Source organism: Schistocerca cancellata, chromosome 8, assembly GCF_023864275.1.
Source record: "Schistocerca cancellata isolate TAMUIC-IGC-003103 chromosome 8, iqSchCanc2.1, whole genome shotgun sequence".
Taxonomy (NCBI): domain Eukaryota; kingdom Metazoa; phylum Arthropoda; class Insecta; order Orthoptera; family Acrididae; genus Schistocerca; species Schistocerca cancellata.
The window spans coordinates 537,339,968-537,484,146 of NC_064633.1; positions in this window are offsets into that span (position 1 = coordinate 537,339,968).

The window sequence follows — 144,179 nt, forward strand, 5'->3', positions numbered from 1 at the left end:
TTGCATTTAGCACACCGGTGTAATAACGTTCTACTGATCGACGAGACCATTTATCTGGCTGAAGAGGTTCAGTGTAGATTTATTGCGTCTTTTTTACTTCTGTAGACCGAAAGACCACCTACTCAACATGTTCTAGAACATTACTGAAGCTCTTGTAGGCTCTTCATGTGGCCGCTTTTCGGTTTCTCCCTCTTCCAAGTGCGCACCTGTTACGTCATACTTTGCCATTTGTCGCCCTGCTTAAGAGAGAATTGTCTTTCTGCGCGCCTTCTTGCATTACGATGTCTCGTACACTTGGGTTAAATTAATTATCGGACTACTTTTGTCGTTACACATTAAATGGTTACATCAGACAACTCATATCACTGTGAAATTTCGTACGGAAAGATATCTTTCATTTCAGCATGGAATTTAACACTAGGGTTGCTAAGCTTGAAATTCAAGCAGAATATGAATCATAGATCAATAATGTTAGCATACCAACCAGAATATAGATAATTTTTATATTTGTTGTAAATCTCGGCATAATGAGTGAGGGTAGATTAAAAGTACCGTCCTACTAAACGTGGAATAACGCTCAGTTACGATGGTTGGGGCCTGACTAGTTACTTTATCGGCCCATCAATGTGCATACACCGCAGTTCCTCGCATCATAGACCGAGTACTTACGATCTCATCACAATCGCAACAAACAATCTCACTTATCTGGTACACTAGCTACACCCATCTATAAAGATACCTCGATAAAGTTCCTTTTCCGTTGCTACACTCTGTGCTCAACTCTATGTCCTGTTGAATTTAAGAAATGTATTTGAAGTACTTCCTCTCTTCGACCCCGTAACTTTTCTCTAATAAATTGCACACACATGGCCACTTATTCCTATCAAACAATGAAGCAGATTCCTCAACTTTTTCCCAGTTACGGTTCCTTCTCTTTTGTTTTCTCTTTTATCATATCATTTCTATCCATTCTTCTATTTGGTACTAGTGTTACACGACGTCCCTCTTTCTCTTCTGCCGGCCGCAGTGGCCGATCGGTTCTAGGCGCTTCAGTCCGGAACCGCGTGACCGCTACGGTCACAGGTTCGAATCCTTCCTCGGGCATCGATGTGTGTGATGTCCTTAGGTTAGTTAGGTTGAAGTAGTTCTAGGGGACTGATGACCTCAGATGTTAAGTCCCATAGTGCTCAGAGCCATTTGAACCAACTTTCTCTTCTGCTGCCATACACTCTATCCTGATCACTGGTGTCACTGCTCACAATTTAAACCCACCTGACTCTAAACTGTGTTTCATAAAATCTATAAGATTCCTACTTCAGTAGTTTACCTCATACTTAGTTGTATTGATAAGCAAGGACCCAGTAGCACATATAAGACCTGTTGTAACATGTCCATTCTAATTTAAGCAGTGCAAAATATAATAATGCCTAATATGGTGCCTTTACGCTAACAGTCTTCAGACTGAATACTGATATGAAGGAAATCTTCATGCTAGACTATCTTGTGCAAGTCTCCTCTTCTTTGCACAACTATTGCACTCCACACCCGGCTGAATCTGCAATCTGTAGTCAAGCCTTGGTCTTCCTCTACAGTTTAACTCCTCACTTCCCCTCCCATCCCCATTCATTAATAGACAGCTAGCTACACGACTAAATTAACTATTACTATGCCTCAGTATACCTCCTAAGAACGTACACTTTCTAAGCTTCTTCCCAGTCAATTTGTGCCACCTGGGTCTTCTCTCTGCTTGTAGATTTAGCACGTCTTAAATAGTTATTACATCTACCTATCCAATATGCTTCTATAACATCAAATGTCAAAAAGAGTCTATTCTCTTACGATCTGCACTGTGTATCGTTGACGTTTCGTTCCTGTATAGGACTACACCCCAGGAAAATACTGGCTAGAAGATTTTCTAATAATTAAATTTCAGTGGACGTTATCACATTTCTCTTTTCCTCTTAATCTTTTCTTACACTGTCAGAGTAGATTTTATATTTTGTTTACTGCTCCCACCGACATTCATTTTGCTGCCAAAACGATAGAACTCGTCTATTATTTTAATATTAAATTTCCGGGTTTAATTCTCTCAGTATCACAAAGTCTAATGTAACTGCATTTGTCTGTCGTTTACCTGTATTCATCTTAGGTTCTTTATTCAAAATATAACCCATTACATTCAACGGATTTGCTAGTCCTTTGTAGACACTGAGAGTCATGTTCGATCCTTGGCAGTTTTATTTCTTCTCCATGAACTTAAATTCTTTTTCCTAGGTTATTCATTACAGCTTCAACGAACAGACTGAATAACATTTTCAGGGATTCGTTATGGATATATTACTATAAAATTTTAGGATATCGAAGCGGGCTAACTTGGCACTACCTAGTATGAAGAACATTCTGAATGCCTTTGTGCCCTAATCATCAAGATTTAATAAATCAATATACAAAAATAAATAGAATTCAAATAATACCAAATAAAAAGAAACCAGTAAATCTATGGACGCCAGTAACATACCCAGTGCTATTTTGTTATCTATCACTATATTTATTATATTGCACAACTATCGTAATCATACTATGTTTCCCAACGTCATGGCATATTATTGTCCTTCCGCCTCAACACATAACATACCGCTGTCACCCACATTCTAGAGAATTTTCTGATTTTACTACGGTATCAAAAGTCATCGCTGGCGGTGCCGTCATTACGCAGTACTATGCCAGTCGGCCAGCATAGCTGTGGGTGGCGTCTGTTGCCCTCAATCGATGCTGGCTCCGTTCGCTGAATACATCGCTTCTTCTTCTGCAATCCGATCATTTTTGACATTATATCTGATTACTCGCCATTGGCTGCAGACTATCATACATGTGGCGAAGCTATTTCATTACCTAACAATTTTAAGGAATTTTTGTAATTATTTACTGCTCTATAATAAGTATTTCCATTTAACTTCATTTTTATGTAGCATGAAAGTACGCTACTGGCCATTAAAATTGCTACACCAAGAAGAAATACAGATGATAAACGGGTATTCACTGGACACTGACATATGATTACATTTTCACGCCATTTGGATGCATAGATCCTGAGAAATCAGTACTCTGAGCAACCACCACTGGCCATAATAACGGCCTTGATACGTCTGGGCATTGAGTCAAACAAAGCTTGGATGACGAGTACAGGTACAGCTGTCCATGCAGCTTCAACGCGATACCACAGTTCATCAGGAGGAGTGACTGGCGTATTGTGACGAGCCAGTTGCTCGGCAACCATTGACCAGACGTTTTCAATTGGTGAGATATCTGGAGAATGTACTGGCCGGGGCAGCAGTCGAACGTTTTCTGAATCCAGGAAGACCCGTACACGACCTGCAACATGCGGTCGTGCATTATCCTGCTGAAATGTAGGGTTTCGCCGGGATCGAATGAAGGGTAGAGCCACGGGTCGTAACATATCTGAAATATAACGTCCACTGTTCAAAGTGCCGTCAATGCGAACAAGACGTAACAGAGACGTGCAACCAATGACACCCCATACCATCACGCCGAGTTATACGCAAGTATGGCGATGACGAATACAAGCTTCCAATGTGCGTTCACCGCGATGCCGCCAAACACGGATGCGACCATCAAAAAATGGTTCAAATGGCTCTGAGAACTATGGGACTTAACTTCTGAGGTCATCAGTCCCCTAGAACTTCGAACTACTTAAACCTAACTAACCTAAGAACATCACACACATCCATGCCCGAGGCAGGATTCGAACCTGCGACCGTAGCGGTCGCGCGGTTCCAGACTGCAGCGCCTAGAACCGCTCGGCCACTCAGGCCGGCAATGCGATCATCATGATGCTGTAAACAGAACCTGGATTCAGCCGAAAAAATGACGTTTTGCCATTCGTGCACCCAGGTTCGTCATTGAATACACCATCGCAGGCGCTCCTGTCTGTGATGCAGCGTCAAGAGTAACCGCAGCCATGGTCTCCGAGGTGTTAGTCCATGCTGCTGCAAACGTCGTCTAACTGTCTGTGCAGATGGTTGTTGTCTTGCAGACGTCCCCATCTGTTGACTCAGGGATCGAGACGTGGCTGCACGATCAGTTACAGGCATGCGAATAAGATGCCTGTCATCTCGACTGCTAGTGATACGGGGGCGTTGGGATCCAGCACGGCGTTCCGTATTAGCCTCCTGAACCCACTGATTCCATATTGTGCTAACAGTCATTGGATCTCGACCACCGCGAGCAGCGATGTCGCGATACGATAAACCGCAATCGCGATAGGCTACAATCCGAACTTTATCAAAGTCGGAAACGTGATAGTATGCTTTTCTCCTCCTTACACAAGGCATCACAACAACGTTTCACCAGGCAACGCCGGTCAACTGCTGTTTGTGTATGGCATCTTCTTCCTGTCGGTTAAATTTCGCGTCTGTAGCACATCTTCGTGGCGTAGCAATTTTAATGGCCAGTAGTGTAAAAGATGTGTGTTAACTTTAACAGACATGTCTAACTACAGCTTTCACTGCCTCGAACCACTCATTACTAGGATAATGTGTTCCCTCCTATGATACTACGACGGAGCCATCGGCCAATGAACGTAATGGTATCACCTCTAATTTATGCAGTGTAGTTAGGTGCTTATTTGTTGTATGGAGTGTAGTTATGTGTCTATTTACTTTGTAATGTTGAGTCATTTTTGTACACTCTTAATTGTTTTAAAAGGCAAGTTACAATTCCTGAAAAGTCGAAGTCGGATAAAGCAATAAATAATAATTTGCGTACTCAGTGATGCAAAATTAACCTGACTGAATACCAGCAAACGTGCTGTTGCGAGTTACAGTGCTGAAGCTTGCGAGAGGACTGCAGCTTGATACGCATTCAGATGTCGGTGGCTATAATAATACAGATCTACAGCGCCATGTAACAGCCTAACCACGCGGCCGTGCTATAATGAAAAATACGAACGGCTGCAGCGTGTGAGCCACTGCGCCTGCCGTGTAGGCAGCCAGGATCGTGCACAGCACTGCGCCGCCCCGTCCTTTCGCTCCACCGTATTTCAATATTCATCGACTGGGATGGTGACAGGGGCGCGCAATGTTTTAATCAGCGCTCCACCGGCATCCACCTGCCGGGTTCCACCCCGTCACTCTCCTCCCCCGCCTCCCTTCATACACTACACCCGCCTGCGCTTCTGCCCTCTACTCCTTTGTCAAAAACTGTGACATTTCAAAAATACGCTACTGTCGAAACGAAAGGAAAAAGCAGAAAAGACAGCCGGTTCTCGTGAGCGTAGCAGCCGCGCTCTCTCTAAATATAGTCAATGCGTCTTTGTTTTCGCAGTGTTTTGTTCGAATATCCGTTGTATCACGAGGCATACGCATCGCCACTCGACAAATATTTGATGTTAGGCCGAATTGGGACTTTTTCATATCACGGGCAGCACAATGAAATGGAACTGTCAATACGTGACCTAATTTCACTTCATGACTAATGAAACGGATGCGAGATGCCCACTTGTTGGACAAGTTTACCGCCACGGCACAAATCAATCAAACACGTATGGCATGGAGATTTTCGATCTCAGTCTGGGGTGGTATAACATCGCATCACTATCACGGTATTTGGTATCAAACACCCTGTAGAGCATGTTAAAAACGTCACTCAGCGATGTGGAAGGTCAGGTCTTTTCTGGTTCAGGTACGATACTCGCTCAGTTGATGAATAAATGGTTGCAGCAGAGGGCTTTCATTGTCACCCAGTACATTAAATGCACCAGTTATGTCGAATTTCGGAATACCTTAAAAGGAAAGCATGATAAGGATGCATGAAAAAAGTCCACCATCAAGCAGCTGTGCCACAAATTCTAGAAAATGGAAAATGTGATACATGCAGGTGTACCGCTCACATATTTTGGCATCGTCTGTATTTAGCGCTCAGTCTTTACCGTGCGATGAAGGAATGCGATGAAGTATTCATGCCTGCGGTTACCATTCCGTTGTTGCCTCAGCGTGGGGAAGGTATCCAGTCTGTCGCTATGTAAGCTCTCTAGTAGCCAGAAGCAATCAAGACGAATGATGCTTTGCTTAAGATAGCTTTTCGCAGCTCTAGTGTGGTAACAGGAGACGCAATACCTCATGCCCATGAGGACATAGTTAACCTAAATATTGCTGTTTCTGACATCCTCCAAATTTATCAAACGCTTTCTCTAATAATGTCTGCACAGAAGTACAACCTAAAAGTCTGCAAAAAGCCGTTATCAGACATCACTTAATGTAAAATTTTACGCTCGGAAATCATAGTGTCCTTTCACTACAGTATTAGTGAGCCATAATTGGAGTGCATCAACTCATATGAATACCTGGTGTAACAATTTTTGGAAATAAAGTACATAATGGAATGTTGAAATAAGAGGCATTTTCATATTGTATCAGTTATCAGTTTCTAAAGCTCCAAGCAATTTTTTCCCGAGGACGTTGGTAGCATTGGGCTCAACAGAAAGGTTTTTGTAAGAGAATGCACGCTCGTTTATCTAGTCAGTTGAATGCTTTTGTTGTAGTGCCGTGTTGAAGTAACTGCCTCCAATTTCGAATGCCAAGAGCTGCGAGCTGAGGAGCGTAATCGGGTTCATTCTAACAAAGGGAAAAGCTGCGTTCCAGATTTTTAATGTTATCGGAACTGTTGATGAAGATGGTTTGAAGATGCTTACTGATGAGTGCATTTGGTGACTTGATTGTAAAGGTGGCAGAGCGAATATTCATGACGGGCAAAAGTGTGGGCGTACTCAATCGAGACTTATGAGGTGGTCAACAAGATCGAGGAAATGATTCATGGCGACCATCGATTCGCGTTGGAGGAGATGAACAGAGTGTTTCCAGAAATCTCCAGACCTCCGCTGTTTAAAACCGCTACTGAAACTCTTGGTGTGCGAAAATTGTGTGCGAGGTGGTTACCAAAACAGTTCACAGATGAACACAAAGTCAATTTAACGGCATATTCACGGGAATCTGTCGAACGTTTCGAACTATAAGGGTCAGGCAAATGAATACGAAACACGCAGTAAATGGTAAGTATGCGACTTAACTTCTGAGGTTATCAGTTGTCTAGAACTTAGAACTAATTAAACCTAAGTAACCTAAGACATCACACACATCCATGCCCGAGGCAGGATTCGAACCTGCGACCAGCCACAGAGTCTCTTATAAAGAAAGAGCAGTCACAGATCCAATGCAAAGCGCTACAAACCGCTGCCAACACAGAAGCAGCCCACTTAACACGTATTGTTCACCTATCTGGGGTCTCTATCAGGTAGGACTGATGTAGGAGATTCAACTAAGAGCGGCGCGTTTCGTCAGGGGATCGTTTAGCTGGCAACAGAGCGTTACGGAGATGCTGAACAAACACCACTGGCAGACGTTACAAGAGAGGTGTTGTGCATCACGGGGAGATTTACTGTTGAAATTTCGGGACAGCATTTTTCAGGAGGAGACGGACAACATATTACTTCCCCCCACATACGCCTCGCGTATTGACCACGAGGAGAAAATTCGACAAATTAGAGCCAAAACAGAGGCTTATCGACAATCATTCTTCCCACGCACTATTAGCGAGTGTAACAGGGTTGGAAGGATCAGATAGTGGTACCGGAAATACTGTCAGCCACACACCATTAGGTGGCTTTCGGAGTATGATGTATATGTAGATAATGTACGACCGCCCACATGATCCTTAAGTTGTTTCGACTATGCTGCATAAATTTCGTTGAGAAGTCATTGCACATCCTCCATACAGTCCCGGTCTCTCCACATGAGATTTCCAAGTTTCTGGAGCCGTGAAGGAAGACATTCGTGGCTGTCGATTTGCTTCGGATGAATAGGTGGACGCCTCTGTACAATCGTGGTTCCGTGGGCAACTACAAAAATTTGTCCGCGAAGACAGTGACCGTCTTGCCTCACGGATTATTAAGTGTATTAACAGTTATAGCGATTAATTTTGAAATAATATACAGTTTACTTACTTTTCTGCGATCTGTATCGTTTTCATTTGACTACCCCTTCTAGAAGGTGAAGGATTCCTTTACTCTGCTGTGACTGGTGACGGAACGTGAATACTACAGTACATTCCTGCGATGAAGAAAAAGATAATCAATACACTGGCGATACTCCCCCCTCCTCATCAGGAAGAACCATTGATTTGGCCGGAAAAATCGTGGCCTCAATCTTTTGATACAGTAAATGGATTATAGTCTTTTAATTTTTGCCCCAGGAGGAAACAGTCAATATTGCACAGTGTTGGGAAGCCCTAAGAAAATCGGAGTGTGATGCGGAACAGGAAAGGGGAATATTAACGAAGGAGCTGTACTTGTTTCATGACAATGCACGTCCTCACACAGACAAAACCAGAAAGCAATTCTCTCAGTCATTCGATTGGGAAATTATCAACTACCCTGCTCACTGCGCTGATCTGGTACTTTCCGATTTCCATATTTGCACTTTTCTGAAGTCCTTTAAGGAGGGAAGAGGGCTTCTACCGATGATGAGGTCGAGAGAGCCATCAAACTATTGGTCAGAGAGTTAGCAGGAAGCTCATCCCGCAACTCAGAAAATGCATCATTCGAGAATGAACTGTTCACACTGCAGCAGAGTGTGCACTGATATGAAACTTCCTAGAAGATTCAAACTGTGTGCTGGACCGGGTCTCGAACCCGGCAGTTCTGCCTTTCACAGGTAATTGCCCTACCAACTGAGCCACCCTAGCACGACTCACGATCTAGATCTGTGAATTTCTAAATTTTCCATAAATGCAGGGTGTTTCAAAAAAAGAAAAATACACTTATTTCTAACGCATATATTTATTAAACAGTAAGAAATACAACTACGAAACTTCGGACACATACTTACGAATGTCTCAAGTTCAGATTACAGACTTTCAGTTCATATGCAGCAGAGTGGGCGCTGATACGAAACTTCCTGACAGATTTAAACTGTGCCCGGAGCTAAACTGTAACTCGGAACGTTTCTAGGCTGTGGCTAAGTCATGTCTCTGCAATATACTTTCTTCCAGGAGTGTTACTTCTGCAAGGTTCGCAGGAGAACTTCTGTGAGGTTTGGAAGGTAGAATAAAAGGTACTGGAGGAATTGAAGATGTGATGACGGATCGTATGTCGTGCTTGGGTAGCTCAGCCGGGAGAGCACTTGCCCACGGAAGGCAAAAGTCCCGAGTTCAAAGTCACGGTCCGGCACACAGTTTTAATCTGCCAGGAAGTTTCGTTCAATATGTCCTCCACCAATAGCACGAACAAAATCACGTCGATACCCAAATTCCTCCCATGCTCGGGTAAGCATGTCCATCGGAACCGGTTTTATGGCGATACAGATCCGGTTCTTCAACGCTCCTAGCTTCTGTGATAATGTTAGTGTAGAAACGCTGTCCTTAATGAAACCCCACATAAATACGTCATAGGGAGTCAAATCATGCGAATATTGAGGTCGCCTCAGAAGCGCTAAGCCGCCGGCTGTTTGACTACCACTCCGTTGGCTCGGTAGAGTTTCATTCCATTTTCACGTACTTAACGACTCCAATGAGGGGATGCCGCTTTTTGTTGAAAAATGAAGTTGTTCTTGTTGAGCCTCGGAAACAACCAGTTTGCTGATATGGAAAGATACTGGTGACCGTTAACGGCGTATCCATCAAAAGACGAATGCAACGAAAACATATGAGTGGAATATCGCACAAACACATTGACTCTGGGTGAATCTCATGCATAATCGATGTTTGTATGTGGGTTCTGTAGCCCCAAAATCTAACACTGTGTGTGTTTATTTTGCCACTAAGGTGGACAGTCGCTTAATCACTGAATACGATGCGTTGTGAAAGAGTGTTATTATTGTCGATAGCATTCTGGAGCTCGTCAGAAAAGTTCACATTTTTGCGTCCTTCGTCATGACGTAGAGCCTGCAACAGGTATAACTTGTGCGGTTCATTTCCAACCGGTATCTCAAAACACGCCAAATCGTTCTTTTGGGAGTTTTAACTCCCGACTGGCCCGACGATTTGATTTTGTGGGACTACATTGGAAAGTGGTTTTAATTCGAGCCACATCTTCGTCAGTAACACGAATGTGACCAGGACTCTATGTCTAGAAACTGTTGATACCATCTTGAGAAGTTACATCAATACGGAGGATCACTTAGGTACCTCATCTAAAATGTCTTGTCACTGTTATCACCAAATTACACTAAGCAAACTCGAGAACACAAAATTTTGCAATATGTGACGGCCTTACAAGCAAACAGAAGACAACCGACGCCAAAAGGCAATGAATATAAACTACATAATGCATTCGTTCCTACAAAACAGAGCCTCGGTGCAACGACCGCTGGTTTTGACAACGTAATATTTTTTAATAGACGTATCCTATTGGAAATACCCTGTACATTGCCAACTCGATTTTTTAACAATGAGCACTTTTAATTACTGGAAGTTCCTTGTAGGTAAAACAGGCCCAAGATTTAGGCTCGTCTGTTAAGTACTAGGGAAACGTAATCAGCCAACACAGGAAACTGCCTACAAAACACTTCATCCTAGAATACTCGTCGGGTGTGTGGGACCCATAGCTAATACACTAACAGCGGATAGTGAACGTATACAACGCTAACACGAATGGTTACAGGTTTATTTGGCTTATTGGAAAGTGCCACGGAGATGCTGAAGGAATGAACTAGCAGATGCTTGAAGATACAGTCAACCATCCAGCGAGAACCCAGTCAAATAAGTTACAAGAATGAGTATTAAGTGAGAAATACAGGTATGTACAACAATCCTGTACCTATCACTCCCGTAGGTTTCGCGAAGACACGACTGGACTCATTCTGTGTGCAGAAAGGCATCCGCGGAGACATCTTTTACCGTACTTCATACATGACTTGAAGGGCAATTAACACTTATAAGGGCTACAATGAGAAATTACATGTACTTCATAGTTGTTTGCGGACTCTGGATGTAAATAAAATGAAATTCTGATACGCGTATATTTCGTTACATTATGTAAAGTACACTGCGCAACACAATTAAAGCAATATATTTTCGGGACTCCGTGCTTGACTCCCATTGAGACGTACAAGTTTGAAATTTTTCTAAAGGTGCAGACAACCTTCCTGTGTAATGATGCAAGAGCGTGGCACCCTGCAACCTCAGCCTCGGGCTCGACGGTACCTCAAACAGGAAGGTGTCGACACATGCGAACAAAAGGCCGGAGTTCCTAAGCTCATGTTACCAGTAAGGGGGTTACTGATGCCACATTAGCACCAAATTTCACCACAATTCTGACAGACGCAACCATGGACGTGTCACACGATGGGAAGATCGCCACATCCCCTTTCACCAACACTTCTCCCCTGTTTTGGCGCTTTTGCGATGGAGGTCTAACGACGACATCCATCGTCGAAATAGGTCGTTTTCTTCTGAGTGGCTTAGGAGTAGGTTTCAGACACACCACCCCTCGGTATGGACATGATAAAGCGTAAGACGATCGCAAAAAGTGTGTCAGCGAAACCACTCATTTCCCTGAGACTTTGATTTCCACACATTTCGCGGTCGAAGACGACTACTCTCATTGTTATGAACAACGGGACAACGTTCCTGACCAGCTTTGACGCTGCTAAAATACCCAGACATTTCAACCCCTCTCTAAGGACATTGTGGGGTCTCATCCCTAGTGAACACGATCGCACCGCTTTGGAATGCAGCGCGACCGCGAGTTTTACTCTCTTATACTGATTGGAAGCACTATTGACTGTTCAAAACGATCCGACAAAATTTGAACGTGATGAGAAGCAGCAAAGGGCTCTTATGCTTTTTCAGCCCTCCTGTTGCGTCCTCACAGTGGCGTACAACATTGACACTTGTATAAATGAAATGGCAAAGGGTACTTGTAACGCCAGAAATGCATATCCTCCTATTTCCATCTATTGTACTATAAATTTGTTTTCCTTATTTTTGTTACCTGCATATATTACATTTCTGTGTTTTCGTATATTGTAATTGTTTTACTATTTGTATATATATATTTATGCATTTATGTCGATGTATAATTGGTTTGTTTCGTAAATATTATTTGTATTTTTGCGCTGGATCTTGCCTAGGGAAAACTGCTATCGAACGATTACATCGATAGGTCGTGTGAAGAATCAAAGTGTGTAGGATCTTTGGGAGTGTTAACTCTGCCGCGTGGAGCGCGGGCTGAGCAGAGGGAGTCTGGCTGGAGGAGCGATTGGAGCAGGTGTGTTGTGTGAAGCTCCCGCGAGTTGCCGCGCTTTCGGGGTTTGGCAGCATGTAATTGCGCTCGTCTTGCGATGATAGTTTCTGACATGGTGTCGCGGACGGGAAGCATTAGCTGGCGCACATCAAGAGCCCGTTTCGTCTGGTGACCGTGTCGAGAAGAAGGCGCCCCAACATCCAGCTTCTGCAACAGCGACGGCCGACAATGAGTGACTGTCGCCACCTCCTCGATCGACGGCTTCAAACCTTCAATCAACCGACAAGGAAGACAGGACGCACGTAAAGTTTTAGAACTGTATGGCAGACCTCAGCTTTTCAAACTGTTCCGTTTTTGTCACTATAATTACAGCAACTTAGCATGAACGTTTGTTGCTCATTGTCCCAATTGCATTACCAAGCAGAGTCCCTTCCTTTTCCGAAATGAACCCGAGTGTCGTTGAAATTCAAACGCCAGCATTAAAGTAATATAGCTAATTCGTTTTCACTGCTTTAATTTCAAAGTTCAGTTAAGGCATTCATAGCTGGCTACAATATTTAGATTGCACAAGCACAAATTAAGAGTGCGAGTTTTGTTACCGTATTTTAGCTTACCTGTGACTGCAGCTCAGCTTGGTATGTACTAAATTTTACTTTTGTTAACTGTTCAGAATCAATTAATTCAAGTTCAAAGTTAAATCTCTTATTTCTAAATTGCGTAGATTCAAGTAGCTTTTGAAATGATTGTTGAGGTAGTTCAAGACTAACCGTGTTTTACTGAATTTCGATGTGCTTCAGAAAGAAAGCTCACTATTAACTTCAGTCACTAAATTAACTTTCGATTTTCCTGTTTTATTAATTCTTTTGCTAAATTAAGTCAGAGTGGAGCGAAATTTATTACTTCTGACAAACTTTCAGTTTTCACACTACACTTGTCAACCTTCAGTTGCCACGCTTCTAGTGCTAATTATATGTGCAATAATCTTTCTTTTTCAGTTACTATAGTAATTGTCCTTAGGACTGGCGACCGTAATTTCCCCCAAATCTCAAATATCTAATTACCGCTAGTTGATTGTTAACGTAACGGCCGCACATTTACTTTCTTTATTAACTTTACCCGTATTTCAAAATTAATTTCCACCAGTTTCATTAGCTTTTTTCCTTTCATTTAGATGTAACCCTTTCCTCCCTCTTTAGCGACAGTTTAACTTCGGTGACGATTGCTTTTCCCAAATTTCCATTTGGTACACGCGGTTTAATTTTTGACTATCATTAAGGTCGATAAGTGAGGGGGAGCTTACATACTTACTCTAAGAACACCCTCCCCCCTCCTAGTTCAGCAACACCCTCAGTGGCACTTGCCCACATGTACTGAGAATTTTAAAAATGTGCCTTGACAGAGAAAACCTGCGAACTAGGGCTGGACACCTGCAGGCAGGCAGCTGCCTGCTAGTGGGCGCCTATGGCTACTCTCTCTGTGAAGGCACATTTTTTTAAAATATCTCAAATAATGTATGTACGTGCTACTGAGGGAACTGGCATCCCCTTTTCCGGTTTAGTCAAACATGTTACACCAATCCACAATGATGCCACAGGATGGCGCGGAACAGGAGGGCTGGAAAAACATAAGAATGTTTTACTGCCTCGGATAACGTTCAAATTTCATCGGACGGTTAGGAACGGTCTCTAGTGCTTCCACTCTGTCGACGAAAGCAAAAAATTGCAGTCGCGCTGCTCTCCAAAGGGGGCGCGATGATGTTCAGTGGGAATGCAGCCCCACAATGTCCTTAGAGAGGGGTTGATACGTTCGGGGGCTGTTAGCAGCGTCAGAGGTTGCCAAGGACGTCGTTCTGTTGCTCATCGCACTGCGATCAGCCAGTTTCGACCTCGAAGCGTCGAGCACGAGGGTGATGTCACTGGGCACCACGCATTTGCACCACTTCCGAGTAAGGTTGCAGGCACTTTTGAGCCGAATTTAAAGGTTATACGTAACAATGGAAGGTAATTACGGGATTATGAAAAAGCGGTCCTTTAACTGCGTTGCGCAGTGTCATACCGGAAGTGTGCTGTTTGCAGTTTCATTTGCGCAAGTACACTGGGCACTCGAGCTTGTGCCCTTACATAGCGGTGCAGGCAGCAGGCGCATGGATACAACATTAATTAACCGTCCTCCCCAGGAGTGGACTCATTCGCCACACAATGAGGTCGCGTCGCAGAGGAGCCCGCGACAATGCCCACATACAGTGCCACGCGAGAACACTCCGGCAAAGGCCGGATTGCGCAGAAATTAAACTGCAGTCCTGCCGGACGGGACAGAGCTCTGCCGCAGGAGTTCTTGTGTGCGTGTGTGTGTGTGTGTGTGTGTGTGTGTGTGTGTGTGTGTGTTTTGGGGGTACGTGTGGGCAGACAGGGGGGCTTTAGGGAGGAGGGGGTGGCGTACAAACAACACAGAGAGTCCGCCAATAGCCGTGCTCGAAACGATTCGCCAGAGCCGCGTTGACAGATTCTGTTTGCGACAGAGCCGCTGTCCTGTTTGAATTCCCGGGTACTGGAGATAGCCGTGATGGCAATCAAGAGCTTTCATTGATCTATATAACGTCCAAATAAATTACGTGACAGCAGTCCTATCATTGCAGAAATGTGCAGCCAAAAGAATTTCATCGATTATCCGCGAATTCGTCAGCGGCAAACTCAAAATATGAATTGCTATCATTAACAGGAGACAACCGCGATTTAAACCTTGCAGATGTGTACAATAAAGCACAGGTACTATACATTTATAAAAGGTAAAAGCAGCGGAAGAAGAGACATAAGAACATGGGGCAGTAGCAAAATGTAAACTTTCACGGCCCGAAATGTGACAGTTAATAAAATGTTCCAGGCTTATTATGCTTTAGACAAATGGATTTCACCTTAAAATCCAATGTTTCGTTCCCATCTGCAGAAGACATTTTCGAGGTGGGATCGTAGCTTTGTAGAATGTCCGATTCACAGCGAGTCGGGGTGTGCATCAGGTATCCAACAAAGCTACGATCCCACCTTGAAAACCTCATCCGTAGATGAGGACGATACATCGGGTCTTACTGTGAAATCCATTCGACCACGGCAGCATAGAGCAGAACATATACACTCCTGGAAATGGAAAAAAGAACACATTGACACCGGTGTGTCAGACCCACCATACTTCCTCCGGACACTGCGAGAGGGCTGTACAAGCAATGATCACACGCACGGCACAGCGGACACACCAGGAACCGCGGTGTTGACGGTCGAATGGCGCTAGCTGCGCAGCATTTGTGCACCGCCGCCGTCAGTGTCAGCCAGTTTGCCGTGGCATACGGAGCTCCATCGCAGTCTGGTAGCATGCCGCGACAGCGTGGACGTGAACCGTATGTGCAGTTGACGGACTTTGAGCGAGGGCATATAGTGGGCATGCGGGAGGCCGGGTGGACGTACCGCCGAATTGCTCAACACGTGGGGCGTGAGGTCTCCACAGTACATCGATGTTGTCGCCAGTGGTCGGCGGAAGGTGCACGTGCCCGTCGACCTGGGACCGGACCGCAGCGACGCACGGATGCACGCCAAGACCGTAGGATCCTACGCAGTGCCGTAGGGGACCGCACCGCCACTTCCCAGCAAATTAGGGACACTGTTGCTCCTGGGGTATCGGCGAGGACCATTCGCAACCGTCTCCATGAAGCTGGGCTACGGTCCCGCACACCGTTAGGCCGTCTTCCGCTCACACCCCAACATCGTGCAGCCCGCCTCCAGTGGTGTCGCGACAGGCGTGAATGGAGGGACGAATGGAGACGTGTCGTCTTCAGCGATGAGAGTCGCTTCTGCCTTGGTGCCAATGATGGTCGTATGCGTGTTTGGCGCCGTGCAGGTGAGCGCCACAATCAGGACTGCATACGACCGAGGCACACAGGGCCAACACCCGGCATCATGGTGTGGGGAGCGATCTCCTACACTGGCCGTACACCACTGGTGATCGTCGAGAGGACACTGAATAGTGCACGGTACATCCAAACCGTCATCGAACCCGTCGTTCTACCATTCCTAGACCGGCAAGGGAACTTGCTGTTCCAACAGGACAATGCACGTCCGCATGTATCCCGTGCCACCCAACGTGCTCTAGAAGGTGTAAGTCAACTACCCTGGCCAGCAAGATCTCCGGATCTGTCCCCCATTGAGCATGTTTGGGACTGGATGAAGCGTCGTCTCACGCGGTCTGCACGTCCAGCACGAACGCTGGTCCAACTGAGGCGCCAGGTGGAAATGGCATGGCAAGCCGTTCCACAGGACTACATCCAGCATCTCTACGATCGTCTCCATGGGAGAATAGCAGCCTGCATTGCTGCGAAAGGTGGATATACACTGTACTAGTGCCGACATTGTGCATGCTCTGTTGCCTGTGTCTATGTGCCTGTGGTTCTGTCAGTGTGATCATGTGATGTATCTGACCCCAGGAATGTGTCAATAAAGTTTCCCCTTCCTGGGACAATGAATTCACGGTGTTCTTATTTCAATTTCCAGGAGTGTAATTAACTGTGACGGGGGAAATCTCTTTTAGATGAAACTGAGCTGACCATCCTGGACCTTCCAGCTGACGTCCGAAGCATCTCAGATGAATTACACCACCTGAAACAGACCACACGGCCCAGAATAGGTATTCCACAGGTATTCCAATAGTTATAAGCACGAACGTGAGCATTCAGTCAGTCACCTCAGGCGGAACATATCCAGTTGGTAAAGCACCGCGTCCTGCTGCATGAAGAATACGAGAACTGCATGCTGCACATCATCATCCGACGACAATCGTCGACCCTTCGAGGCCTTTCTAATTGACCGAAGGCGAGATAGTCGCGTAGGTGCAGATCATGACTAGAGGGCGAGCGCTCCATTGTCTCACTTGAGTTGGTTAACTTCTGCCTGATGAAGTTTTCGATAAGGGGACGCGCGTTATCATTAAACAAGAGCATCCCTTGTCGCATCAAACGTCGACGGTGGTTTTCCGATAAACATACTGTCCCACACATATCATTCGTTCTCCGATGTACGTGTACCGGTGTTTGTTCTTTAGCAGCCAAGAGAAGAATAACAGCGCGTTGGTCCTGTTTGGGCGCATTTAGCAATAACATCACCCTACTTCAAGTGTCCGCATTTACAGCACACGTCGGAAAGACGCGAAAGCCACACCAATCCCATGCCTACACGTCAGTGCGTACATACCCCAATCGGAGTAACGCTACGTTGCATACATGCTGCAGTAACGTTATCAAGCGATACATTTTTGATCGCCTGTGGTTCTGTCAGTGTGATCATGTGATGTATTTGACCCCAGGAATGTATCAATAAAGTTTCCCCTTCCTGGGACAATGAATTCACGGTGTTCTTATTTCAATTTCCAGGAGTGTATTTTGTCGCGGAAGAAGCTGAGTAGCCCAGTCGCCGTAGTGTAGTGGATATGACACCAAACAGGTGGATGGAGGGTCGTGAGTTCAAAACTCACCTAAATTGTAAGATTTTAATTTCTATAGCGGGATCGAGTTCATTCTAGAAGTATCCACAAATGGCAAGAACCATTGGACTGGAATGCTATGTAGCTGTATATATACCGTATGTGTTCTGGCCGGAGGCAGTTCGCTCCGCGCTCTTGTATGTGCAGGTGCCACATAACCCTTCGTTTAGTGAAGTTAGTGTTCGTCATTCATCTACTTACACCTTCCTCTACGTGAAAATATATGTAATATCTAATTAAATTCAGATCAGCATATGAATACATACAGATCACAAAAACAAAACTAGACAGAAACAATGAACCAACCATCAATAATTATTTAATAAACAAGGAGGGATCAAGAAACAGGCATAAATAAATAGTTTAACATAAATATAAATCAAAAGAACTTAAAAAGTCATTACCATGAGACCGAATCATTGAAACTAAAATATAAATACCGAAAGCACCCTCACAAACTAAAAAATACACGAAAAAATAATCATAATCAAATTCAATAAGAAAAATAATAATTAACATATTTAAAGAAAGAACAATACACTCTAATCACAACAAGACCATGAATAAATGTTCAAGTTTTGCAGGAAAAACGTAAACACCAGCAAAATGGACCAATAAAGAAGTAAAAGCAGAGAATATAAACATTAGTATTAATAGTTTAAGAAAACACCGGTATTGTAAACCGGAAATAAGTCTAGCCCCCACTTAGAACTCCAAGGGTGGAAAAGCTTCCCATAATCGATCCCCAAAACCGATATTTTAATAAACGAACCCTTGAAATGATTAAAATAATAATTATATCACTATCACATTTAAAAAAATATTAATTTTATTAAATTAAGAAACCCGATTTCAATTATACGTTTTCATTCTACAAACTGTAAATGCTAGCTAAGTAAGTGGCCAATGCCACAAAGTGCTCTCTGGAGAATCTAATTGGAATTCTACCTGGACCTGAAGACTGCTTTGTTTTTAACTCTTGCTGCTGATTCTCCAAGTCAGGGATGCCAATGCACTCCCTGCGAGAGTTTGTGCGACATTCAAAAGACAGTATGTTCGTACGATTGTACTGCGCGAATGATTTCTTGAGCGCGAAATGTAAAACTTCAGTTTTCCTCTTGCTGTTTTCGACTGCCACCCCAGACGGATTGACCGTTGACTGGATAGATGCCTTCCACCTGCTGGGTGGTTTTGCGACTGTCCGGAATTTTTTCGATTTGTCGGCAGCATCTGTCGCTATGGTATGACGGTGGAAGTTTTATATATTCCGCGTATTTATCTTCTTACGGACGCACGAATTTCTATTGACTTATGCCTATCTACTTTTGCGAGCTTTTTTTTTTTTTTTTTGAACCGAATGTGCTACAGGACTGTTTCCTCAGCATTTTCCGGATTTGATTATTCAACCACGGTGGGTCTTTTCCATCCTTAATCAACTTACATGGCGCTTACGTCTCCAAAGCACGACTTACAATTAATTTAAACTTTGCCCATAATTCCTATACGTACTTCACACTGGAACTATATGGTGTCCATTCATAGTCTAAGTGGGGTGCTAACAACTGCTTATCTCCTTTTTCCAGTATAAATAGTATCCTATCCTTCTTCACGGAATTATTAACTTTAGTAACCATCGTCGATACGATCACGTTATGATCACTAATTCCTGTCTGCAGACTGACACTTTCGATAAGGTCAGGAGGCCTGTTTGGAGCTACAGGGTCTGAAATGTTTCCATTGCATGTGGGTGGTCTGACTATTCGTTCAAGGCAGTTCTTGGAAAACGTGTTCAAAAGTACTTCAGAAGACTGTCTGTCCGTACCCTCTGCAGTGAATCCATAGACGTCCCACACCATATTCAGTAGATCAAAGTCGCCTCCATCTAACAATGGATGAACTGCATATTTTCGCGCTACTGAGGGCATAATTACCTTGAAAGATTCTAAATCGAACAGTTGCGACCTAAACAGGTTGCAAGTAAAAATATCCGATAAGTAACTTAATACAAACGTCCAGGAATTTGCGGTCATCACAGATTAATACTTTCAAAGTAGCTGCTTGACGGAATTCTCCTACTGCTTTTTTTTCTCTCTTTTCCTGAATTTCTTCCCTCTTCACCTTGCCCCTTACCTCTCTCTCTCTCTCTCTCTCTCTCTCTCTCTAAAACACACACTCCTACTATTCCTCTTAAATTCTTTCCCCTCTCCGTCTATCACAACCACATTTCGCTGACAAACGTTGCAGACACTAAATCCGGAACTTGCATGCACGGGTGAACCGTAATAATTATAACACTGTAAGTAGGCTGTTTATGTTTTCTTTATGTAAGTAGGCTGTTTATGTTTTCTTATTGGCAACGTTACGTAGCTCTATATTAAAATCACTGGCTGTGCTGTGTGCAGTTTGTGGCTAGTTTGCATTGTTGTCTGCCATTGTAGTGTTGGGCAGCGGCAGCTGGATGTGAACAGCACGTAGCGTTGCGCAGTTAGAGGTGAGCCGCCAGCAGTGGTGGATGTGTGGAAGGAAATGGCGGAGTTTTGAAATTACATATATTATGACTTTTGATGATATTAAGGTAAATACATTGTTTGTTCTCTATTAATATCTTTCATTTGCTAACTATCCCTATCAGTAGTTAGTGCCTTCAGTAGTTTGAATCTTTTATTTAGCTGGCAGTAGTGGCACTCGCTGTATTGCAGTAGTTCGAGTAAGGAAGATTTTTGGTGAGGTAAGTGATTTGTGAAAGGTATAGGTTAATGTTAGTCAGGGCCATTCTTTTGTAGGGATTTGTGAAAGTCAGATTGCGTTGCGCTAAAAATATTGCGTGTCAGTTTAAGCAAAGTCATGTATAAATTGTTCTAAGGGGATGTTACAACACAAACACTTGTAATTCTTATAACCCCTGCAATTTCCGCTCGGGAGGGAAAATAAAACCTGAGCGATTGACATATCCCATTAAACTTTTACACAGTAAACACTCTGTGGATTAGTCAGATAAAAGCACAGAATTTAATGAATACAGGGGAACAAAGAATATTTGAACAACCACACCAAACCAAACAACGATTGGGTAATTAAATTGATAATTAACGGCTCACATGAATTAGAGCAAAATTTCTATCGAAAAACGTGGTATTAATCTGTCGGTCATCCAATGTGACATAATTAATAAATTTCTGACAGCTGCCGATTAATGTCGTACAACAAACATGGAAACATTTTGGACGATTCTACATTATTTATTTGCTCATGTATCCCACGTGGCGATTCTCTTCTACATATCGAAGTACACATTTAAATTAGTGGTTGTGTGGGAAAAAGAACTAATTTTTGATTCAAGAATCGAGGCAGTGATGTAATGCAAAGGGAACATTATAAAGTTACCAACAACTGTTTCTCTACTAGCGCCATCTCCGTTTTGACAAGAACAGTATTATTAAGTAAACGCTAAGGGATGACAGGAAGAAACTTTATGGTTACGTTTCGATAATAGACACGAGAAAGAGAAAATATCTACTTAACAACAACAGTACAGAAAGAATTATGACAGTAATGTCGATAATTAGCATTTTTCATAGTTTCCCAAACTTTTACAAGCAAAACATACAAGACGCGAGGCTCGTAGCAAACGAGGTTTTGAAAACTAAATTTACTATGTATTTTGAGAGGAGGTCCTCGTAACATATCAGGGAGCTTTGCTTTAACATCAATTATTATTACACGGTTATTGCACGCGTGTTTGTCCTGAGCGTTGTGTAGCGCCTCACTTAACTCCACTGCTGGAGGCCATCTTTCTGCAGTTCGCCATGTAGTAAATCTACCTTATTACCTGATTACACATACGCTCCCAGATAACCCGTCTCTCGGTTTGGCACAGTTACCTTACTTTAAAACGGCGAAATGATTATCAAGGAAAACCATGAGCTCAGAATACACCATCCGTGCGCATTCAGCATTAGCTTATGGCACCCATTTGAAGTTCATCTTCGCAGAGAATGTGGAATCAATCTTACTCATACCGGGAACACCTTTTAAAGTTACATTCCTTGTACATGGGTCTTGAAATAAAGTTCAAAATGGTTCAAATGGCTCTGAGCACTATGGGACTGAACATCTGTGGTCATCAGTCCCGTAGAACTTATAACTACTTAAACCTAACTAACCTAAGGACATCACACACATCCATGCCCGAGGCAGGATTCGAGCCTGCGACCGTAGCAATCGTGCGGTTCCGGACTGAGCGCCTAGAACCGCTAGACCACCGCGGCCGGCTTGAAATAAAGTAATTAGAACACTACGCTTGGTTCCCTGCACAACTGGACAGCATAAGAAGAATGTTATACATTCACTGAACGAACAATATCGTGGCCATTGGGTCATCTGTGGCAAAACTATGGACACGGGGAAATGAAACGACACAAATGTACGTATCTGCTCAGGAGGAACGGGCAGTCCTCAAAGCGCATTTCACATTACTAATAGATTAGAAATACACTTTCAACAAAACTGAGCTCCTGAAATGGATCTGAAAGCGACCAACTATTCGGTCTTTTACTTCGGCATTAGCAGGACACGCACACTAACAGCTACTGTGCATGAAATGTTGTGGCGGATTAAAAATATGCCATGGACAGGAACTCAAGCATAAAAACTTTTCCTTTCAAGGACCAGTGGTCTACTGTTTGAGCTATCCACAAACGACTAACGACCCATCTGCACAGCTTTACTTCTGCCAGTACCTCATCTCCTACCTTCAGATTTCACTGAAAGGGATGGGTCAATATTACAAGGTCAGGTCCGTCACAGTTTTAACATGCCAGGATGTTTCAAATTCAAATGACGTCATCCAAGCTTTGTTTGACTCAATGCCCAGACGTATCAAGGCCGTTATTATGGCCAGTGGTGGTTGCTCAGGGTACTGATTTCTCAGGATCTATGCACCCAAATGGCGTGAAAATATAATCATATGTCAGTGTCCAATGCATACCCGTTTATCATCTGTATTTCTTCTTGGTGTAGCAATTTTAATGGCCAGTAGCGTACTTTCATGCTACATAAAAATGAAGTTAAATGGAAATACGTATTATAGAGCACTCAATAATTACAAAAAAATTCTTAAAATGGTTAAGTAATGAAATAGCGTCAACACATGTATGATAGCCTGCAGCCAATGGCGAGTAATCAGATGTAATGTCAAAAATGATCGGATTGCAGAAGAAGAAGCGATGTATTCAGCGAACAGAGCCAGCATCGATTGAGGGCAACAGACGCCACCCACAGCTATGCTGGCCGACTGGCGTAGCACTGCGTAATGACGGCACCGCCAGCGATGACTTTTGATACCGTAGTAAAATCAGAAAATTCTCTAGAATGTGGGTGACAACGGTATGTTATGTGTTGAGGCGGAAGGACAATAATATGCCATGACGTTGGGAAACAGTATGATTACGATAGTTGTGCAATATAATAAATATAGCGATAGATAACAAAATAGCACTGGGTATGTTACTGGCGACCATAGATCTACTGGTTTCTTTTTATTTGGTATTATTTGAATTCAATTAATTTTTGTACATTGATTTATTAAATCTTGCATGATTAGGGCACAAAGGCATTCAGAATGTTCTTCATACTAGGTAGCGCCAAGTTAGCCCGCTTCGATATCCTAAAATTTTATAGTAATATATCCATAATGAATCCCTGAAAATGTTATTCAGTCTGTTCGTTGAAGCTGTATGAATAACCTAGGAAAAAGAATTTAAGTTCATGGAGAAGAAATAAAACTGCCAAGGATCGAACATGACTCTCAGTGTGTACAATGGACTAACAAATCCGTTGAATGTAATGGGTCATATTTTGAATAAAGAACCTAAGATGAATACAGATAAACGACAGATAAATGCAGTTACATTAGAATTTGCGATACTGAGAGAATTAAACCCGGAAATTTAATGTTAAACTAATGGACGAGTTCTATCATTTTGGCAGCAAAATAAATGTCGGTGGGAGCAGTAAACAGAATATAAAATCTACTCTGACAGTTTAAGAAAAGATTTAGTGGAAAAGAGAAATGACAGGTACAGCTGTCCATGCAGCTTCAACGCGATACCACAGTTCATCAGGAGTAGTGACTGGCGTATTGTGACGAGCCAGTTGCTCGGCCACCATTGACCAGAAGTTTTCAGTTGTTGAGAGATCTGGAGAATGTACTGGCCGGGGCAGCAGTCGAACGTTTTCTGAATCCAGGAAGACCCGTACAAGACCTGCAACATGCGGTCTTGCATTATCCTGCTGAAATGTATGGTTTCGCAGGGATCGAATAAAAGGTAGAGCCACGGGTCGTAACATATCTGAAATGTAACGTCCACTGTTCAAAGTGTCGTCAATGCGAACAAGAGGTGACAGAGACGTGCAACCAATGGCACCCCATACCATCACGCCGAGTTATACGCAAGTATGGCGATGACGAATACAAGCTTCCAATGTGCGTTCACCGCGATGTCGCCAAACACGGATGCGACCGTCAAAAAATGGTTCAAATTGCTCTGAGCACTATGGGACTTAACTTCTAAGGTCATCAGTCCCCTAGAACTTAGAACTACTTAAACCTAAGTAACCTAAGAACATCACACACATCCATGACCGAGGCAGGATTCGAACCTGCGACCGTAGCGGTCGCGCGGTTCCAGACTGTAGCGCCTAGAACCGCTCGGCCACTCAGGCCGGCAATGCGATCATCATGATGCTGTAAACAGAAACTGGATTCATCCGAAAAAATGACGTTTTGCCATTCGTGCACCCAGGTTCGTCATTGAATACACCATCGCAGGCACTTCTGTCTGTGATGCAGCGTCAAGAGTAACCGCAGCCATGGTCTCTGAGGTGATAGTCCATGCTGCTGCAAACGTCGTCTAACTGTTTGTGCAGATGGTTGTTGTCTTGCAAACGTCCCCATCTGTTGACTCAGGGATCGAGACGTGGCTGCACGATCCGTTACAGCATGCGCATAAGATGCCTGTCATCTCGACTGCTAGTGATACGGGGGCGTTGGGATCCAGCACGGCGTTCCATATTCCTTTCCTGAACCCACTGATTCCATATTGTGCTAACAGTCATTGGATCTCGACCACCGCAAGCAGCGATGTCTCGATACGATAAACCGCAATCGCGATAGGCTACAATCCGACCTTTATCAAAGTCGGAAACGTGATAGTATGCTTTTCTCCTCCTTACACAAGGCATCACAACAACGTTTCACCAGGCAACGCCGGTCAACTGCTGTTTGTGTATGGCATCTTCTTCCTGTCGGTTAAATTTCGCGTCTGTGGCACATCTTCGTGGCGTAGCAATTTTAATGGCCAGTAGTGTAAAAGATGTGTGTTAACTTTAACAGACATGTCTAACTACAGCTTTCACTGCCTCGAACCACTCAGTACTAGGATAATGTGTTCCCTCCTATGATACTACGACGGAGCCATCGGCCAATGAACGTAATGGTATCACTTCTAATTTATGCAGTGTAGTTAGGTGCTTATTTGTTTTATGGAGTGTAGTTGTGTGTTTATTTACTTTGTAATGTTGAGTCATTTTTGTACACTCTTAATTGTTTTAAAAGGCAAGTTACAATTCCTGAAAAGTCGAAGTCGGATAAAGCAATAAATTATAATTTGTGTACTCAGTGATGCAAAATTATCCTGACTGAATACCAGCAAACGTGCTGTTGCGAGTTACAGTGCTGAAGCTTGCGAGGGGACTGCAGCTTGATACGCATTCAGATGTCGGTGGCTATAATAATACAGATCTACAGCGCCATGTAACAGCCTAACCACGCGGCCGTGCTATAATGAAAGATACGAACAGCTGCAGCGTGTGAGCCACTGCGCCTGCCGTGTAGGCAGCCAGGATCGTGCATTGCACTGCGCCACCCCATCCTTTCGCTCCACCGTATTTCAATATTCATCGACTGGGATGGTGACAGGGGCGCGCAATGTTTTAATCAGCGCTCCACCGGCAGCCACCTGCCTGGTTCCACCCCGTCACTCTCCTCCCCCGCCTCCCTTCATACACTACACCCGCCTGCGCTTCTGCCCTCTACTCCTTTGTCAAAAACTGTGACATTTCAAAAATACGCTACTGTCGAAACGAAAGGAAAAAGCAGAAAAGACAGCCGGTCCTGGTGAGCGTAGCAGCCGCGCTCTCTCTAAATATAGTCAATGCGTCTTTGTTTTCGCAGTGTTTTGTTCGAATATCCGTTGTATCACGAGGCATACGCATCGCCACTCGACAAATATTTGATGTTAGGCCGAATTGGGACTTTTTCATATCACGGGCAGCACAATGAAATGGAACTGTCAATACGTGACCTAATTTCACTTCATGACTAATGAAACGGATGCGAGATGCCCACTTGTTGGACAAGTTTACCGCCACGGCACAAATCAATCAAACACGTATTGCATGGAGATTTTCGATCTCAGTCTGGGGTGGTATAACATCGCATCACTATCATGGTATTTAGTATCAAACGCCCTGTAGAGGATGTTAAAAACGTCACTCAGCGATGTGGAAGATCAGGTCTTTTCTGGTGCAGGTACGATACTCGCTCAGTTGATGAATAAATGGTTGCAGCAGAGGGCTTTCATTGTCACCCAGTACATTAAATGCACCAGTTATGTCGAATTTCGGAATACCTTAAAAGGAAAGCATGATAAGGAAGCATGAAAAAAGTCCACCATCAAGCAGCTGTGCCACAAATTCTAGAAAATGGAAAATGTGATACATGCAGGTGTACCGCTCACATATTTTGGCATCGCCTGTATTTAGCGCTCAGTCTTTACCGTGCGATGAAGGAATGCGATGAAGTATTCATGCCTGCGGTTACCATTCCGTTGTTGCCTCGGCGTGGGGAAGGTATCCAGTCTGTCGCTATGTAAGCTCTCTAGTAGCCAGAAGCAATCAAGACGAATGATGCTTTGCTTAAGATAGCTTTTCGCAGCTCTAGTGTGGTAACAGGAGACGCAATACCTCATGTCCATGAGGACATAGTTAACCTAAATATTGCTGTTTCTGACATCCTCCAAATTTATCAAACGCTTTCTCTAATAATGTCTGCACAGAAGTACAACCTAAAAGTCTGCAAAAAGCCGTTATCAGACATCACGTAATGTAAAATTTTACGCTCAGAAATCATAGTGTCCTTTCACTACAGTATTAGTGAGCCATAATTGGAGTACGTCAACTCATATGGATACCTGGTGTAACAATTTTTGGAAATAAAAAAGAAGTACAACCTAAAAGTCTGCAAAATGCCGTTATCAGACATCACTTAATGTAAAATTTTACGCTCAGAAATCATAGTGTCCTTTCACTACAGTATTAGTGAGCCATAATTGGAGTAAGTCAACTCATACGGATACCTGGTATAACAATTTTTGGAAATAAAGTACATAATGGAATGTTGAAATAAGAGGCATTTCCATAAAGTATCAGTTATCAGTTTCTAAAGCTCCAAGCAATTTTTTTCCCGAGGAAGTTGGTAGCATTGGGCTCAACAGAAAGGTTTTTGTAAGAGAATGCACGCTCGTTTATCTGGTCAGTTGAATGCTTTTGTTGTAGTGCCGTGTTGAAGAAACTGCCTCCAATTTCGAATGCCAAGAGCTGCGAGCTGAGGAGCGTAATCCGGTTCATTCTAACAAAGGGAAAATGCGTTCCACATTTTTAATATTATCGGAACTGTTGATGAAGATGGTTTGAAGATGCTTACTGATGAGTGCATTTGGTGACTTGATTGTAAAGGTGGCAGAGCGAATATTCATGACGAGCAAAAGTGTGGGCGTACTCAATCGAGACTTATGAGGTGGTCAAAAAGATCGAAGAAATGATTCATGGCGACCATCGATTCACGTTGGAGGAGATGAACAGAGTGTTTCCAGAAATCTCCAGACCTTCGCTGTTTAAAACCGCTACTGAAACTCTTGGTTTGCGAAAATTGTGTGCGAGGTGGTTACCAAAACAGCTCACAGATGAACACAAAGTCAATTTAACGGCATATTCACGGGAATCTGTCGAACGTTTCGAACTATAAGGGTCAGACAAATGAATACGAAACACGTAGTAAATAGTAAGTATGCGACTTAACTTCTGAGGTTATCAGTCGCCTAGAACTTAGAACTAATTAAACCTAAGTACCCTAAGACATCACACACATCCATGCCCGAGGCAGGATTCGAACCTGCGACCAGCCACAGAGTCTCTTATAAAGAAAGAGCAGTCAGAGATCCAATGCAAAGCGCTACAAACCGCTGCCAACACAGAAGCAGCCCACTTAACAAGTATTGTTCACCTATCTGGGGTCTCTATCAGGTAGGACTGATGTAGGAGATTCTACTAAGAGCGGCGCGTTTCGTCAGGGGATCGTTTAGCTGGCAACAGAGCGTTACGGAGATGCTGAACAAACACCGCTGGCAGACGTTACAAGAGAGGTGTTGTGCATCACGGAGAGATTTACTGTTGAAATTTCGGGACAGCATTTTTCAGGAGGAGACGGACAACATATTACTTCCCCCCACATACGCCTCGCCTATTGACCACGAGGAGAAAATTCGACAAATTAGAGCCAAAACAGAGGCTTATCGACAATCATTCTTCCCACGCACTATTAGCGAGTGTAACAGGGTTGGAAGGATCAGATAGTGGTACCGGAAATACTGTAAGCCACACACCATTAGGTGGCTTTCGGAGTATGATGTATATGTAGATAATGTACGACCGCCCACATGTTCCTTAAGTTGTTTCGACTATGCTGCATAAACTTCGTTGAGAAGTCATTACACATCCTCCATACAGTGCCAGTCTCTCCACATGCGATTTCCAAGTTTCTGGAGCCGTGAAGGAAGACATTCGTGGCTGTCGATTTGCTTCGGATGAATAGGTGGACGCCTCTGTACAATCGTGGTTCCGTGGGCAACTACAAAAATTTGTCCGTGAAGGCAGTGACCGTCTTGCCTCACGGAGTATTAAGTGTATTAACAGTTATAGCGATTAATTTTGAAATAATATACAGTTTACTTACTTTTCTGCTATCTGTATCGTTTTCATTTGACTACCCCTTCTAGAAGGTGAAGGATTTCTTTACTCTGCTGTGACTGGTGACGGAACGTGAGTACTACAGTACATTCCTGCGATGAAGAAAAAGATAATCAATACACTGGCGATACTCCCCCCTCCTCATCAGGGAAAACCATTGTTTTGGCCGGAAAAATCGTGGCCTTAATCTTCTGATACTGTAAATGGATTATCGTCGTTTAATTTTTGCCCCAGGAGGAAACAGTTAATATTGCACAGTGCTGGGAAGCCCTAAGAAAATCGGAGTGTGATGCGGAACAGGAAAGGGGAATATTAACGAAGGGGCTGTACTTGTTTCATGACAACGCACGTCCTCACACAGACAAAACCAGAAAGCAATTCTCTCAGTCATTCGATTGGGAAATTATCAACTACCCTGTTCACTGCGCTGATCTGGTGCTTTCCGATTTCCATATTTGCACTTTTCTGAAGTCCTTTAAAGAGGAAAGAGGGCTTCTACCGATGCTGAGGTCGAGAGAGCCATCAAACTATTGGTCAGAGAGTTAGCAGGAAGCTCATCCCACAACTCAGAGAATGCAGTGAGAGCGAAGGCGACTACGTCGAAGAATATAGCTGCATCATTCGAGAATGAACTGTTCACACTGCAGCAGAGTGTGCACTGATATGAAACTTCCTAGCAGATTCAAACTGTGTGCTGGACCGGGTCTCGAACCCGGCAGTTCTGCCTTTCACAGGTAATTGCCCTACCAACTGAGCCACCCTAGCACGACTCACGATCTAGATCTGTGAATTTCTAAATTTTCCATAAATGCAGGGTGTTTCAAAAAAAGAAAAATACACTTATTTCTAACGCATATATTTATTAAACAGTAAGAAATACAACTACGAAACTTCGGACACATATTTACGAATGTCTCAAGTTCAGATTACAGACTTTCAGTACATATCGAGAAAGAAATTTTAACTCTGCAGCAGAGTGGGCGCTCATACGAAACTTCCTGACAGATTTAAACTGTGCCCGGAGCTAAACTGTAACTCGGAACGTTTCTAGACTGTGGCTAAGTCATGTCTCTGCAATCTACTTTCTTCCAGGAGTGTTACTTCTGCAAGGTTCGCAGGAGGACTTCTGTGAGGTTTGGAAAGTAGGATACAAGGTACTGGAGGAATTGAAGATGTGAGGACGGATCGTATGTCGTGCTTGGGTAGCTCAGCCGGTAGAGCACTTGCCCACGGAAGGCAAAAGTCCCGAGTTCAAAAGTCCCGAGTTCAAAGTCACGGTCCGGCACACAGTTTTAATCTGCCAGGAAGTTTCGTTCAATATGTCCTCCACCAATGGCACGAACAAAATCACGTCGATACCCAAATTCCTCCCATGCTCGGGTAAGCATGTCCGTCGGAACCAGTTTTATGGCCATACAGATCCGGTTCTTCAACGCTCCTAGCTTCTGTGATAATGTTAGTGTAGAAACGTTGTCCTTAATGAAACCCCACATAAATACGTCATAGGGAGTCAAATCATGCGAATATTGAGGTCGCCTCACAAGCGCTAAGTTGCCGGCTGTTTCACTACCACTCCGTTGGCTCGGTAGAGTTTCATTCCATTTTCACGTACTTAACAACTCCGATGAGGGGATTCCGCTTTTTGTTGAAAAATGAAGTTGTTCTTGTTGAGCCTCGGAAACAACCAGTTTGCTGATATGGAAAGATACTGGTGACCGTTAACGGCGTATCCATCAAAAGACGAATGCAACGAAAACATATGAGTGGAATATCGCACAAACACATTGACTCTGGGTGAATATCATGCATAATCGATGTTTGTATGTGGGTTCTGTAGCCCCAAAATCAAACACTGTGTGAGTTTATTTTGCCATTAAGGTGGACAGTCGCTTAATCACTGAATACGATGCGTTGTTAAAGAGTGTTATTATTGTCGATAGCATTCTGGAGCTCGTCAGAAAAGTTCACATTTTTGCGTCCTTCGTCATGACGTAGAGCCTGTAACAGGTATAACTTGAGCGGTTTCATATCCAACCGGTATCTCAAAACACACCAAATCGTTCTTTTGGGAGTTTTAACTCCCGACTGGCTTGACGATTTGATTTTGTGGGACTACATTGGAAAGAGGTTTTAATTCGTGCCACATCTTCGTCAGTAACACGAAGGTGACCAGGACTCTATGTCTAGAAACTGTTGATACCGTCACCAGAAGTTACATCAATACGGAGCATCATTTAGGTACCTCATCTGAAACGTCTTGTCACTGTAATCACCAAATTACACTAAGCAAACTCGAGAACACAAAATTTTGCAATATGTGACGGTCTTTCAAGCAAACAGAAGACAACCGACGCCAAGCGGCAATGAATATAAACTAGATAATGCATTCGTTCCTACAAAACAGAGCCTCGGTGCAACGACCGCTGGTTTTGACAACATAATATTTTGTAATAGACGTATCCCTTTGGAAATACCCTGTACATTGCCAACTCGATTTTTTAACAATTAGCACTTTTACTTACTGGAAGTTCCTTGTAGGTAAAACAGGCCCAAGATTTAGGCTCGTCTGTTAAGTACTAGGGAAACGTAATCAGCCAACACAGGAAACTGCCTACAAAACACTTCATCCTACAATACTCGTCGGGTGTGTGGGACCCATAGCTAATACACTAACAGCGGGTAGCAAACGTATACAACGCTAACACGAATGGTTACAGGTTTATTTGGCTTATTGGAAAGTGCCACGGAGATGCTGAAGGAATGAACTAGCAGATGCCTGAAGATATAGTCAACCATCCAGCGAGAACCCAGTCAAAGAAGATACAAGAATGAGTATTAAGTGAGAAATACAGGAATGTACTACAATCCTGTACCTACCACTCCCGTAGGTTTCGCGAAGACACGACTGGACTCATTCTGTGTGCAGAAAGGCATCCGCGGAGACATCTTTTACCGTACTTCATACATGACTTGAAGGGCAATTAACACATATAAGGGCTACAATGACAAAATTACATGTACTTCATAGTTGTTTGCGGACTCTGGATGTGAATAAAATGAAATTCTGATACGCGTATATTTAACGTTACATTATGTAAAGTACACTGCGCAACACAATTAAAGCAATATACACTCCTGGAAATTGAAATAAGAACACCGTGAATTCATTGTCCCAGGAAGGGGAAACTTTATTGACACATTCCTGGGGTCAGATACATCACATGATCACACTGACAGAACCACAGGCACATAGACACAGGCAACAGAGCATGCACAATGTCGGCCCTAGTACAGTGTATATCCACCTTTCGCAGCAATGCAGGCTGCTATTCTCCCATGGAGACGATCGTAGAGATGCTGGATGTAGTCCTGTGGAACGGCTTGCCATGCCATTTCCACCTGGCGCCTCAGTTGGACCAGCGTTCGTGCTGGACGTGCAGACCGCGTGAGACGACGCTTCATCCAGTCCCAAACATGCTCAATGGGGGACAGATCCGGAGATCTTGCTGGCCAGGGTAGTTGACTTACACCTTCTAGAGCACGTTGGGTGGCACGGGATACATGCGGACGTGCATTGTGCTGTTGGAACAGCAAGTTCCCTTGCCGGTCTAGGAATGGTAGAACGATGGGTTCGATGACGGTTTGGATGTACCGTGCACTATTCAGTGTCCCCTCGACGATCACCAGTGGTGTACGGCCAGTGTAGGAGATCGCTCCCCACACCATGATGCCGGGTGTTGGCCCTGTGTGCCTCGGTCGTATGCAGTCCTGATTGTGGCGCTCACCTGCACGGCGCCAAACACGCTTACGACCATCATTGGCACCAAGGCAGAAGCGACTCTCATCGCTGAAGACGACACGTCTCCATTTGTCCCTCCATTCACGCCTGTCGCGACACCACTGGAGGCGGGCTGCACGATGTTGGGGCGTGAGCGGAAGACGGCCTAACGGTGTGCGGGACCGTAGCCCAGCTTCATGGAGACGGTTGCGAATGGTCCTCGCCGATACCCCAGGAACAACAGTGTCCCTAATTTGTGGGAAGTGGCGGTGCGGTCCCCTACGGCACTGCGTAGGATCCTACGGTCTTGGCGTGCATCCGTGCGTCGCTGCGGTCCGGTCCCAGGTCGACGGGCACGTGCACCTTCCGCCGACCACTGGCGACAACATCGATGTACTGTGGAGACCTCATGCCCCACGTGTTGAGCAATTCGGCGGTACGTCCACCCGGCCTCCCGCATGCCCACTATACGCCCTCGCTCAAAGTCCGTCAACTGCACATACGGTTCACGTCCACGCTATCGCGGCATGCTGCCAGTGATAAAGACTGCGATGGAGCTCCGTATGCCACGGCAAACTGGCTGACACTGACGGCGGCGGTGCACAAATGCTGCGCAGCTAGCGCCATTCGACGGCCAACACCGCGGTTCCTGGTGTGTCCGCTGTGCCGTGCGTGTGATCATTGCTTGTACAGCCCTCTCGCAGTGTCCGGAGCAAGTATGGTGGGTCTGACACACCGGTGTCAATGTGTTCTTTTTTCGATTTCCAGGAGTGTATTTTCGATACTCCGTGCTTGACTCCCATTGAGACGTACAAGTTTGAAATTTTTCTAAAGGTGCAGCCAACCTTCCTGTGTAATGATGCAAGAGCGTGGCACTCTGCAACCTCAGCCTCGGGCTCGACGGTACCTCAAACAGGAAGGTGTCGACACATGCGAACAAAAGGCCGGAGTTCCTAAGCTCATGTTACGTGTAAGGGGGTTACTGATGCCACATTAGCACCAAATTTCACCACAATTCTGACAGACGCAACCATGGACGTGTCACACGATGGGAAGGTCGCCACATCCCCTTTCACCAACATTTCTCCCCTGCTTTGGCGCTTTTGCGATGGAGGTCTAACGGCGACATCCAGCGTCGAAATAGGTCGTTTTCTTCTGAGTGGCTGAGGAGTAGGTTTCAGACACACCACCCCTCGGTATGGACATGATAAAGCGTAAGACGATCGCAAAAAGTGTGTCAGTGAAACCACTCATTTCCCTGAGACTTGGATTTCCACTAGAGATGGGCAAAACTGTTCTTTTCAGAGATCGGATCAGAACTGTTCACTCCCTGAAATGAATTAGCTCTTTTTCATGACTCACCACTCATTTACAATAGAAAATAAATGGAAGGCACATTGCCCTTTAAACTTGGTTTATTCCAGTACCATACCTGTATTTTGATCTTATTTGATCCTATTTTGAAGTAACACAGATAATGAGTAAGAATTTTGTATTGTTTATTGAAATTTCCACGATATGACAAAGTTTTTGATTATTGATTTATTTTGCACTATCGTGGTTTTTTGGGTGATCGGAAAATGTTGTAACTTGAGATTTACATTAACAATATATTTGGCTATAATGTATTAAAATTTCATTAACCTCATACAAATACATCGCAAGCCATATATTTTTAAAGTGAACATTTCCTTCCGAAGACGCCTAAAATCGCAAAATCCATACCAGAATAAGAAAAAAATATATAAATTTGACTGTAAAACGAAAGTTCTGCATATAGCCTTACGCAGAATAAAACAAGGAAAATATTGGTGTATCACATTTTGCGAAACGTTTATCGGTTCGCTCGTAATTAAAGCGTAAATTCGAGTGTCCATAATAAAAATCCTATAGTAAGAGGAGTCGTCAGGAACCTAATCTGATCAGTTTAAACAAATAAAAACAAAATAAAAACAAATGATGTAATATACATAGCGGTATTACTACGAAGAACAATATCCAGTAGAGACGAACTCCGATGCAGAAGCACTGAGTCGAGCAGGTCGAGCCGCGAGCTGTATTACTGCATGAGCTAAGACCGCAGAGACCAGAGTGACACCTGAGTTGCTTTGCTCAACGCTCTGGCTAGAGTCGAGAACGGTGGGGTGAGCGTTGAGCGGGCGAGTTCCGAGGGTGGGGGGAGCGGTGAACTCACCCGCTCTAAGACAAATCGTCCATTCCCTTGCGAGCAGGTTGTTGCAAGTAGTTCCTATGTTATCCGCTAGGTGGCTCTCTGTCCTGTTGCTCGCATCAACTGCCCAGAGGGCAGGACGTGCGACTGAAACGATCGCCGACAGAGTGTGATGCGAAGTTAAGCTGCGCCAGACACTGCACGCGGCAGACGACGCGCAGAGACGGCATGGCATATGTGAAACACAAAATCCAATGGGGCACTGCACAATGCAGGCAGCCAAGGTAGAAGCAGGGCAGAGGCCGGCGCTGGCTGTGTTGTGTGGCGTGCACTGTGCTGTGACCAGCAGAGGCGCTACTGATATGCTCCATCTCTCTCTCTCTCTCTCTCTCTCTCTCTCTCTCTCTCTGCTGTGGGAAACGTTTGGAGCTACCGTTCTTTTTTTCTGAATCACTGATTGTTCACTCCTTTGAAAGATTCAACTCTATGAATCAGTTCAAGAGCACATCCCCCATCTCTAATTTCCACACATTTCGCAGTCGAAGACGACTATTCTCATTGTTATGAACAACGGGACAACGTTTCTGACCAGCTTTGACGCTGCTAAAATACCCAGACATTTCAACCCCTCTCTAAGGACATTGTGGGGTCTCATCCCTTGTGAACACGATTGCACCGCTTTGGAATGCAGCGCGACCGCGAGTTTTACTCTCTTATACTGGTTGGAAGCACTACGGACTGTTCAAAACGATTCGACAAAATTTGAACGTGATGAGAAGCATCAAAGGGCTCTTATGCTTTTTCAGCCCTCCTGTTGCGCCCTCACAGTGGCGTGCAACATTGACACTTGTATAAATGAAATGGCAAAGGGTACTTACTCTATGAACAACCTCCCCCCTCCTAGTTCAGCAACAGCCTCAGTGGCACTTGCCCATATGTACTGAGAATTTTAAAAATATGCCTTGACAGAGAAGACCTGCGAACTAGGGCTAGACACCTGCAGGCAGGCAGCTGCCTGCTAGTGGGCACCTATGGCTACTCTCTCTGTGAAGGCACATTTTTTTAAAAATTCTCAAATAATGTATGTACGTGCTACTGAGGGAACTGGCATCCCCTTTTCCGGTTTAGTCAAACATGTTACACCAATCCACAATGATGCCACAGGATGGCGCGGAACAGGAGGGCTGGAAAAACATAAGAATGTTTTACTTCCTCGGATCACGTTCAAATTTCATCGGACGGTTAGGAACGGTCTCTAGTGCTTCCACCCTGTCGACGAAAGCAAAAATTGCAGTCGCGCTGCTCTCCAAAGGGGGCGCGATGATGTTCAGTGGGGATGCAGCCCCACAATGTCATTAGAGAGGGGTTGATACGTTCGGGGGCTGTTAGCAGCGTCAGAGGTTGCCAAGGACGTCGTTCTGTTGCTCATCGCACTGCGAACAGCCAGTTTCGACCTCGAAGCGTCGAGCACGAGGGTGATGTCACTGGGCACCACGCATTTGCACCACTTCCGAGTAAGGTTGCAGGCACTTTTGAGCCGAATTTAAAGGTTATACGTTACAATGGAAGGTAATTACGGGATTATGAAAAAGCGGTCCTTTAACTGCGTTGCGCAGTGTCATACCGGAAGTGTACTGTTTGCAGTTTCATTTGCGCAAGTACACTGGGCACTCGAGCTTGTGCCCTTACATAGCGGTACAGGCAGCAGGCGCATGGATGCAACATTAATTAACCGTCCTCCCCAGGAGTGGACTCATTCGCCACACAATGAGGTCGCGTCGCAGAGGAGCCCGCGACGAAGCCCACATACAGTGCCACGCGAGAACATTCCGGCAAAGGCAGGTTTGCGCAGAAATTAAACTGCAGTCCTGGCGGACGGGGCAGAGCTCTGCCGCAGGAGTTCTTGTCTGTGTGTGTGTGTGTGTGTGTGTGTGTGTGTGTGTGTGTGTGTGTGTTTTGGGGGTACGTGTGGGCAGACAGGGGGGCTTTAGGGAGGAGGGGGTGGCGTACAAACAACACAGAGAGTCCACCAATAGCCGTGCTCGAAACGATTCGCCAGAGCCGCGTTGACCGATTCTGTTTGCGACAGAGCCGCTGTCCTGTTTGAATTCCCGGGTACTGGAGATAGCCGTGATGGCAATCAAGAGCGTTCATTGATCTATATAACGTCCAAATAAATTACGTGACAGCAGTCCTATCAATGCAGAAACGTGCAGCCAAAAGAATTTCATCGATTATCCGCGAATTCGTCAGCGGAAAACTTAAAATATGAATTGCTAACATTAACAGGAGACAACCGCGATTTAAACCTTGCAGATGTGTACAATAAAGCACAGGTCCTGTACATTTATAAAAGGTAAAAGCAGCGGAAGAAGAGACATAAGAACATGGGGCAGTAGCAAAATGTAAACTTTCACGGCCCGAAATGTGACAGTTAATAAAATGTTCCAGGATTATTATGCCGTAGTCAAATGGATTTCACCTTAAAATCCAATGTTTCGTTCCCATCTGCGGAAGACATTTTCGAGGTGGGATCGTAGCTTTGTAGAATGTCCGATTCGCAGCGAGTCGGGGTGTGCATCGGGTATCCAACAAAGCTACGATCCCACTTTGAAAACCCCTTCCGTAGATACGGACGATACATTGGGTCTTACTGTGAAATCCATTCGACCACGGCAGCATAGAGTAGAACATATACACTCCTGGAAATGGAAAAAAGAACACATTGACACCGGTGTGTCAGACCCACCATACTTGCTCCGGACACTGCGAGAGGGCTGTACAAGCAATGATCACACGCACGGCACAGCGGACACACCAGGAACCGCGGTGTTGGCCGTCGAATGGCGCTAGCTGCGCAGCATTTGTGCACCGCCACCGGCAGTGTCAGCCAGTTTGCCGTGGCATACGGAGCTCCATCGCAGTCTTTAACACTGGTAGCATGCCGCGACAGCGTGGACGTGAACCGTATGTGCAGTTGACGGACTTTGAGCGAGGGCGTATAGTGGGCATGCGGGAGGCCGCGTGGACGTACCGCCGAATTGCTCAACACGTGGGGCGTGAGGTCTCCACAGTACATCGATGTTGTCGCCAGTGGTCGGCGGAAGGTGCACGTGCCCGTCGACCTGGGACCGGACCGCAGCGACGCACGGATGCACGCCAAGACCGTAGGATCCTACGCAGTGCCGTAGGGGACCGCACCGCCACTTCCCAGCAAATTAGGGACACTGTTGCTCCTGGGGTATCGGCGAGGACCATTCGCAACCGTCTCCATGAAGCTGGGCTACGGTCCCGCACACCGTTAGGCCGTCTTCCGCTCACGCCCCAACATCGTGCAGCCCGCCTCCAGTGGTGTCGCGACAGGCGTGAATGGAGGGACGAATGGAGACGTGTCGTCTTCAGCGATGAGAGTCGCTTCTGCCTTGGTGCCAATGATGGTCGTATGCGTGTTTGGCGCCGTGCAGGTGAGCGCCACAATCAGGACTGCATACGACCGAGGCACACAGGGCCAACACCCGGCATCATGATGTGGGGAGCGATCTCCTACACTGGCCGTACACCACTGGTGATCGTCGAGAGGACACTGAATAGTGCACGGTACATCCAAACCGTCATCGAACCCATCGTTCTACCATTCCTAGACCGGCAAGGGAACTTGCTGTTCCAACAGCACAATGCACGTCCGCATGTATCCCGTGCCACCCAACGTGCTCTAGAAGGTGTAAGTCAACTACCCTGGCCAGCAAGATCTCCGGATCTGTCCCCCATTGAGCATGTTTGGGACTGGATGAAGCGTCGTCTCACGCGGTCTGCACGTCCAGCACGAACGCTGGTCCAACTGAGGCGCCAGGTGGAAATGGCATGGCAAGCCGTTCCACAGGACTACATCCAGCATCTCTACGATCGTCTCCATGGGAGAATAGCAGCCTGCATTGCTGCGAAAGGTGGATATACACTGTACTAGTGCCGACATTGTGCATGCTCTGTTGCCAGTGTCTATGTGCCTGCGCTTCTTTCAGTGTGATCATGTGATGTATCTGACCCCAGGAATGTGTCAATAAAGTTTCCCCTTGCTGGGACAATGAATTCACGGTGTTCTTATTTCAATTTCCAGGAGTGTAATTAACTGTGACGTGGGACAATCTCTTTTAGATGAAACTGAGCTGACCATCCTGGACCTTCCAGCTGACGTCCGAAGGATCTCAGATGAATTACACACCACCTGAAACAGACCACACGGCCCAGAATAGGTATTCCATAGGTATTGCAATAGTTATAGGCCCGAACGTGAGCATTCAGGCAGTCACCTCAGGCTGGACATATCCAGTTGGTAAAGCACCGCGTCCTGCTGCATGAAGAATACGAGAACTGCCTGCTGCACATCATCATCCGACGACAATCGTCGACCCTTCGAGGCCTTTCTAATTGACCTAAGGCGAGATAGTCGCGTGGGTGGAGATCATGACCAGAGGGGCAGCGCTCCATTGTCTCCCACTTGAGCTGGCTAACTTCTGCCTGATGAAGTTTGCGATAAGGGGACGCGCTTCATCATCAAACAGGAGCATCCCTTGTCGCATCAAACCTCGACGGTGGTTTTCCGATAAACATACTGTCCCACACATATCATTCGTTCTCCGATGTACGTGTACCGGTTTTTGTTCTTTAGCAGACAAGAGAACAATAACAGCGCGTTGGTCCTGTTTGGGCGCATTTAGCAATAACATAGCCCTACTTCGAGTGTCCGCATTTACAGCACACGTCGGAAAGACGCGAAAGCCACACCAATCCCATGCCTACACGTCAGTGGGAACATACCCCAATCGGAGTAACGCTACGTTGCATACATGCTGCAGTAACGTTATCAAGCGATACATTTTTGATCGCCCCCTATAAATCAAAATGAAAACTTCCGAAAAAAAACATGCGAGCAAAGTAAGAGATATGTACAAGAACTTCATCCGAAGCGAAGATTCTCTATCGAACGCCACCTGTCATCTCGCTCACTCCGAAGAACACCAAATTGCATGCGGAAATGCAAACAACGTACGGTTGTCCATCAAGAAAAAGATTTGCAGTTGTCCAAAGAACATCGCCCAACACAGTAATAGCAACAAGCTTTCTACACCGAGATGGAGAACCTTGACTCGTTACTCCCCGGTCTTCCCCTATAAGTAATTATAGTTTTTCTTGAACGTAAGGTTCTCAGTTGTGGCGATCATTTCAATTTAATGGTAACTGAATAAATGAAATTCATTAGCAAAGAAATGCAACCATTTCCTGAGAGAGCAGTACATCATTTATATGGTGGGAATGTGGACTTAACACTGCATCGCTATGGCACGTGATGTTCGGCAAAAGGTATAGATACATTACTAACAAATAGCTGAGTTTTTGCCTGGCGGCCTAAGGCTGGTCCTGGCGGAGGTTCGAGTCCTCCCACGGGCATGTGTGTGTGTGTGTGTGTGTGTGTGTGTGTGTGTGTGTGTGTGTGTGTGTGTGTGTTTGTCCTTAGGTTAATTTAGGTTAAGTAGTGTGTAAGCTTAGGGACTGATGACCTTAGCAGTTAAGTCCCATAAGATTTCACACACATTTGAACTTTTTTTTTTAAACTGAGATTCTTTTTATGAACAACGGTCAGACAATACTACTTATCTGCGCCTAAATCTAATGGGATAGAATCCCGACAGAATCACTCATCAATAATTTAATGCACGTAATAAACGCATTGAAACGATCGGCATCTAATCTCAGGGCTGTGATTTGCTATGCGCAGTAACGGAATGCGCGTTTCGCCATTATGTCTACTCATACTGATCTGTCGATTCGATATTTCAGCCAAAACGATCTTAACCAGTGTTAATTAGTACGCAAACATGAAAAAGCCACAGCACAAGAACTTATGAGTAATAACAAAAGATTTTCTTATATCTCTTTCACATTCCATTACAAAACAAAACCACCAAATATCTACACACGCACAATATGTGTCTGTTTACTCAGGCGGAACGAGGCACAAGAAATATGAAAAATGCGCAGAGTTATGCACTTACCAAAAGACAACAGAAAAACAAATTCATATAAGTGTTGTGTTTCAACTAAAGACTGATTTTATGTCGCTGATTTTCCCTTGCGATGAGTTTAGATGGTTCTTGACTTACGAGGACTTATTCAAGACTTTCACGTGATCAAGTAAAATACAGCGCACATATGCGTGAGAAACTGGTTCCTACTGAATATTACAATAAAAATAAAGCGTTAAGAAAAAATGGTTCAAATGGCTCTAAGCACTATGGGACTTAACATCTGAAGTCATCAGTCCCCTAGACTTAGAACTGCTTAAACGTAACTAACCTAAAGACGTCACACACATCCACGTCCGAGGCAGCAATCGAACCTGCGACCGTAGCAGCACGGCGGTTCTGGACTGAAGCGCCTAGAACCGCTAGGCCAAAGCGGCCGGAAAAAGCGTTACCACGAAGTAACACTTCAACCTTACCGCCGGCCGCTGTGGCCGAGCGGTTCTAGGCGCTTCCGTCCGGAACCGCGCTGCTACTACGGTCGCAGGTTCGAATCCTGCCTCGGGCATGGATGTGTGTGATATCCTTAGGTTGGTTAGGTTTCAGTAGTTCTAAGTCTAGGGGACTGATGACCTGAGATGTTAAGTCCCATAGTGCTTAGAGCCATTTCAATCTTTTTTTTTTTTTTTTTTTTTTTGACCTTACCCAAAAACGAAGAAATATTCCGTCAACTGGTTAAAGGGCGAAAACGTATTTTACATATTCTCTAAACGGAACAGAAGCAGTGCAGATTTATGGTTGTACATGACTACATAACACCACAAAATACAACAAGTTAGTAGTTATTACGAGAAACGTTGATTCTTCCTCAAAAGGAATGTAAGGTGAGTAGTACAAATCTGTCACCTAAGGAGTTACTCTACGCACATATTTTACATATTTCCATATTTAAGACTGAAATGTGAATGTGATGTAGAATACATAATTATTTAGTACGAATTGAGTGTATTTTGCCATATGGTAATGTGAATGCGTTTTTGAGTCTTAAATATAATTCGAAATAAAAAAAATAAAAAATGGGTCATTTGCTCAACTCGCTGCGCAGATAATTTTCCTTAAATGTAAATTTGCCTATGTCTGCATCTACAACTGTACACAGTACGCCGCCTTATGGTGTGTGGCGGAGGGTTCTTCTGGTACCATTTCATCTTTTCTCATTTTCCGTTTCATTCGCGAATGGTGCGACGGAAGAATGACTGTCGGTAAACATTTGTATTAGCCCCAATATCTCGAATTTTCTCGTTCTGGTCATTTGAAGAGTCGTATGTGGGAAAACGTATCTATTTCCCGACTCTTCCTGATACATACACTACTGGCCATTAAAATTGCTACCCTACGAAGATGACGTGCTACAGACGCGAATAACCGACAGGAAGAAGATGCTGTCATATGCAAATGATTAACTTTTCAGAGCATTCACACAACGTTGGCGCCGGTGGTGACACCTACAATGCGCTGACATGAGGAAAGTTTCCAACCGATTTCTCAAACACAAATAGCAATTGACCGGCGTTGCCTGGTGAAACGTTGTCGTGATGCCTCGTGTACGGAGGAGAAATGCGTACCATCACGTTTCCGACTTTGATAAAGCTCGGATTGTAACCTATCACGATTGCGGTTTGTCGCTGCTCGCGTTGGTCGAGACCCAATGACTGTTAGAAGAGTATGGAATCGGTGGGTTCAGGAGGGTAATACGGAACACCGTGCTGGATCCCAACGGCCTCGTATCACTAGCAGTCGATAAGACAGGCATCTTGTCCGCGTGGCTGTAACGGATCGTGCAGCCACGTCTCGATCCCTGAGTCAACAGATGGGGACGTTTGCAAGACAACAACCATCTGCACGACTGTTCGAAGATGCTTGCAACAGCATGGACTATCAGCTCGGAGACCATGGCTGCGGTTACCCTTGACGCTGCATCACAGACAGGAGCGCCTGCGATGGTGTACTCAACGACGAACCTGGATGCACGAATGACAAAAGGTCATTTTTTCGGATGAATCCAGGTTCTGTTTACAGCATCATGATGGTCACATCCGTGTTTGGCGACATCACAGTGAACGCACATTGGAAGCGTGTAATCGTCATCGCCATACTGGCATATCACCCGGCGTGATGGTATGGGGTGCCATTGGTTACATGTCTCGGTCACCTCTTGTTCGCATTGATAGCACTTTGAACAGTGGACCTTACATTTCAGATGTGTTACTACCCGTGGCTCTACCCGCCATTCGATCCATGCGAAACCCTACGTTTCAGCTGGATAATGCTCGACCGCATGTTGCGGGTTCTGTACGGGCCTTTCTGGATACAAAAAATGTTCTACTGGTGCCCTGGCCAGCACATTCTCCAGATCTCTGATCAACTGAAAACGTCTGGTCAATTGTGGCCGAGCAACTGGCTCGCCACAGTACGCCAGTCACTACTCCTGGTGAACTGTGGTATCGTGTTGAAGCTGCATGGGCAGCTGTACCTGTACACGCCATCCAACCTGTTTGACTCAATGCCCAGGCGTATTAATTCCGTTATTACGGCTACAGGTGGTTGTTCTGGGTACTGATTTCTCAGGATCTATGCACCCAAATTACGTGAAAATGTAATCACATGTCAATTCTATATAATATATTTGTCCAATGAATACTCGTTTATCATCTGCATTTCTTCTTGGTTTAGAAATTGTAATGGCCAGTAGCGTATTACCTCGAAATTTCAGTAGTACAAACCCTCAACGAAGGAAAGCGCCCCTCTTTCAACGTCTGCCACTACAATCTGTTGAGTCTTCATAAATCTCTAACACGCCGCAACTGCAGTAACAATTCATCCATCTATAATAATAGTCATTGTGATGATGTTTGTATGATGTTTTCTCTGCAACTCTGTCCAGTAAAATCTGTTTCTCGTCCCGGACTGCTAAAAAGTAATCAAGTATCGACCAAACAAGTATTTTGTAAGCCACTTTATGGATGGATTACGTTTGTTTGCTATTCTTGCAATAAATCTGAACCTGGCATCTTCCATCCTATAATACGGTGCGGGAAGAAAACGCAACACACCCTAGAACTGTATTCAGTGGCGCCACAGTATAACATGTGCTTACCAATGTTTTCTGGCGTTAGTGTTTGACTTGTCACGGTTACCAGAGGTGGGATGTAGCTGTGGAGGCCTGTCTGTGTGCCGCAAGTTTTGACTCAGCTGGCGGTAATTGTGCTGCGTTTAGACGTAAACAGTGCGTCAACATTGAACTTAGAGTACAAACATGCCCCGTCGACTAGCACGTACTACTCCTGAACAACTTCAGCCGTTTGAACAGGGTCGGGTTGTGGGCCTTCGGGAAGTTGATTGACGTATAGACGGATTGCTGCACGTGTGAGTCATCTACATCTACATCTACATCCATATTCCGCAAGTCACCTGACGGCGTGTGGCGGACGTTACCTTGAGTACCTCTATCGATTCTCCCTTCTGTACCAGTCTCGTATTGTTCGTGGAAGGAAGGATTGTCGGTATGCCTCTCTGTGGGCTGTAGTCTCTCTGATTTTATTCTCTGGTCACTTCGCGAGATATACGTAGGAGGGAGCAATATACTACTTGACTCCTCGGTGAAGATATGTTCTCGAAACTTCAACAAAAGCCCCTACCGAGCTACTGAGCGTCTCTCCTGCAGAGTCTTCCACTGGAGTTTATCTATCATCTCCGTAACGCTTTCGCGATTACTAAATGATCCTGTAACGAAGCGCGCTGCTCTCCGTTTCATCTTCTGTATCTCTTCTATCAACCCTATCTGGTACGGATCCCACACTGCTGAGCAGTATTCAAGCAGTGGGCGAACAAGCGTACTGTAACCTACTTCCTTTGTTTTCGGATTGCATTTCCTTAGGATTCTTCCAATGAATCTCAGTCTGGCATCTGCTTTACCGACGATCAACTTTATATGATCATTCCATTTTAAATCACTCCTAATGCGTACTCCCAGATAATTTATGGAATTAACTGCTTCCAGTTGCAGACCTGCTATTTTGTAGCTAAATGATGTATTCGCAGCACATTACACTTGTCTACATTGAGATTCAATTGCCATTCCCTGCACCATGCGTCAATTCGCTTCAGATCCTCCTGCATTTCAGTACAATTTTCCATTGTTACAACCTCTCGATATACCACAGCATCATCCGCAAAAAGCCTCAGTGAACTTCCGATGTCATCCACAAGGTCATTTATGTATATTGTGAATAGCAACGGTCCTACGACACTCCCCTGCGGCACACCTGAAATTACTCCTACTTCGGAAGACTTCTCTCCACTGAGAATGACATGCTGTGTTCTGTTATCTAGAAACTCTTCAATCCAATCACACAATTGGTCTGATAGTCCATATGCTCTTACTTTGTTCATTAAACGACTGTGGGGAAATGTATCGAACACACTTTCCAAGACCTTCCATCTTTGAAATTGGAATTATTACATTGTTAATGAAGTCTGAGGGAATTTCACATCTCTGATATATGTTACACACCAAGTGGAATATTTTAGTCATGATCGGCTCTCCAAAGGATATCAGCATTTCTGAGGGAACGTCGTCTACTGCAGGTCTTTCAGTGCTCTGTCAAATTTTTCTAACAATATCATATCTCCCATCTCAACTTCGTCTACTTCCTCTTCCCTTTCTATAATAACGTATTCACGTTCTTTTCACTTGTACAGATGTTCTACGTATTCCTTCCATTTTTCAGTGTTCCCTTCTATGATTAGTAGTGGCTTGGCATCTCAGCTACCAATACATACATAGCTGCTTCTCTTCTCTGCAAAGGTCACTTTAATTTTTCTATCTTTGGCACGGATAACAGCGGCGACCCGCCGTGGCATGGAAGCAATGAGGCGTTGATTGGTCGCTGGAGGAAGTTGGCATCACATCTGCTAACACAAGGCACCTAATTCCCGTAGATTCCAGGGAGGGTGGCGATGAGCTATGACGCCGTGTTCATTCACACCCCACATATGTTCGATCAGGTTCGCTTAGCGGAAACTCGCCACTGTGTTCCTCCATCACATAACTGGCCTTGTGACATGGCGTATTATCTTGTTGAAAACTGCTCTGCCTTCGGGAAACATGATCGTCATGAAATGATGTACGTAGTCTGCAATTAGTGTTGCCCGTTACGGTGCCTTGCATGGCCTCCACTGTACCCATGGATGCCCACGGGACTGTTCCCCAGACCATAATAAAGCCAACCACCAGCTTGTCTCGGCCCCGCAGCACATGTGTCAAGGAGCTGTTCCCCTGGAAGACGAGAGATTCGCGCCCTCCCATCGGCATGGCGAAGAAGGTATCGGGGTTCATCAGACCATGCAACGCTCTCCCACTGCGCCAACGGCTAGTATCGATGGTATCGTGCCCATTGTAGTCGAAGTTGCCGATGTCGTGGTGTTGACATTAGCACATGCAGGAGTCGTCGGCTGCAGAGGCCCATCGCTAAGAGTGTTCGGTGCACTGTGTGCTCAGTCATACTTGCACTCCGCCCAACGTTAAATCCTGACGTTAGTTCCTCCACAGTTCATGACTGTCCTATTTTACCAGTTTTCCTAGACTGCGACGTCGGACATCTGTAATGAGAGGTGGCCAACCAACCACCGACGTCTGGTTGTGGTTCAAATGGCTCTGAGCGCTATGGGACTTAACAGCTGTGGTCATCAGTCCCCTAGAACTTAGAACTACTTAACCCTAACTAACCTAAGGACATCACACACATCCATGCCCGAGGCAGGATTCGAACCTGCGACCGTAGCAGTCGCACGGTTCCGGACTGCGCGCCTAGAACCGCGAGACCACCGCGGCCGGCCGTCTGGTTGTGGTTTCACCTTGGTTTCGCCATGTGATGAAGACCGTAGTACACCCAACAAGTCGCGCAGTTTTCGAAATGCTCGTGCCAAGCCTCCGAGCCATCACCATCTGCCCTCGGTCAAATTCAGGTAGACTGCGCACCTTCCCGTTCTACACACGGACAGCACGCTCAGCGATACTGCATCAATCGTGCGTATATCTAGCAGTCATTCCTCGCCAGATGACGCAGGTATCGCCTGGACGGGCTTATATCGATAGTAGGTCGTTAGTCACAATGATCTGGCTGATCAGTATATCCTTCCTGCAGCTATGAATTCTTCTACATCATTACATTTATCGTTAGCCGTTGCTGCTCTGCCATTATGAAGCTTCTCTCAGTCTCAGTTTTTAGACGTCACTATTCCCTTTTGTCTGCTTTATTTGCGGCATTATTATATTATCTTCTTTCGTTAATTGGCTTCCGTACTCAACGATTCCTACTGGACTTTCTTTTTTCTGTCTATTTCATCCTCAGTTGCCTTCACTTTTTCATCTCTCAAGACTATCCATTCGCCTTCTATTGTTTTCGTTATCCCTCTTTCAGCAATCGTTTTCTAGGGTTCCGTTCGAAACTCTCAACAGCCCTTGATTCTTTCTACATCTACTTGATTATCCTGCTATTCACAATAAAGTGCCTGGCATAGGGTTCAGTGAACCACCTTCAAGCTGTCTCTCTACTATTCCACTCTAGGACGGCCAGCGGGAGAAACGGGCACTTAAATTTTTTTGTGCGAGCCCTGAATTCTCTTATTTTTTCGTGATGATCATTTCTCCCTATGTACAAGGTGTATTCAAGTTCTAAGGCCTCCGATTCTTTTTTCTGATTAACTACTCACCCGAAATCGATGAAACTGGCGTTACTTCTCGACGTAATCGCCCTGCAGACGTACACATTTTTCACAACGCTGACGCCATGATTCCATGGCAGCGGCGAAGGCTTCTTTAGGAGTCTGTTTTGACCACTGAGGCAATAGCAGCACGGCTGGTGAATGTGCGGCCACGGAGAGTGTCTTTCATTGTTGGAAAAAGCCAAAAGTCACTAGGAGCCAGGTCAGGTGAGTAGGGAGCATGAGGAATCACTTCAAAGTTGTTATCACGAAGAAACTGTTGCGTAACGTTAGCTCGATGTGCGGGTGCGTTGTCTTGGTGAAACAGCACACGCGCAGCCCTTCCCAGGCGTTTTTGTTGCAGCGCAGGAAGGAATTTGTTCTTCAAAACATTTTTGTAGGATGCACCTGTTACCGTAGTGCCCTTTGGAACGCAATGGGTAAGGATTACTCCCTCGCTGTCCAAGAAGATGGACACCATCATTTTTTTAGCACTGGCGATTACCCGAAATTTTTTTGGTGGCGGTGAATCTGTGTGCTTCCATTGAGCTGACTGGCGCTTTGATTCTGGATTGAAAAATGGCATCCACGTCTCATCCATTGTCACAACCGACGAAAAGAAAGTCCCATTCACGCTGTCGTTGCGCGTCAACATTGCTTGGCAACATGCCACACGGGCAGCCACGTGGTCGTCCGTCAGCATTCGTGGCACCCACCTGGATGACACTTTTCGCAATTTCAGGTCGTCATGCAGGATTGTGTGAACAGAACCCACAGAAATGCCAACTCTGGAGACGATCTGTTCAACAGTCATTCGGCGATTCCCCAAAACAATTCTCTCCACTTTCTCGATCATGTCGTCAGACCGGCTTGTGCGAGTCCGAGGTTTTTTCGGTTTGTTGTCACACTATGTTCTGCCTTCATTAAACTGTCGCACCCACGAACGCACTTTCGACACATCCATAACTCCATCACCACATGTCTCCTTCAACTGTCGATGAATTTCAATTGGTTTCACACCACGCAAATTCAGAAAAAGAAATGATTGCACGCTGTTCAAGTAAGGAAAACGTCGCCATTTTAAGTATTTAAAACAGTTCTCATTCTCGCCGCTGGCGGTAAAATTCCATCTGCCGTCCGGTGCTGCCATCTCTGGGACGTATTGACAATGAACGCGGCCTCATTTTAAAACAATGCGCATGTTTCTATCTCTTTCCAGTCCGGAGAAAAAAATCGGAGGCCTTAGAACTTGAATGCACCTCGTAGGTGGGTGCCAACAGAATGTTTCCGCAAACGGAGAAGAAAAATGGTAATTGAAATTTCATGAGAAGATCTCGTCTCAACTAAAATTGCCTTTGTTTTAATGATTTCCACTCCAATTCACGTATCATGTTGGTGGCACTATCTCCCCTATTTCGCGATAATACAAAACGAGCTGCCCTTCTTTATACTTTTCCGTTGATTTAGGTCCCTTCCCCTTCATTTTCTACCTCTCTGCAATTTATTCAGCCTTAATAGGCAATTCTTTAACGCTGGATGTAAACTATGTCCAACTATTACGCTGGAAATTACTTTTTCTTCTCCTGTTCTGTTGATACAACGAAAAAAGCTAGCTATCTCTGCAGCCTTGATAGCTTCCTTTATCTTGAAAGCTGTTTATGAGCAGGTGTAGAACAGGGAAATAGCAGTCTCCTGTGCCCACACAGTAGGTCCAAACGAAAATTTCGAGCATTTCATGAAAGCTGCACTTTGCAAGATGCTAAAGGGAATGCTTTTCACTAGATAAGATCTTAAGGCCAAGTGCGAACACAAAGTTTCTGACTGTGAGACCAGCAGCTGGACGCTGCGGTGGCACCTAGTAATGATTGTTAAAATTCTAGTAAGGGGTTCTGTGAACAGTGATGATTATTTCGGTATAAGGGGAAATTCCTCATATTCAAAGCTTTTCGATGGCCGTGGCTGGAAATGGCTCATGTAGTGAGAGAGATTTTCTGCCTTCTTTCACACGCCATACCATTATTGGTTAAGCCTGACGAAATTCACGAGAGCAGGAAATTGTTAAACTTGTGTATAAAGTTGTTATTGGTCGGAACTCGCAAGGTCTGCTGGAATTGGCCGGCTAGAATCTGACGCTGGCAGAATCAGCTAAGTTTCAGAGACTGAAGTCAGGACACACTTGCTAACCAAAGAGTACACTGGCGGGAGAAATATCGAAGAGAGCGCTTTCTTCAGGGACAGCATCGAGAATGCACTTTACCTTAGGCAACTGGAGAAGATATTCACAAAGAGAAGTGTCTCTGATCTAGGGAAAAGTACAGAGGCCGAGGTGGACTCAGAATTTCCAGTCACTACTTCGGCCATCTTCCAAAATTACACCTTTTGAGGGTGGTAAGCCTCTGCCATCATTTAGCCACCGTGAAAGGGTGAAAACGATGCTCGGAAGCTCATTAATTTGCATCAGGGTTTCATTGCGCAAATTTACATTCACAGCCAACTAGTTGTGGTCCGCCGCTCGTGGTCTCGCGGTAGCGTTCTCGCTTCCCGAGCACGGGGTCCCGGGTTCGATTCCCGGCGGGGTCAGGGATTTTCACCTGCCTCGAGATGACTGGGTGTTTGTGTTGTCCTCATCATTTCATCATCATCCAGGAAAGTGGCGAAATTGGACTGAGCAAAGATTGGATAATTGTACGGGCGCTGATAACCACGCAGTTGAGCGCCCCACAAACCAAACATCATCACAGCCAACTAGTTGCACCTATAATTCACTTTCGCAAAAATATTGGTGTTCGTTCTTTTTCTGGTATCTTTCTCTAAATCACTAACCTTCTCCGTAGTCACGGCCCATATCCATGAAACAGTTTCTTGTTATGTTTTCATGTGTGCACCAACCTGTACCAAGGCTATAGTTCGTGTTTGCAATTTGTTGCCCTCTTATTAATGCTTGATTCAGTGCGGAAAGCATTTTATTTGATGTATTTTGTCAATAAACGAAACTATTATAGAGACTGCAAGTTACCTTTCGTAGTTTGATGAATCAATTCAAGTACACAGAAGGTGACAATTATTCAACTACATGAAAAAAAACGTAAATTGCTTACAAACTACGGTGTGCACACACTTCATTCAACATGTAAAGGTCACTACAGATATCGGATTTAGGTTATGACATTTTTGATATGCCTGCCATCATTGGCGATGATGGGGCGCTAACGAATAACAATATTCTGCATGACCCAGTGAAGTTCAGGAATCTCAATGCTGTCGATAACCTCCTAAATGGCTATTTTCAGCTCATCAAGTGATTTTGGGTTATTGCTGTACACCTTGTCCTTAATGTAGCGCAACAAAAAGGAGTCCCATGTGTTCAGATCAGGAAAATACGGCGTCCAACCGAGGCCCGTGCCAGTGTCCTCTGGATACCCTAGAGCCAGAATGCGGTCCCCAGAGTGCTCCTCCAGGACATAAAACACTCTCCTGCTTCGATGGGGTCGAGATCCGTCTTGCGTGAACCACATATTGTCGATGTCAGGGATAATGGGGATGAAATCATCTTCCAAAACAACGTCATCGTGTCATCAAGGAAAATCGCACCGATTATTCCGTGATTGGGTATTGCACATCACACAAGCACCCGTTCAGTGTGAAGAGACTCCTCAAACGCGAAATGCGGATTCTCAGGCCCCCAAAAGGGCCAGTTTTCCTTATTGACGAACCCATCCAAATAAAAGTGGCTTTCGTTGCTAAACCAAACCATACAGCGCAAACGGTAGTTTCCATCATGCCCCTTGGTCAAACGTGCTGTTATAACATCTCAACGCAAACTGTTCAGAAGTTTAGACGATTTTATTTCGTATCGTTCAATAATGATCATTCTGTATCATTCTGTGATGTGGTACTCCTACTTTCATGCTTAATTGAGCCACACCTAGTAATTCTCTTTTAGTAAGACGTTATCCATTGGGCGACATTGCCTCTAAAATTTTCATGAACTTATGGTGAGCTCACCTTCTCTGTAGTTCGCTGAAGATGGGAACAGTAGTACGTTAGGGGTATTCCAAACTGCACATCTGCCATCTCACATGAAGGAAAAACGTGGATCGCAATCCACAACTGACATATGTCAATGATTACTGAATTCATTATTTCAGCAAACAAACCTGCAAACATTTTTTTATGTGCACGACTTGACATAACCAGTGCGTGTTTTTGGCGTGGAGGCTACTTCGTGGCTGCAACCAACGCCGCACGCCTCACGGCCTTGCCTGAGTGCAATCAAAACAAAATCACACACTCTTACGTAATTTAAAAATGTCGGTCCGTTGACTTCGGTGTAGCGTTTTCCACTGGCGAACGCACAAAAGTAAATGAAAACCAGACAGGAAAATGCGCAAACAATCTAGAAATGGGCGCTCGCTCCCGAGCCCCGCTAAAAGCCGAGAGCGCGCCGCGTAAACACGCATTAGTCCGGGTGGCTTCCCGTGGCCACGCTTTCGCCGCTGTTGTCGCGCGCTGTTCGGGGGAAGCGGTGCGTGAGCGATAGGCGCCGCGTCCCCTCGCATATAGGCAGCCGAGCACGCCAGCCGAGCTGAGGTGAGCTCAGCGCGACATCCGTCCACTCACTGCTCGCGCCAAAGCCTCGTGAATCCAATTCAGACTGCAGCTCCGTGAGTGTGTCAAGTGTTTCAATCTGCGCAACTCGCAGCTCATTGCGGAATTAAACCAAGCATGTCGCTCGCCGAGGGTCCCTTTATTCTGTCTCCATTTAGTATGTCTGTGGCATTTCTAAAGGACGGACGTAGTCGTCCGCTGTTGACTGCCTGGTAAAAAAAATGGAAGATGTGTTGTGTTAGAGGATGTTCGAGTGGAAGTACTATCAACAGGGGCAGGAAAATTGGAAATTATTGATAAGTTCCGATGGGACCAAACTGCTTAGGTCATCGGTCCCTAGGCTTACACACTACTTAATCGAACTTAAAGTAACTTACGCTAAGGGCTACACGCACACCCACGCACGAAGGAGGACTCGAACCTCCGATGGGGGCAGCCGCGGCTACCACGCGCACGCTGGGCAATATTCGCAGTGGCACGTCAGCCCCATGCCGGTATAGCGTCATCCAGTTCCATCTTCGCAACGGTGACTCAATGCTGTGCGTCAGTCGGAGGTGCAAGAAACATGAAGTGTAATACAGTGCTGTAAACCAACCCGGTGCTTTTTCTAGACACTTTTCAAAGACAGAAATTGGTTCTTACGGCACAGGTAGAGCCATTTTAGTCTGTCAAGCATTCATTTGTCATTTCAAACATTCATTTTCTCTATCTTTAGGCAATACATCTACATTTGTTCACTCAATTAATATCGCTAGCCGGCCGCGGTGGCCGTGCGGTTCTAGGCGCTCCAGTCCGGAGCCGCGCTGTTGCTGCGGTCGCAGGTTCGAATCCTGCCTCGGGCATGGGTGTGTGTGATGTCCTTAGGTTAGTTAGGTTTAAGTAGTTCTAAGTTCTAGGGGACTGATGACCACAGCAGTTGAGTCCCATAGTGCTCAGAGCCATTTGAACCAATATCGCTACTACTGCGTAATTATTATTATTATTATTATTATGCTGAAATACAACTTCGTAGCGAACTACATGTAAAAACTTCATAAAAACCACCTATGGCATAATACAGATAACAAGTCTAAATAAAGGAATAAAAAAATAAAAAATGTTGAGACTTGGAATAGATGATGTGAGTACGATATTATTAGGTGCAAATTCAGCTTTCAATTTCCATAAATTACAAGATGTCGCGCAGACAATTACTTCGTAATGAGTTACATGTAACAACGTCATCAGACGTACGAAACACGGCAAACGGCAGATGTAAAGAAAGTAAGAAGTAAATAACAATAATAACAAGACTTTGAACAGGTGTGGTGAATACATTAACGTTAGGTCAACTTCAGTTTTGAATTTCCGTGAACGAGAGATACTGAGGAGACAAGAGTGGAGAAATGAAAATGCGACACTACATTACTCTAGTAATCTTAAAGAAAAGGAAAAACAGAAAAAGGGAAGTTTACAGCTATTCACTCACAGTATTTAAAAGTCAACTAATATATTTGCCAATAACGTAACAACAATAATACTGAGTTCTTTTCAGTACGTTAATTGCATTTATATCTTTGTTATGATTAAATTCCTTAAATTTAATGGTGCAACAATAGACTACGTTATTATTTCATGATTCGAACCAATACATAATGTCCATAAAGCTTGGGAAAAATATGAGATAAGACAACTAAAGATTTGTGTTTATTTATAGTAATGAATAAATGAAACAATAGAACAAAACACCGAGTAACTTCTTTACATATCAGACGAGTGTCCTGCAACAAAGCCTTTCAACTTAGATTTGAAAAATCAGCAGGGTGTGGCACATGTTACTCAGTTCTGCAGCAAGTGTTTAGGTAGGAGAATTTGCTTAATAATTCACACCTTTCTGTTCCATGGTTACGAAATGAGACGGGGTTGTACCCTCCCTCCATGTTATTCAATCTGTACTTTCAGAGAGAGATTCGGAATCTGAATTAAAGTACAGGAAGAATGAATAAAACCTTTGAAGTTTGTTAATGACATTGTAATTTTGGCAGGGATAGTAAAGAACTTGAAAAAGTTATAAAACGAACACCAACAAATGTAAAACAAGGGTAATTGATCGAAGGCGAAATTAATCACGTGATGATGAGGAAATTAAACTGTGAAGTGTGAGACTAAAAGCGGTAGATGAGTTTTGTTATTTGGATAGCATAATAACTATTGATGGCCGAGGTATAGAGGTTTTGAAATGAACACTGGCAATGGAAAGAAAAAGAGAAATTTGTTAACATCGAATATAAATTTATCTGCACCATAGTTTAGTGGAGAAGTGAAATATTGAAGATAAACGGTAAATACAAGAGAAAGAACTGAAGATTTTGATATGTTTTCCCACAGTAGACTGCTGAGGATTAGATGGGAAGACAGGGTAATTAATGGAGAGGTGATGAATAGAGTTGTGCGGAAAATAAGACATCAGTTCATAAGATACATCCTGTGGTATCAGGGGATATTCTGTTTGCGAATGGATGGAAGTTTTGGGAGTAAAAAGTGTAGAGGAAGACCTTAGCTTGAGTCCTGTAAGCAGGTTCAAAAGGATGTAGGTAGCAGTAGATATTTAGAGATTGACATAGTTTCAGAGAATAAACTAGCATGGAGAGCTGCCTAAAACAGTCAAAAAAGTGTGAAGATCATGCCAACAACAGCATCCAAGTGCATATAGTTTACCTATCGACTGTTCACCATGTGTATGCTCCAGTCTTTTTCAGTGAATCAGTGTTACTGATGACAAATTCCCCGAGGAGTGTACGGACTGACTGCTAATTAACGTACTTTAACGGGGTTGCCTACATCAAAATACACCGCTTCGTTTCTCTTTTTGACCCAGACATGTTTCATCGTGTTTATTCAATCATTTGTGGCTTTGTTTTATTTACTATCAATACTAAGTTGAAACATTTTGTATCTCCACAGATTGTCTGAAACAGCGGACAGTACATGACTCGATGAAGCAGTGAAGGTGCATCCAAGTCTGGATGTCGCCCTTTCAAAGAAAGTTGCTGAATGTCGTAGCTGTCGTGAACTGTAGTAAGCAGTCGAATAATATTCCATGTCAAATTCACGTGCAAAAGCAGGTCGTTATCGACAGAGCACTATTGTGTGAACTGGTAAGTTCTTAAAGGGCAGAAATGTTATCTGGCCCGCATCTTATTGAGATATTTAATAAAATTGGCTCCGCTAGCTACAGGCGCCTGTTGTAAGTCCCATTGTGTTCAAAAGAGACAACTAATTGAGTTGACGATTTAGTTGACAACTAATATACCCCCGATTGTTTACAGAATCAAACTCCCATACATAAAAGAGCTTGAAACGTCTGATTACCATACAAGCGAGTTAATGTGTCAAATACATATTTGAATTTCAGCACATAAGGGAGAAAAAGCCTAGAAAACGTTTGACACTGTGTTTAAAGTTAGTTTGGCGTCGCAATGTTCTCCATTATGAAACGCTGGATGAATGTAGTCTGGGTAATCTGTGCTCCATTTTAAGCAGAAGCAAATTTTTCACGCATCTCAAAGTTTATGACGTCATATCTCCTGAACTATACGTCGTACTATGATATAATTCAGCAGATGCATTTAGTGGTGTATATGGATACCGTCGATAGAAAGTGTTGCTAATAGAGCTGGTAGTAAAAAAGTAATAAATCGAAATGTCGTGCCTCCTGCGGAAGATTTATTGCATGAACCGCAAGATCGCAGTAAACCACAAATTACTTTCCTTCCATCATGTATTGGTGGTGTATTGTACGCAGTACGTAGTGGTCCAAAATGTGTTCATAGCCTTCCGCAGTTAACGTTTTCTCAAACGCAATAAGGGGATCATACCTTAACGACGATGAACCATACTTCACTGATGACGCTAAATACGATGGTATATAAAGTCGTCCAGACATTCGCCAAACCTAAACTCTTCCAACGGATTGCCTCGGGATATAACGTGACTCACAACACCAAATCTCTCATTTCCATTCATCTAGCGTCCAGTGTACTCGCATTTTACACCACGTTAAACGCCGCTTAGCATTGACTCCAGAAAATGAAATGAAGTGATATTGTACGACATTGATGTCGGGGAGTGCCCTACCCCTTAGGGAAGTCCGGCAGGGCAGCCGAGTTGCACGTCTTTTCAGTTGACGCCACAATTTGGCGACGTGAGTTTCGATGGTCATGAAATGATTATGAAATCAACACTTAGTCCCCCGAGTGGACAAAATCGGTGACCCAGGCGAGAATCGAAGCCAGGCCGGCCGTATGTCAATCAGACGAGCTGATAAAAATGTGGTTCAAATGGCTCTGAGCAATATGGGACTCAAATTCTAAGGTCATCAGTCCCCTAGAACTTAGAACTACTTCAACCTAACTAACCTAAGGACATCACACACATCCACGCCCGAGGCAGGATTCGAACCTGCGACCGTAGTGCTCGTGCGGTTCCAGACTGAAGCGCCTAGAACCGCTCGGTCACTCCAGCCGGCCAGACGCGCTGACCAATCAGCTATGGTGGCGGCCATTGGCTGTAGAATTTTGTGCGTTATCAGGAGCTACTCGACCATTGTACCCCATTACCTTTATATTTCTGTGCATAGTCGTTGGTACTTTGACTGCTGCACTTTTGAACTCAAGGGGAGATTTTTTCCACTGATTTCATCCGAATTTTTGTAATAACTCTCTGCAAGGCTCGAAGTTCTGTGTCAGTACATTAAGTCTGCCACAGTTTTCATTTAGCTGTGGTTTTGCAGAGCTCCTGACCGACCCACACTGCTGTTAGTCTCCATTAAAAACACAATACTCCCCGCCTTCTTTTATATTTTCGGATCCACCTCTCATGACATTTAGTGGTCAGTTCTGCATTACATAGGGTTGTCCACTTACCTTTGAACAGATAGTGTAATTTCATCCTAAGTGAGGCGGCCGGTTACAAATCTGACAGCACGCCTCTAAAACTGTATCACCATCAGCCTTAAGCAGAAGTGCTGAAGACGCCAAACTCTCGAGTGTATGCTACATCGACGTAGTCTGGTCTGCTTCTAACGTTATACTGAAACTAATTATGACTGGTGTGGAAATGTACAAGGTTTACCGCCAACCGCAGCTGCACAATCACTTAGGTGATTTTCGGTACAACAGAGGATCTGAACAGAGCTGCAGTACGTTTGTCGCGTCCGCAGCTTAGGAAGGTGGTTCGCTGAGAGGTACCCGCTGGAGCTGCAGTTGACACAGATAAGGCACGCGCTCGTTCTGGAGGAAGGCGTGGGTACGAGCGGTTCAGTGGCGGGCGAGAGCGCTTAAGAAACTGGTCGATACCGCTTTCTCGAAAGACGGCGGAGCTATCTTAAAAGTAAGATGTTAAATTTCATCTGATACAACTAAGTAGTTGCCTGAGGCGACAGAGAATCACGTCATTGCATAGATTTTAAAATCTGACAAGTGTCTTCCCAGTTGTTCTCCATTATTACACCGAACGGTGATCACAAGTTTTATACTTAGAACTGCCAGTTTCAGTTGTGCTCTAAAGCCAAATTCAGATGTATAAATAACAAAACTGAAACTGTAGAAAAAACTGAAATTGTAGAATAACGTAGTAGACGAAAAAGATTAAATGTACCATAGAATATTACAGGGTACGGAACTTATTTTATTTTAAATAACAGGTGCTGTGGGTTCAAGCAAGACAGAACAAAATGATTATTAGAACATTTATAAGCAAAATATTTAAAGAATTACTAAAACAAATAGTGAGAGTATACCAATAAGTAATGCATTTAAAAGAAAAATTCTGAACTACCACAAGAATTACCTATACAAAATAGATGTGTGCCATCAGGAAACCTTTCAGATGAGATTTTGATGCTCATTCACCTTATATTTCCTAGAAGAGAATGGTTTCACACAACGTGTCGAAACCTGACCTGAAATTTTTCGCACAAGGATTAATACACCGAAAGAAGTGATCTGTCCAAATATTTAGCTGGTAAGGCACACTGCAAGTATTTAAAAAAAAATGTTGAAAATTGCCAAATTCGTAGTTCGCCTTGCTGCTGGAGGAGTGTACACACCAATTGCAGCTGTAAAGAAAACACACATCCTTGACTGACAGCACATTGGTAAACTGGTAACACGACACTACGTCACTGTAATTTATAAAGCGAATTTCAGTTTTCATTGAGAGTTTCACTAACAGTTTTTCGCAGTTACTATTCACTCGAATTTACCAATCATTTAATACTCATAAAAATTAGCAGTTGTCTTTGCGGTATCGTTGTGTGTTAACAGTGGAGGTAAAACTGAATCAATTTTTTTCTTCGGATATTCTTCTTAAGAGCATCGGTCTTCGAGCGGATTCCAGAGTTTCACAGTAATGTGGTATACAGTTAATGTTTCCATCCTAGAAATATAAAAAAGAACGTGGTATGCCTCTAAAATCACCTACTTCTCCTGAAGAACTATGTAAGTGTTATTTATTAGTTAATTTCTTGGACATTGATTCAAACGATATCGACGTTTCGTTAGAAATGGTGACATCATTAATATAAAGACGTAGTAACTCCGACGATTGGGTCAACTATGGTTCGAATGACAATTGTTGAGCCAATTGAAGTCCAGAGCAAAGATATAGTACCTTCCTAGGACAAAGTAAACGTGGAGAGTAATAGCTTTCCGTGAAAAAGAAAAGGCTGTAAATATTTTGGTTAAACAAAAAAAGGAGAAAGCGCTTGTAGTTAAGCTCTCTTCTGATCTGGTTTCATTTCTTAAAATCTGAAGGTGGCTTGTATAAATGGAACAAAGATTTACACGCAATACGAAATTCACGCTAAAATCAAACTCGCAAAAGTGAGAAAGGAAAAAATACGCATTCGAAAGATTTAGATTTGTTCGTGAGAAGCAGTGTGACGTTACCAAGGGAAATCTACGGAACTAAACCCTCTCAATTGCAAGCAAGATGAACATTTCAATCTTCTTCGATCTGTTTAGAGCGATTCAGAAAATTGTAAGAGAAAGGAAGTCGAAAAATTACGAAGTTTAATTGAAGTAACCGTAATCAGTAGGTAATATATCAATAGGTAATACTATAGACAAACTGGGGGCTTCTTGCTATCGCGTAAAATGTTGTGTGTAAGGGCAATGAGTCAGCTTGCTTGCAGTTACTGCCTGCAAACCGCGTTTTTCATTTCGAGCGAGAAAAAGACAGATTTGCTACTGCAGTCGCTGAATACTATGACCCATAATAACAACGCCGGTGGTAAGTACCAGTGTGAATTACTCGCTCCAAAGCTTTATATTTCTCTTCAGGATCCCCAAGGCCAATTACTGCCAAAAATTAAAAAAAGGCCTGTTTAATTGCAAAAATCTTGTAATCTAGAATAATGGGAGAGAATAACTTTCAGTGCTTCATGTGACATTGTTCTTACCAGTTGCAGCAAATAATTCATTGCTTTTGTAGGAATCTTGGGCTGAACACAACGACACACTCTGTTTCTAGGAGGGGGACGAAAGGACTGCTACTATAATTCGGATTCCACCCGGAACTAATAGTATGATTCAGCCCCACAATAAATAAATTTTTCTATACTGTAAAGCAAGTTTCAGAAAACTGTCAGACAATATAATTTCTGACAGCTTTTTGTCATTTCAAGTTTTGTCAGCGGAAGCGTATTATTAAAGTGTCACGGACATGATACAGGATTTAGAATGGACACCATTAAAACAGGCGCTTTTCGTTGCGGAGGAATCTTCTCCCGAAATTTATATTACCAACTTTCTCCTCCGAACGCGAAAACCTTTTTGTTGACGCCGACCTACATAGGGGGATACAATCATCGTAATAAAATAAGGGAAATCGGAGCTCGAAGGGAAAGATATAGGTGTTCAATTTTTCCGCGCGCTGTTCGAGAGTGGAATAATAGAAAATTATTGTGAAGGTTGTTCGATGAACCCTCTGCAAGACACTTAAATGTGATTTGCAGAGTATTCATGTAGACTTAGATGTAGATTTGTGCACTGTTAGTTTGCATTAAGACGTTTTAAGAATATGATCAAGTATGCCTGGTACGCAGCACAATATGCTAGAAAACGGCCACGACCATTTATTAATTTATCCCAACTGTTCTCAAGGGATCTAGAAACTACTGTGAAGCGTGCGAACGCATTTTTTTTATTTGGCATGGCTTGTTTAAGGGAAGAGTTGTATTCGTCATCCAATACGTACTTTCCATTTTTGTAACGACTACAGTAAGTAAACAAAGAACTGTTCCATAGTTAGCAAAATACACATTATTCAAAGATTATCATAAGAAATGTGCTAAAGGAATTTTTATAAATTATTTTATGACAGCAAATTAAAGTCTCGACTGATGGAAGACGTGTGTAATGTAACGCAATACACTGCCTTCGTTTTGTTTGCTCTGCAAAAGTTTAGGTGTCAATATGAACTGCAAGCCATTCAAAAAAATTTATGATTTGAGGTATTTTCAGTGTGGTTTAAGTGCTTAAAATTCGCGTTTCAGCGCTTTGGACTTCATCCTATGGGGCGCTACCTTCATTTCTCACGTCCCTGTCAGTTTATCCGCCGGATCGCGTGCTAGCTAGGAAGGCCTGTACAGACAGCTGCTATAAGCGGTTCTTTGTGCGGTAAAACTTAGTAACTTCAACCTCAGTTCTAAAAGAAGCACTGCGCCTTTGTTGCTAAAATTTTGACGGTGAATTTATTTCTGTGTGTTCTCCCTGTGTGATACATTTCAGGATAGATATCGTCAGGTGGGATTGGACCATTCCCTTGTTAGAGGTGGCTCTCCGAAGATGAAAAAACAGCTGTAGAGGTACAGGAATAATTGTTAATGATGCGCTGGTGTTTTCGTTAAGCTTTGCTGATGAACAGGTCATTCTGGCACGCAAGATTAATACGTCATTGATGGTTACAATGGCTGTGTTTAAATACGGTGTCCGTATCTTCACAATACAATGTCGTTCAGATATGCATGCAGACAGGAAGGAACAGACAGTGTCACCGGCGATTACAGCTGTGGTAAATATGACGAAATATTTCGGAGACCTGCGACTATACACTGACGTCAGTTGTTCGCGACACGTGAAAATTTGTGCCGAACTGGGCCTCGCACCCGGATTTCCGGTCGCCTTAACAACTTCGGCTACTCGAGCAAGCTTCTAAGACTGATTCAGTCTTCCGTATGTCACATCGTCACAACCATTATCCTCGCACAACCTGTGATTCCCTGGCATGGAGACAAATGTTATAGAGTCACTTCAGCCCGTCGAGACATGGACACATCGTTCAGGGTTACAGTGTGTGTTCATATAGTGTCTGTATCTGGAAAATGCAGTGTCCTTCAGACATGATGCAACAGACACTTTTCTGACGATTATATCTGTGATAAATATTGCGAAATGGATTCGCATTTCACGAATCCCTATTGATGTCAGCTGTTTGATACACATAAAAATTTTTCAGCGGAGAGAATCGAAATCTGATTCCCCGCTTATCGTGAGCTGGTCCTTAACCACTGCTCAGTTCTCTTTCCGTTGCCAGTTGGGAACGCATTGGAAAATAACTCGTAGGTGCTCAATGGCCAAGTTATCAGCGTGTGGACGCATTCGTGCTCTGTATGAATATTTGATGTTAGCTACAACGCGGTAGCGTCGTTTATCAGGTGTTTTGTTTCTCAGTTAACGATTCTTGAACAGCAGTTCCATTATTCCGTTAAATGTTATCTGCGTGCTGCCTTCCAATGGCAGCGTCACTTTGACATATGATCATCTGGCTCTTGCGTAAGTGCAACTGCACATTGCATAGCTTTTAGCGTGCTGTTTTCAGCTTTTTGCCTCCCACATAGTCTCTAAACTGACTTTATTTGGTTTATTTATACTCCGTATCCCCTTGCCAGCACTTTCAAAATCCGGGCGCCTTGCCTCAGTAACAGTTCAAAGCTGGTTTTTGGGCTGGCGTATTTTGGTATTCAGTCTTACGAGTCATGTACCCAGCAGAGGTATTTCCTTGTAAGTTAGCTTGTAACACCGGAAATGCATATCCTCCTATTTCCATCTATTGTACTATAAATTTTTTTCCTTATTTTGTTACCTGAATATATGAAGTTTCTGTGTCTTTATATATTGTAATTGTTTTACTGTTTGTATATATATATATATTTATGCTTTTATGTTGGTTTGTTTCGTAAATATTATTTGTATTTTTACGCTGGGTCTTACCTAGGGAAAACTATGCTATCGAACGAATACGTCGATAGGTCGTGTGGAGAACAAAAGTGTTTAGGATCTTTGGTAGTGTTAACTCTGTCGCGTGGAGCGCGGGCAGGTAGAGGGGTCTGGCTGGGGTGGTGCAGTGGAGCAGGTGTGTTGTGTGAAGCTCCCGCGAGTTGCCGCGCTTTCGGGGTTTGGCAGAATGTAATTGCGCTCGACTTGCGATGATAGTTTCTGACATGGTGTCGCGGACGGGAAGCATTAGCTGGCGCACATCAAGAGCCCGTTTCGTCTGGTGACCGTGTCGAGAAGAAGGCGCGCCAACATCCAGCTTCTGCAACAGCGACGGCCGACAATGAGTGACTGTCGCCACCTCCTCGATCGACGGCTTCAAACCTTCAATCAACCAACAAGGAAGACTGCAAGCACGTAAAGTTTTAGAACTGTATGGCAGACCTAAGCTTTTCAAACTGTACAAATCACAAAATTACAGCAACATAGCATGAACGTTTGTTGCTCATTGTCCCAATTGCATTACCAAGCAGGGTCCCTTCCTTTTCCGGAATGAACCCGAGTGTCGTTGAAATTCAAACGCCAGCATTAAAGTAACATTATTCTATTTCACTGCTTTAATTTCAAAGTTCAGTTAAGGTATTCATAGCTGGCTACAATATTCAGATTACACAAGCACAAATTAAGAGTGCGAGTTTTGTTACCGTATTTTAGCTTACCTGTGACTGCAGCTCAGCTTGGGATGTACTAAATTTTACTACTGTTAATTGTTCAGAATCATTTAATTCAAGTTCAAAGTTAAATCCCTTATTTCTAAATTGCGTAGATTTCAGTAGCTTTTGAAATGATTGTTGAGGTAGTCCAAGACTAACCGTATTTTACTGAATTACGATGTGCTTCAGAAAGAAAGCTCACTATTAACTTCAGTCACTAAATTAACTTTCAATTTTCCGGTTTTATTAATTCTTTTGCTAAATTAAGTCAGAGTGTAGTGAAATTTATTACTTCTGACAAACTTTCAGTTTTCACACTACACGGGTCAACCTTCAGTTGCCACGCTTCTAGTACTAATAATATGTGTAATAACCTTTCTTTTCCAGTTACTATAGTAATTGTCCTTAGGACTGGCGACTGTAATTTTCCCCAAATCTCAAATATCCAATTACCGCTAGTTAATTGTTAACGTAACGGCCGCACATTTACTTTCTTTATTAACTCTACCCGTTTTCAAAATTAATTTCCACCAGTTTCATTTGCATTTTTCCTTTCATTTAGATGTAACCCTTTCCTCCCTCTTTACCGACAGATTAACTTCGGTGACGATTGCTTTTTTCAAATTTCCATTAGGTACACGCGGTTTAATTTTTCACTGTCATTAAGGTCGATAAGAGAGGGGCAGGTTACAAGCTGTGACATGTTTAACTGAAAAACTATACCACAGATATAAACAACAGTTTCTTTCAATAGCCTTCGACACAAACATCAACCGATTAATCTTGAAGATTACATGTGAAGGTTGGTAGTAGAGATATTTGCAAACTGTGTTACCGTATGCACGGGTATTATTTTAAAAAGACGAAAACAGTGCAACTGCTGGTTATCGAATTATAAGTGACTGTTCTATTCCAAGGTGTTAATTGATGTTTTAATTAAGAGAAAAATTAATACCGCGAAAATCTAGCAATCTGATAGGGGCGACTGGCTTGCCGCGCTTGGTGGTGCCGTGCGGAAAAAGGAGAAGTGGCGAGGCGTTGTACGGTGTAGACACACTGTCGAAGGCCGCTGATTTTAGTTTATCGTGGTGCTTAAAGTGCATCGAATTCTCGTCAGCGTGGTGCAGCTTTAGCCTAACATGCCGTGAAGTCGTCTCCGGAACCATAAAGTTGCGGGTGCAAGAATTACTGGACGCTGTGACGCTTCGCGAGGCATGGCTGCCGCTGAAACAATGGCTCTGGTAAGCGTCATGCTGCCGGGAGTGTATTGAGTAACTAGAGAAGTGAAGGAGCTGCTGAGATCACCGTTCACTACCGATTCGAAGAAGCAACCACCATTACGCTTCGTCTACGCAAACCACGACAAGGCTAGAATTTCATTTTGCTTCGTAAAGTTCTTAAGTTCAATGAGTCTCAGTCACAATAGCTCGAAGCGAAAAAACATCTAATTAATTAACAACGGTATTTAAACATTTATTTGATTATTCAATTTTCGTTCGATCCTCACTCCTTTGTCATTTATCACAAACAATAATTTGTGAGAAAATTACGATCTTTAAAATCCTAATAGTATTTTCAAAGGCTATAGTATTTCAGAATACCACGCGAACAATTCATTTAGTTTGAAGAGAAATTTTAAGTATTTATGCATTGGTCACCTTTGTGATTCAGTTTGCTGACAAAAATTTTGCTAACTGAAAGTTTAACATCCAATCAATAAAGTTTAATAATTAATTACGTGAAACAGTTTGACAATGGCTGGCAGAACATGACATCAGAATCTGTTTGGCTTCCTTAGAAATTAGAATTTTGAGTAAAAAATGGCTCTGAGCACTACGCGACTTAACTTCTTAGGTCATCAGTCGTCTAGAACTTAGAACTAATTAAACCTAACTAACCTAAGGACATCACACAAATCCATGCCCGAGGCAGGATTCGAACCTGCGACCGTAGCGGTCGCCACGCTCCAGACTGTAGCGCCTAGAACCGCACGGCCACTCCGGCCGGCTAGAATTTTGAGTAAAAAATACAGTTAACAACTTTGCTTCTAAATTAACAGTAAATTTCAGAGTTAATTAAAATCAAATTAGTTTCTTTAGAGTTTGGTGATAGTAAGAACGGAGGCATATTATATCTGACAGAGGGTTTAATAAGGCAAGACACAATTATCTCGTTTTCTGCATGCGTAGCTTAACACGTTCAACGGATGGATGTATTCACAGTATCAAAACTATACTGAATTTAGGCATTGCTATGATTAAGGAAGTGTTCTTGTAATGGGGAGTGAAATTTACAATCGAACACCTGCACCCATCAGTTCTTCTGAATCGGTAGTCGATCACCTTAATTGTTTAAGAACAATAAATTTAGTAAGCACACGGTTAAGTTCATAAAGAAAGCAGATAGTAGTATCGTTAACTGCTCAAATAAATACAATGCAAATACTTCAGTGAGTGGCAGGGCGAATCTTTTCTGTTCACTGACAATTTTGCGAAGGCTAAAAATTATGAACTGTGCTACAGTCAAGGTTACGCGCAATGGCTATACAGACGACGGTTACAGCGTCCGATTTCGGCGCAACGGCCGGTGATGGGGAACAACAGGAAGGAATGAAGACTGCGTTGAGCGTCCCGTCGTCATCGAAATCATTAGAGAGGGACCAAAAACTCGAATTGTGTCAAAGATGAGAATGAAATTGACCGCGCCCATTCAAAGGAACTATGACGGCATTTGTCTGGAGCTATTTAGGGAAATCATGAAAAATCTAAATCTGGATGGCCAGACGCGGGTTTGAACCGCCGTCCTCCGGAATGCTAGTCCAGTGTGCTAACCAATACAGCACCTCGCTAAGTGCGGAAAATTTTTTCGTCATTCAGTATAAATTTTTTAACCATACTTGGTGTATTTAAACGATATTAACATAACAAAAAGCATTTATAAGATGAACTGGTCACAATATATAAATTTTATTGTAATTGTCAAGTAAGATACTTGAAGCGATTGTACGCAATTTATCGTCTTTTAAAACTGCTGTTTATAGATATGATAGGTATGTTCATTGGAATGGATTTATGTGACATTAGTTATTAATTTCTCTAGTACTGTTAGCTTGTTCACGATTCTGCGGTTCAGAGATATTGTTGTATTTTAATTAACAAATACACCTGAAGATGGGACTGACTCCCTGAAACATGGCAGTGTCAAGAATTCCATCAGCAGATGACTGTAAAGCTGTAGCGGATACTTTGATCATAAACCTTACATACGCACCGACGTGACGGAAAATCATGGGATGATGATACGCACGTGTACACATGGTGTTAGTATCACATATACGAGGTATAAAAGGGCAGAGCATTGGCGGAGCTATCATTTGTACTTTCGCGATTCAAATGGAAAGGTTTGAGACGTGATTAGGATCGCACGACGGGAATTAACAGACTTTGTACGCGGAATGGTATTTGGAGATGGACACATGGGACAGACCATTTCGGAAATCGTTAGAGCATTCAAAATTCCACGATCCACAGTGTCGGTAGTGTATCGAAAATACCAAATTTCAGGCATCGCCTTATAATGTATTAATGTAGGAAGAATAGATGCTGAATGATGAATGCATGCAGCTTGCCGCTAACTTTGTGTAATGTCTTGTCTGTATAGACGTGTATCTGTTGCCTTTAAGATCCCTTCACTTTCACACATAAATCTATACAGTAAAGTAAGGGCCTCCCGTTTTGTCTTTAGGCTGATCCGTGATAAGACAGGCGAAAAATTAGACTAATGGAGGATTATTAGTATTTTCTCTAATTTTCATTCGCTCTCTCTCTCTCTCTCTCTCTCTCTCCTTTATCTATGTACAGTTTTTGCTATAATATTTCGTTACGTGAAATCAGTCAAATAGAATCTCTGGGGGAGCCCTTCGTCTTAGTATTCAGCGGCTGGCTTGCTGTAAGAGATCTTTACATTTATTATTATTGTTAAGCGCTGCATTCAGTTGGGAAAATCAATCGTTTGAACAATTCGTTCCTTTTACGAAAGATTTCGAATTCCAGATGTGTACGAAGCCTTTTTGGACGATTTAACAAAGACTCGGTGATTGCAGGCTCTCTTCGACACAGCTGAATCTTCCCCACTAATTACAGGGCCAACGCGATCATCAATGATTCAGACACAGAACTCATTCGTTCATTCACTCCAGAATAAAAGGGGTCACAAACCTTATTTATGAAGGAAATTGTATATTCAGTCCATCTCCATTACATGTCCAGACCTCTGTTGGTTCCAAGTCTTAATTATTTTCCGTTACAGTTTCTTTCTCTGCAAACAACCCGCTAGTGGCACAAATGTTAATAGCTCGCTTTAGCGAGAAGAAAGGCTAATATGTCTCTTTTAGAAACCCGTCAATCTTTCAACAGATACGTCCGAAGCTGTCCTAGTTACCAGTCTAACAACCATGGAGAATACATACATGCCTCTCTGTTATTCCAAAGAATAAACGTACTAGAAAATACTTTGGCGTCGACGAGCTGTCGGCGCATATATTACTAGAAAATCCGATCAGATACTTTTCAAAAGTGAATAAATGTGGATGATTTGATTGACAATGATTAATTGGTGCGTGGTAGAGGGTATTTTTCTGTGGGGACATTACAGCCTCTCACCACGGGCAAAGCAGTGGCCGACGGCATTTACTTAACGAGCCAGAGAAGCGGCGTTTGCATAGAGTGCTAACAGACAAGCGCACACTGGGTCAAATAACCGCAGAAGTCAATGCGGGACTACGACGAATGTTTCCCTTAGGACAGTGCGTCTAAAACCTGCTTTAATGTGCTATAGCAGCAGACAATCAACACGAGTGCCTTTGCTAACAGCACGTCACCTTTAGCGCCTCTACTGGGTTCGTGAACATATCGGTTGGACCTTAGTCAACTGGAAAATTGTGGTGAGCTCGTATCAGTCCCGATTTCAGAAGTTAAGAGCTGACGGTAGGCTTCGAGTGTGGCGCAGACCCCACGAAGCGATGGACCCAAATTGTCAACAAGGCACTGTGAAAGCCGGTCATGGCTCCATAATGGTGACGGCTGTGTTTACATGGAACGGACTGAATCGTCTGGTTCAACTGAACTGAAGATTGACTGGAAATGGCTATGTTGGGCTCCTTGGAGATCATTTTCAGCCAATCGTGTACTTCATGTTCGCGAACAACGTTGGAATTTTTATGAATGAAAATGTGCCTTTTCACCGGGCCGCAATTGATCGCGGCTGGCTTGTAGAACATTCCGGGCAATTCGAGCGAGTGATTTGGGCACCGAGATGGTCAGACGTCATTCCCATCTAACATTTATGGGACATCATCGGGAGGTCAGTTCGTTTACAAAGTCTCGCAACACTCCACAGACTGGAGTCCTGAAGACAACGTGCTTATTCCGGCAACAGACACTGTGCTTTGTGATACATTTACGCATTTAGTGTCCAACGGTAGCTGTTGTTTACACTTTTAACACTCATTTCAACTGCTTGTAGTGTTGTGCGTCATCAGTGTTTGACCCTATTCGCCGGCCGCGGTGGTCTAGCGGTTCTGGCGCTGCAGTCCGGAACCACGGGACTGCTACGGTCGCAGGTTCGAATCCTGCCTCGGGCATGGGTGTGTGTGATGTCCTTAGATTAGTTAGGTTTAAGTAGTTCTAAGTTCTAGGGGACTTATGACCTAAGATGTTGAGTCCCATAGTGCTCAGAGCCATTTGAACCATTTGACCCTATTCAATACACGTTATAGAGCAATAAACAAACAAACAATATACTTGTCCTCCCCACACAGCCGTTCGTTTATCTTCAAGAGTTTCCGGCTGCCCTTGTCCGCTATTCTGGAACATGTAATTTCACAGATACGTCCTAGTCAGCACGATGCAGCCGAGCGTGTCTCACTAATATCGACTGGCCGTACTCCAAGAATCACAACGGGGCTCTCGGTGCTGGGCTACTACGGCCGGCCTGTATTACACTGTGCCAGCGATGGAGGCGGTAACGAGAGGCGGCGTCGGTCCTCCAATTAATTCTGCCAGGGGCGGCGGGAGGCGGCGGGGGCCGGCCACCGCCCCCGCTCTCAGCCTCTCGACGTGGGGGAGGCGGGCAGGCGCTCCTCCAGGAGGGTCGCTTCTTCTGACGGGCAGGCCGCCCACTCACTCCTCAGAGAACACACCTGCCTAATTACCGCAGGCCAGCGTCGATCTCCTTTCCAAAGAGGACGACGGCGATCGCGGCGCAGCTTTCATGCTTTAAGTAACGTTGCTGCTGCACAGTTACTTCAGTACTTTAAGCATCAAAAAAACTTGGATAATTATGTAGGGCAGGTTCCTCGTATCGTTACCTGTGAAACAATTCAGTAAAAACACGCACATCTACATGGCTACTCTGAAATTTACAAATAAGTGCCTAGCAGAGTGTTCTTCGAACCACCTTAACAGTATTTCTCTACCGTTCCACTCCCGAACAGCATGTGGAAGAAATGGAGACTTAAATCTTTGTGTACCATATCTGTTTTCTCTTATTTTATTACAATGATTGGGAAAAATAAAATATTTTAACACTCAGAGAAGAAATTTGGTGATGGGTATTTCGCGGAAATATGTCACCGCAACGAAAAATGCGTTTGTTTTATTAATTGCCACACAATTCGCGTATCATACCCAAAGCACTCAACAGCTACATTTACGTATGTACTCCACGAACTACCGTATGCTGCGTTACGGAGGGGATCCATTATCACTACTGCTCACTTCCTTTCCTGATCCACTCGCTAATAGAGCAGGAGAAAAGCGACTGTCTGCATGCCTCCGAACGTGCAATAATCTGTCTGAACTTATCTTCGTGGTCCTGACGCGAAATATATGTTGGCGGCAGCAGAAGCATTCTGCAGTCAGCCTCAAATGCCGGCTCACTAAATTTTCTCAGTAGTGCACCTCTAACAATAAACGTCACCTTTCCTCCAGTTATTCCCATTTTATTTCCCAAAGCTTCTCGGTAATACCTGCATGTTGCTCGAACCTACCGGTAACACATCTGGCAGCCCACCTCTGAACTGCTTTGATGTTTTCCTTTAACCCGACGCCACATGGCAACACACTGCCGTCGTGTGAGTTGCCAGCTCAGCCCCTGCGGCTACACACGTTCATACTCCGTCAGTTGCAGCGCGACCCGCAGATGGCCTCCACGTTCGCCGGACCACAGTACAGAGGCCGTGTCAATCGGCAAGATAGGTCGCTCATACCGCGAACCTTTTGCTGCGTCCGCAATTATCACGGGCAACCAGTCAGCCGTGCGGGTATTGAGGACCGCGTCCGCACCGGACATGGCTCAGCCCTTCCAAGACCCAGGCAATAATCATAGGTCGTACCCCCTGCTCCTTCCGGTTCCACGATGTTTACCTTATCATTTATGATGGTCCTATCCACTTCACTCCTACCATGCAACACCTTGGCCTCACCCTCGACAGTCACTTTATCTGGACTCTCTATCTCCTTACGATACAACAGAAAGCCCACAATAGACTCCACCTCCTGAAAGTCGTGTCTGGCTGGACATAGGGCTGCATCCTTCCACCAACTTTCGCACGTACAAATCCTGGATCTGCCTCATCCTTTGTTGTCCCAGCGTCGCCTGGATTTCTACCCCTTCACAATTCTATAAAGCCCTCCAAATCCTTGAACGCCATGTAATTCGCCTCGCCCTCCCTATCTGCCTCCCATCCCCCATGCGAATCCTCTACGACCTCATCCCCTTCCCACATTTTCTCCTTTTCCTCTAACACATCCGCACCCTATACATCGTCCGCAGACTCGATCCGTAACCCCCCCCCCCTCCCCCACCTCGTGGCGCCTCCTGTCCTCTCTACCTCCAGCCCGTTTCCGCGCCTCTCTCTCCATCTCCACAACCTCCACCTCCTCTCACAACGCAACTTCCAGCACCTACCCCTCTGATCTCTACCCCTCCTATTAACTATAACTCTACCTTCCCCCTCCCCCATTCTAATCCTAAGGGCTCCCTCTCCCCTCCTTTTCCTTCCCCTGAGCGGTTTTCCTCCCTCCTCCACTCCCCCCATCCCTTTCCCATGCACTCTGTCTGTATCTCTGCGCTCTCTCTTGATTTGCCTTCCACCTCCCACCCCACTCACCTCCTACCCCTTGGTGCGCCCATAACCCCCTTTTTCTTTTCATCCCACCCTGTCCAGCCCACCCTCCTCCACTGCACCTTCCTCTACACATTTTTCCATTCTCTCAGGCCTCCTCTCCTTTGCCAGGTCCCTCCCAGCAGTTTTTATTCTTCATCGTGTGTATCCGTCTCTTACAGTGGTTTTAAAGTGTTTTCGATCTGGAGTGTTTCTATACTATCGCCAACTTCTAACTTATTTGTGTGACTTCAGTGTATTTTATGTGCTCCACGAATAGCCAACGATGTTTTTACCTTTATGTACACTTTTTCAACTGTCCCACAACGAAAGTCTCCGTGTCAGTGTATATTGTAACTCCCACTGTCTCCACTTATGTTTATATGTCCCCTTTTTTGCCTTTTTATGTATAGTTTCCTCTCTGTTAACTATAATGTCACTCGGCTGAAGAGCGTCAGATTGTGCCGCTGCCAGCCCTCCCCTGCCCATATGGGGCAGGGGAATGAAATCACAAAAAAGAAGAAAACCGATCATGGCAGTTACGATGCAGCCAGACAAGGGAGCAAGTCTACTCCGGACCCCGCATGCTGCCGTCACCGCCAAGGGACCTCGGAACGTCGTCGCATGCCTGTTGGTATTCTATCAGACTCACTTGGTAAGATTGTAGAAACTCTCACAGACCGTAACTTAAGAGTTAATCTGTTCCAATGTGCTCCGCTCAGGGAGAGTGGGGACTTAAATATTTGATAGTCAACTAGCAGAGAACGAACACTGACGTGGAAGCCTTCCTTTTGTTGTTCCAAGTACTTGCGTTCAGTTGTGAACTTCTTTGCACGTCAGGAAAAAGTTACAAAGTTGGTTACTTGTTTCTTTTGAAGAGCAACAAAGACCATTTGTGTGGAATTCATTGTGTTCTTAAATATAGATGACGAGCTAGATACTTGTGTGTTTGGTGTAGGAATGTTCAAGTTCTGGTTACATCAGTCCACTTTATAGATGTACACTCCTGGAAATTGAAATAAAAACACCGTGAATTCATTGTCCCTGGAAGGGGAAACTTTATTGACACATTCCTGGGGTCAGATACATCACATGATCACACTGACAGAACCACAGGCACATAGACACAGGCAACAGAGCATGCACAATGTCGGCACTAGTACAGTGTATATCCACCTTTCGCAGCAATGCAGGCTGCTATTCTCCCATGGAGACGATCGTAGAGATGCTGGATGTAGTCCTGTGGAACGGCTTGCCATGCCATTTCCACCTGGCGCCTCAGTTGGACCAGCGTTCGTGCTGGACGTGCAGACCGCGTGAGACGACGCTTCATCCAGTCCCAAACATGCTCAATGGGGGACAGATCCGGAGATCTTGCTGGCCAGGGTAGTTGACTTACACCTTCTAGAGCACGTTGGGTGGCACGGGATACATGCGGACGTGCATTGTCCTGTTGGAACAGCACGTTCCCTTGCCGGTCTAGGAATGGTAGAACGATGGGTTCGATGACGGTTTGGATGTACCGTGCACTATTCAGTGTCCCCTCGACGATCACCAGTGGTGTACGGCCAGTGTAGGAGATCGCTCCCCACACCATGATGCCGGGTGTTGGCCCTGTGTGCCTCGGTCGTATGCAGTCCTGATTGTGGCGCTCACCTGCACGGCGCCAAACACGCATACGACCATCATTGGCACCAAGGCAGAAGCGACTCTCATCGCTGAAGACGACACGTCTCCATTCGTCCCTCCATTCACGCCTGTCGCGACACCACTGGAGGCGGGCTGCACGATGTTGGGGCGTGAGCGGTAGACGGCCTAACGGTGTGCGGGACCGTAGCCCAGCTTCATGGAGACGGTTGCGAATGGTCCTCGCCGATACCCCAGGAGCAACAGTGTCCCTAATTTGCTGGGAAGTGGCGGTGCGGTCCCCTACAGCACTGCGTAGGATCCTACGGTCTTGGCGTGCATCCGTGCGTCGCTGCGGTCCGGTCCCAGGTGCACCTTCCGCCGACCACTGGCGACAACATCGATGTACTGTGGAGACCTCACGCCCCACGTGTTGAGCAATTCGGCGGTACGTCCACCCGGCCTCCCGCATGCCCACTATACGCCCTCGCTCAAAGTCCGTCAACTGCACATACGGTTCACGTCCACGCTGTCGCGGCATGCTACCAGTGTTAAAAACTGCGATGGAGCTCCGTATGCCACGGCAAACTGGCTGACACTGACGGCGGCGGTGCACAAATGCTGCGCAGCTAGCGCCATTCGACGGCCAACACCGCGGTTCCTGGTGTGTCCGCTGTGCCGTGCGTGTGATCATTGCTTGTACAGCCCTCTCGCAGTGTCCGGAGCAAGTATGGTGGGTCTGACACACCGGTGTCAATGTGTTCTTTTTTCCATTTCCAGGAGTGTAATTTCCTAGAATTCTCCCAATAAACCGGTGGCGAGAACTCGATGTCACTGGTATCAACCTGATGTGCTCATTCCATTACATATCGCTTTGCAACGTCAGCTTCGATATTAATGTTGCAGAAAAGTCATCACATAATAATCAGTGCAGTTTCAGAAGCACACGACGTTCAATTTTATTCCCGTTTTCAATAATTTGGAGGTAATACAAGTAACGAGATTCGTACATGGGAAAAACGGAAGCTATGTGCAGAAAGAAGAAGCAGAATACCTGTAAGTAATACAGCAGTTGAAGAGGTGGAGGATTTTCTGACTACAAGAATTCAATCCGACAAAAATAAGCACAGGACTGGGTAAGAGTTTGCTGTGGAGTGTATTGTTGTGTGGCTGTGGAAAATACGCAGTGGAGAAGAAAGAGAGGAAATAAATTTATAATTCTGAAATGTCGTTATGAGAAAACTGCTGTAAGTGAAATGGACTGAAAGGATAAGGAATGAAGAAGTAACTGTATGAACGGAAGACGCAGCAAAATATCTCGCCTGAGACATATGTTACAAAGAAACGTTATGCAAACGAGTCATCATACGGATAATTGGAGGGGGCGACAGGGAGAGGAACAAGGAACAATCATGAATGACGTTGAAAATGGACGAAGGAATGACCTAAACTGAAAGTACCAAACACTTTTGAATTACAATGTGAGTGGTGAATTTAGAATGTGCCATATTGTTTAAATACCTAATAATACCACGAAGCATATCACACACGAAATCAGCAGAAGGGGAGGAGAAGGGGAAACATAAGATTGGTTGCTATTAACTTGAGAAAGTGCACGCATCTTTTATCGAATTCGCGTGCAGGATTCATAATCTTTGGTAATGTTGTGGAACGTTAATTCCTTTGAGGATAATAAGCTCGCAATGTACGAAAAGTGACAGTTTGGGCGAATTTCAACAGTGATATTTTTCAAGGATTTAAGAGTGGGGCAAAGTCAGCGGTATTGGTCTAAAATGTTCAGAGACGTAAAATTTAGCACTTCAGTAAACGAACGCAGAAGTATTTTATCATTAAAACTAGCTGCGGCCAGCGGTGTTACCATGGGAAAAAAATAGCTTTATAAAGAGGTGGTAATGCCGAAATTCACTATCCGTCGACGAGTATGTGCTGTCACAAAAGTTATGTCTTTTTCATCTAGTAGTATCCATAATATCGCTTGAGAAAGATTGTAGAGTAGCCACTGTGCACGCATCTCTGTTTTGCCAGAGCATCGTGCCGACACGAGCAAAGCACCTTGGTGTGAATGGAGTAATTCATGCCCATAGACTGAGAAAAAGGAAAATACCCACACGTGTGCCTCTGCTTGCATGTGGGACAAACACTGCTACATGGCGACTAGCCACGAGGTGCACAGCTGTAGACGCACCTCAAGCCGCCGTACCCCACTGTCTTTTTCATCTAGTAGTTTCCATAATATCGCTTGAGAAAGATTGTAGAGTAGCCACTGTGCACGCATCTCTGTTTTGCCAGAGCATCGTGCCGACACGAGCAAAGCACCTTGGTGTGAATGGAGTAATTCATGCCCATAGACTGAGAAAAAGGAAAATACCCACACGTGTGCCTCTGCTTGCATGTGGGACAAACACTGCTACATGGCGACTAGCCACGAGGTGCACAGCTGTAGACGCACCTTAAGCCGCCGTACACCAACGGTGCCGCCTCCCCCTTCCCCTCCACCACTACGACAGCAGTGCTATTCTGATGCTCCCTCGGCGAGTCCCTGACTGCAATGCTGGGAAGTACAGTGTCAGCTGAAATGATTGAGTCCCTGGCCATCGCAAATTTTCGGTAGTCGCGGCATGTCCAGTAATCCGAAACGTTTAGGACCATAAGTTCCTTGCGAGTAACTCGGCTCCCTCTGTGCACATTAGACGTGTGGTGCAAACGGAAACAACCACTCACACTCCGTCTCTCAGGTACGGAAGCAACGTGCCACACATGTTTTGATGAATTACTCTACTGGCCATTAAAATTGCTACACCAAGAAGAAATGCAGATGATAAACGGGTATTCATTCGACAAATATATTATACTAAAACTGACATGAGAGTACATTTTCACGCAGTTTGGTTGCATAGATCCTGACAAATCAGTACCCAGAACAACCACCTCTGGCCGTAATAACGGCCTTGATACGCCTGGGCATTGAGTCAAACAGAGCTTGGATGGCGTGTACAGGTACAGCTGCCCATGCAGCTTCAACACGATACCACAGTTCATTAAGAGTAGTGACTGGCGTATTGCGACGAGCCAGTTGCTCGGCCAACAATTGACCGGGCGTTTTCAATTGGTAAGAGGACTGGAGAATGTGCCGGTCAGGGCAGCAGTCGAACATTTTCTGTATCTGGGAAGGCCCGTACAGGGCCTGCAACATGTGGTCGTGCATTATCCTGCTGAAATGTAGGGTTTCACAGCGATCGAATGAAGGGTAGAGCCACGGATCGTAACACATCTGAAATGTAGCGTGCAAGGTTGAAAGTGCCGTCAATAGGAACCAGAGGTTTCCGAGACGTGTAACCAATGGCACCCCATACCATCACTCCGGCTGATACGCCAGTATGGCGATGACGAATACACGCTTCCAATGTGCGTTCACCGCGATGTCGCCAAACACGGATGCGACCATCATGTTGCTGTAAACAGAACCTGGATTCATCCGAAAAAATAACGTTTTGCCATTCGTGCACCCAGGTTCGTCGTTGAGTACACCATCGCAGGCTCAGTCTGTGATGCAGTGTCAAGGGTAACCGCAGCTATGGTCTCCGAGCTGATAGTTCATGTTGCTGCAAACGTCGTCCAACTGTTGGTGCAGATGGTTGTAGTCTTGCAAACGTCCCCATCTGTTGACTCAGGGATCGAGACGTGGCTGCATAATCCGTTACAGCCATTTGGATAAGATGCCTGTCATCTCGACTGCTAGTGATACCTTGCCGTTGGGATCCAGCACGGCGTTCCCTATTACCCTTCTGAACCCACCGATTCCATATTGTACTAACAGTCATTGGATCTCGACCAACGCGAGCAGCAATGTCGCGGTACAATAAACCGCAATCGCGATAGGCTGCATTCCGATCTTGATGAAAGTCGGAAACGTGATGGTACGCATTTCTCCTCCTTACACGAGGCATCACAACAACGTTTCACCAGGCAACGTCGGTCAACTGCTGTTTGTGTATGAGAAATCGGTTGGAAACTTTCGTCATGTCAGCACGTTGTACGTGTCGTCACCGTCGCCAGCCTTGTGTGAATGCTCTGAGAAGCTAATCATTTGCATGTCACAGCATCTTCTTCCTGTCGGTTAAATTTCCCGTCTGGAGCACGTCATCTTCGTGGTGTAGCATTTCTAATGGCCAGTAGTGTACCATTTCATTGAATGTGCAACACAGTGACTGCATCCGCCTGCTTAGCTGGGTGGTAACGTGCTTGCCTCCCATGCAGTGGACCCGGGTTCGATTCCCGGACGGGTTGGAGATTTCCTCCGCTCGTGGACAGGGTGTTGTCTTCTCCTCATCATAATTCATCATTTCATCCTGACCACCGGCATACAAGTCACCCAATGTGGCGTCGACTGCCAAAAGACTTGCACTCGGCGGTCGAACTTGCCCGGTTGGGGCCTCCCGGCCAACTATGCCATACGCTCACAATGATTATAACAGAGAGAAGGAATCTATGAAATAATTTTCACTGCTTCAGTCACTTTTTAGTAATTTTTTAGCCCGACGTGTTTCGGCAGCATGCTTCCATAGTTGCAAGTACATTGCGTTAATCTGAATTGTGATGAGATTACTTGCTGCGTGTTTCACAGAGAGTATGTACCGAAGTTTAATCCTGTACGCAAAGGTTAGTTTAGCTTTGTGCATAGAATAATTGAGCTGTATGTTTAAATCATTTCATTCATGTGTGGAGTTACATTTTTGTTGAAAACGTACTTTTATGACACGCTGACCAGAGTAATAGAGACAATAATACATTCAGAAGAGCTCAGATAAACTTATTTCTATTGCCAACATGGTACAAATAATGAAATACAATATTTTTATATAAGCAAAAAATGGTTCAAATGGCTTTGAGTACTATGGGACTTAACATCTGAGGTCATCAGTCCCCTAGAACTTAGAACTACTTAAACCTAACTAACCTAAGGACATCACACACATCCATGCCCGAGGCAGGATTCGAACCTGCGACCGTAGCAGTCGCGCGGTTCCGGACTGAAGCGCTTAGGACCGCTCGGCCACACAATTTATATAAGCATATTTTTGTAATGACACATGTCAAATAGTATGATTGTTTCGCATTTCTTGCTTATTCAATGATATTAAAATAATTCTTTCTTAATATTAATAAAACAAGCTCTCCACTATGGAGAAACCTCAAGAAGGACGTGCGGACATCGCTGGAGAAGTGGGCCGTGTGGGCTTAACTGTACAGCTGGGAAGCAGTGGTCGATTAGGCTGGTAAATTAAGGGACCAGAACGTGAGTGTCATAATCTGTTTTCCAGTTTTTGTTTTAAGAAATTCCCTGTAGTTTTTTGAACAAGAGGACTTTAAAGGTGTCTGAACACATGATGACACCCCATGCCATGCACACTGCTCCGTTAAAAACATAATTTTGTTCTCAATTTTTTTGACTTTTTAGTCTCTGATGGCTTAGTGTTACAAGATGGTTAGAGAAGTAACTACACGGTAGCAATCAAAACCCAACTGGAAGTTTTACCAACTGTGTATGGGAATGTGTACTATAATCTATTTTGGTAGGACAAAATATTTTAAAAATTGGTGTGCTCAATGGAACTGATGAGAGTGCCTGGTGGACTAAATATGCAAAGAACTTTAATTACCATTCACTGCAGGAAACCCTTAGCGGTAGAGAAATCAGTGTTAAAAGCCACCAAAGAGGCAAGAATAAGAAGAAATCTGAAAAATAAAAGTAGACAATTCTCACTACTTAAATTTGAAAATTAGTTTTTTTAAAGGAAAACTATGAGGTAATTACTGAAATTTTCGATGATCATTGTTAAAAGAAATTAAAGCATTAAGAGAAAACTCTTTTTAAAAGTCTACCTTACACACATGACAGTGTAAATAACTTCCAGAAAAAATCATACTTCTACTTTGTTATTATTTCGAGACACAAGCACCTATGCTGTACACTATTATGTAACATGCGTTGTTTCCGTTACAAAGCAAAATATAAGTGAGACTAAAGCGTAAGACTGAAAGGTGTGGTCCATACATCAAATTGTTCCCAAGATATATGTTAATAGATGGTGAGCATTATATGAGCTTACAACTCTAATTCTTTGAGCTACTCTATTTAGAAAACTGACAATATTTTTCAAGATTTACGCTTGTGTTCTCTAAACAGTCTCCTCAAAAGAAGTAGGCTGGGCGAACGGCTGTGATACAGCATGACGTGTGCAGTTAGCTTTACAGATATCTGTGCATCCTATTCCTGTAAGGCAACATTGGAAACAGCGTGTGTGATACCACAGAGATATTCTAACATTCAGTGATAAGGAGTGGTTGGCTCCCTCACTCACGTAATCAGTGTGTTCCATCGAAGAGAGTGGAGTAAATTCTGAATACAGCATTTCTTGCTATTACTAGGCTCACCTCTAATTACTAAGTGTTCGTCAGAACGGTTATGAAATTACGTTGCCTCTGCGCAAGATAAACTGGTCAGTCAGTCCAGTAATTCAGTAGCATTCGGCGCACTACTGTTAAAGACATTACATTGTGTAATGCAAATTTGAAGTGTGACACGTTAATTTGTTAAATGTTTGATGTGATATAGATTTTGAGAATCTATTGAATAAATAAAAATTTTAAGGGTAACAGACCACTCGCAGCTCAACTCAGTCCTACCACTCTGTCTAACGGCTCAGTTATATTCTAGCTTACCATTTCGCAACCTATTACCGTGTACATTGCGTCGAATGTTCTAATTCATCGTATAAATCCATTTGTTATCCCTTGTCCATTTTATGTAATGTATGAAAATCACTGGCGATGTCCTTAATGTGGGGGCTGTTTTGTCATACCTGTTTGTAACGTAGGCATTTCTGTGTTTACTGCATTTGTTTTGGAAGTCTATCGCAGTTTGCCCCTCTTGCATGTACTACACACCATTTTGTAAATGTCTGTCTGTGCGTGTTTATCTGTCTGTGGAGAAGAAACCCGAAAGTATCCGATTACAAACTTCGTGGTGAACATTGCGAGCATGTCATTTCGTGTAGGTCAGTAGGGGTTATGCTTACAAGCGATGCGATAAAGGCGGAGCAAGTAAAATTATTTTAGAGAAGGAGAACGGAAACAAGACACTAGTACGACCAGGTCTAGAGGTGCTAGAGTTTAGAATCTTTATCCAGTAGTCATGACGCTGGACATCGGACGAATTCTGAGACGCGTTGCTAGGATCGTGACAGATGGGTAGAGTCCACGCGACAGTTTGGCACAAATGCTCGGTGAGTTTAAATGGGATTCATTGGAAGGAAGGCCATATAGTTCTCGCGAAAGACTGTCGAGTAAATTTAGATGGTTCAAATGGGTCTGAGCACTATGGGACTCAACTGCTGTGGTCATAAGTCCCCTAGAACTTAGAACTACTTAAACCTAACTAACCTAAGGACAGCACACAACACCCAGCCATCACGAGGCAGAGAAAATCCCTGACCCCGCCGGGAATCGAACTCGGGAACCCGGGCGTGGGAAGCGAGAACGCTACCCCACGGCCACGAGATGCGGGCAGTAAATTTAGAGAAAATCATGTATTCGTGGAAGACAATGGAGCAGTTTGCTACCACCGTCACAAAGAAGCTGATTCGAAAGTCATGTCCTATCGACAAAATTCAGTATTAGTGGAGACAGCGAAAACCAAGACGAGAAGAACGAACCACCGCTGCCGCACCGCCGAAATGATCGGTGGCGTGCAGTGTGTAGTATCATATGGCCGGTTGTCTTCGAGGAAACTGATAGTCTTCCGTCGGACTACGTTAATCAAAGGGGCGTAGTGTGGCGCTGTTGTGCAGTTTAGTGACTACCTTAGCAAAGTACACGCACCAGGAGAAGGTGGAAATGGTTCTCATCCACGCAGCAGGCATGAGCCACCAGGAAGCAACGCAACAGCACGATACCACAGGCGACATCCAAACCAACGTAAGCCTAATTAGACGGTGAGTGGCTGTGTAACGGAACAACGCAACTCTGCAGGCTGTGTTCACGACAAAGACGGTCAAGACAACCACACACAGCAATAAGTGATACTCAGAGCCTTACTAGCTGAAGCGGTAATGAATCCAACTCCGTCAACAAGGAAGGTGCCACAGCATCAACCAAGCCCCCGTGTCCAGGACACTGGCCTCTAATTATTTCCATTCCTGTCGAATCTACTTTGTGCAAGAGCTCCACTTTGATGATACTGACAGGCAGGTGTAATTTCGTGAAATGTTTCACGAAAGAAGCTATGAACCCAGTTTCCATTTGAGCATCAGCATTTAACAGACATTACGCCGTCAATCGGGCAATTCCCATCTTGCTGCCCACGCATACATCCAGACTAACCCTAGACAGAATATGAACTGTTGCACACAAGGGGATGTGCTCACTTGTCCCATACTTTTTAACGGTACGCTCACTTCTGCACAACCTTCATCCTGAAGGAAAGGTACTATACTGTTTGGACGATTTGTCTCTCGAACGGAGATGTTGGTTTCTCTTCCAGCAGGATGCCACTGCACCTACGCACTTCGAGCGAAACGTCTACCGACTTCAGAATGATTTTCTTCCTGGGCGTTGGATTGAGGGACGGGGTGCGGTGGAAGAGTCTACTAGATCGCCAGATCTGACGTCTCCGGAGTTTTTCCTTTTGAGGGGGGGGGGGAGGAGGGGAGCATCTCAAGTCTACAACGCACGCAGAACATTAGTTAACCTGCAGGAAAAAATCGTCAGAGACTGTACAGAAATACCAACAGTGTTAAAGAAGTCCGGCGGCGCGTTGATATCTGTCGTTTGCAGGATGGCAGTCAGTCTGAACACCTTCTGCATTAGAGATACGGACGAACAACTGATTGGAAATGGCGGTTTCATTCTCGGTTTAAAGTCGTCATTGACTCATGATGTCACATTTCTTTTGTATCATTAAAGCACATCTGTAGCATGCGTTGGTCTCTCTGTATTTTCAGTATTTCCGCTAACTACGAATTTGTCCTACAACAGACATTATAGTGTGGGACACGAATGTTGAATCGTCCTCTGCATGGCTTGGGCTACATGAGAATAAGATAAGGGAAATATGGCTTATACCGAGGCATACAGCGACTCCCTTTTCCTTTGCTCAATACACGAATGTAATAACATACAAAATCGCTATTATTCGAATAATAGAGTGTCATGGCGGCTGCAGTGTAACACGTGTTAAGTTCGGCTCGCGAAATTTAGTTGAATTCGAAGGTGTTCTCGCAGGTGGTGTTGTCTAGTACCAGTGGAAATTGTGTAAACAACAGTATTCTGTGCAGTAGTGCTATATTTTTCTGTGCTCCGCCAATATCTTCACGAAAATGATAAATAGAAGAGTCAACAGCAGCGCGTCCAGCAGCGGGGAAGCAGCAGGTGCGGCGGGCTCGCTCTTGGCGGAAGGTGTGGCCGCGGCTCCCGGTATAGCGGAGCTAGTCCGCTCTGAGGTAAACGCTGCGCTTCGCGATAAACACAATCTCGATCTGATACCAGATACTATATCAATTACTGTAACGGCAGCAGTATTGGCCAAAATGCGTGAATCTGTTGAGGCCAGTACTGCCGAAATTACAGCACTAAAAAGTCTGTGTCTGAATACGAGAAAAAGGCACGAGAGTTGGAAGTGAAACTATCTGCCGCAACAGACGAGCTAGAACGGTACCAAAGGCGAAATAGTCTACGACTGTTTGGGGTAGCAGAAAATAAGGAAGAAGACACAGACAACATTGACAGGAGCCATCGGGTGGGACGAAAACTACCAGGTGGTACCAAACCTCGTCCAATAATAATTAAATTTGTCTCATACCGAAAAAGGGCAGAGATCTTTACCCAGAAGAAGAAGTTAGCAAGGACAGGGCATACTATAAGGGAAGATCTGACACACGAACGGCAAAGATTTTAAACAGTGCCATATCCCATTTCGGTCTTCAGAATGTGTGGACTCAGGATGGCAGAGTAATCATTAAGACAGCAGCTGGGAAGAAGACAGTCACAAACATGACAGAACTCAATAGTACACTCCTGGAAATTGAAATAAGAACACCGTGAATTCATTGTCCCAGGAAGGGGAAACTTTATTGACACATTCCTGGGGTCAGATACATCACATGATCACACTGACAGAACCACAGGCACATAGACACAGGCAACAGAGCATGCACAATGTCGGCACTAGTACAGTGTATATCCACCTTTCGCAGCAATGCAGGCTGCTATTCTCCCATGGAGACGATCGTAGAGATGCTGGATGTAGTCCTGTGGAACGGCTTGCCATGCCATTTCCACCTGGCGCCTCAGTTGGACCAGCGTTCGTGCTGGACGTGCAGACCGCGTGAGACGACGCTTCATCCAGTCCCAAACATGCTCAATGGGGGACAGATCCGGAGATCTTGCTGCCCAGGGTAGTTGACTTACACCTTCTAGAGCACGTTGGGTGCCACGGGATACATGCGGACGTGCATTGTCCTGTTGGAACAGCAAGTTCCCTTGCCGGTCTAGGAATGGTAGAACGATGGGTTCGATGACGGTTTGGATGTACCGTGCACTATTCAGTGTCCCCTCGACGATCACCAGTGGTGTACGGCCAGTGTAGGAGATCGCTCCCCACACCATGATGCCGGGTGTTGGCCCTGTGTGCCTCGGTCGTATGCAGTCCTGATTGTGGCGCTCACCTGCACGGCGCCAAACACGCATACGACCATCATTGGCACCAAGGCAGAAGCGACTCTCATCGCTGAAGTCGACACGTCTCCATTCGTCCCTCCATTCACGCCTGTCGCGACACCACTGGAGGCGGGCTGCACGATGTTGGGGCGTGAGCGGAAGACGGCCTAACGGTGTGCGGGACCGTAGCCCAGCTTCATGGAGACGGTTGCGAATGGTCCTCGCCGATACCCCAGGAGCAACAGTGTCCCTAATTTGCTGGGAAGTGGCGGTGCGGTCCCCTACGGCACTGCGTAGGATCCTATGGTCTTGGCGTGCATCCGTGCGTCGCTGCGGTCCGGTCCCAGGTCGACGGGCACGTGCACCTTCCGCCGACCACTGGCGACAACATCGATGTACTGTGGAGACCTCACGCTCCACGTGTTGAGCAATTCGGCGGTACGTCCACCCGGCCTCCCGCATGCCCACTATACGCCCTCGCTCAAAGTCCGTCAACTGCACATACGGTTCACGTCCACGCTGTCGCGGCATGCTACCAGTGTTAAAGACTGCGATGGAGCTTAAGCCGCGGCAAACTGGCTGACACTGACGGCGGCGGTGCACAAATGCTGCGCAGCTAGCGCCATTCGACGGCCAACACCGCGGTTCCTGGTGTGTCCGCTGTGCCGTGCGTGTGATCATTGCTTGTACAGCCCTCTCGCAGTGTCCGGAGCAAGTATGGTGGGTCTGACACACCGGTGTCAATGTGTTCTTTTTTCCATTTCCAGGAGTGTATTAAGTGAAGCTACTCCAGCCAAAAGTGCAAACTTAACACCATTTGCAAATTGTAACAGCCCTATACTCAGATATATTGTCTTGTAATTGTTTTAACTTTTTAATTATACCCATATTTGTACCTTCAACTAATTGTTTTTGTAACTGTATTAACTTTTCACTATTTTTTGTATCTGTAGCTCTAACCTTAACTTAATTTTAGTTACTGCTAATACTTTTTTCATTTTCTCAGTTTATTCTCTTCCATTCTGTAATAGTTCTATTGCAATTATTAGTCTCTCCTTTAGTTCATTAATAACCCATCTCTTCGGTTTAAATTGTTCATAACAAAAATCACTATCAGTATCACTTTAGCAAATTTCAATCTAATTGTAGCTTCCTACGATAATCACTACCAGTATCACTTTAGTAAATTTCAATTTAATTCTAGCTTCCTACGATAATCTATTAATTATTAAGTTTGCTTCTCTCTGCTGGCAGCAGCGGCCCCTTAAATCACTCCCCTTTCCCTTATTTCCACCCTAAACTGTTTCAAATACGCTAATTACATTTCTCCTCTTACGACATAGGATACACAGTGACACACAGCCGTCACTATTTTGGTCATATTCTCCTTGCACCACTAATCCATTTTCTATACTCCTGCAACCTCAGGAAATCTCTTGCAGTCGCCTTTCTTTCGGCACTCGCGGAGTTACAAACACAGCGGGCAAAATGTCGGACACCCCTGGGTTATGTCACTTGGCGGAAGCACCGGCCAGTGCCCCTCGCGGCAGGTAGTGCCCAACAAAGGGACAAACCAGTCTGCCACCCTACTCCAGGCTCCTCAGCGGAACGCGTCAGAGCTTTTAGCAGCTCACTGCAACATCCAGTCTTTACCTGCACATTACGAAGAACTTAACCTCCTCTTCAACCAACTAAACTACCACGTAATCCTCTTATCCAGAACGTGGTTAAAACCACACATATCCTCTGCATCTATTCATCTCCCAGGGTACACATTTCTTAGAGCAGACAGATCAAAAAAGCGAGGTGGCGAGGTCGGCGCGTATATACGAACAGATCTCAAAGCGGAAGTCTTATGTACGTCAAACCCTGCTGAAGAAATAGAGGCTGAATTCATGTTCATTAAAATAAATACTATACAAGTCGGAAGTTCTTGACTGGCGTCGTGTACAAGCCGCCAAAAATACGCTCAATGAGTTCCTTTCAGTCGGAATTACATTCACTTCAGTGTCAATACGAACATGTCATCGTAATGGGTGACTTGAACATAGACCTGCTAAGAGACACTCCCTCCGCAATAAACCTAAGAAGACTGTTTAGTTGCAATAGCATGAACATTCTTCCATTACAACCTATACACCATACGGCGCACAGTCATACTCTTATAGACGTAATCGCAACGAAACAGACTGACAAAGTAAGAGATGTTGGTCAAACATCGGCCCCTGGCCTCTCAGCACATGATGTAATATTCCTGGCCTACTCTGTGCAGCCCCCAAGGATCAAATCGCGTTACATAACTTGTAGGAACAAGAAACGTATTGACCTTGACGCTCTAACAGCTGATTGCTCAGAAATCTCATGGCATCAAATAATAAGAGAACCTACAATCGACGGCAAAATTAATGAACTTGGTGATAAACTCACTGCCCTCTATGACAAAAATGCACCTGTACGCACAATCCGTGTGAGAAAATCTCCTGCTCCATGGCTGACAGCTGAATTACGTCAAAAGATGACTAATAGGGATGCTGCCCACAGGCGTTTCAAGGCAGATCCGAAACCCGAGCGTTTCGAAGAATATACGAGTAGAAAGCTACGGAACAGAGTGAAACAATGCATTCGCAATGCCAAAATCAGGCACGCTCGCTCCCTTGTATGCAGCGTTCTGATGCCCACGACTCTATGGAAGAATCACCGTAGCTTGGGGGTCGGAAAGGCAAAATCGGAAACTACTTTTCATGTGTCAGCTAACGAATTAAATGAATTCTTCTCTGCACCTCTGAATACCCACACGGCTGATAACTACCGTCCACAAGAATCCCCAAACAGGATAACTAACAACGGTACCTTCCATCTAAAACATGTAACAACAAATACGGCAAGAAAAGCAATAATGAGAATCTCTTCTGATGCAATAGGCAACGACAGTATCGGTATAAGCATGATTAAGAATGTTGCCGATATCTTAGTACCTGTCTTAACTGACATATTTAATTTTTCCCTCGTGAACGGAATATACCCCACTGCATGGAAAAGAAGCATAATTCGACCCATCCCTAAGATCGCAAACCCGCAACTGCCTAGTAATTACCGACCAATTAGCATACTGCCTGCTGTTTTCAAAGCACTTGAATATATTGTTCATGACCAAATCACTGCACACTTGCATGAATTCAGCCTATATGACAAATTTCAATCCGGTTTCCGTAAACATCATAGCACAAACACTGCTCTAATTAAAGTAACTGATGACCTGAAATATGCCACCGAAAATCGAAAGGCAACAATATTGACGCTACTTGACTTCAGCAAAGCTTTTGACACTGTTAACTTTGATATATTGCTCAGAAAAATTCAACAGCTTAATTTCTCAGATAGTGCAGTGAGATGGTTTGAAAGCTACTTAAAAGACAGACAGCAATGTGTTGTCTGCGTAAATGAAACATCTTCCTGGAAACATGTTTCCTCGGGAGTGCCACAAGGATCAGTCTTAGGACCACTTTTGTTTTCTTTATATGTCAACGATATTTCGTCGGTTCTGTCCTCCTGTAAATATCATTTTTATGCCGACGTCCTCCAGCTCTACCTAAGCGCCAGACCTGAAGATGTAAACACTGCAATCGCTCAGATGAACGATGATCTGTCTTCAGTAGTGACATGGGCGAAAAACCTGGGGCTTAAACTAAATGCAAAAAAAGACGCAAGTAATCTTAATAGTCTATCAGAAATTAATAAGTTCAGATTTCCGCGTACGGCTACCTCCTATTCTGCTCGACGGTACTCCAATACCGTATCAGAAAACAATTAAGAACTTGGGTGTAACTTTGGATGAGCATCTCAACTGGGCGGAGAATACAGTCGCAGTGTGCTGAAAGACGTCTGCTTGTCTCTATGCTCTCAAAAAGTTTCGGAACATATTTCCACAGGACCTGAAACGCCAGCTCGTGCAAGCAATCCTTCTACCGAACATCCACTATTGTTATGTAATTCAACAAGGCATGAGTAGTGAAAACAAAAGACGGCTAGAACTAACCATGAATGCCTGTGTGCTTTACACCTGCAACATTCACCGATATGATTATGTTAGTGCTTCATACTCCGAGCTAGGGTGGCTGCGCCCGGACAAATTGCGTGACTACCACACTCTATGTCTACTTCACCGACTCCTCGTCGCGCAAGCACCCCAGTACCTTTCTTCAGAGATTAAAAAACCTGTCATGCCATCATAGTCGAAACACGAGGTCACTCTTATTTGGTATCCTAATTGTGCCCACTCACAAAACAAAAACTTTTTCAAACTACTCCTCAGTTGCCGCTGTCCGCCTCTGGAACAAACTGCCCCTTACCTTGCGCAAAATTCAATCTCCTGCTGCTTTTAAGAAAAAGCTGAAGCATTTCCTACTATCATCCTCATAACGTTCTCCACAAAATTAATGTACAAGGCCAAACCTCTCATCAAATAGCAAAGCTAGCGTCTCCTATCTTGCTCCTGCGATGCCTTCCTCTTATCTATCTCTATTAACCACGCAATCTTCTTTTCCTTTATATTTCCTTAATTATGTTTCATCATGTCTCTCTATTCTTCTCCTCCCTTCACCATCAGTCTCCCTCATACTCCCTGCTGCTAGCACTCCTATCTAAATTCTGTCTGTTCAATGAAGTCTAATTTTAACAGTACTTATGATCTTCGAATATAAACTCTATATGTATGTATTTTTCCAGGTGTGCCTTTGTAATTGTTTATTTCACTTTTTGTACTAGATGTAGTTTAATATGCCTACTAAAACATATGAATGTAAAATAAGCAGAATGCCTGGTTAGATGTAAGATAGGGCCTGACGGCCCTAATCTTGCCGGGTTAAATAAATAAATAAAGGCACCTCCACCATGCAATCTACAGTGCCTTGCGGAGTTACATATGTAGATGCATTGACTATCCTTAAAGCCTTGCCATCATTTCAAGAAAGTAAATACTTGGAATCAGACAGATAATAGTGGCTTCTTGTAAAACGCTTGTTGTTGTTGTTGTGGTCTTCAGTCCTGAGACTGGTTTGATGCAGCTCTCCATGCTACTCTATCCTGTGCAAGCTTCTTCATCTCCCAGTACTCACTGCAACTTACATCCTTCTGAATCTGCTTAGTGTAAGCATCTCTCGGTCCCCCTCTACGATTATTACCTCCACGCTGCCCTCCAATGCAAAATTTGTGATCCCTTGATGCCTCAGAACATGTCCTACCAACCGGTCCCTTCTTCTTGTCAAGTTGTGCCACAAACTCCTCCCCAATTCTATTCAATACCTCCTCATTAGTTATGTGTTCTACCCATCTAATCTTCAGCATTCTTCTGTAACACCACATTTCAAAAGATTCTATTCTCTTCTTATCCAAACTATTTATTGTCCATGTTTCACTTACATACATGGCTACACTCCATACAAATACTTTCAGAAACGACTTCCTGACACTTAAATCTATACTCGATGTTAACAAATTTCTCTTCTTCAGAAACGCTTTCCTTGCCATTGCCAGGCTAAATTTTATATCCTCTCTACTTCGACCATCATCAGTTATTTTGCTCCCCAAAATAGCAAAACTCCTTTACTACTTTAAGTTTCTCATTTCCTAATCTAATTCCCTCGGCATCACCCAACTTAATTCGACTGTATTCCACTATCCTCGTTTTGCTTTTGTTGATGTTCATCTTATATCCTCCTTTCAAGACTGTCCATTCCGTTCAACTGCTCTTCCAAGTCGTTTGCTGTCTCTGACAGAATTACAATGTCATCGGAGAACCGCAAAGTTTTTATTTCTTCTCCATGGATTTTAATACCTACTCCGAATTTTTCTTTTGTTTCCTTTACTGCTTGCTCAATATACAGATTGAATACCATCGAGGAGAGGTTACAACCCTGTCTCACTCCCTTCCCAACCACTGCTTCCCTTCTTCCCTTTCATACCCCTCGACTCTTATAACTGCCATCTGCTTTCTGTACAAATTGTAAATAGCCTTTCGCTCCATCTATTTTACCCCTGCCTCCTTAAGAATTTGAAAGTGAGTATTCTAATCAACATTGTCAAAAGCTTTCTCTAAGTCTACATATGCTAGAAACGTAGGTTTGCCTTTCCTTAATCTGGCTTCTAAGATAATTCGTAGAGTCAGTATTGCCTCACGTGTTCCAATATTTCTACGGAATCCAAATTTATGTTCCCCAAGGTCGACTTTTACCAGTTTTTCCATTCGTCTGCACAGAATTCGTGTTAGTATTTGGCAGCTGTGACTTATTAAACTGATAGTTCGGTAATTTTCACATCTGTCAACACCTACTTTCTTTGGGATTGGAATTATTATATTCTTCTTGAAGTCTGAGGGAATTTCGCCTGTCTCATACATCTTGCTCACCAGATGGTAGAGTTTTGTTAGGACTGGCTCTGCCATGGCCGTCTGTAGTTCTAAAGGAATGTTGTCTACTCCTGGGGCCTTGTTTCGACTTAGGTCTTTCAGTGCTCTGTCAAACAGTTCACGCAGTATCATATCTCCCGTTTCATCTTCATCTACATCCTCTTCCGTTTCTATAATATTGTCCTCAAGTACATCACCCTTGTATAGACCCTCTATATACTCCGTTCACCTTTCTGCTTTCCCTTCTTTGCTTATCACTTGCAAACATTATTTCCTTTGTCTTTCGTTACAGATTTGTTGCGCATCGAAATGGTCACAGACCAGGAGAAGTCGCAATGCGTGTCTGGTATGCGGAATCCAGCAATGTGATAATGATACTGTGGCACTATCGACCCCAATGTTGGGAGGCACCACCGGGAAAGACAAGTACAATAGGTGATGCAAGGAATTAAAAAAGACAGGCAGTGCCAAACGGCTTCCTGGAAGTTTCTACCGCCACGGATCGAAGAGCGACAGACGTCCGTCATGATGGTGCACCCCCACATTACAGTGTCCACGTGCGGTAAATGCTGAGTGACACATTCCGTGAGAGGTCCCATGGCGTGGCCCCGCGCTCTCCAGATGCCACGCCATTGGACTTCTTTACCTAGGGTTACGTCAGGTATCGCGTGTACACAACACCACTCAGTGGTGTTGTTACCGTCAGTGCTAGAATCAGTGAAGCAACCAGGACTGTTGATGCTGCAATGCTGAACGTCACATGGACAGCTCTTGAATATCGTTTTGATGTTCTACGAGCGACAAGTGGGACATCTTAAAGTTCTGTCATAAGGAAATACTTTGAGAGTTGCTGAACTCTTCATAACAAATCACTTCGCTCCATCTCCAATTGCTTGCAAATTAACATTTTTTGAATTAATAGCGGGAGGTCATGGACACCCCGCAGTTGTCACACGATGCCAGTGAGACAGGCTAAGTGCTATACCAACACCTTAGTCGACGTGATTTGGACTCCTCACAGTGCTGTCCCCCGGTCCTGCCCAATCCTACGTTACACGCAAAGGCCTGAAACTAGTAATAGTTTGGACACACTAGGTGGCTACTTTCCACGTCCGTTGAGCCATTTCGGTTCGAAAGTCCATACGTCGGTGGCTTATTTGCAGGGAAAACCGCGGCCCCAGAGAGCAGCAATGGACTACAGCTCTCTTTAGAGAGTAGGAGCGGCCGGAAGAGAAAGTTTAATTTGTCGGATGGGACGAGGCAGAGCGGGCTGCATTATGCAGTCGCGGCGGATGGTGGCCTAATGTTTACGGCAGTTTGGTTGCGGTTCGTATCTGGCGTTTGCGAGCACTCGTCGCAGCTGTACGACAAAATGCACACAGCGCGCTGCGGTTATATGGGCAAACAGAAGAGCGTGACCATAAGTCCACATGTTGAGATGACGCCGGCTGCGATAAATCCACCGTCCAATTCTCACTCGCTCTGCACGCACTGTAAACGAAACCACAACGGTGACAAACATACTATTTGATAACAGTCCTAGATTATGTGTCATACGTATGTTGGCGTGTTCAGAGTTCCGCTTCCGGTGCAGTTGTCTGAAGACACTGGACTTCCACTGTCTGTTCTTACAGGCTCCATCGCAGTTCTCTAATGTAAATTCACCACGTCCACGAATGACTAATGAAAATTTCTCAGTCTGGAGACAAAATCCCGACACTCTTATGTTAAAGACGCACTTACTTTTTAACATCATACTGCTGACTGTCGCAGCAACACATTAAACATATTAATGGTGTACACACATTCCCTAAATGAGACTGCAATCGTTGTGAATTTTATGGAAATAATGAACGCACTCGAACATCAGATGGGGCCAGCCTGTTAAAACTTCTGCACAAACAGTGGATGGAAAAAGGTACCAAAGAGGCCGCAGGATGATGGAAGAGGACCTCTTTTTGGATCTGGAAGAACTGCTGTATTATCCAGGCATCGTTCACTAAAGGTATATTTAGCTAAACTACAAAACGTTTAAACGCGTTTTTCTCGATACCGTGTTTTTCAAATTGTTCACTGGACGCGCATTCTGGAGGACGTGGGTTCAAGCCCGTGTACGTCCATGCTGAAATTGGTTTTCTGTGATTTCCCTAAATCCCTTCAGGCAAAGACGGGGATGGTTTCTTTGAAAGGGCACGGCCGACTTCCTTCCCCTCACCGACGTGACCGATGACCTTGCTGTTTGGTCCCCTCTTCCAAATCAACCAACCAACCAAACAATTTTGCCTGAAACGTAACTCTGGAGTGGTACGTACGATTTTGAATGGGATTTGATACCGGCATTCCAAATTCAATTCTGCGTCAACATACGTAGCCGTTTTTCGATCTCTTCAAAAGTCCATTTTCGGTGCACACCTTTATCTCGATTTTGTGGACGAAGAAAATTAATTTTATTCCAACAAACAACCGTTCTGTTAGATCTTAATATTCTTAAAGTGCCCGTTCGATGTTTGTAGATATAAAATATATTGAAAATCACTTGTTGTTGTTGTTGTGGTCTTCAGTTCTGAGACTGGTTTGATGCAGCTCTCCATGCTACTCTATCCTGTGCAAGCTTCTTCATCTCCCAGTACCTACTGCAACCTACATCCTTCTGAATATGCTTAGTGTATTCATCTCTTGGTCTCCCTCTACAATTTTTACCCTCCACGCTGCCCTCCAATACTAAATTGGTGATCCCTCGTCGTCTTAGAACATGTCCTACCAACCGATCCCTTCTTCTACTCAAGTTGTGCCACAAGCTCCTCTTCTCCCCAATTCTATTCAATACCTCCTCATTAGTTGTGTGATCTACCCATCTAATCTTCAGCATTCTTCTGTAGCACCACATTTCAAAAGCTTCTATTCTCTTCTTGTCTAAGCTATTTATCGTCCACGTTTCACTTCCATACATGGCTACACTCCATACAAATACTTTCAGAAACGACTTCCTGACATTTAAATCTATACTCGATGTTAACAAGTTTTTCTTTTTTAGAAACGCTTTCCTTGCCATTGCCAGTCTACATTTTATATCCTCTCTACTTCGACCATCATCAGTTATTTTGCTCCCCAAATAGCAAAACTCCTTTACTACTTTAAGTGACTCATTTCCTAATCTAATTCCCTCAGCATCACCCGACTTAATTCGACTACATTTCATTATCCTCGTTTTGCTTTTGTTGATGTTCATCTTATACCCTCCTTTCAAGACACTGTCCATTCCGTTCAACTGCTCTTCCAAGTCCTTTGCTGTCTCTGACAGAATTACAATGTCATCGGCGAACCTCAAAGTTTTTATTTCTTCTCCACGGATTTTAATACCTACTCCGAACTATTCTTTTGTTTCCTATACTGCTTGCTCAATATACAGATTAAATAACATCGGGGAGAGGCTACAACCCTGTCTTAGTCCCTTCCCAACCGCTGCTTCCCTTTCATGTCCCTCGACTCTTATAACTGCCATCTGCTATCTGTACAAATTGTAAATAGACTTTCGCTCCATCTATTTTACCCCTGCCACCTTCAGAATTTGAAAGAGAGTATTCCAATCAACATTGTCAAAAGCTCTCTCTAAGTCTACAAATGCTAGAAATGTAGGTTTGCCTTTCCTTAATCTTTCTTCTAAGATAAGTCGTAGGGTCAGTATTACCTCACGTGTTCCAACATTTCTACGGAATCCAAATTGATCTTCCCCGAGGTCGGCTTCTCTCAGTTTTTCCATTCGTCTGTAAAGAATTCGCGTTAGTATCACTTATACAAATTATTTTGTTAAACGTCCAATACGAGGGCTTCCGGAATTCCCCCGACAACCATTTTGCGGCTGCAAGCGGTTCTTCCACCTGGTGCAGTGGTTGTAGAGAGACTCAGATGTGGACACAAAAATGATTTCTCGATGACAGAGGTGTAGGAAATAAAACTCTATCATCAGATTTAGCATTACTTTTTATTTCACTTGATAAAATTCTCGAAAATCACCGCTCTCTTCGATAGAGGACTTCCTTACCATCTAACAGTTCTAATAACCTAGTCAATTCAGGAAACTCTGTTGCACTATCACCAAGACTTTATGTATTGCCGAAGGTGCACAAAATGTTCCTCTAAGACCTATAGTGAGAGCTATTGGTTCGCCCATCTATTCGATTGCCAAGTTCTTGGTAATATTATTGCGAGCATATGTGAGTCGATTGGATTCGTATATCAAGAATTCGGCACATTTTATCAGTAAATTAAAAGGCTGGAGTACACATTAGTTAGTTTTGATGAAGTGTCACTATTCTCTACGGTTCCGCTCAATGAAGTGATTCAAGAGGTGAATCTTTTTCCTCCCGATGTTTCAGTCTAAATATTGCCTCACAATCACTTATTCCAAGTGGAACGAAGAGTTCTATAAACAGATCGGTGGTGCGGCTATGGGGAGCCTCTTAAGTCCAGTAATAGCGAAATTTCGAGGAGCAGACATTGGAAAAATGAAGAAACCGCATATTTGGTTCCAGTGTGTGGATGATGCGTTTGTTTTTGGCGGCATGGCAGGGAGAAAGTGGATCGTTTTCACAAACACATCAACGGGATCAACCAGAAGATTCAGTTTACTATGGAGGAGGATCAAATTCTCTTGATGTGCTAGCTTTCAACACGGTTTACCGAAAACCCAGGCGCATATTCTGTTACCTACGCCGGGATTCGAACCACCATCCATAAAAACGAGGCATCATAAAACTAGTCTCAGATATATCAAGGAAACAGAGATGGCCGAAGTAGAAATAAAACATTTCACGAATGTACTGCCCAAGAATGGTCATTCGTTGGCTGAGACGTTAAGCCCACCGCATATAAAGCATAGCGATACTCAAGCGCCTGTGAAATCGAAAGTTTCCTGTCCTTCATTAAGGGCGTAACTGACCACATAAGAAAAAATCTGGTAAAGGCGGAACATCGCGGTAGTCCACAAACCCACCCGGAAGATACAAGATGAACTAAAATCGACCAATGATGCTCGCCAACCGCTGCAAAAAGCAGGAATTTATAGGATTCCGTGTAACTGTGGGGAGATGTATGTGGTACTATAAAAAGAACTTTAGAAAAAAATACGAGAAGAGGATAAGGGCACAAGGGAAATGCGAAAACAGCAGCGATTGACACATCAGATGTTGTGGAACATGCTTTGCAGCCTGGAGACGACCACATTTATTTTGATAAGTCTCAGGTGCTTGTAGTCTCAAGCGGACACAATGAAAGGCTATACAGGGACACCATAGAGTTTGTGAAACACCCAAGGAATTCCAGTAGGGTGGGGGAGAGCGTGAAATTGAATGACATCTGGATTCCGGTGCTGAAGAAGACGTGTACCAGTGTTCCACCCTGGGATGATAGCATCAGCGGATGTCGGCAGTCCACAACGGCCAATTGCGTTCGCGTATTCAGAACAGGATATTCACGCCACCACGCGGAAGCGGGATTTTGCGGCAGTCAGTAACAAGAGAGGGTGTGAATCGGACATTCAAAGAAGCTACCATATTCCTTGAAACTGTCCTCCGCAGATGGGGACGAAACAATGGGTTTTAAGGTGAAATCCACTCGATCACGACATAAGAGTCCGTAACATTTTATTAATTGTGACGTTCACACAGTTGTTCTCGAACGGCTCCGTGACCAAGGAATGGATTTGAATGAACGAAGAACTGAACAATTGGTAGAACGTTCCGAACTCTGTTGATCACTATGCTGAAAAACAGTTTCATTTACCTGCGTCACTTATAAGTGTAGTACAGCATTCAAAAAATGTTCAAAAAAATGGTTCAAATGGCTCTGAGCACTATGGGACTTAACTGCTACGGTCATCAGTCCCCTAGAACTTAGAACTACTTAAACCTAACTAACCTAAGGACAGCACACAACACCCAGCCATCACGAGGCAGAGAAAATCCCTGACCCCGCCGGGAATCGAACTCGGGAACCCGGGCGTGGGAAGCAAGAACGCTACCGCACGACCACGAGATGCGGGCCAAAAAATGTTGCTTGATCAGCAATAATAATGTGTTACTGACTTGTAGCAGTCCCCTCGTTACGTTAATCGTTGGAGAGGCAGATGCGAGACTGAGATTCATTGGAAGAATGCTCAGGAAGTGTACTGAAGAGGTGGGGCGGGGGGGAGGGGAGGGGGGGGGTTGCAAGGTCACAGAGGAAGAGCATCATCTCCGACACTCATCATTACGTTGCTTGTGCAGTGTACGAGTAGATACAGATGCAGAACATTGTCGCCGACCTCTGTGGCCGAGCGTTTCTAGTCGCTTCAGTCCGTAACCGTGCGACTGCTACGGTCGCAGGTTGGAATCCTGCTTCGGGCGCGGATGTGTGTGACGTCCTTAGGTTAGTTAGCTTTAAGTAATTCTAGGTTCTAGGGGACTGATGACCTCAGATGTTAAGTCCCATTGTGCTCAGAGCCATTTGAACCTTTCATTGTCCAAAAACATTTATCAGTCCAAATTTTGTGTACATTCGACATTTGGTGTACGGCAGAGACTAAAACTGTGTACAGGATTGGTGTTTTAAGAATACGAAATTCTAATACTAGTTTTCTCATTATCCAAGCACCTTCGTCAGCAACTGCACTGTCCTTTCTTAAATTTAGTAATCCTGGCCGCTTCTTTTGTTGGTTTCCACCAAGTTAGTCCAGAACAGATGCACTGTATTTGGCGATGTTTCAAGGTATTACTATTTGCAAGATAATCGCCTATGCACTCGAGGTTGATAATTCACACCCGTGCGGTGATACCTCCACTTTGAGGTACCCGGTTCGTGTTCCGGTGGAGGAAGAAACGCTTACCGCCAGTATTAGGCAGGGACAGGGAGAAGAAAGGTGATTTCAATTTCTTGATCACACGACTTTGCTACAATGTCCAAGATTACATACATTACCTCTCCATAAAGTTTCAGACAGTTTCTCGTAATAATACGACACAAGCATGACACGACACTATACACACGAGTGTTAGAGACGAAAACGGAGACAATTATTGAACTATATGAAATAAAATCGTTGTAACTTCTGAATGGTTTACGGTAGGACGTTCAAACTCCACTGTCGGCCGCGGGGCATGTTGGGAATTAGTATGGGCATGCGTACGTGAATATACACTCCTGGAAATTGAAATAAGAACACCGTGAATTCATTGTTCCAGGAAGGGGAAACTTTATTGACACATTCCTGGGGTCAGATACATCACATGATCACACTGACAGAACCACAGGCACATAGACACAGGCAACAGAGCATGCACAATGTCGGCACTAGTACAGTGCATATCCACCTTTCGCAGCAATGCAGGCTGCTATTCTCCCATGGAGACGATCGTAGAGATGCTGGATGTAGTCCTGTGGAACGGCTTGCCATGCCATTTCCACCTGGCGCCTCAGTTGGACCAGCGTTCGTGCTGGACGTGCAGACCGCGTGAGACGACGCTTCATCCAGTCCCAAACATGCTCAATGGGGGACAGATCCGGAGATCTTGCTGGCCAGGGTAGTTGACTTACACCTTCTAGAGCACGTTGGGTGGCACGGGACACATGCGGACGTGCATTGTCCTGTTGGAACAGCAAGTTCCCTTGCCGGTCTAGGAATGGTAGAACGATGGGTTCGATGACGGTTTGGATGTACCGTGCACTATTCAGTGTCCCCTCGACGATCACCAGTGGTGTACGGCCAGTGTAGGAGATTGCTCCCCACACCATGATGCCGGGTGTTGGCCCTGTGTGCCTCGGTCGTATGCAGTCCTGATTGTGGCGCTCACCTGCACGGCGCCAAACACGCATACGACCATCATTGGCACCAAGGCAGAAGCGACTCTCATCGCTGAAGACGACACGTCTTCATTCGTCCCTCCATTCACGCCTGTCGCGACACCACTGGAGGCGGGCTGCACGATGTTGGGGCGTGAGCGGAAGACGGCCTAACGGTGTGCGGGACCGTAGCCCAGCTTCATGGAGACGGTTGCGAATGGTCCTCGCCGATACCCCAGGAGCAACAGTGTCCCTAATTTGCTGGGAAGTGGCGGTGCGGTCCCCTACGGCACTGCGTAGGATCCTACGGTCTTGGCGTGCATCCGTGCGTCGCTGCGGTCCGGTCCCAGGTCGACGGGCACGTGCACCTTCCGCCGACCACTGGCGACAACATCGATGTACTGTGGAGACCTCATGCCCCACGTGTTGAGCAATTCGGCGGTACGTCCACCCGGCCTCCCGCATGCCCACTATACGCCTCGCTCAAAGTCCGTCAACTGCACATACGGTTCACGTCCATGCTGTCGCGGCATGCTACCAATGTTAAAGACTGCGATGGAGCTCCGTATGCCACGACAAACTGGCTGACACTGACGGCGGCGGTGCACAAATGCTGCGCAGCTAGCGCCATTCGACGGCGAACACCGCGTTTCCTGGTGTGTCCACTGTGCCGTGCGTGTGATCATTGCTTGTACAGCCCTCTCGCAGTGTCCGGACCAAGTATGGTGGGTCTGACACACCGATGTCAATGTGTTCTTTTTTTCCATTTCCAGGAGTGTAGTTTGGTTTAGCGACGAAGCTCACATTATTTTGAATGGGTTCGTCAATAAACAAAATTGGCGCATTTGGGAGATTGAGAATCCGCATTTCGCCATCGAGAAGACTCGTCACCCTCAACGGGTGACTGTGGGATGCGCAGTGTCCAGTCACGGAATAATCGGTGCGATGTTCCTTGATGACACTACGACTACCGAACGGTACGTGAATGTATTGGAAGATAATTTCATCCCCATTATCTAAAGTGAGCCTCATTTCGACACGATGTGATTCATGCAAGACGGAGCTCGAACCGATCGAAGCAGGAGAGTGTTTGATGTCGTAGAGGAGCACTTTGGGTACCGCATTTTGCCTCTGGGGTACCCAGAGGCACTGGCATGGCCCTCGACTGGCCGTCATATTCTCCGGATCTGGACGCACGCGACTCCTTTTCGTGGGGCTACATCAATATCTGCAAAACCACTGCTGGACTGAAAACAGCCATTCAGGAGGTCATCGACAACATCGATGTTACGACACTTCAGTGGGTCATGCAGAATTTCGCTATTCGTCTACGCTACATCATCGCCAATGTGGCAGGCATATCGAACATGTCCTAACCTAAATCCGAATATCTGTAGTGACATATATATGTTGAATAAAATGTGTGCACCCCGTAGTAACTAATTTACGTTTTCTCCCTATAATTCAATAATCCCCCTCATGAACCATGGACCTTGCCGTTGGTGGGGAGGCTTGCGTGCCTCAGCGATACAGATATCCGTACCGTAGGTACAACCACAGCGGAGGGGTATCTGTTGAGAGGCCAGACAAACATGTGGTTCCTGAAGAGGGGCAGCAGCCTTTTCAGTAGTTGCAAGGGCAACAGTCTGGATGATTGACTGATCTGGCCCTTGTAACAATAACCAAAACGGCCTTGCTGTGCTGGTACTGCGAACGGCTGAAAGCAAGGGGAAACTAAGGCCGTAATTTTTCCCGAGGGCATGCAGCTTTACTGTATGATTAAATGATGATGGCGTCATCTTGGGTAAAATATGCCGGAGGTAAAATAGTCCCCCATTCGGATCTCCGGGCGGGGATTACTCAAGAGGATGTCGTTATCAGGAGAAAGAAAACTTGCGTTCTACGGATCGGAGCGTGGAATGTCAGATCCCTTCATCGGGCAGGTAGGTTAGAAAATTTAAAATGGGAAATGGATAGTTTAAAGTTAGATATAGTGGGAATTAGTGAAGTTCGGTGGCAGGAGGAACAAGTCTTCTGGTCAGGTGACTACAGGGTTCTAAACACAAAATCAAATAGGGGTAATGAAGGAGTAGGTTTAATAATGAATAGGTAAATAGGAGTGCGGGTAAGCTACTACAAACAGCATAGTGAACGCATTATTGTGGCCAAGATAGATACGAAGCCCACACCTACTACAGTAGTACAAGTTTATATGCCAACTAGCTCTGCAGATGACGAAGAAATTGAAGATATGTATGATGAAATAAAAGAAATTATTCAGATAGTGAAGGGAGACAAAATTTAATAGTCATGGGTGACTGGAATTCGAGTGTAGGAAAAAGGAGAGAAGGAAACGTACTAGGTGAATATGGATTGGGGCTAAGAAATGAAAGTGGAAGCCGCCTCGTAGAATTTTGCACAGAGCACAACTTAATCATAGCTAACACTTGGTTTAAGAATCATGAAAGAAGGTTGTATACATGGAAGAACCCTGGAGATACTAAAAGGTATCAGACAGATTATATAATGGTAAGACAGAGATTTAGGAAACAGGTTTTAAATTGTTAGACATTTCCAGGGGCAGATGTGGACTCTGACCACAATCTATTGGTTATGAACTGTTGATTAAAACTGAAGAAACTGCAAAAAGGTGGGAATTTAAGCAGATGGGACCTGGATAAACTGAAAGGACCAGAGGTTGTACAGAGTTTCAGGGAGAGCATAAGGGAACAATTGACAGGAATGGGGGAAAGAAATACAGTAGAATAAGAATGGATAGCTTTGAGGGATGAAGTAGTGAAGGCAGCAGAGGATCAAGTAGGTAAAAAGACGAGGGCTAGTAGAAATCCTTGGGTAACAGAAGAAATATTGAATTTAATTGATGAAAGGAGAAAATATAAAAATGCAGTAAATGAAGCAGGCAAAAAGGAATACAAACGTCTCAAAAATGAGATTGACAGGAAGTGCAAAATGGCTAAGCAGGGATGGCTAGAGGACAAATGTAAGGATGTAGAGGCTTATCTCACTAGGGGTAAGATAGATACTGCCTACAGGAAAATTAGAGAGACCTTTGGAGATAAGAGAACCACTTGTATGAACATCAAGAGCTCAGATGGAAACCCAGTTCTAAGCAAAGAAGGGAAAGCAGGAAGGTGGAGGGAGTATATAGAGGGTCTATACAAGGGCGATGTACTTGAGGACAATATTATGGAAATGGAAGAGGATGTAGATGAAGATGAAATGGGAGATACGATACTGCGTGAAGAGTTTGACAGAGCACTGAAAGACCTGAGTCGAAACAAAGCCCCCGGAGTAGACAACATTCCATTGGAGCTACTGACGGCCTTGGGAGAGCCAGTCTTGACTACACTCTACCATCTGGTGAGCAAGATGTATGAAACAGGCGAAATACCCTGAGACTTCAAGAAGAATATAATAATTCCAATCCCAAAGAAAGCAGGTGTTGACAGATGTGAAAATTACCGAACAATCAGTTTAACAATCTACAGCTGCAAAATACTAACACGAACTCTTTACAGACGAATGGAAAAACTGGTAGAAGCCGACCTCGTGGAAGACCAGTTTGGATTCCGTAGAAATACTGGAAACGTGTGGCAATACTGACCTTACGACTTACCTTAGAAGAAAGATTAAGGAAAGGCAAACGTACGTTTCTAGCATTTGTAGACTTAGAGAAAGCTTTTGACAATGTTGGCTAGTATACTCTCTTTCAAATTCTGAAGGTGGCAGGGGTAAAATAGATGGAACGAAAAGCTATTTACATTTTGTACAGAATGCAGATGGCAGTTATAAGAGTCGAGGGGTATGAAAGGGAAGCAGTGGTTGGGAAGGGAGTGAGACAGGGTTGTAGCCTCTCCCCGATGTTATTCAATCTGTATATTGAGCAAGCAGTAAAGAAAACAAAAGAAAAATTCAGAGTAGGTTTTAAAATCCATGGAGAAGAAATAGAAAGTTTGAGGTTCGCCGATGACATTGTAATTCTGTCAGAGACAGCAAAGGACTTGGAAGGGCAGTTGAATGGAATGGACAGTGTCTTGAAAGGAGGATATAAGATGAACATCAACAAAAGCAAAACGAGGATAATGGAATGTAGTCGGATTAAGTCGGGTGATGTCGAGGGTATTAGATTAGGAAATGAGACACTTAAAGTAGTAAAGGAGTTTCGCTGTTTGGGGAGCAAAATAACTGATGATGGTCGAAGTAGAGAGGATATAAAATGTAGACTGGCAATGGCAAGGGAAGCGTTTCTGAAGAAGAGAAATTTGTTAACTTCGGGTATAGATTTAAGTGTCAGGAAGTCGTAATAGTTTGGACAAGAAGAGAATAGAAGCTTTCAAAATTTGGTGCTACAGAAGAATGCTGAAGATTAGATGGGTAGATCACATAACTAATGAGGAAGTATTGAATAGAATTGGGGAGAAGAGGAGCTTGTGGCACAACTTGACCAGAAGAACGGATCGGTTGGTAGGACATGTTCTGAGGCATCAAGGGATCACCAATTTAGTATTGGAGGGCAGCGTGGAGGGTAAAAATCGTAGAGGGAGACCAAGAGATGAATACACTAAGCAGATTCAGAAGGATGTAGGTTGCAGTAGGTACTGGGAGATGAAGCAGCTTGCACAGGATAGAGTAGCATGAAGAGCTGCATCAAACCAGTCTCAGGACTGAAGACAACAACAACAACAACAACAACAATTCAATAATTGTCACCCTCTACACTCGACTGATCCTCTTAAGACACAACTCACACACCGTTAGGGAATGGGCCATTGTACAGGGAGCTAGGAAACATCTTCCGATTAGGCCATTAAACCCACCCATTGCGATCTGCCAGCCAACGGTGTTATATGACCTTTTCTTACTCGTGTCATTTCTTCTGTCTGTAACATTTTCCGGGTGTCCCAGAATGAAATATTATTGCTCAGAAATATGGCAGGAACGATCATTCGAAGCATAAAATGTCAGATAAACATGAGCTGTAAAATGCGTATCTCAAGATCTACGAGCAATTGTTCAGTAGAAGAAACCTGTTTCAGGGTAATGAAGATGAACAAATGCTCATAGCTCTTGAGGTACACAATGTGATCAAAAGTATCCGGACACCCCTAGAAACATAGCTGCATTATGCAACTCCCAACTGCCAGGTTTTCCATATCAGTGACCTCAGTAGTCATTACACATCGCGTGAGAGCAGAATGGGGCGCTCCGCGGAACTCACGGACTTCACACGTGGTCAGGTGATTGGGTGTCACTTGTGTCATTCGTCTGTACGCGCAGCATTCTACACTCCTCAACATCCCTAAGTCTATTGTTTCCGATGTGATAGTGGTGTGGAAACGTGAAGGGACACGTACAGCACAAAAGCGTACAGAACGACCTCGACTGTTGAGTGACAGGGACCGCCGACTGTTGAAGACGGTCGTAATATGTAATAGGCAGACATCTATCCAGACCATCACACAGTAATTCAAAACTGCATCAGGATCCAGTGCAGGTACTGTGACAGTTAGGCGGGAGGTGGGTAAACTCGCTCTAATCTCTCTAATTTTACATTCGTGATCTCCTCGGGAGGTATAAGTAGGGGGAAGTAATACACTCCTGGAAATTGAAATAAGAACACCGTGAATTCATTGTCCCAGGAAGGGGAAACTTTATTGACACATTCCTGGGTTCAGATACATCACATGATCACACTGACAGAACCACAGGCACATAGACACAGGCAACAGAGCATGCACAATGTCGGCACTGGTACAGTGTATATCCAACTTTCGCAGCAATGCAGGCTGCTATTCTCCCATGGAGACGATCGTAGAGATGCTGGATGTAGTCCTGTGGAACGGCTTGCCATGCCATTTCCACCTGGCGCCTCAGTTGAACCAGCGTTCGTGCTGGACGTGCAGACCGCGTGAGACGACGCTTCATCCAGTCCCAAACATGCTCAATGGGGGACAGATCCGGAGATCTTGCTGGCCAGGGTAGTTGACTTACACCTTCTAGAGCACGTTGGGTGGCACGGGACACATGCGGACGTGCATTGTGCTGTTGGAACAGCAAGTTCCCTTGCCGGTCTAGGAATGGTAGAACGATGGGTTCGATGACGGTTTGGATGTACCGTGCACTATTCAGTGTCCCCTCGACGATCACCAGTGGTGTACGGCCAGTGTAGGAGATCGCTCCCCACACCATGATGCCGGGTGTTGGCCCTGTGTGCCTCGGTCGTATGCAGTCCTGATTGTGGCGCTCACCTGCACGGCGCCAAACACGCATACGACCATCATTGGCACCAAGGCAGAAGCGACTCTCATCGCTGAAGACGACACGTCTCCATTCGTCCCTCCATTCACGCCTGTCGCGACACCACTGGAGGGGGGCTGCACGATGTTGGAGCGTGAGCGGAAGACGGCCTAACGGTGTGCGGGACCGTAGCCCAGCTTCATGGAGACGGTTGCGAATAGTCCTCGCCGATACCCCAGGAGCAACAGTGTCCCTAATTTGCTGGGAAGTGGCGGTGCGGCCCCCTACGGCACTGCGTAGGATCCTACGGTCTTGGCGTGCATCCGTGCGTCGCTGCGGTCCGGTCCCAGGTCGACGGGCACGTGCACCTTCCGCCGACCACTGGCGACAACATCGATGTACTGTGGAGACCTCATGCCCCACGTGTTGAGCAATTCGGCGGTACGTCCACCCGGCCTCCCGCATGCCCACTATACGCCCTCGCTCAAAGTCCGTCAACTGCACATACGGTTCACGTCCACGCTGTCGCGGCATGCTACCAGTGTTAAAGACTGCGATGGAGCTCCGTATGCCACGGCAAACTGGCTGACACTGACGGCGGCGGTGCACAAATGCTGCGCAGCTAGCGCCATTCGATGGCCAACACCGCGGTTCCTGGTGTGTCCGCTGTGCCGTGCGTGTGATCATTGCTTGTACAGCCCTCTCGCAGTGTCCGGAGCAAGTATGGTGGGTCTGACACACCGGTGTCAATGTGTTCTTTTTTCCATTTCCAGGAGTGTATATTCGATACCTCATCCAGAAACGTACCCTCTCGAAACCTGGCGAGCAAGCTACACCGTGATGCAGAGCACCTCTCTTGCAGAGTCTGCCACTTGAGTTTGTTAAACATCTCCGTAACGCTATCACGGTTACCAAATAACCCTGTGACGAAACGCGCCGCTCTTCTTTGGATCTTCACTATCCCCTCCGTCAACCCGATCTGGTACGGATCCCACACTGATGAGCAATACTCAAGTATAGGTCGAACGAGTGTTTTGTAAGCCACCTCCTTTGTTGATGGACTACATTCTCTAAGGACTCTCACAATAAATCTCAACCTGGTACTCGCCTTACCAACAATTAATTTTATAATATCATTCCACTTCAAATCGTTCCGAACGCGTACTCCCAGACATTTTACAGAAGTAACTGCTACCAGTGTTTGTTCCGCTATCATATAATCACACAATAAAGGATCCTTCTTTCTATGTATTCGCAATACATTACATTTGTCTATGTTAAGGGTCAGTTGCCACTCCCTGCACCAAGTGCCTATCCGCTGCAGATTTTCCTGCACTTCGCTGCAATTTTCTAATGCTGCAACTTCTCTGTATACTACAGCATCATCCGCGAACCGCCGCATGGAACTTCCGACACTATCTACTAGGTCATTTACATATATTGTGAAAAGCAATGGTCCCATAACACTCCCCTGTGGCACGCCAGAGGTTACTTTAACGTCTGTAGACGTCTCTCCATTGATAACAACAGGCTGTGTTCTGTTTGCTAAAAACTCTTCAATCAAGCCACACAGCTGGTCTGATATTCCGTAGGCTCTTACTTTGTTCATCAGGCGACAGTGCGGAACTGTATCGAACGCTTTCCGGAAGTCAAGGAAAATAGCATCTACCTGGGAGCCTGTATCTAATATTTTCTGGGTCTCATGAAAATTACCTCAAGCAATTAAACAGAGAACCGACTCGTGGAGATAACATCTTGGACCTACTGATAACAAACAGACCCGAACTTTTCGACTCTGTAAGCGCAGAGCAGGGAATCGGTGATCATAAGGCCGTTGCAGCATCCCTGAATATGGAAGTAAATAGGAATATAAAATAAGGGAGGAAGGTTTATCTGTTCAGCAAGAGTAATAAAAGGCAGATTTCAGACTACCTAACAGATCAAAACGAAAATTTCTGTTCCGACACTGACAATGTTGAGTGTTTATGGAAAAAGTTCAAGGCAATCGTAAAATGCGTTTTAGATAGGTACGTGCCGAATAAAACTGTGAGGGACGGGAAAAACCCACCGTGGTTCAACAAAAAAGTTAGGAAACTACTGCGAAAGCAAAGAGAGCTTCACTCCAAGTTTAAACGCAGCCAAAAGCTCTCAGAAAAACAGAAGCTAAACGATGTGAAAGTTAGCGTAAGGAGGGCTATGCGTGAAGCGTTCGGTGAATTCGAAAGTAAAATTCTATGTACCGACTTGACAGAAATTCCTAGGAAGTTCTGGTCTTACGTTAAATTAGTAAGTGGCTCGAAACAGCATATCCAGACACTCCGGGATGATGAAGGCATTGAAACAGAGGATGACACGCGTAAAGCTGAAATACTAAACACCTTTTTCCAAAGCTGTTCCACAGAGGAAGACCGCACTGCAGTTCCTTCTCTAAATCCTCGCACAAACGAAATAATGGCTGACATCGAAATAAGTGTCATAGGAATAGAAAAGCAAATGGAATCACTCAACAGAGGAAAGTCCATTGGACCTGACGGGATATCAATTCGATTCTACACAGAGTACGCGAAGGACCTTGCCCCCCTTCTAACAGCCGTGTAACGCAAGTCTCTAGAGGAACGGAAGGTTCCAAATGATTGGAAAAGAGCACAGGTAGTCCCAGTCTTCAAGAAGGGTCGTTGAGCAGATGCGAAAAACTGTAGACCTATATCTCTGACGTCGATCTGTTGTAGAATTTTAGAACATGTTTTTTGCTCGAGTATCATGTCGTTTTTGGAAACCCAGAATCTACTCTGTAGGAATCAACATGGATTCCGGAAACAGCGATCGTGTGAGACCCAACTCGCTTTATTTGTTCATGAGACCCAGAAAATATTAGATACAGGCTCCCAGGTAGATGCTATTTTCCTTGACTTCCGGAAGGCGTTCGATACAGTTCCGCACTGTCGCCTGATAAACAAAGTAAGAGCCTACGGAATATCAGACCAGCTGTGTGGCTGGATTGAAGAGTTTTTAGCAAACAGAACACAGCCTGTTGTTATCAATGGAGAGACGTCTACAGACGTTAAAGTAACCTCTGGCGTGCCACAGGCGAGTGTTATAAGACCATTGTTTTTCACAATATATATAAATGACCTAGTAGATAGTGTCGGAAGTTCCATGCGGCTTTTCGCGGATGATGCTGTAGTATACGGAGAAGTTGCAGCATTAGAAAATTGTAGCGAAATGCAGGTAGGTCTGCAGCGGATAGGCACTTGGTGCAGGGAGTGGCAACTGACCCTTAACATAGACAAATGTAATGTATTGCGAATACATAGAAAGAAGGATCCTTTATTGTATGATTATATGATAGCGGAACACTTGTAGCAGTTACTTCTGTAAAATGCATGGGAGTATGTGTGCGGAACGATTTGAAGTGGAATGTTCGTATAAAATGAATTGTTGGTAAGACGGGTACCAGGTTGAGATTCATTGTGAGAGTCCTTAGAAAATGTAGTCCATCAACAAAGGAGGTGGCTTACAAAACACTCGTTCGACCTATACTTGAGTATTGCTCATCAGTGTGGGATCCGTACCAGGTCGGGTTGACGGAGGAGATATAGAAGATCCAAAGAAGAGCGGCGCGTTTCGTCACAGGGTTATTTGGTAACCGTGATAGCGTTACGGAGATGTTTAGCAAACTCAAGAGAGGCGCTCTGCATCGTGGTGTAGCTTGCTCGCCAGGTTTCGAGAGGGTGCGTTTCTGGATGAGGTATCAAATATATTGCTTCCCCCTACTTATACCTCCCGAGGAGATCACGAATGTAAAATTAGAGAGATTCGAGTGCGCTCGGAGGCTTTCAGACAGTCGTTCTTCCCGCGAACCATATGCGACTGGAACAAAAAGGGAGGTAATGACAGTGGCACGTAAAGTGCCCTCCGCCACACTCCGTTGGGTGGCTTGGGGAGTATAAATGTAGATGTAGATGTAGATGTGCTTAAGGTTTACTGTCGCAAGTTCCTCCCTCCGACCTCTCGCCTTTTTTTCAGTGTCATACGCCGTTGTGACATTCGAATAGCACGTGCTGGGGAATGGCTACGCCTACAGGAATGTCAGGTGCTCGCTGCCGTAAGGTTTCCCTGTGAGAAAGGTCAACGCTCCTGGGAAACACGCTGTAAAAGTTTCGGTGTCCATTACTGCGTTGCGAATTCAGGCAGACTAACCAGTGGAGACGAGAATACTCCTGAATTAAGTCAGAAGTTCCCGACGGGGACGGAACCAGCAGCTGACCTTTAACTGGGCACGGGCACGAGAATTTGCAAGAACTGCGACAATTAGAGAACTTCACAACAGCACACTCGATATGTGGAGTACGATGGGGGTTCAGTGCCGATGAAGTGTTGTATAAAGACATGACGTCGTCGGTTAGATACGCATGCATCATTTATTTGACCCTATGATTCTTCAGGAACATAAAGTTTGCAGCTAATAGAGGGTGTTCAAGAAATATGGAGCCTGAATCATTAAAAACTAGGTCATTCACTCTGTCTCAGAACAAATATCAGTGTGACAGCTTCCCACACTTCTATAGAGGCTGGAAAGGAAGCAGCTTCACTGAAAGTAGTGGGGTAATAAATTTAGCTAAATCCGATTTTGCAATACATTTTAAAGAACATGGGCAATCAATCACAGACATTAAAGACGACCTTCAGATTCTTCACGTTGTCAACAAAGGAAAGAGAACGAACGGCACTAAAGAACGTTAAAGTTACGATCAAAATTTCATCTTACATTTTATTCCCAATGAGTAAGTGGACCTAGCAATCAAGTAATTTGTACACATCTTCCATGAATTATTGAGAAACAAAAAGCGCAACTTAGCGCCCTTTTGCAATCACCGATTATAAAAATCGTCTATAATTCAGCTCTTTAGGACACAAGACAAAATTCATCTAAATAATTTGATTTGCACTGAGATTCTGTAAGATCAATTTGCGAATATAGGTTACAATCACTCACCCATTATGAAAGGATGTTAATATTTTTAATAAAAAATAATCCAGATCGCAGTTAACTTCTTAAGTTCGTGACAGGTATCAGCAGGTACTACACAGCGGCTCCATACACAGGCTGCTCATATTATCTCGAGCCTTGGTCTAAGGATGGTACCACAGGCCGAAATAGATTACCAGAATTAACAATAAAAGAAATTGTCATTTGGACTGACTTATTAAAATATTAAGCACCGTTACTCTTTTTCCATAATGTTGTGAAGAATTACTTTAATTTTCTTTACATAATTTCTGAGAATGTACGTTTCGAGTACATCATTGAGACATGGACTGTGGGGAAAACCGGAATAGAAGAGATTCGAAGCATTTGACATTTGGTGCTACAGAAAAATGTTGAAAATTAGGTGGATTGATAAGGTAAGTAATAAGGAGTTTCTCCGTAACATCGGCGAGGAAACGAATATATGGAAAACACTGACAAGAAGGCGGGACAGAATGATAGGACATCTATTAAGACGTCAGCGAATAACTCCCATGGTACCACAGGGTTGAGTTTCAAATGGCTCTGAGAACTATGGAACTTAACATCTAAGGCCATCAGTCTCCTAGAACATAGAACTACTTGAACCTAACTACCCTAAGGACATCACACACATCCATGCCTGAGGCAGGATTCGAACCTGCGACCGTAGCGGTCGCGCGGTTCCAGACTGAAGCGCCTAGAACCGCTCGGCTACACAGGCCGGCCAGGGTTGAGGATAAAAAATGTAGAGGATGACAAGTATTGGGACAAATGTCGAAAATAATTGAAGACGTAGGTTGCAAGTGCAACTCTGAGATGAAAAGGCTGGAACAAGAAAGGAATTCGTGGTGGGCTGCATCAAACCAGTCACAAGAATTATGACTCATAAAACAGAACTAATGCTGTACCTAACAGGGCTCCATTTGAGAAAGGAACTACTGCAACGTGAGTTCGCAACCACCTACAGTAAGTGCACATGCAATGGAGAAAAGCAAAGATCATAAATAGTATTTTGACAGTGTCTATGTCATACATTATAATTTGACAGTGTGGTACTATAATAATATAATACCCTGCGTGACTTGTGGAAACTTCTATGGTTCCACGTGTGTAACATCTCTCTCTGCTTCTTAGCTCAAATCTCTTTAGCCACAAATTGTGTACTACAATTCAAGCAAGTTGGACTATGCGGGTTCATATTCCATGCATAGATTACTATATTTTAATTTAAATTAACATGTGATTACAGGAATATGGTGCTTCAGACTCTGTTATAATCGAATATACAATAATCATTTGGATATTCAATCTATATGTGAGTTCATTAGTATATTCATTAGTATATTCAACACACGTAACATGGCCATTTGCAACGCTTTCACTTACATAATTTTCCTCTATTGCTAAACAATGAATTCTAACGCTGATTTTTGTAAAAACGAAACTGAATGTGTTCACTGGAGGGCGGACATAAGCCCGAAATCAGAAGTGTGTTAAATAAAGCGTCATCAGTTTTGAGTGGTAGTGGATTTTCTTCAACATTTCTCTTTAAAAGATCATTCACAGAGGTCAGTAGCATCTGTTACAGATTAAATTAAAGTAACCAGAAATATTTATGGATGTGACAGATAACATAATTTAAAGCAAAGAAGTTGATATAGAGATATTAGGATCTTGGCAATACCAGTGATGTCAGCTTGTGGACGCTGTTTAAGCTGTTCCAGTGCAGCAGGATACAAAAACCAGTTCACATATGAAAGCAGTCCATAGCCACTTATAGTTCATTTCCTGAAAGCTCACGTTTGTTTGCCATACAGATTCAACAAGTAACGAAATTCTGAGCCACGAATGCTACTATTGAGTCTGAAAGCTGTAGCCGCGTCAACTCGACGAGATGCTGACAAAATTTCATACAGAATTTATGTATATAAGGTTACCACTCAATTCTTGAATCCAACAACGGCTTAAATGGCAGAAGAGGACATATGTCTCAATGGCAAATAGGGCGGAAGAAAGGAATTTCAAATCCAATTTGCGTCTGACTTGGATTGAGGGGCAAAGTGGTCAGCGTCTGTTTACCTAGTAGGTACGGCTGCACACCTTACGTTCCAGGAACTAGCAGTCCCTCTTCCTAAACTCCCAGTGGAAACACTGGACAAATCGTCGATTACAAGCAATTATGATTCATGAGAGTAACAACAGAACTACCCCAGGTGGTAAAAAATCCACCCGTCAACGGACGGCAACTAGGTCCTCGGATTCTGGGGGACCTGCGCTAGCACGATCACAGAGAAAGTAGGATTTCTCTGGAAAGCGACCATCAAAAAGAGCCGCTTACAACGGTACCTTCAACATCAACACCTTACAACAACCAGGCAAACTACACATCTTGACATCAGAATTAGATCGACAACAGGTACAGATACTAGCTCTTCGAGAAACGCGATTTACAGATGAAAACTCACTGGGATATGGTCATAGCTTCAAAAGTAAAACAAACAAACGAATAGGAAGAGGTGGCACCCCACTCCTGGATATGGCATTTGTCCATCACAAGAGAATACTTGATTCGATTGAAGAAGTCACCCCCACAAGTAATAGACTAATGACAATGCGCATACAATGAGCAAACAAAAAATACACACTAATTAATGTACATGCTCTCACGAACATTGAAAATAAGAGAGATCTGCAGAAAGTAGAGCAGTTCTGGTCTAAACTTGAGAAGATTATAGCATTAGTCCCCAAAGAAGACACGAAGATATTACTAGGTGATTTCAGTGCCCAGATTGGCAAGAAAAAAAAAAGGAATACCAAAAGACAGTAGGCAAATTTCCGGCCCATAAATTCACGAACAAGAATGACATGAGACTCATTGAACTGTGAAAATAATGTCCACCTCCCTGAAACATCCTCGAAAACAGAAGATCGACCACGTGGCCATCACAAACCCTTCACAAAAGGAAATTCTTGACGTGCAAGTTCGAAGACGAGCCAATATTGACTCTAACCACTATATAGTGCGGATCAAAGTGAAATTTACTCCGAAACGAATCCCCCACAAGAAAACTCATCTCCAGAAATCCGACACCAAAAAGATCAAAGAAAGCAACATAAAAGAAGTATGTGGTAAGGAAAAGGCAGGCACCTGGCATCAATTCCGTGAGGAGATAATCAAGAGAGCCAAAGAGGCAGTACCATTGAAGAAGAATACGAAACACCCATGGTGGGTCTCCGCATGTGAAGAAGCACTGGAAGAACTAAAAGTGCTTTCCAGAAATATTACTCTAAAAAAATCACTGGAGACTCAACATCATTATCATCAGACCAGAAAGGAAGCCTCAAAAACTATCAGACAAACGAAGAGGAGGCACATTAAGGACTAGTTGCACTTGATAGAAAAAGACTTCCGAGATCACAATACTCGAGACTTTTAGAGGACGTTCGCAGGGAGGATTCGAGGATACACCCATCAGAACTTGTGTTACGGAAAACCAGACGGCAAACTCGCGCTGACCACCCGAGATAATGGTAGAGAATTGGTTCGATATTTCTCAGAGCTACTCAACTGCCAGGAGCCCACATCAAGATGGCCCAGAGAGACTGCCGCACAAGTAAACCCAGAATCTCCACCACCTACCAAAGAAAAAAAAATCCATAGACACATCTTCAGATTCAAGAAGAACAGGGCATCTGGAGAAGATGGTATAGTTGCAGAACTATTGAAGAACATAGGCCAAAATACACTTGAGGAGCTCACACAAATCATCATAGACATCTGGAAAACGGAAAAGGTACCTGAAGAATAGAAATTTTTACTCATCCATCCGTTACACAAGAAAGGTGACGGAACAGATGTCAATAACTGCAGAGGGATTTCTCTCCTTGAAGAAACCTACAAAATTCTATTCGTGTGCCCTTATTCAAAGAACACAGATTTCCGACCGGAGCGTTCTGGTGTTGAACAAATTTTCAATTTGAAGATACTGTTGAAATATAGAGCAATCCGAAGCTCTTTCATCATCTGTATGTTCGTCGATTTCAAGAAGGCATATGATTCGGCCGATCGACAGTACTTCTTTAACATTTTAGAAGACCAAGGATTTGATCGAAAGACATTAAGACTCATCGAGGAAACACTCATGGGCACGAAGTCAAAAGTGAAATTCATGGGCGAACTGTCAGAGCCCTTTGAGATAAAGACCGGTGCGTGACAAGGTGATGGATTGTCACCACTGCTCTTCAGCCTTGTTCTGGATAAAGTCATCCGAGAATGGGAGAAAGAACTGAAAACTCAAGACCACTGGAGACCCGTTCAACTTGGACGTAAGAATGATGGCATCAAGCTCAGTTGTTCAGCTTTTGAAGACTACCAAGCGATTATAGCGGTCTGCGAAAATACATCGATCAAACAGACTGAAGTCCTCAAAGAATGCGCTGAGAAAACTGGACTACAAATCTCATTCGAGAAGACCAAGTTCATTTGCACTAAGTTCTGCATTCAGGAACTGAACACAAAATACGGGCAGATCAAACGAATTCCACACTTCAAATATCTTGGTGAGATCATAGAACCAACAGGGTTGGAAAAGGAAGTACAAAAAGTTCAGTTATAAAAGTTCAAATGAGCATATGGGAGAGCGCTTGAAATCTATAACAAGAAATGTTTGTCCATTTATACAAAGATCAAACATTGTAAAACAGTGATTAAACCTGATGTGCTGTACGCGAGCGAAACCTTGGTACTTAATAGAGAAGGCGATCTGGAGAACATCTTGAAGGAGGAAAGAAATATCATGAGGAAAATGCTGGGACCAGATAAAACAGAAGAGGGGTGTAGACTCAAATAGCGAAAAACAACAGAAGAACTATCTAACCTTGCCGCAGATATCAGGAAATGAAGGCTGAAGTTCTATGGACACATTCATAGACTCCCATCATCAAGGCTAACTCACAAGATTTTGACATACACTGCAGAACAGAAGAACATTCCATGGATAGAAGAAGTCAAATATGACTTGGAAAATTCACAGATACGAATATCGGACGTACTAGACTGGAAACTCTGCCATTGATCGTGACCGGGCCAAATATCTCACGAAATAAGTGTCAAACGAAAAAACTACAAAGAACTAAACTCGTCTAGCTTGAAGGGGGAAACACCAGATGGCGATATGGTTGGCCCGCCAGATGGCGCTGCCATAGGTCAAACGGATATCAACTGCGTTTTTAAAATAGGAACCCCCCATTTTTTATTACGTATTCGTATAGTACGTGATGAAATATGAATGTTTTAGTTGAACCACTTTTTTTGCTTTGTGAAAAGATGGCGCTGTAATAGTCACAAATATATGGATCACAATTTTAGACGAACAGTTGGTAACGGGTACGTTTTTTAAATTAAAATACAGAACGTAGGTACGTTTGAACATTTTATTTCGGTTGTTCCAGTAGTATACATATACCTCTGTGAACTTATAATTTCTGAGAACGCATACTGTTGCAGCGTGATTACCTGTAAATACCACATTAATGCAATAATTGCTCAAAATGATGTCCGTCAACCTCAATGCATTTTGCAATACATGTAACGACATTCCTCTCAACAGCGAGTAGTTCGCCTTTCGTAATGTTCGCACATGCATTTACAATGCGCTGACGCATGTTGTCAGGCGTTGTCGGTGGACCACGATAGCAAATATCCTTCAACTATCCCCACAGAAAGAAATCCGGGGACGTGAGATCGGTGAACGTGCGGGCCGTGGTATGATGCTTCGACGACCAATCCACCTGTCATGAAATATGCTATTCAATACCGCTTCACGCGAGCTATGTGCCGGACATCCATCATGTTGGAAGTACATCGCCATTCTGTCATGCAGTGAAACATCTTGTAGTAATATCGGTAGAACATTACGTAGGAAATCAGCATGCATTGCACTGCCGGACGTGGTGGCCGAGCGGTTCTAGGCGCTACAGTCTGGAACCGCGCGACCGCTACGGTCGCAGGTTCGAATCCTGCCTCGGGCATGGATGTGTGTGATGTCCTTAGGTTAGTTAGGTTTAAGTAGTTCTAAGTTCTAGGGGACTGACGACCTTAGAAGTTAAGTCCCATAGTGCTCAGAGCCATTTTTTGCATTGCACCATTTAGATTGCCATCGATAAAATGGGGCCAGTTATAATTCCTCCCATAATGGCGTACCATACATTAAACTGCCAAGGTCACTGATGTACCACTTGTCGCGCTAAATAGAACACGTGCAAAAAATCTGTCATCGTTCCGTAATTTCTCTTGTACCCAGTGGCAGAACTGTACACGTCGTTCAGAGTCGTCGCCATGCAATTCCTGGTGCATAGAAATATGGTACGGGTGCAATAGGTGTTGATGTAGCATTCTCAACACGGACGTTTTTGAGATTCCCGATTCTCGTGCATTTTATCTGCTACTGATGTGCGGATTAGCCGCGACAGCAGCTAAAACACTTAATTGGGCATCATCATTGGTTGCAGGTCGTGGTTGACGTTTCACATGTGACTGAACACCTCCAGTTTCCTCAACTAACGTAAGTATCCGGCGAACGGTCTGGACACTTGGATGATGTCGTCCAGGATACCGAGCAGCATACATAGCACACGCCCGTTGGGCAATTTGATCACAATAACCATACATCAACACGATATCGACCTCTTCGGCAATTGGTAAACGGTCCATTTTAACATGGGTAATGAATCGCGAAGCAAATACCGTCCGCACTGCGGTGATGTTATGTGTTACCACGTACTTATACGTTTGTGACTATTAAGTGCCATCTACCAGAAAGCGAAGAAAGTGGTCCAGCTAAAACATTCATATTTCTTTACGTACCTCACGAATATGTAATAAAAAATGGAGGTTCCTATTAAAAAAACACAGTTGATATCCGTTTGACCTCTGGCAGCGTTATCTAGCGGGCCAACAATAGCTCCATCTGGTTTCCCCCTTCAAGCTAGACAAGTTTCATTCTTTGTAGTTTTTTCGTTTGACGCTTATTTCGTGAGATATTTGGCCAGGTCACGATCAATGGGCCACCCTGTATATATAGTGTGTGTGTGCGCGTCCGTTTGTGTGTGTTTGTGTGTGTGTGTGTGTGTGTGTGTGTGTGTGTGTGTGTTTTCAGTACCACTTCAGATGTGCATTGAATTCTCACACAGTCGAAAAGTAAATGAAAATGTATGTCCATCACATCTTTCAACTGCAGCAAGATCTTTGAAACTGACGGTCCCAGATCTTTCGGAATGCAGCATCTTAGAATCTGCAGGGAATAAGGTGGTGGGGTTAAAAATATATTGGAGGACAAGTAGTTGGTTTTTCCAACGTATTGAATATTCACATATTACTTCAACAGTATTACACCGTCGTATTTTGTGAGGACTGGCCAACCATTATTCTTGCATAGGACAAGTATCTCATTTTTCAGTCACAAAATTTTACATATTTCGAATTTCTGGGCAAGTCAAGTGGTGCATTTCCAGTATTCTGAAGTTTTTCACCATCTTGAAAATTTAGGTTGGTCAAGTGGCTCATTTTAGAATTTTTTTCACTGGAATCGTCGCAACACTGCATAAAGTCATAGGTAGAGGGAAATACGGCAGCAATGCAGCATATATTCTGAGGCTCAAAACTAATTACTGAATGTGGCTCACTTGCGTGTTAGGTTGACTGCTCGCAGTAAGTAGGAGATCTGATTTTGTGTGCCAGTTCTGGCACAGATTTTCAACTGTCACAACATATTAATCATTTTTCTTTTCACTGACAGCGTATCAAACGCATGAAAGGGTACTCCATAGCCTGAATTGTTTACAGGTTAAATAAAACCGTGATGTGCTTCTGTTTATATTGTTTGTTGGTGAAGCGGAATTTACACACAATGGTTTGAAAAACACACGTCAATGATGGGAGAACATTCCACTTGCTAATCTGCAGTAAAATTTACAATTTCACTGCTCCTTCCGTATGTTCATGCGTCTCGTTATTTTGGCGGAGCGAGTGGAAGAAATCAACACAGAAAGTTTTAAAGGAGTCTTCAAAATTGCTTATAGTAAATTACGCAATGACATCGCTTTCAAAAGGCTTTAAATTGAGAACAACACTTTATTAAAACTACTAACTAGAATTTCTTTCCTGTGTGGGTCCACAGTCTCTAGATATTTTATAAATGAAAACATGGTCCGTTGTAGGCTGTACATTAATGGTCGTTATTCAATTTCTGCTGTTACCTAATTTCGACGCATTTACTTCATACTGAAGTGAACTCTAAATTAGCTAATCGCATGAATTAAATAAAGAACATAAATACACAGCCTGCAGCCTTTATTTGTGAAGCTACTCATTAGAGTAAATGTTTCTTAAGTGTTTAGCAGATGTGCGACCATCATCGTCGCGACTAGTACTCAACAGAAATAACATTCCATGCACAATTACGTATACAAGTATATTAAATGTTACCGAAAGAATTAACAAAATAAAAGAGCTATAAAGGAATGATGCATTACAGCAGGATTAATATTATATTACTTGTTCCATAGATACAAATACATTTCGTAATTATGTGAAACATGTGAGTTTTACATAAGGTTTTTCTTCGCACGATTGTATTTTATAATTACTACTTCATATCTAAAAATTCATCTACTGACTAGAAAGAGTTGTCATTCTAAATTCTTTTCTTTCTAAATGCTCGATGGCTATCTGTCAGACTTTAAATGCTATTTGGAAAATGACCGTAGACATTTGTGGCAGCATAATTAACCCCTTTCTGTGACAGTCAAATTTAACCCAGAATATTGAACGTCATCATTTCTTGTAGTGTCCTAGCTATGCAGTTTGCTTTTAATTTTGAAGTGGTACGGGTTATTAATAAAAGCCTATCTGAAAACGAAACTAACATTTTGTTGGTACTTCATTTTTACAAAAATGTGAAGCTGCTCTTGAATACATTGCTTTTTCAAGAATTCTGGATAAAATTAGAATTATATTGATACCTTCAGCTGCTGACGGGCGTTGATATATATATCAACGGGGACAGGTGAAAATGTGTGCCCCGACCGGGACTCGAATCCGTGATCTCCTGGTTACATGGCAGACGTTCTCTCCATCTGAGCCACCGAAGGCACAGAGGAGAGTGCGACTGCAGGGACTGTCTCGCGCACGCCTCCCGCGACACCCACATTCTCACCTTGATGTCCACACACTACACTGGTAGTGTCCCACCCCAACATACTCGTTACTCGTGGAAGACATTCTTACCAAGTCCCGTAAGAGCTCGGGGAATATGTGTGCATCCGCACAGAAGAAGAAGGTAATGGCTGGTATTGCAAGAACTAATATACTTTTATGGATGTGGTGTCTGTTCCATATAAATCCATATAAATTTTGGATAAAATATTCATATAAATTTTGGATAAAGTGAAATTGGGCAGTATTTGTTAGCATCAGACCTGTCCCCGTATTTAAGCAATGGTTTAATAATAGCATATTTCAGTATATCCGGAAAAGTGTTCTGTTTGACTGAGGTACTAAATATCAGTTTGTTCAGATCACTCACTAAATTGATATGAATGGTAGCCTAACACAGGTTGGAAATTAAACACAACAGAGCAATTAGAGCTCAACTGATTGGCTTAGAAAAGGCGGTGTGGAATGTAAACTAAAGGCACTTCAAAAACCAAGATCGCACAAAATATCTTTTATTCAGACTATCTGTTTCAACAGCCTTAGCTGTCATCTTCAGGTGTTAAACATTTTTCCGTAGTAAAACATGTTCATTTTACGCTGCACCTCATGCACAAGATGTCAATAGGCTAACACTCAGCATATTACAGACGTTTGTCATCTCTAAAATATTTAAAAGCACACAGAAAATATGCATATGGACACTGTCTTTTTGACAAGGTGCTGGGTGTTTTCAAATATTTTAGAGATGACAAACGTTTCTAATGTACTGAGTTTTATCCACTTGAAATGTTGCGCATGACGTTCAGTGAAAAATGGCCGGCCGCTGGTGGCCGAGCGTTTCTAGGCGCAACAGTCTGGAACCGCGCGACCGCTACGGTCGCAGGTACGAATCCTGCCTCGGCCATGGATGTGTGTGTTGTCCTTAGGTTAGTTAGGTTTAAGTAGTTCTAAGTTCTAGGGGACTTATGACCTCAGCAGTTGAGTCCCATAGTGCTCAGAGCCATTTGAACCAAACTTTGAATCAGTGTAAAATGAACATGTTTTACTACAAAAAAGTTGAACACCCGAAGATGGCAGCTAATACTATTGAAACCTTTTGTCTAGAATAAAAAATGTTGTCTGTAATCTTGGCTTTTGAATGGTTTTGAACGATTTAAACAGATCGCCCTTCGATACTCTCGTGATGAGAACATTCAATTACTGAAAATTACGCCGGCCGCGGTGGTCTAGCGGTTCTGGCGCTGCAGTCCGGAACCGCGGGACTGTTACGGTCGCAGGTTCGAATCCTGCCTCCGGCATGGGTGTGTGTGATGTCCTTAGGTTGGTTAGGTTTAAGTAGTTCTAAGTTCTATGGCACTTATGACCTAAGATGTTGAGTCCCATAGTGCTCAGAGCCATTTGAACCTTTTTGAAAATTACGTAGCTAGATGTAATAATTAATTAAGAGGTGCCTAACTGGAAGGTTCAAATGGCTCTGAGCACTATGGGACTCAACTGCTGTGGTCATAAGTCCCCTAGAACTTAGAACTACTTAAACCTAACTAACCTAAGGACATCACACACATCCATGCCCGAGGCAGGATTCGAACCTGCGACTGTAGCGGTCGTGCGGTTCCAGACTGTAGCGCCTTTAACCGCTCGGCCACTCCGGCCGGCTAACTGGAAGGGATAAAAAAGAAATTTGTGGCACAACTTAACTAAATGAATAGCTCGGTTGATTGTATATATCCCGAGGCATCAATAAATCGTCAATTTGGTAACAGAGGGAAGTATTGGGGTAAGAATTGTACAGAGAAATGGTTGAAATGGCTCTAAGCACTATGGGACTTAACATCTGAGGTCATCAGTCCCCTAGAACTTAGAATAATTAAACCTAACTAACCTAAGGACATCACACACATCCATGCCCGAGGCAGGATTCGAACCTGCGACCGTAGCGGTCGCGCGGTTCCAGACTGTAGCGCCTAGAACCGCTCGGCCACCGCGGCCGGCTTGTACAGAGAGACAAGTGCTCGAACAAAGTGAGCAGGCTGAAATGTGTTTAGGTTGGAGCAGTTATGAAGTACTGATGAGGCTTGCACGGGATAGCTGCAGCGTGGAGAGCTGCATCAAACCAGTCTTCGGCCTGAAGACTACAATAGTAATTCAGCCACGTTGGGTAAACCGTAGTACTCGGAGACACGGACTAGTTGGGCCTCCCACGTCCACGGCCGGACAGTGGCCGGCAGAGCTGTAACAGGCGCGACAGCATCACACCTATTGGCGTAGCGCCGTCACGCGGCCGCACAAATGCGCCGGACAGCGGAACCCGCATTAATTCCCTGCCGCCCAAGCTGTCCCCGTGGATACTGAATTACAGGCGCGCCCCAGGGGTACAAGTGGACAGGGCCTGTAGAGGACGTCGGGCACAGGTGGCAACCGGACGCTCCCTAGCTGCGCATAGGGAGCGGGTGTGGCGACCTTCGTAGATACAGGGTGTTTCAAAAATGACCGGTATATTTGAAACGGCAATACAAACTAAACGAGCAGCGATAGAAATACACCGTTTGTTGCAATATGCTTGGGACAACAGTACATTTTCAGGCAGACAAACTTTCGAAATTACAGTAGTTACAATTGTCAACAACAGATGGCGCTGCGGTCTGGGAAACTCTATAGTACGATATTTTCCAAATATCCACCATGTGTAGCAATAATATGGCGTAGTCTCTGAATGAAATTACCCGAAACCTTTGACAACGTGTCTGGCGGAATGGCTTCACATGCAGATGAGATGTACTGCTTCAGCTGTTCAATTGTTTCTGGATTCTGGCGGTACACCTGGTCTTTCAAGTGTCCCCACAGAAAGAAGTCACAGGGGTTCATGTCTGGCGAATAGGGAGGCCAATCCACACCGTCTCCTGTATGTTTCGGATAGCCCAAAGCAATCAGACGATCATCGAAATATTCATTCAGGAAATTAAAGACGTCGGCCGTGCGATGTGGCCGGGCACCATTTGCATAAACCACGAGGTGTTCCCAGTGTCGTCTAAGGCAGTTTGTACCGCCACAAATTCACGAAGAATGTCCAGATAGCGAGATGCAGTAATCGTTTCGGATCTGAAAAATGGGCCAATGATTCCTTTGGAAGAAATGGCGGCCCAGACCAGTACTTTTTGAGGATGCAGGGACGATGGGACTGCAACATGGGGCTTTTCGGTTCCCCATATGCGCCAGTTCTGTTTATTGACGAAGCCGTCCAGGTAAAAATAAGCTTCGTCAGTAAACCAAATGCTGCCCACATGCATATCGCCGTCATCAATCCTGTGCACTATATCGTTATCGAATGTCTCTCGTGCAGCAATGGTAGCGGCGCTGAGGGGTTGCCGCGTTTGAATTTTGTATGGATAGAGGTGTAAACTCTGGCGCATGAGACGATACGTGGACGTTGGCGTCATTTGGACCGCAGCTGCAACACGGCGAACGGAAACCCGAGGCCGCTGTCGGATCACCTGCTGCACTAGCTGCGCGTTGCCCTCGGTGGTTGCCGTACGCGGTCGCCCTACCTTTCCAGCACGTTCATCCGTCACGTTCCCAGTCCGTTGAAATTTTTCAAACAGATCCTTTATTGTATCGCTTTTCAGTCCTTTGGTTACATTAAACCTCCGTTGAAAACTTCGTCTTGTTGCAACAACACTGTGTTCTAGGCGGTGGAATTCCAACACCAGAAAAATCCTCTGTTCTAAGGAATAAACCATGTTGTCCACAGCACACTTGCACGTTGTGAACAGCACACGCTTACAGCAGAAAGACGAGGTACAGAATGGCGCACCCACAGACTGCGTTGTCTTCTATATCTTTCACATCACTTGCAGCGCCATCTGTCGTTGAAAATTGTAACTACTGTAATTTCGAAAGTTTGTCCGCCTGCAAATGTACTGTTGTCCCAAGCATATTGCAACAAACGGTGTATTTCTATCGCTGCTCGTTTAGTTTTTATTGCCGTTTCAAATATACCGGTCATTTTTGAAACACCCTGTATGAGGCAAACGGGATACCACATAAAGTCACCGCCTGTGTCGCCAGCAGGACAACCGCACAGTGCCGCGACCGCCATTACTTGATATACTGTATGGTCCAGGGCTTCACAGAAAACCTGCTCCGCGAGCAGGCGGTGAGTGCAGTTGGGCCATTAGCGAGTACTGTAGCCCCTCCGTCGTCAAAGGGAATAGGGTAGGTTGGGGAGCAATGTGTAGACTTGTCTACATTAGGAAGCCGATCCTGAGGGAAATGCTTGGATGAATCTAGAGTGTCTTTACACAATGGTGTGCGAAAGTTGAGGACGGAAGTAACTTTCGTATCTACATCTACATCTACATGACATGGATACTCTGCAAACCATATTCAAGTGCCTGGCAGAGTGTTCGTCGAACCACCTTCACAATTCTCTATTATTCCAATCTGGTATAGCGCTTGGAAAGAATGAACACCTATATCTTTCCGTACGAGTTCTAATTCCCCTTATTTTATCGTGGTGACCGTTCCTCCCTATGTAGGTCGGTGTCAACGAAATATTTTCGCAATCGGAGGAGAAAGTTGGTGATTGGAAATTCTTGAGAAGATTCCGTCGCAACGAAAAACGCCTTTCTTTTAATGATTTCCAGCTAAAATCCTGTATCATTTCTGTGAAACTCTCTCCCATATTTCACGATAACACAAAACTTGCTGCCTGTCTTTGAACTTTTTCGATGTACTCCGTCATTCCTGTCTGGTAAGGCTCCCAAACCGCGCAGCAGTATTCCAAAAGAGGACGGACAAGCGTAGTGTAGACAGTCTCCTTAGTAGGTCTGTTACATTTTCTAAGTGTCCTGCCAATAAAACGCAGTCTTTGGTCAGCCTTCCTCACAACATTTTCTATGTGTTCCTTCCTATTTAAGTTGTTCTTAATTGTAATACCTAGGTATTTAGTTGAATTTACGACTTTTAGATTAGACTGATTTATCTTGTAACCAAAGTTTAACGACTTGCTTTTGGCACTCATGTGGATGACCTCACACTTTTCGTTATTTTGGGTCAATTGCCACTTTTTGCACCATTGAGATGTCTTTTCTAAATCGTTTTGCAGTTTGTTTTGATCTTCTGATGACTATATCAGTCGATAAACGACGGCGTCATCTGCAAACAACCGAAGACGGCTGCTCAGATTGTCTCCAAAATCGTTTATATAGATAAGGAACAGCAAAGGGCCTATAACACTACCTTGGGGAAAGCCAGAGATCATTTCTTTTTTACTCGATGACTTTCCGTCAATTACTCCGAACTGTGACCTCTCTGACAGGAAATCACAAATACAGTCACAAAACTGAGACGATATTCCATAAGCATGCAATTTCACTACGAGCCGGTTGTGTGGTACAGTGTCAAAAGGCTTCCGGAAATCCAGAAATACGGAATCTATCTGAAATACCTTGTCAATAGCACTCAACACTCCGTGTGAATAAAGAGCTAGTTGTGTTTCACTGGAACGATGTTATCTAAACCCATGTTGACTGTATGTCAATAGACCGTTTTCTTCGAAGTAGTTCATAATGTTAGAACACAATATATGTTCTAAAATCCTGCTGCATATCGGCGTTAACAATATGGGCCTGTAATTTAGTGGATTACTCCTACTACCTTTCTTCAATATTGGTGTAACCTTTGCAACTTTTCAGTCTTTGGGTACGGATCTTTCTTCGAGCGAACGGTTGTGTATGATTAATAAGTATGGAGCTACTGCATCAGCATACTCCGAAAGGAACCTAATTGGTATACAGTCTGGACCAGAAGACTTGCTTTTATTAAGTGATTTAAGTTGCTTCACTACTCCGAGGATATTTAATTCTACGTTACTCATGTTGGTAGCTGTTGTCGATTCGAGTTCTAGAATATTTACTTCTTCTTCTTTTGTGAAGGCACGATGAAAGAAAGGAAGGAATATTTGGGTTTAAGGTCCCGTCGACATCGAGGTCATTAGAGACGGATCGCAAGCTCGGAGTGTGTCAAGGATAGGGAAGGAAATCGGCCGTGTCCTTTCAGTGGAACCATACCGGCATTGGCTGGAGCGATTTAGGGGAATCACGGAGAAACCTAAATCTGGATTGCGGGACTTGGGTTTGAACTGTCTTCCTCCCCATTGGGAGTCCAGTGTTAACCACAGTGCCACCTTACTCGGTACTTTTGCATGATATGTCACTGCCAAGTAACATTGCTCAGCGAAACTTGGAAATTACATCGAAGGAACTATCACAGTATAGTACAGTAACTGAAATAAATACGGAACAAGACGAACATAAATGATACTTTTATTGAAAGATAGTACTTACACTAAAGTCACAGAGACATATGATGGACTCTTGAACATTACAAACGTTGGGATATGGCTATTTATAGGGTGTGATCACCACGGCAACACAGACGGCAGTGCATGTTGAAACGTGCCCTTTGAACAAATATACAAGACTGTGCTTAAACTGACACACAATATTTTTAGCGCAACGCAATCTGACTTTCAAAAATCCCTACAAAAGAATGACCCTGACTAACATTAACCTATACCATTCACAAATCACTTACCTCACAAAAATCTTCGTTACTCGAACTACTGCAATACAGCGAGCGCCACTACTGCCAGCTAAATAAAAGATTCAAACTACTGAAGGCACTAACTACTGATAGGCATAGTTAGCAAATGAAATATTTTGATAGAGAACAAACAATGTACGCTCCTGGAAATGGAAAAAAGAACACATTGACACCGGTGTGTTAGACCCACCATACTTGCTCCGGACACTGCGAGAGGGCTGTACAAGCAATGATCACACGCACGGCACAGCGGACACACCAGGAACCGCGGTGTTGGCCGTCGAATGGCGCTAGCTGCGCAGGATTTGTGCACCGCCGCCGTCAGTGTCAGCCAGTTTGCTGTGGCATACGGAGCTCCATCGCAGTCTTTAACACTGGTAGCATGCCGCGACAGCGTGGACGTGAACCGTATGTGCAGTTGACGGACTTTGAGCGAGGGCGTATAGTGGGCATGCGGGAGGCCGGGTGGACGTACCGCCGAATTGCTCAACACGTGGGGAGTGAGGTCTCCACAGTACATCGATGTTGTCGCCAGTGGTCGGCGGAAGGTGCACGTGCCCGTCGACCTGGGACCGGACCGCAGCGACGCACGGATGCACGCCAAGACCGTAGGATCCTACGCAGTGCCGTAGGGGACCGCACCGCCACTTCCCAGCAAATTAGGGACACTGTTGCTCCTGGGGTATCGGCGAGGACCATTCGCAACCGTCTCCATGAAGCTGGGCTACGGTCCCGCACACCGTTAGGCCGTCTTCCGCTCACGCCCCAACATCGTGCAGCCCGCCTCCAGTGGTGCCGCGACAGGCGTGAAAAGTCAACTACCCTGGCCAGCAAGATCTCTGGATCTGTCCCCCATTGAGCATGTTTGGGACTGGATGAAGCGTCGTCTCACGCGGTCTGCACGTCCAGCACGAACGCTGGTCCAACTGAGGCGCCAGGTGGAAATGGCATGGCAAGCCGTTCCACAGGACTACATCCAGCATCTCTACGATCGTCTACATGGGAGAATAGCAGCCTGCATTGCTGCGAAAGGTGGATATACACTGTACTAGTGCCGACATTGTGCATGCTCTGTTGCCTGTGTCTATGTGCCTGTGGTTCTGTCAATGTGATCATGTGATGTATCTGACCCCAGGAATGTGTCAATAAAGTTTCCCCTTCCTGGGACAATGTATTCACGGTGTTCTTATTTCAATTTCCAGGTGTGTATTTACCTTAATAGTGTTGAAAAATCATAATATACATAGCAGTTCATGACATCCAGTCTTACAAATTTCAAAACTCCGCCATTTCTCTCCCCACATCCACCACTGCTGGCGGCTCACCTCCAACTGCGCAACGCTACGCGCTGTTCACATCCAGCTGCCGCTGCCCAACACTACAATGGCAGAGAACAATGCAAACTAGCCACAGACTGCACACAGCACAGCCAGCGTTTTTCATACAGAACGCTATGTAACGTTGCCAATAAGAAAACATAAACAGCCTACTTACAATGTTTTGCAATGTGCTTCCATGCTGACCGCAAGCTTGCCAAGTAGTTCTTGTGGTATGGCGTTCCATTTCTCCACCAGTGCGATTGACAAGTGCGGGATGGTTGTTGGTGCATGTGGTCAAGTTGCAGTACGTTTCGCCAGCGCGTCCCACCCGTGTTCCATTGGATGAAAGTCGGGGGCAACGGGCTGGCTAGTTCATTCGCCGAATATCCTCTCGTTCCAAGAGCTTCCCCCCCCCCCCCCCCCCCCCCGTGCACTATTCGGGTTCGGTGCCCTACTGTTATCCGTAAAAATGAAGTCAGCGCAAATGCACCCATAAAAAGACACACACACGGAAATGTTACAGTGCCACATTAACGATGACCGGTGAGTGAACCGTGTTCAAAAATTTGAAGGTCAGTAGGGCCACACCATAACACCTTTACCTCAAAAACAACCATGTTCGGCAGCGTTCTTGTGCGCATTACTTCTTCCCATCTATCGCTATATGAGGATACCTCCAGTATCGTCGAACATAATCGTGTCGGTGGTGCAGGTGTTATTGTGTGGGAAAGCATAATGTTGCATGGGCGTACTGACTTGAACACGGTACATTCCGTGGCCTTCGTTAACGTGACACTGTACTCTTTCCCAATATGCGTCTTTCACTTTAACCGACGACAATGAGCGATCGCATCGAACAGGAAAGGTGGCGGAGCTATTGGAGTGAAAGGATACTCGGCGAATGGATTGGGTCGGCGGTTCTCCCGATTTAAATCTCGTTGAGCCTGTGTGTGATGCGTTGGGGAGACCAACTACAGCATTTCCACGTGCGCCAATGACCATCTCGCAGTTGTCAACCGCGCTCATGGATGAACGGAACGCCCTACCGCTACAACTGGCCAGCATGGAAGCGCACTGCAGGGCATGCATTGCCGTCCGTGGTGATCACACACCCTGGTACCATGTCCCGTCTTTTGGAATGTCCAGTGACCAACCATATATCTCACTGACTACAACGCAATTATTGTCATTGAATTTAAAAAAAAAATTGTTAAAATGGCTCTGAGCACTATGGGACTTAACTTCTGAGGTCATCAGTCCCCTAGAACTTAGAACTACTTAAACCTAACTAACCTAAGGACATCACACACATAGGTCATCAGTCCCCTAGAACTTAGAACTACTTAAACCTAACTAACCTAAGGACATCACACACATCTATGCCCGAGGCAGGATTCGAACCTGCGACCGTAGCGGTCACGTGGTTCCAGACTGTAGCGCCTTGAACCTCCCGGCCACCTAGGCCGGCCATTGATTAAAAGTGTCATTTTTGTTCGCCTCACTGAACACTCATTTCAATTACCTTCAGTACTATAATCTAGCAGTTTTTTATATATCATCCAAGTTTCATCGATCTGTATTACTTGGGACTGACACATTATGAGAAAGCTACTTTCGTATTTAAGTTTCACCCTCAAGTATATTTAGCGTCGCATTGCAGACCAATCACTTTAAACTGCCGATTAGTTTCAATTTGTTGCTGGAAGCTTTTTCATTTTCCAATTAAGTTACGCCACGAATTGTGGTTATTCACCAAAACGACCGGTGCTCCATTGGCAGATACATAAAGCAATAAATTCCAAGTCAAACCTACCTTTTCTACACATTTTTCAATGGCGTTAGCAATATGACATCCAGGTGTGTACCTACGCTATCTACACTTCCACACAGCGCTGAAGAATGTGCTGCAAACTCTTTGCAATGACGTTTACAGCTCCCTATAAACGTCGTCTGCCTTTGTGGGACGTATGACTATTGTGTTTGATATCGGCACCACGCGAAACTGTTCTACCTGAAGTGGACAATAAATGTTGAACTTAAACTATCAAGTATATTTCTCATAAATCACCAGCCGTGAAAGAGCGCAAGCACTTTCTGGAAGTATTACAGTTCTGCAGCTCATAGGAACGGTACGCTAATCTGATTTTTCTTCATCTCCTTGCTTATCTTCAGACAGCTCCTTCTGAGGTTTTAAAACTCGGAAGTCGTCCACATTTCCCATTTCCGTATTTTTTGACGTGGTTATTCAGTACCTTTGTAAACTGGTCTTCCCTAATTAATTCAGTGTCTTATGATGAACTAAACACTTTGTGGTTCCATCTATTTGTGGAAAAAGGTAAGATTCCCTCACTGAGGATTTAAATGCGAAGACATTTTTGGTGTCACACAACATGACTCTCCATTACTGCTGTTATACGGCACCAATGTCAAATCTGACCCTCCCCTGGTTCTAAGTTGGCGCTCCTGCCGTGTTGTCGCGACCACATGTTGAGTTGTCATTACCGTCACTCTTCACCACGCCGCAACTGCTCTACTCGCGAGCATTAGCCTGAGCAAGCACGAGGGCTTACGTTCAAAGTCAGTGAGTTCCTAACACCTACGTGCTGCCGCTATGCGGTGTTCACAAGGTGTACGCTCCATACCCACCGTATCGTGTTCTCCTCACTGGAATTTGAGAACAGAGCCTGCTAGAACCTATCAAAACAGTGGTGTTCTCTTCTGTTCGCAAGCTCTCGCCTCGGTAGATTTACGTCAGTCTCTGCGTATTCTTTGAAGTTCAGGAGATGGCAGGGATAAAACGCACGGAGCCAAAGGTTATTTACAACTTGCACAGAAACCAGACTGAAGTTGTAAGAATCAATGGAGATGAAACGGAAGCGTTGGTTGAGTAGGGAGTGAAGATGTGGAAAGGGAGTTCATGGAGAAGAAATAAGAATGTCCAGGTTTGCCCATGACATTTTAATCCTCTCATACCTGCCGTGCCTTTTTAATACTTCACATCACGATCCCTAAACGCTGGGCGGGCTGTCCTGGCAATGACTCAATGAACAGTAAGAGACTTTTTAGGAAAACACCACGCGACATGGTAATGGGGCAGCGACAATCCCAATTTGGAATAATTCCAGTTCCGGCATTATCCGTGCAGCTAAAGAAAACCACCCAAATACGTCAGTCATAATCATGAGATGGGGAATTTAGTTTTGCCACGATATGTCACAGACTAAGAAAACGAAGTATAGTGTATGAGCATGTGGATCTGTAATGTTTATACAGCGTTAAGAAAATGATTTTCTCGACATGTGAAGCTTCATTTTTCTTTCATTCCCATTTTGCCAGAGCAGGGTGGTCTGTTGCAGAACTTCATTCTTTTCAGGGCTCTGAGCACTATGGGACTTAACTTATGTGGTCATCAGTCCCCTATAACTTAGAACTACTGAAACCTAACTAACCTAAGGACATCACAAACATTCACGCCCAAGGCAGGATTCGAACCTGCGACCGTACCGGTCGCGCGGTTCCAGACTGTAGCGCCTAGAACCGCTCGGCCACCCTGGCCGGCTCATCCTTTTCAGCAAAGTATCAGAACTATCGTAGCTGGTTAGCTGATAGGATGTGGGGCAGAGGTTGTCCAAATATGGAATGTTTGGAAGGGGGGTGGGAGGGTGTTCCAGTTTCGGCTTTCCCAAGAGTCTTGGCTGTACTGGAGGACTGGAACTAGTTTAGTTTACTCAACCAAATTCCAGGAGATCTGTTACTGGGCACAGGGGGTTCGCAAATGGGAATACTGGCGAGCTGTAGCAGGCCAGGTATTTATCTTACAACCAAGGCAAACCACCCTAAAACATTGGTCAATACCGAGGACTGGAACTATTTTATTGTTTCAGAAAAAAATAAAAATTTTTTCTATTTTGTGTGTCTATAGGATTTCCATGGTTTGCTTACTATAGCCAACTTCTCAGAGAACGACGACCGTCTTTTCAGCCAAATATCCCAAGAGGCTGTGAATGAGGCAGAGGGAATCCCAAATAGGAATCTGGAACAGGATATTTACGATTTACGACCTGTGGCTGTGTGTGTGTGTGTGTGTGTGTGTGTGTGTGTGTGTGTGTGTCTCCTCAGTTTTTGCTTCCTTCTTTTTTTTTCACTCTGCACTCGAAGCAACAGAGAGGGTTGTTTCAGATCTGACCCAGCATGGGGCCAACGTCCTTTTCAGCCATTTACCAGACGAAGTAGTGGTGGTCACATAGTGTCCTAATTTTGAACAAATGCAAGGGCTTTACTAGTCCCCGAGAATCAAGGGAAACCTACCGAAAACGTTGGTCCAGGCCGGAGTATTGTTGAAACTATTTTAATTTATTTCTGTGAGGATGTTCTTTATTGGCCGAGACAAGAATCAAGATTGCGCGTTATCTGCTTAGCGTATCTTGCATGAGTGTGTGTGTGTCACTCAGGGAAGTGTTTACAAATGGTTCAAATGGCTCTGGGCACTATGGGACTTAATATCTGAGGTCATCAGTCCCCTAAAACTTAGAACTACTTAAACCTAACTAACCTAAGGACATCACACACATCCAAGACCAAGACAGGATCGAACCTGCGGCCGGCCGGTGTGGCCGTGCGGTTCCAAGCGCTTCAGTTTGGAACCGTGTGACCGCTACGGTCGCAGGTTCGAATCCTGCCTCGGGCATGGATGTGTGTGATGTCCTTGTTAGTTAGATTTAAGTAGTTCTAAGTTCTAGGGGACTGATGACCATAGATGTTAAGTCCCACAGTGCTCAGAGCCATTTGAACCATTTTTTTCGAACCTGCGCGGTTCCGTACTTAAGCGCCTAGAACCGCTCGACCACAACGGCCGGCTTGGCATTTTACTTTGGAAGTTTTGATAGGGGTCTAGCTTAGTTATTTTCTTGGATTTTCTTCTGATTTTTATTTTCTTTGTCTTTGACGCTGGGGGCATATACACGACTCCGACATTCGCCTTACAGCTGAGGGAGATCTCCTAAAAACTCAGCCGGGGATGTATGACATTCCTTTTTCATTCATTGCTTTTGTTTTACACGTTACTGCATTTGTAGAGGTTTCAGTAGTTCTTTATCCTCCGTGATTATCCCTATTCCTGTGTTTCTCCTGGGTGATTTTTTCAGTTGCTATTGTTTGTTATTGTTTAACAGTAAAATTCGGAGAATGCTCAGGAAGCAAAGACACTTGTCAGTTGAAGACAGCAAAACGAAAGCTGAAATTTTAAATTTAGCATTTGAGAAATCTTTCGCGCAGGAGGATCGTACAAACATACCGCCGTTTGAGTCTCTTACAGTTTCCTGTATGGAGGACATAGTGATAGACATCCCTGGTGTTGTGAAGCAGCTGAATGGGTTGAAAATAAATAAATCGCCAGCTCCTGATGGGATTCCAATTCGATTTTACAGAGCGTACACTACTGCATTGGCTCCTTACTTAGCTTGCATTTATCGTGAATCTCTTGCCCAACGTAAAGTCCCGAGCGACTAGAAAAAAGCGCAGGTGACGCCTGTATATAAGAAGGGTAGAAGGACGGATCCTCAAAATTACAGACCAATATCCTTAACATCGGTTTGTTGCATGATTCTCGAACATATTCTCAGTTCGAATATAATGAATTTCCTTGAGAAAGAGAAGCTGCTGTACATAAATCAGCACGGCTTTAGAAAGCATCGCTCCTGCGAAACGCAACTCGCCCTTTTTTCTCTTGATATCTTACGAACCATGGATGAAGGGAATCAGACGGATGTCATATTCCTTGACTTCCCGAAAGCGTTTGACTCGGTGCCTCACTGCAGACTCTTAACTAAGTTACGAGCATATGGGATTGGTTTCCAAATATGTGAGTGGCTAGAAAACTTCTTAAGTAATAGAACCCAGGTGAGGGTATCATCTGGAGTGCCCCAGGGAAGTGTGGCAAGTCCGCTGTTGTTTTCTATCTACATAAATGGTCTTTTGGATAGGGTGGATAGCGATGTCCGGCTGTTTGCTGATGATGCTGTGGTGTACGGGAAGGTGTCGTCGTTGAGTGACTATAGGAGGATACAAGATGACTTGGACAGGATTTGTGATTGGTGTAAAGAATGGCAGCTAATTCTAAATATAGATAAATGTAAATTAATGCAAATGAATAGGAAAAAGAATCCCGTAATGTTTGAATACTCCATTAGTAGTGTTAGCGCTTGACACAGTCACGTCGATTAAATATTTGGGCGTAACATTACAGAGCGATATGAAGTGGGACAAGCATGCAATGGCAGTTGTGGGGAAGGCGGATAGTCGTCTTCGGTTCATTGGTAGAATTTTGGGAAGATGTGGTTCATCTGTAAAAGAGACCGCTTATAAAACACTAATACGACCTATTCTTGAGTACTGCTCCAGCGTTTGGGATCCCTATCAGGTTGGATTGAGGGAGGACATAGAAGCAATTCAGAGGCGGGTTGCTAGATTTGTTACTGCTAGGTTTGATCATGACGCGAGTGTTACGGAAATGCTTCAGGAACTCGGGTGGGAGTCTCTGGAGGAAAAGAGGCGTTCTTTTCGTGAATCGCTACTGAGGAAATTTAGAGAACGAGCATTTGAGGCTGACTGCAGTACAATTTTACTGCCGCCAACTTATATTTCGCGGGAAGACCACAAGGATAAGATAAGAGAGATTAGGACTCGTACAGAGGCATACAGGCGGTCATTTTTCCCTCGTTCTGTTTGGCAGTGGAACAGGGAGAGAAGATGCTAGTTGTGGTACGAGGTACCCTCCTCCACGCTCCGTATGATGGATTGCGGAGTATGTACAGGGTGTTTCAAAAATGACCGGTATATTTGAAACGGCAATAAAAACTAAACGAGCAGCGATAGAAATACACCGTTTGTTGCAATATGCTTGGGACAACAGTACATTTTCAGGCAGACAAACTTTCGAAATTACAGTAGTTACAATTTTCAACAACAGATGGCGCTGCGGTCTGGGAAACTCTATAGTACGATATTTTCCACATATCCACCACGCGTAGCAATAATATGGCGTAGTCTCTGAATGAAATTACCCGAAACCTTTGACAACGTGTCTGGCGGAATGGCTTCACATGCAGATGAGATGTACTGCTTCAGCTGTTCAATTGTTTCTGGATTCTGGTGGTACACCTGGTCTTTCAAGTGTTCCCACAGAAAGAAGTCACAGGGGTTCATGTCTGGCGAATAGGGAGGCCAATCCACGCCGCCTCCTGTATGTTTCGGATAGCCCAAAGCAATCACACGATCATCGAAATATTCATTCAGGAAATTAAAGACGTCGGCCGTGCGATGTGGCCGGGCACCATCTTGCATAAACCACGAGGTGTTCGCAGTGTCGTCTAAGGCAGTTTCTACCGCCACAAATTCACGAAGAATGTCCAGATAGCGTGATGCAGTAATCGTTTCGGATCTGAAAAATGGGCCAGTGATTCCTTTGTAAGAAATGGCGGCCCAGACCAGTACTTTTTGAGGATGCAGGGACGATGGGACTGCAACATGGGGCTTTTCGGTTCCCCATATGCGCCATTTCTGATTATTGACGAAGCCGTCCAGATAAAAATAAGCTACGTCAGTAAACCAAATGCTGCCCACATGCATATCGCCGTCATCAATCCTGTGCACTATATCGTTAGCGAATGTCTCTCGTGCAGCAATGGTAGCGGCGCTGAGGGGTTGCCGCGTTTGAATTTTGTACGGATAGAGGTGTAAACTCTGGCGCATGAGACGATACGTGGACGTTGGCGTCATTTGGACCGCAGCTGCAACACGGCGAACGGAAACCCGAGGCCGCTGTCGGATCACCTGCTGCACTAGCTGCGCGTTGCCCTCTGTGGTTGCCATACGCGGTCGCCCTACCTTTCCAGCACGTTCATCCGTCACGTTCCCAGTCCGTTGAAATTTTTCAAACAGATCCTTTATTGTATCGCTTTTCGGTCCTTTGGTTACATTAAACCTCCGTTGAAAACTTCGTCTTGTTGCAACAACACTGTGTTCTAGGCGGTCGAATTCGAACACCAGAAAAATCCTCTGTTCTAAGGAATAAACCATGCTGTCTACAGCACACTTGCACGTTGTGAACAGCACACGCTTACAGCAGAAAGACGAAGTACAGAATGGCGCACCCACAGACTGCGTTGTCTTCTATATCTTTCACATCACTTGCAGCGCCATCTGTTGTTGAAAATTGTAACTACTGTAATTTCGAAAGTTTGTCCGCCTGAAAATGTACTGTTGTCCCAAGCATATTGCAACAAACGGTGTATTTCTATCGCTGCTCGTTTAGTTTTTATTGCCGTTTCAAATATACCGGTCATTTTTGAAACACCCTGTATGTAGATGTAGATGTAGATGTAATGACGTGTGGTGGATACCGGTATTTGTGTCTTGGCATGCTGAGCTATAACGGACTTTTCCGGACCAGTTGTTTAATGCTGTTGCTGGCGACGAGTGTGTTGCATCCGTACACTGCCATTCGTTTAAGTAGCCCTTCCTCCATGGAATCATGTGCTGCTGTGGTGTGTGGTGTAGCAGTCGGTTCATACTGTATTATACTGTATTTTTCCGACTGTCTGTAGCATTCTCCTATCCTCGGGTTTGATTCTATTTGTATTTCGTTTCAGCGTCGTACCATGCTATCGCCGCATACTCGAGTATTTGTCTGACGGCCATGTTGTACATATGGAGTACTACCGGGGTCGCGGCTCTTCCTTTTCCGTGTTGTTGTAGATTTCTGTTAAAGTTGTGTTAGCCATGGCAGTTTCTTTTGCAGAGCTTTCTCCCAGTTTAAAAAGCTCTCTGTCCCTAATCCTAGGTACCTGGATATTTTCGTTGATTCTACTCTTTTTGCTCTTAGTATGATTTGCACTTTGTATAGGCTTTGTTGCTTATATCGTGTAAAGGCGGCCACACTTTTAGCTGCAGACTTTACAAGCACGCCTCCCCAACGCTCAAGCGTCCATGTAAAAGCATGAGTTTGTTCACTACGAATCGTCAATCTCAAATGATAATGGCTAGCTCTCTCAGCATTTCTGCTTGTATTACGAAAAAAAAGAAAAAAAAGAAGAAGGGCAGTTAATATGTGGGATAAAGTGTAGCTCAAAAACGAGAAAGGGCACAGTCGACCTCCCTCCCATATCCAATGATCCCGGCATTTTGTCCCCCTCCCGACTCAACCAACCAACCATCCTCTCCCACGTTAGAGTTCAGGCCCCGCACAGAATGCTATGTCACAGGAGAAAATAAAAAATTAAATCAAATCACTGCCACAAGGGCCGGCCGTAGTGGCCGTGCGGTTCTAGGCGCTACAGTCTGGAACCGCGAGACTGCTACGGTCGCAGGTTCGAATCGTGCCTCGGGCATGGATGTGTGTGATGTCCTTAGGTTAGTTAGGTTTAACCAGTTCTAAGTTCTAGGGGACTGATGACCACAGCAGTTGAATCCCATAGTGCTCAGAGCCATTTGAACTTCCACAAGGCTCCCTATTCGTGGTACACACGCTTAAACATGCAGACACTTGAACAGGCATGTATAATCGAAATTTGATCACGCACCAAAGTAGTTGTACAGTCCTCACGCTTGACCAAATTTATCCTACATACGCTCAGCATACTTGGGCAACTACACTTGAGCGTGAGTGCTTGAGCAGGCATGTATAATAGAGATTCGATCAAGCATCAAGATGCCTGTTCAAACCTCATGCTTGCCCAAATTTATTCTACGTACGCTCAAGCCTGCTTCGGCAACAAAACTTGAGAATGGCTGCTCATCAAGCGTGGAGTTGACTTAGTCGGGACTTTAAATAGCCAAGACTGGAAACACACCTGCGAGTGCCTTGTGTCGTGTCTTGCTTCGTCGGTCAGTGATACAACCCGGGCACTGCTGGCTTGGCACAGAGAGCGTACAGTGAACGGCGAGCGCTGGCCTGCAGCGCCCCGGCGCGGTGGATGGATACACGCACCGGCCAGTGACGGCTGGTTTACGTGCCACGGACAGGGTTTGTAAACACGTCACCGCGACCGACATCTGACTGGGGGCACAGCGGCGGTCGCAAACAGCCGCCCACAGCTGGCAGCTAGAGAACTCCGGCTGCGGGGACAGTGCTGGACGGCGGTCGCAGCTGCCAGCTCTAGGCAGCCAGCTGCCACCGCACAGTGGGCCAGAATCTTGAAAACGTGGCCAAAAAGGAAATAAAAAGTTTAAAGATGGGGATTTTGTACTATCAGGTTGGCAGCAACAATGCTGGGACAACTGAATGCCGGCTGTGCGGACGACCAGATGTTCACTTGTTCGGTAATATCTCAGGTCAAATGCGGCAGTTCATTGTTAGCGTGCGCGCAGCTGTCCAGGCTACAAAAACAGTCGTGTTGTTGAAGGAAGTTATTTATGTTTTGTGCAAGTGAAACCAATTCTTTCAATATGGAATGTATTCCAGGAGGTATGTACTAGTGAAAAAACACTTATATCACTATTATCATCAATGATGCACGTTTACATTTCAATTAGCGTACTACAGGGAAATGAATGACAAAATCGTAAAATGCGCTTAAAAATAGAGATAAGTTACGAATTCCACGACATTCCACTTTCTTTTGCGCTGTACACGCAAGTATGTATTATTACCTTTGTAAATTAAGCTTCAAATCTTGCGACTAGTTGCGACTCTGGCTTTGAGCCACGTTTTAATCGACACTTGCAAAATGTCATTGTTCAGACATCTTCAAAAATAACAGTAGAATCAATTAATTATGAGTTTTATTTGTACAATTTAAATTACAATCGACACGTAGAAGCATTGTAAAGAATAAAATAATTAGAAAAATGACGAAAAGTGTAACACAGATTTTTTTTTTAAATTTCAGTTTCATCTGTTCCAGCTTACTCCAGAATCGGATTTTCGAGGAAAGATATTTTTCTAATTACGAAAGAGTATTTGTCAAATGATTTGGAAGAGGTCATAGAACATTTGGAAAGTTCGTTGACAGAAAAAAAGGTGGACATACAATTAAAATTCCCTATGATATGAGGCCTAACGTTTCGATTTTGTTAACAAAGTTACGAAGCAAGTATAAGGAAGCAACTCAACGACAAGGATATTTTTTCAAGAAGACCGAAACCTGGTTAAATACAATAGTATATATTCCGATTGATTCGAAATCTGCAAGTGTGACTAAATCAACAGGCCGAACTGCCACAAAATTTGAAACATTATCTGATAGGTCTAAAAGAAGGAGAACTGAGGAGATTCGTACGAAGTTCAGTCCTGTCGAATTATCGTTCGCCGCGCAAATGAGTCTTCGATCTTCGGGGCACCCAGATGCTGCGAAGATTGTGAAAGACGTCACACTCTGAAGTCCATCCAAGGTGAAAAAATACAAGGCAGGCTTGCGATTTTCAACACCATCGCCATCCTCATATGATGTAAATGAAGGTCTAGCACTCCTTTTCGACTTAAAATTGTCAAAAGAATCTTACCAGCATTTGAGAAATGGGGCTAAAGGAAAAGGCTTAAACACACTATATCCACCGTATTCAGCTGTTTTGGTAGCAAAAAAAGCTTGCTGCCCTCCAGACATAACCCTCACTTTTACAGAATCAAAAGCGGAGGTACGGTTGCAAGCTTTGTTAGACCACACTGTTCAACGTGTTCTACTGCTGAAACGAGACGATATTTTACATATGAGTGATTCGGAAATGTCTAATATGGCCCTTATTTGTAAGTGGGGCTTTGACGGAACCTCCGGGCAAAGCATGTATAAAATGAAGTTTTCAGATTCGAGTATTTCAGATGCAACTCTATTTTTCACTTCGCTTGTTCCACTGAAACTTGCAGGTGTAAATGAAGAAACTAAAGAAGAAAAGATCTTATGGATTAATCCGAAGCCGTCTTCAACCCTCTTTTGCAGACCACTGAAGTTAGAATTTACAAAGGAAACAGAGCAAACGTCTTTAAATGAGAAAGCGTATTACGACAAACAGATCGAACAACTCCAGTCATTCGAAACAGTTATTCATGGGAAAGACATTTCCATTAAATACAATTTAAGCATGACCATGGTAGATGGTAAAGTGTGCAATGCTATCACCAACACGAAATCTGCGCAACGGTGCTATCTCTGCAAGGCTACGTCTGCCCAATTTAATAACATTGACGATGTTTTGAAAACACAAGTTACCGCCGATTATCTGCAGTACGGACTATCAACTTTTCACGCCTGAATTTGATGTTTTGAATGTTGTATTCATTTGGCGTACCAAATGAAAACAAAAAAGTGGCAGGCACGTAAAGCAGAAGATGAAGAGGAAAAAGCAATACTGAAAGCCAACATTCAAAAAGCTTTCAAAGAGCAGCTTGGAATTGTAATTGACATGCCGAAACAAGGGTTTGGCAGTACGAATGACGAAAACACCGCTCGACGTTTTTTTTGAAAACACTCCAACATCAGCGCTGATAACTGGAGTTTCCGAAGAACTAATCCACCGTTTCCATATAATTTTGCAGACTATTTCGAGCGGACGTCAGATCGACGTTAAAAAGTTTCGAGCATACGCCTTAGCAACTGCCAGGCACTACGTGAAAGAATACCCCTGGTACAACATGCCAACAGCAGTCCATAGATTGTTGATTCACGGTCCAGACATCATTTCTTTGGCCATTTTACCCATCGGTCAACTATCGGAGGATGCTCAGGAATCAACCAATAAGTTGATAAAGCAATATTGCCTGAGTTTTTCTCGAAAGGTTTCAAGAGTTAAGACTATGGAACACGTGTTCAGGAGATTGTTGGCAACGACAGACCCCTACGTTTCTTCCTTACGCAAATCTTCGCCGAAGAAACTGAAGAGTTTGTCGCCAGAAGCCGTTGCCCTCTTAGTTCCTGTGGCGGAAGACTATGAAGATTCAGATTCAGATGCAGATAATGAGGAAACAGTGTTTGAGGACGATGACGATTCAGTTGAAGCAGTAGATGAAAAAGAATAAGAAAATGAAAACTTGTAAATTAAGTTATAAAAATTTACAAAATAAATAATTGTAATTAAAATGAAATAATTTTTTGTAATATTTTACATCATCTTGTAACCTATATTTGGTCCTTTTGTAACCTCCCCCTCACTTATCGACCTTAATGACAGTGAAAAATTAAACCGCGTTTACCTAATGGAAATTTGGGAAAAGCAATTGTCACCGAAGTTAATCTGTCGGTAAAGAGGGAGGAAAGGGTTACATCTAAATGAAAGGAAAAATGGTAATGAAACTGGTGAAAATTAATTTTGAAAAGGGGTAAAGTTAATAAAGAAAGTAAATGTGTGGCCGATACATTAACAATTAACTAGCGGTAATTAGATATTTGAGATTTGGGGGAAATTACGGTCGCCAGTCCTATGGACAATTACTATATTAACTGAAAAAGAAAGGTTATTACACATATAATTAGCACCAGTAGCGTGGCAACTGAAGGTTGACATGTGTAGTATGAAAACTGAAAGTTTGTCAGAAGTAATAAATTTCGCTATACTCTTGACTTAATTTAGCAAAAGAATTAATAAAACCGGAAAATCGAAAGTTAATTTAGTGACTGAAGTTAATAGTGAGCTTTCTTTCTGAAGCACATCGAAATTCAGTAAAATACGGTTAGTCTTGGACTACCTCAACAATCATTTCAAAAGCTACTTGAATCTACGCAATTTAGAAATAAGAGATTTAACTTTGAACTTGAATTAAATGATTCTGAACAATTAACAGTAGTAAAATTTAGTACGCACCAAGCTGAGCTGCAGTCACAGGTAAGCTAAAATACGGTAACAAAACTCGCACTCTTAATTTGTGCTTGTGTAATCTAAATATTGTAGCCAGCTGTGAATACCTTAACTGAACTTTGAAATTAAATCAGTGAAATCGAATGATGCTGGCGTTTGAATTTCAACGACACTTGGGTTTATTCCGGAAAAGGAAGGGACCCTGCGTGGTAATGGAATTGGGACAATGAGCAACAAACGTTCATGCTAAGTTGCTGTAATTTTGTAATGCAACAATTTTAAAAGTTTGAAAAGCTGAGGTCTGCCATACAGTTCTAAAACTTAACGTGCTTCCAGTCTTCCTTGTTGGTTGGTTGAAGGTTTGAAGCCGTCGATCGAGGAGGTGGCGACAGTCACTCATTGACGGCCGTCGCTGTTGCAGAAGCTGGATGTTGGCGCGCCTCCGTCTCGACACGGTCACCAGACGAAACGGGCTCTTGATGTGCGCCAGCTAATGCTTCCCGTCCGCGACACCATGTCAGAAACTATCATCGCAAGTCGAGCGCAATTACATGCTGACAAACCCCGAAAGCGCGGCAACTCGCGGGAGCTTCACACAACACACCTGCTCCACTGCACCACCCCAGCCAGACTCCCTCTCTGCCCGCGCTCCACGCGACAGAGTTAACACTACCAAAGATCCTACACACTTTGATTCTTCACACGACCTATCGATGTAATCGTTCGATAGCAGTTTTCCCTAGGCAAGACCCAGCGTAAAAATACAAATAATATTTACGAAACAAACCAATTATACATCGACATAAATGCATAAATATATATATACAAATAGTAAAACATTTACAATATGTAAAGACACAGAAATGTCATATATTCAGGTAACAAAAGTAAGGAAAACAAATTTATAGTACAGTAGATGGAAATAGGAGGATATGCATTTCCGGCGTTACACTTTCTTCGAATTTTCCACTTTTTTGGTTTATTTTTTAAGCATTAATTACAATAACCCCTAAATACTGACTTTTATATGAATAAAAATCTATAAATATAAATAAATAAAAGACATAGATTTTGACCGCCATCTTGGATCCACCATTTTTAAATTTTTTTAACTCTGTCATCATCAGTAACCTCGATAATTCCCTAAAAATTACTTTTATACGTAAAAAATGATAGTAGCGTACATAGAGCCTGCCATCTTGGGTCCGCCATTTTGGTTTTTTTTCACTTTTTGATATCATATTCTTAATCAGAAACTCCGTAAACCTTTTACATACTAAGTTTGGTACAAATTTAACAACTACTTATATTTTGACCAGCTTTTTGGGATTCTGACCCACTGTGCGCCGGTTGCCGCCGGCTCGGACGAGGGCCACTTCCAGAGTAAATGAGGCGGCGCTGAGGCGCGGCCAGTGGTCAGCGACTATCAGACACAGCGGGACCAAAAGACACATCGAAATACACTCTAACAGGGACGTCTCAATCGTTATAAAGGGGGTATTAGACGACAATCTGCCATGAAAGGTACAGCTGTAGCGCGACAGCTGTCTGACGGTCGAACTAATGAGTCTTTTTTTTTTTTTCCTTCCAGGCATCAGTCTTCTGACTGTTTCGATGCGGCCCGCCCGAATTCCTCTCATATGACAGTAATACTTACGTCCTCAATTATTAGCTGGATGTATTCCACTCTCCGTATTCCTCTAAAGTTTTTGCCTCTACAACTCCCTCTAGTACCATGTAAGTTATTCTCTAATGTCCTTGTTACGACGTGAAGTCAAGCGCCGGCACACCAGTCGCGAACGATAGAGGAGAGAAGGCTGTGAGAAGACGTCGGCCCATCGCACGCTGATCGACCCCTCTCCAGGACGACAACGCGACAGCAGCGGCCCCTGTCTGAAAAGCACCGCGACCGACTGGCGACGCCCCAGGTTTATTTATTTTATTTTTATTTACACGTCAAGTTCCGTAGGACCAAATTGAGGAGCAAATCTCCAAGGTCAGGGAACGTGTCAGTACATGAAATTACAGCATAAAAGTAATAACAGATAGAAATAAATGTTCATGAAATCGAAAAAAGTCAGTCCATAAGTTTAAGTAAACGCAATGAACGATACAATAAGAATCGGCTTAATTTTTCAAGGAACTCCTCGACAGAATAGAAGGAGTGACCTATGAGGGAACTCCTCAGTTACGATTTGAAAGTGCGTGGATCACTACTTAGATTTTTGAATTCCAGTGTTAGCTTATTGAAAATGGATGCAGCAGTATACTGCACACCTTTCTGCAGAAGAGTTAAGGAAGTCCGATCCAAATGCGGGTTTGATTTCTGCCGAGTATTAACCGAGTGGAAGCTGCTTATTCTTGGGAATAAGCTAATATTGTTAACAAGAAATGACAGTAAGGAACATAAATATTGAGAGGCCAATATCAACATACCCAGACTCGTGAACAGGGGTCGACAAGAGGTTCGTGAACTCACACCACTTACTGCCCGAACCGCCCGATTCTGAGGCAATTATCCTTTTAGAATGGGAAGAATTACACCAAAATACACTACCATATAACAAAGCGAATGAAAATAAGCTAAGTAGACTAATTTTTGTGTCGAACTATCACTCACTTCTGATACCGTTCGAATAGTAAAAATGGCAGTATTAAGTCTTTGAACAAGACCCTGAACATGAGATTACCACGACAGCTTACTGTCTATCTAAACACCTAAAAATTTGAACTGTTCAGTTTCACTAATCATATAACCGTTCTATGAAATTAAAATGTGTGATTTTGTTGAATCGTGCATTGGAAACTGTAAAAATTGATTCTTACTGTGATTTAGCGTTAGTTTATTTTCTACAGGCCATGAACTTACGTCATGTACTGCACTATTTGAAACCGAGCCAATGTTGCACACAACATCCTTCACTACCAAGCTAGTGTCATCAGAAAACAGAAATACACTCCTGGAAATTGAAATAAGAACACCGTGAATTCATTGTCCCAGGAAGGGGAAACTTTATTGGCACATTCCTGGGGTCAGATACATCACATGATCACACTGACAGAACCACAGGCACATAGACACAGGCAACAGAGCATGCACAATGTCGGCACTAGTACAGTGTATATCCACCTTTCGCAGCAATGCAGGCTGCTATTCTCCCATGGAGACGATCGTAGAGATGCTGGATGTAGTCCTGTGGAACGGCTTGCCATGCCATTTCCACCTGGCGCCTCAGTTGGACCAGCGTTCGTGCTGGACGTGCAGACCGCGTGAGACGACGCTTCATCCAGTCCCAAACATGCTCAATGGGGGACAGATCCGGAGATCTTGCTGGCCAGGGTAGTTGACTTACACCTTCTAGAGCACGTTGGGTGGCACGGGATACATGCGGACGTGCATTGTCCTGTTGGAACAGCAAGTTCCCTTGCCGGTCTAGGAATGGTAGAACGATGGGTTCGATGACGGTTTGGATGTACCGTGCACTATTGTGTCCCCTCGACGATCACCAGTGGTGTACGGCCAGTGTAGGAGATCGCTCCCCACACCATGATGCCGGGTGTTGGCCCTGTGTGCCTCGGTCGTATGCAGTCCTGATTGTGGCGCTCACCTGCACGGCGCCAAACACGCATACGACCATAATTGGCACCAAGGCAGAAGCGACTCTCATCGCTGAAGACGACACGTCTCCATTCGTCCCTCCATTCACGCCTGTCGCGACACCACTGGAGGCGGGCTGCACGATGTTGGGGCGTGAGCGGAAGACGGCCTAACGGTGTGCGGGACCGTAGCCCAGCTTCATGGAGACGGTTGCGAATGGTCCTCGCCGATACCCCAGGAGCAACAGTGTCCCTAATTTGCTGGGAAGTGGCGGTGCGGTCCCCTACGGCACTGCGTAGGATCCTACGGTCTTGGCGTGCATCCGTGCGTCGCTGCGGTCCGGTCCCAGGTCGACGGGCACGTGCACCTTCCGCCGACCACTGGCGACAACATCGATGTACTGTGGAGACCTCACGCCCCACGTGTTGAGCAATTCGGCGGTACGTCCACCCGGCCTCCCGCATGCCCACTATACGCCCTC